General features: G+C 41.5%; 1 protein-coding gene and 1 long non-coding RNA gene across 6 annotated transcripts; both read left to right on the top strand.

Annotated features, from left to right (window-relative positions):
- The first annotated feature begins 23,066 nt into the window (after positions 1–23,066).
- On the top strand, positions 23,067–143,565 carry TMEM131L (transmembrane 131 like). 5 transcript variants are annotated; one of them, XM_030563480.1, is made up of 35 exons: positions 23,069–23,268; positions 24,072–24,142; positions 32,409–32,452; positions 82,947–83,015; positions 84,554–84,677; positions 85,822–85,938; positions 88,420–88,530; positions 96,144–96,218; positions 97,257–97,410; positions 100,052–100,110; positions 100,467–100,575; positions 102,770–102,875; positions 103,514–103,667; positions 104,535–104,705; positions 105,271–105,337; positions 106,009–106,126; positions 106,856–106,997; positions 108,261–108,370; positions 110,081–110,153; positions 112,245–112,387; positions 113,285–113,427; positions 114,139–114,325; positions 115,189–115,374; positions 117,627–117,776; positions 118,692–119,311; positions 124,198–124,352; positions 125,744–125,868; positions 128,549–128,682; positions 129,909–130,094; positions 135,240–135,318; positions 136,828–136,913; positions 138,961–139,081; positions 139,908–139,996; positions 141,514–141,656; positions 143,240–143,565. In XM_030563480.1, exons 1-35 carry the CDS (start codon positions 23,145–23,147, stop codon positions 143,516–143,518), a joined length of 4,824 nt encoding a protein of 1,607 aa, XP_030419340.1. In that variant the 5' UTR covers positions 23,069–23,144; the 3' UTR covers positions 143,519–143,565. The 5 variants fall into 5 exon arrangements, 4 of the variants coding, with proteins under 4 accessions (XP_030419340.1, XP_030419341.1, XP_030419339.1 ...); XM_030563481.1 differs by having other exon boundaries at positions 105,268–105,337; positions 136,831–136,913; XM_030563479.1 differs by having other exon boundaries at positions 105,268–105,337.
- Positions 55,358–63,851, top strand: LOC115652028. Its single transcript, XR_004000514.1, has 2 exons — positions 55,358–57,507; positions 61,021–63,851. It is a non-coding gene; the product is annotated as an uncharacterized LOC115652028 (long non-coding RNA).
- Positions 143,566–144,179: the final 614 nt, after the last annotated feature.

Genomic DNA, 144,179 nt, shown 5'->3' with positions numbered 1-144,179 from the left:
ACACCTCCAACAGGACTGCCCGGAGATGGAGTGCAACGTCGGGCACGTCTGCGCCGGCAAAAATCGTGCCCAGCTGCCGCAGGCGCCCAAGGTCACCGTGCCCGTAGTCGTCGGCGACTACCAGACGCGGGCCCTGGTTGACTCGGGCTGCGGACAGACTTTAATCCGCCAAAACCTCGGCGTCGCTGAAGACCCTCAACTAGGGACTATCCAATTGCAGTGCATCCATGGCGACGTGCGACCGTATGCCAGCGCCCGGATCCCCCTTTCCGTGGCTGGGGTCACACGGACTCATGGGGTCGGCCTGGCCCCACGACTCACCTACCCTGTGATCTTGGGGCAGGACTGGCCCAAATTCATGGACGTTCTGAGGTCACACACGCAGGAAAGCCCAGAGATTACCCCCGCCTGGGAAGGGGACTGCGTTGCTGAAGGCCCTTCAGAGGAGACTGACAAGATGGAGCCTGAGCGCCAGGCCGACGTGGTAGGGGAACCCCGGCTGACGGTAATGGAGAGACCCGAGATTGACACAGAATTCTGCCGGGATCAGAGGGAGGACCCCACCCTGGGCTGGGCGTATGACCAGCTTGCAGCGGTCGACGGCGCCCTGATTGATCCAGCCTGGACTAAAAGCTGGCCCCACTTCGAATTACGGCGCGACCGTCTTTACTGGGTGGACCGGGATCCCCGCACCGGGGAGGTCCGGACGCAACTGTTAGTGCCACGTTGCCACCGATGGGCAGTAATGAGGCTGGCCCTCGATATCCCCGTGGCCGGGCACTTAGGCCAGGAGAAGACCCTCATCCGGATTGTGTCCCGCTTCTTCTGGCTGGGGGCGCACCAAGAGGTGTGGAGCTACTGTGCCTCCTGTCTAGAGTGCCAACTGGCTGCCCCCTCACGGACGGCCCCCACCCCCCTGATCCCCATGCCCATCATGGAGACTCCGTTTGAGTGGGTGGCGATGGACTTAGTGGGGCCCCTCCCGAGAAGCTGGGCCGGTTTCCTCTATATTTTGGTCATCGTGGACTATGCCACCCATTTCCCCGAAGCCATTCCGCTCTGGAGCATCACCGCAAGGGCCATCGCCAATGAGTTGATCAAGGTCTTTGCCCGCGTCGGCCTGCCCCGAGAAATACTTACCGACCAGGGGACCAAGTTAACCTCCCGGTTGCTGCGACAGGTCTGAGCACTCCTCGGGGTCAAGCAACTGCGCGCCTGAGTGTACCACTCGCAAACCAACGGCCTCGTGGAGCAGTTCAACTGTATGCTGAAGGACATGATGCACAAATTCTCCCCCAAGGACCTGTGCCGGTGGGACCAGTTGATCCTGCCCCTGCTCCAGGACATCCGCGAAGTGCCCCAGGCTTCCACCAAATTCTCCCCCTTCGAATTGTTGTATGGTCGTCACCCGAGGGGGCTCCTGGACCTCATGTGGGAGACCTGGGAACAGACCCCTTCTCTCACTCAGGGGCTCTTACAATATGTCTTCCAGCTTCAGGATTGTCTCACCCAAGCCGGGGCGCTCGCTTGCGCGAACTTGAAGGCGACCCAGGAAGCCCAAGCCCAAGCCCAAGCCCAAGCCCAGACCTGTAACCGGGAGGCTCAGGCTCTCGAGTTCCAACCTGGAGACCGGGTGCTGTTGCTCCTGCCCTCTAGTGAATCCAAGTTTCTGGCCTGCTGGCAGGGGTCCTATGAAGTGATTCGGAAAGTCGGGCTGGTCACCTATGAGGTTAACCAGCCCGACCACTGGAAGAAGACCCAGATGTACCATATTAACCTCCTTAAGCCTTGGCTGGAGTGAGAGGGGCTCCTGATCAACCCCTGTCCCCCCGAACCAGAACTGGGGCCCCGGGCCACGCCGCCCGACGACCCCACGACGCTCCAGCTCAGGGAGTCACTAACGGAGGAAGTTCGGGCGATGCTAGACCTGGGCGTCATCGAACAGTCTCAAAGTGAATGGTGTAGCCCCGTGGTCCTGGTCCCCAAACCGGATGGTACCCAGCGCTTCTGCATCGACTTTCGCCGCATCAATTCCATGTCAAAATTTGATGCGTACCCGATGCCGCGAGTAGACGAACTGCTGGACCGCTTGGGTGAAGCCCACTTTCTCACCACCCTCGATCTCAGCAAGGGGTATTGGCTTGGTCTGCGCGACCCCGCCTCCTGAGAAAAGACCACGTTTGCCACATCCTTGGGCCTCTACCACTTCACCCGGATGCCCTTCAGCCTCCATGGGGCCCCGGCGACGTTCCAGTGACTTATGGACCGCCTCCTTCGGCCGCACCACGAGTACGCTGCTGCGTACCTCCACAACGTGGTTATTTACAGCGAGCGCTGGGACAACCACCTACAGTGGGTAGCCGCGGTCCTGCAGTCCCTATGAGACGCTGGATTGACCGCTAATCGGAAGAAGTGCCGTGTCAGTTGGCAGGAGACCACCTACCTGGGATACACTATTGGCGGGGGACAGGTGAGGCTGCTCGTGGGAAAGGTCCAGGCCCTAGCCGCCTGCCCGCCCCCCCCCCACGAAACGACAGGTATGTCAGTTCCTCGGACTGGCGGGCTACTATCGGAGGTTCATCTCCGGCTTCACGTCCATTGCAGCCCCGCTAACGGGCCTCCTCACTAAAGACAGCCCTCGATGGGTGGTGTGGACCCCAGTGTGCGACTGTGCCTTCCAGGCCCTCAAAGACTGCCTCTGCCGAGAACCTGTCCTATACAGTCCGGACTTCTCCCGCGGGTTCGTCCTCCAGACAGATGCCTCAGACGTGGGGTTAGGAGCGGTTCTGTCCCAGGAGGTGGATGGCGAAGAACACCCCGTCGTCTACCTTAGCCAGAAATTGTTTCTGCGGGAATGGCACTACGCCGTGACCAAGAAGGAGGCCTTGGCAGTGAAGTACGCTTGTGATGCCCTACGGTATTACCTCCTGGGGGCCCCTTTCCTACTGGTCATGGACCACGCCGCGCTTCGTTGGCTGGCTCAGATGAAAAATAATAATATGCGGCTCACACGGTGGTATCTGGCACTGCAACCATATGCTTTTACTGTCCGCCACCGGGCCGGTAAAGAGCATCTCAGCGCCGACTTCTTGTCCCGCCTCGTGGAAGTAGAGGGGCCTGACCCCGATGGACAGGTGTCGGGCTGGGGGGGGGGGTGTAGCGAGGAGGCCTCACTCCCCGCTGCGCCTAAAAGGGACAAGCCAGAACAGGTGCAGCAGTGGGCGGAGCCACCACCGCCTGTCCCTGGCCCCCGGAAGTCAAGGGGCAGGACAGGAAGTATGAAAGCCCAGCCGCGGTGCTCAGTTGGTGGGAGGCTGCCGGAGAGGACAGACGCTGGTGCCCGAGCTACCGCCGGGCCCGGCCTGCCCCCTGCTCGGTACCCGGAGGAGCGCTGGCCTGAGCCTATTAACTCTTGGAAGCTAGACTATTGCTGCTCAGCCCTGCCTGACGGCCTGAGCCTATTAACTCTGGGAAGCCTAACTATTGCTGTTCAGCCTTGCAGAGGAAGGCCCGAACTCCCCAGCGACTCGGCGTTGTTGCCTCAACCCTGAAGCCAAGAGACTGGGCTGACAGCGTGTGGCGAGCCGGTGTGGCTCCCCTCCGCCCTTCAGGGAGGGTTGAGCCCCGGTCCCACCCTCCTACACTGTCACTGCCCATATTTGAATAATCCGGGCCTGATTCATGTATTTTTATGGGTGGAGTGAGAAAATTAATTTCCTTGGTTGGTCCAACAGAACTAGATTGTGTTGATCTTCAAAGCACATATGGCCAAGCCTGCCTATTAACGCAGGCTAGTGCCTGAAAGCAGTGGCTTTAGCTGGAGTATTTTCTTCTTGACCTGAGATGTTATCAGTTTGTGTTTAATTTATGTGCTTGTATAAAAGGTGTGTACATGCCTAGAAGTTGTAGCATGCACATGTGTAAATTTTAAAATGAGTACTTTAAAGAAAATATAACATTTAACCACCCCTCTCTCAAGGCTATTTTTTTGTCTTCAGTTTATAGGCTGTATAGTTGGGTTTGTGGCAGGGAGTGGGTTTCTACAGTATTTTCAAACCAATTCATTCAGTCATCTTGAAGTGATATATGCAAACAGAAACAAAAATAGAGAAATAGAAATGATTATAGAACTCCGACACTCGCACACCTCTTTCAAATGTTGCAGTGCAGATTTTACACCCGTTAGTGTTTTTAAAAAAGGTTTACTTTTCCCCCTTCATAATAGTTTTTAAACAGGCACATAACAATAGTCATGCCCTAATAATCTGTGCAAAAAGAGAAAATAAATATATGAATAAGATCCAGTGGAGGAGGAAATTCCAAATTAAGGATGCTTTTCTTTCCTCAGTGCACATACATGATTCAGTAATATACTGTAAACTCAGAGACAGAAACTTTATCCCTAATTTGTGGTTAACTCTCCCTTTTGTGCCCATGTACTTCAGGGCTCCGAGATCAGCATGTAATGTTTTCTACAGGGTGCCTTCACTTCAAAAACTGATGGGGAATTCATTGATTTAGGTCCAGCATCGTTATCTTTGAAGCTTTTAAAACTTCACTTTAGTTTTAAATGCCTATTTAAGCACAGACAATGCTCAAACAGGCTTTCTGAAACTAAATGAAGCTTATAAAGCTTTGAACGCTATTGAACGCTATCGCAACATGGTGGGACTTGCAAAATCCTGCTGTGTGTAAGGATCTACCACACTGTAGAGTGTATCCAGTTGATATACCGTAGAATTTAGAGAGGAAGACAAGAAAAGGGGTGTGTGCGCACGCGCTAACTGTGAGTTACCCAGTATATGATTTGACTTTTTTAATTAAAAATATTTAAAATGTTTTAAAATATATTTAAAAATAGGCAGAGAAGTTAGGGTAGATATATTTTTCTTAATGGGGATTCCAAAAGCAAGTGCTTGCTTAGGTGTTGCTTAGTAACAAGAATAATCATCATTTTCTTAATACTATATAAGTGATTGCATCTAAGTAATCCAAAATTGTCCTATATTCTTCAAGTCTTCATTGTAATCATGTAGACAGATACTGGGCAAGAGGTTTGCTTTACTATGAGGATTTATTATGAAAGAAGCATAAGGGAAAAGACAAAGATAGGCCAGGTAAGTATGCTATTTATCTGCATGCATTTAACTGAAGTCTTGTTTTAAAAATAAAATAGTCCAAGGAAACTGGCAAAAGAAAATCTGTTTATAAACAAATGTGCAATATTTATCATTTGCAGTAATGAGCCCCAGTGTCATTAATAGTTTATTCGTGTAACACAGATTTGCTTGTTTACTTTCCCTTTCTTAAACAGATGATTGGTTGCTGACCCAGTTAGTGTTTGTAAGATAAGAACAATTTCTCTTGAGCAAGCCCCAACAATGACAACTGTTCATTAATTGTGAAAATTCTGCCAGCATGAGGCTTTAGAAACAATTTGTACTTCTCTAATTACGCTGCAAGAGCTGGTTTTGTCTCATGCAGTCTTATCAGTCTGAATTAGAGCTCAAAAGAATTACCACCAGCCCATCACAAATGACATTTCCCAACTTTACTAACAAGAAATGATCACATCTTTTTTTAAAACTTTTTGAGGGTGGGGCAGAGGGTGGGAAGGCACAATGGTCACTTTGGGTTAGGATGGGGAGAGGGGGAGGAAAGAGAGAGACTTTTTTTTTGTTGTATTTTATTATTACAATAATGCAGAGACCCCAAGAGAAATTGTACAAAACATACAGTAAGACATCCCCTCTGACCCAAAAAGCTTGCAGTCTAAATAGACAAGATTGGAAAGGGAATGTTGTTATCCCCATTAACAAATGGGGAACTGAGCCCAGAGAGTTTTATGGGTGAGTCCTGCAAGGTTCTGAGCACTCCGGTCCCAGCCCATCAAAGCACTACAGCACATACTTCACTTCAGGCATGTGAGTAGTCTCACTGATTTCAGTGACAAATGACTGCAATGGGACTACGCATGTGCTTAAAATTAAGCTTTGCTGGATCAGGGCTGGCATGCTCAGACCCTTGCAGAATTGAGCCCTCGATGACTTGTCCAAGGTCACACAGAAAGAGCTGGTAACTGAGCCCAGATCTCCTGAGCCTTCCTGAAGTGCTTCAACTACAAGCTCATCCTTCCTCCTTAGACCAAAGACCAGAAATACTACATAGCCATTTTTTTGCAAAATGTTGTCATTTTTATGGACTATGGGTTAGGTTGGGATTTGGTCTCTTATTTCCTCTGAATCTTTTTTTTTTTTTTTTTCCTTTTCTATTTTGGATACTAGACGTGCATTCTGTATTTAGGAAAAGCTCCCACTGAAATGGGTTGGCCATTCATCCTGTATTTTTTTTAAGGGACATGCTTTATGTTCCACAACTAGCTTCTAATAGGAGCTTCTAAGAAGTTGATCAGTATATTTTCAAGCAATAATCATGCAAAGTGTAATAGACTGTAATACAAAAATGATTGTGCTTTGCATAAAACATGTAGGCTAGAGTCTCTTAAACTAGCTTGCTCCAATATTTTTCATATAGCTGTCATTTATCTTCTTGAAATGTAGGTGGTCATCCTACACTGAAGCTGAGAGGAATTTTACTTGAAGGAAAATTGCAAGACTGGGTTCATTATTGATACTTGTTTTATAAATTGCAATATTTTACAACAGAATCTTCAGGATAGTCTGGTAAAATGCAGCATAGTTTCACTGTAGTTCAAGGACAAGGAAAACAGTAGAAAAAATATTTCAACAGTGCATTGTATTGTACTGAACAATCAGTCAAGGTGATCTTAGGATATGCCAGTCGGGGAATTTGCTTCAGATGAACAATAAGTACAGGCCTAGTCTCAAAATATGTTTGTTTTTTGTCCCCTTGCGGACATCATAAGATTGTCAATAGAGCTCTAAATACAGGAACTCTGAAAGCAGGTTAACACGTTTAATAAATAACTTGAGGAAGTTTCGTATTCGTTTTTCCCAAGATAAGTAAAGTGCATCTATTGGCTGCAGATTAGAAACCAATTTCTCAGATACCGAGCCACTTACTTAGTGTGATGGCCCATCAAAAAGGGCTACTAGAGTCAGGCCAGTGGCTTTTCTTTTTTGTCTTCCTCCACTCAGCCTACTCTCCATCCACCTCTGAATCACTGGAGGCATTCAAATACAAAATGTTCTTTCAAAATTTGCCTTACTGTAGATATAGGGAGTGACCTGGAAGCAGCTGAAACTGTGACCGTTTTATGTAAGCTGCTAACAAGACTGTATTTACAGGGAGACAAGCATACTGACTTGTTTAACTGGCTGCAACTAGGCCACTGGAGTGACACAGTGTTCAAAATAAAATAATGCAACTCTAGTGAGGAAGGTAGCTTATGTAGGTCAGATTTAGCTGGAGAGCTGGCTGTGAAACTGCTGCAGATGTAGCCAGAACATTGCGGTATTATATACACATATGACTGTTCAACTAAAGGATAATGGCATTCTGTTTTATACACTTGCCCTCTAAATTCTGTGCCACTCCCAAATCTTGAAGAAGTAATAGTAATCTAAATGCATTATGAAAACACTGAAAATGGAGAACAATGGCTCTGTGAACCATGCAGGCCAACAGGGTGAGGAGTGAGACTGGAAGATGCCAGAGAAGTTGCCAGGAATTCGGGGAGCAGGGTAGGTGGGAGGAAGGGGACCTGGAAACCGTGGTCAAGCTGATTCAGGAGGAAGAAGGAATCTGGGATGAGGGGCTTCTCCAGCAGGGGTGCAGGCTTTTTTGGATTGTCCAATAGGGGCTGATTTTTGCAGTCAGGGGTCTGGGTGGGTTTTCAACATCTTATGAATGCTGCTATTAGTGTAAGACAGAAATAGACTCATGTGCAAGAGGAAGTGACAGTATCCACCTCCATTACCCCTGCTACACCCCTCTCAGATGCTAATACAATCTCTCCATTCACAGAGTTGGTCCTTTGATATCGTCCACAGAAACAACCTTGCACCCAAATTTGTCACCCTTTCCCTTCACTCACCTAGGAATTATTTTTCAGGTAGTTTTGAAACCAGTTCAGTCAAAACAGGTCAGATCATCTTAAATCCCCTAAAACCAGGTCTACACAGCACCTTTAACCAGTTTAAAGATCTGTTTAGCTGAACTGGTTTTATAGCCAGTTCAGAAATTTTAATCTGGGCACGTTTCTGTTATCAGCAACAGGTCCCTCTGAACAGGTCGTGAAAGTGGTTTAACTTCTACAGTAGAAAGGAAAAAATCATCTGCTGGTCTTGAAACTGATCTGGTAAAATATGGTCAGTGTCATAAACAGATAGCTAAGGGTTAATGTCTCTTTCACCTGAAACACCTGACCAGAGAACCAATCAGGAAACCGGATTTTTTCAACTTTGGGTGGAGGGAAGTGTGTGTCTGAGTCTTTTGTCTGTCTGCCTGTTTCCTCTGAGCTTTGGAGAAGTAGTTCTATTTTCTAGTCTTCTGTTTCTAAGTGTAAGGACAAAGAGATCAGATAGTAAGTTCTATGGTTTCTTTTCTTTGGTATTTGCATGAATATAAGTGCTGGAATGCTTTGATTTGTATTCTTTTGAATAAGGCTGTTTATTCAATATTCTTTTAAGCAATTGACCCTGTGTTGTATCATCTTAATACAGAGAGAACATTTGTATTTTTTCTTTCTTTTTTATATAAAGTTTTCTTTTAAGACCTGTTGGAGTTTTTCTTTACTTCAGGGAAATTAAGTCTGTACTCACCAGGGAATTGGTGGGAGGAAGAAATCAAGGGGGAGAGCTGTGTGTTGGATTGCTAGCCTGATTTGGCATTTCCTCTGGGTGAAGAGGAAAGTGCTTTTGTTCCAGGATTGGGAACGGAGAGGGGGAATCACTCTGCGTAGTATCACAGAGCTTGTGTCTGGGTATCTCTCCAGGAGCATCTGGAGGGGGGAAGGGAAAAAGGATTATTTCCCTTTGTTGTGAGACTCAAGGGATTTGGGTCTTGGGTCCCCAGGGAAGGTTTTTTCAGTGGGACCAGAGTGCCCCAAAACACTCTAATTTTTTGGGTGGTGGCAGCAGTACCAGGTCCAAGCTGGTAACTAAGCTTGGAGGTTTTCATGCTAACCCCCAAATTTTGGACGCTAAGGTCCAGAATCTGGGAATAAGGTTATGATATGGTGTAGCAGCGGCGGGATATAGACAGAATCCAGAAGCCAGTAGGAATATTATATTTTTCTTTTCTCTGCTAAGGGCTTTTTAGCAGAGAGAAACAGTTTGGTTTTAAAAGGGAACCAGAGAGAATTTTTTTTTCTGCTCTCTCTAGCAGTTTGTGGTTTGCATGTTAAGCGAGAAGACTGTTAAGGGTCTTTTGTCATGCAATAGCCCTCCCATTAGGAGGCAAGTACCAGCACTTATATGCATGCAGATAAAGTGGTTTTTCTGGTTTCCCTTAATTGAACATTAGCTAGAGAGAGAAAAGGGAAAAAAGCACTGTTGCTAGGCAGACTCCAGGAGGGAACAGAGCCTGCAGTTCAGAAGATAAACACCGGAGGGCACCCCAACACAAGAAAACAGGAACCATGTCTACCAGGACAAAAATGGAGGCCGAAGACCAATTCAAAGAAGCTGAACACAGGCGAGAGATGGAAAAACACAAACAGGAACTAGAAATAAAACAAAAAGAGATGGAGATAAAAGAAAAGGAAGAAAGCATGAAGCTGGCAGCCTTCCAAAGAGAACAGGCAGCCCAAGAGGCAGCACACAAAAGAAAACTAGAAGAAGAAGAGGTGGCCTACCGAAGGAAACAAGCAGAAGATGAGGCGGCCCACCGCCGAGACATGGAAAAACACCAAAAAGAAATGGAAAAACAACAAAAAGAAATGGAAAAACAACAAAAAGAAAATGAAGAGAAGGAAAAACAGAGAAAACATGAACTGGACTTGGCAAAAGCTGGGCTGCATGTGCCAGCCACCCCTAACAACCCGGCGCCAGTTATTGCTCCACAGCACAGGAAATTTCCCACCTACAAGGCAGGTGATGACACCGAGGCCTTCTTGGAAAATTTTGAAAGAGCCTGTCTTGGGTACAGCATCCCCGAAGACCAGTACATGGTAGAATTAAGGCCACACCTCAGTGGACCTTTAGCAGAGGTGGCAGCTGAAATGCCCAAGCCGCAAATGAATGACTATAAACTTTTTCAAACCAAGGCCAGATACCGGATGGGGATAACCCCAGATCATGCCCGTCGGCGCTTCAGAACCCAAAAGTGGAAACCAGAGGTGTCATTTCCCAAACACGCCTACTACATTGCAAAAAACTATGAGGCCTGGTTAACAGGAAACAACATTCAAACCTTGGAAGAAGTGAACCTCCTCATACAAATGGAGCAGTTCTTGGATGGTGTTCCTGAAGACATCACACGGTACATACAAGATAGAAATCCCAAAACTATCGCTGAGGCGGGGGAGATTGGAGCCAAATGGATGGAACTGGCAGAAAGCAAAAAAGCTACTGTCAAGGGGAACGATTACCCCAGGGGGCACACAGACCATAAACCCTACAACCGAGGACAGCCAAAGACCCTATATACCACCCAAGTAAAGCCACAGATACCCTACTCTTCAACCTCACCAGTCTCCAGTAACTCACCTCGGCCCAGTGACCCATCAGATGGAAGATGCTTTAAGTGTAAGGAACTGGGACATATCAAGGCCAACTGTCCCAAAAACACCATGCGAGTGCAATTCATTACACCACCATCACCCCAAAGATCCCCAGGCCCAGATGCCTCTCAAATACCCTTGGAGCGAAGGGAAAATTTGAGAGTGGGCGGAAAGAAGGTTACTGCGTGGAGAGACACGGGGGCACAAGTGTCAGCTATCCACCAATCCTTCGTTGACCCCAAATTCATCAACCCAAAGGCCAAAGTTACAATTTACCCCTTCATGTCACAAGCTGTAGACTTGCCTACAGCTCAACTGCCTGTCCAGTACAAAGGCTGGTCAGGAATGTGGACTTTTGCAGTCTATGACAATTATCCTATCCCCATGCTACTGGGGGAAGACTTGGCCAACCAGGTGAGGCGGGCCAAGAGAGTGGGAATGGTTACCCGTAGCCAAACCAGGCAAGCTTCCAGACCCATTCCTGTTCCTGAGCCGTCCACAGAGGCCCCGTCTGTGTTACCAGAGACCCAGACAGAGGTAGTGGACCCGGATTCCATGCCTACCACTGAAACAGCCACAGCATCTCCAGTCCCAGGCCCGGAACTGGAACAGCAACCAGCACCAGCAAGTGCAACCACATCTTCAAACTCAACGCCAGAGGGCGCCAGCGAGCCAGAACTGGCAGAAGCACACGACAGCCATACCCAAAAGGCTCAGCCAGAGCCTGAAATACCCTCAGGTGCACCAGCGGAGAGCGGTTCACCAGCAACGGAAACAACCCCATCACCTACATCGCTTCCAGAGGGACCAAGCCCAAGTCCACAGTCTGAGGAAGAACTGGTGACCCCAGCCTCAAGGGAACAGTTCCAGGCTGAGCAGGAAGCAGATGACAGCCTTCAGAAAGCGTGGGCGGCGGCACGGAGCACCCCACCGCCTCTCAGCTCTTCTAATCGATCCCGGTTTGTTATAGACCAAGGACTTTTATACAAGGAAATTCTTTCTGGTGGACACCGGGAAAAATGGCAGCCGCAAAAACAGTTGGTGGTTCCAACTAAGTACCGGGGGAAGCTCTTAAGCTTAGCCCATGATCATCCCAGTGGCCATGCTGGGGTGAACAGAACCAAGGACCGGTTGGGGAAGTCCTTCCACTGGGAGGGGATGGGCAAGGATGTTGCCAAGTATGTCCGGTCTTGTGAGGTATGCCAAAGAGTGGGTAAGCCTCAAGACCAGGTCAAGGCCCCTCTCCAGCCACTCCCCATAATTGAGGTCCCATTTCAGCGAGTAGCTGTGGATATTCTGGGCCCTTTCCCAAAAAAGACGCCCAGAGGAAAACAGTACGTACTGACTTTAGTGGACTTTGCTACCCGATGGCCAGAAGCAGTAGCTCTAGGCAACACCAGGGCTAACACTGTGTGCCTGGCCCTAACAGACATCTTTGCCAGGGTAGGTTGGCCCTCTGACATCCTTACAGATTCAGGGTCTAATTTCCTGGCAGGGACCATGGAAAAACTGTGGGAAACTCATGGGGTGAATCACTTGGTTGCCACCCCGTACCACCATCAAACCAATGGCCTGGTGGAAAGGTTCAATGGAACTTTGGGGGCCATGATAAGAAAATTCATCAACGAATTCTCCAATAATTGGGACCTAGTGTTGCAGCAGTTGCTGTTTGCCTACAGGGCTGTACCACATCCCAGTTTAGGGTTTTCCCCATTTGAACTTGTGTATGGTCACGAGGTTAAGGGGCCATTACAGTTGGTGAAGCAGCAATGGGAGGGGTTTACGCCTTCTCCAGGAACTAACATTCTGGACTTTGTAAGCAACCTACAAAGCACCCTCCGACACTCTTTAGCCCTTGCTAGAGAGAACCTAAAGGATGCTCAAGAAGAGCAAAAGGCCTGGTATGACAGACATGCCAGAGAACGTTCCTTCAAGGTAGGAGACCAGGTTATGGTCTTGAAGGCGCAACAGGCCCATAAGATGGAAGCATCATGGGAAGGGCCATTCACGGTCCAAGAGCGCCTGGGAGCTGTAAACTACCTCATAGCATTTCCCAATTCCTCACTAAAGCCTAAAGTGTACCATGTTAATTCTCTCAAGCCTTTCTATTCCAGAGACTTACAGGTTTGTCAGTTTACAGTCCAGGGAAATGATGCTGAGTGGCCTGACGGTGTCTACTACGATGGAAAAAAAGACGGTGGCGTGGAAGAGGTGAACCTCTCAACCACCCTGGAACGTCTGCAGCGGCAACAAATCAAGGAGCTGTGCACTAGCTTCGCCCCATTGTTCTCAGCCACCCCAGGACGGACTGAACGGGCATACCACTCCATTGATACAGGTAATGCTCACCCAATCAGAACCCCACCCTACCGGGTGTCTCCTCATGCCCAAGCTGCTATAGAACGGGAGATCCAGAACATGCTACAGATGGGTATAATCCGCTCATCTACCAGTGCATGGGCATCTCCAGTGGTTCTGGTACCCAAACCAGATGGGGAAATACGCTTTTGCGTGGACTACCGTAAGCTAAATGCTGTAACTCGTCCGGACAACTATCCAATGCCACGTACCGATGAGTTATTGGAAAAGTTGGGACGTGCCCAGTTCATCTCTACAATAGACTTAACCAAGGGGTACTGGCAAGTACCGCTAGATGAACCTGCCAAGGAGAGGTCAGCATTCGTCACCCATGCGGGGGTGTATGAATTCAATGTCCTTCCTTTCGGCCTTCGAAATGCACCCGCCACCTTCCAGAGGCTGGTAGACGGTCTACTAGCTGGACTGGGAGAATTTGCAGTTGCCTACCTCGATGATGTGGCCATTTTTTCAGACTCCTGGCCCGAACACCTACTACACCTGGAAAAGGTCTTTGAGCGCATCAGGCAGGCAGGACTAACTGTTAAGGCCAAAAAGTGTCAAATAGGCCAAAACAGAGTGACTTACCTGGGGCACCAGGTGGGTCGAGGAACCATAAACCCCCTACAGGCCAAGGTGGATGCTATCCAAAAGTGGCCTGTCCCAAGGTCAAAGAAACAGGTCCAATCCTTCTTAGGCTTGGCCGGATACTACAGGCGATTTGTACCACACTACAGCCAAATCGCTGCCCCATTGACCGACCTGACCAAAAAGACCCAGCCAAATGCCGTTAAGTGGACTGATGAGTGTCAAAAAGCCTTTACCCAACTTAAGGCAACACTCATGTCTGACCCTGTACTCAGGGCCCCGGATTTTGACAAGCCATTCCTAGTAACCACAGATGCATCTGAGCGTGGTATAGGAGCAGTGCTCATGCAGGAAGCAACAGATCACAACTTCCATCCTGTCGTGTTTCTAAGCAAGAAACTGTCTGAGAGGGAAAGTCACTGGTCAGTCAGTGAAAAGGAATGCTATGCCATTGTGTACGCCCTGGAAAAGCTACGCCCATATGTTTGGGGACGGCGGTTCCAACTACAAACTGACCATGCTGCACTAAAGTGGCTTCATACTGCCAAGGGGAACAACAAAAAACTTCTTCGGTGGAGTTTAGCTCTCCAAGATTTTGATTTTGAAATTCAACACATCACAGGAGCTTCTAACAAAGTTGCTGATGCACTCTCCCGTGAGAGTTTCCCAGAATCCAGTAGTTAAAAAGTGTTCTTAAAATGTAAAAGTCTGTTAGTTATATACTTAGTAGTATATGTAAAGGTGCATGTGTTGTATTAATCTGTTTATTTTCAAGTTCTAGAAGGAAATTGCCGCCAGTGAGCTTCCCCACTGTCTGCAATTTGGGGGGCGTGTCATAAACAGATAGCTAAGGGTTAATGTCTCTTTCACCTGAAACACCTGACCAGAGAACCAATCAGGAAACCGGATTTTTTCAACTTTGGGTGGAGGGAAGTGTGTGTCTGAGTCTTTTGTCTGTCTGCCTGTTTCCTCTGAGCTTTGGAGAAGTAGTTCTATTTTCTAGTCTTCTGTTTCTAAGTGTAAGGACAAAGAGATCAGATAGTAAGTTCTATGGTTTCTTTTCTTTGGTATTTGCATGAATATAAGTGCTGGAATGCTTTGATTTGTATTCTTTTTGAATAAGGCTGTTTATTCAATATTCTTTTAAGCAATTGACCCTGTGTTGTATCATCTTAATACAGAGAGAACATTTGTATTTTTTCTTTCTTTTTTATATAAAGTTTTCTTTTAAGACCTGTTGGAGTTTTTCTTTACTTCAGGGAAATTAAGTCTGTACTCACCAGGGAATTGGTGGGAGGAAGAAATCAAGGGGGAGAGCTGTGTGTTGGATTGCTAGCCTGATTTGGCATTTCCTCTGGGTGAAGAGGAAAGTGCTTTTGTTCCAGGATTGGGAACGGAGAGGGGGAATCACTCTGCGTAGTTTCACAGAGCTTGTGTCTGGGTATCTCTCCAGGAGCATCTGGAGGGGGGGAAGGGAAAAAGGATTATTTCCCTTTGTTGTGAGACTCAAGGGATTTGGGTCTTGGGTCCCCAGGGAAGGTTTTTTCAGTGGGACCAGAGTGCCCCAAAACACTCTAATTTTTTGGGTGGTGGCAGCAGTACCAGGTCCAAGCTGGTAACTAAGCTTGGAGGTTTTCATGCTAACCCCCAAATTTTGGACGCTAAGGTCCAGAATCTGGGAATAAGGTTATGATAGTCAGGCAAACTTAAACCATTTTAAACAAGATATATGTTATGGACCTAATTAGTTTTCAAATTGAGTTAACTGAACTATTTATAAAAAACAGTTTAGAAAATTTCCCCATTGTAGGAATGCCCATACTGTCACAAATCTGCCAGGCCTAATTTACATTGTTAACACAAAACAGTTGTTCTTGTATAGCCCCTATTGTGTATTCAGTTATACCGCTAGAGAGGTGCCTTATACCAATATTGTTACCCAAAATTGGGCCAGCTAGTAAGCTTAGGGAGGACTAATGACCCACCAGAGTTTGGCAGAAAGCAGCATGTTTATTATACTGATAGCTAAGCTCAAAGAAAGGGGTGGGGGGGGAGATCATACTCACATACTTATGCTCCCAGGACAGGCATAGCATTGGAGATGTTAGGATCCTTGAAGATAAGTGTCCCACAGCACAGTGATGGACGGAGTGATGAAGGTAAGTCTTCCCAAGTGAAATGTGCTGTGGTCCAGGCGAAGGGCCTTCACGGGAGGTACAAGCTTGCAAGTGTCCTCTTGAGCACATGGCCCCTTCCCCTTTTAAGGACCTGCTCCTCATGGCCTGTGACTACAGATGACTTGGCTGCATCTGGTTGGTCATGCTCCACCTCGAGCAGTGTCCATGCACTGGGTGTGTTATCTCTGCCTAATCAGAGTATCCTGGCCTGCGACTAAAGATGACTTGGCCACGTCTGGTTGTTCACACTCCACCTTGGGCAGTGTCCATGCAGAGTCAATGCACTGGGTGTGTGAGTGCTGCCTAATTAAAATCCTAGACACCTTGTCTATCTGGAAGCTCTTCTGATCTTCCAGCTGTTCAATCAGCCCATTCAATCCACAAGCATTCCAGCGGGGATAGGGACGGGGAAAGCCAGTTCACAGGTATTCAGAGAAGGAGAGGAGACAAAAGGGTGGGGAGAAGTATAACAGACCTTTTAAGTATACAGATTATACATAGTATAGTTATACAGAGCATACAGATCACTGCTGCTCCTACAACAAGTAAAATTTATTCCTCTTCTAATACAGGAATAAACTATACTAGTATACGGTAAGTACGTTTATACCGGTATAACTGCATTCACACTGAGGGCTTGGCTACACTGGAGAATTGCAGCGCTGGTGATGGGGTTACAGCGCTGCAACTCACTCTGTGTCCACACTTGCAAAGCACAGCCAGCGCTGCAACTCCCTGGCTGCAGCGCTGGCGGTACACCTGGTCTGCTTGGGGTGTAGCGATTCCAGCGCTGGTGATGCAGCGCTGGTCATCAAGTGTGGCCACCAAAAGCGCTTTTATTGGCCTCTAGGGTATTAGGAGGTATCCCAGCATACCCTTTCAGCCACTCTGCTCATCATTTCGCACTCCACTGCCCTGGGCTCAGGTGACCCACCCTTTAAATGCCCTGGGAATTTTAAAAATCCCCTTCCTGTTTGCTCAGCCAGGTGTGGAGTGCAATCAATCAGTGACCATGCCTCCACGCCCCAAAAGAGCCCCAGCATGGAACACTTGCGAGCTGCAGAACCTCATCAGTGTTTGGGGTGAGGAAGCTGTGCAGTCACAGCTGCGCTCCAGCCGTAGAAATTATGATACCTATGGGCAGATATCAAAGTCCTTGCTGCAAAGGGGCCATGAACCGGACACGTTGCAGTGCAGGGTTAAAGTAAAGGAGCTGCGGAGTGCGTATTGCAAAGCCCGTGAAGGAAACCACCGCTCAGGAGCTGCCCCCATGACCTGCTGTTTTTACAAGGAGCTGGATGCCATACTTGGGTGTGACCCCACTGCCAATCCGAGGACCACAATGGAGAGTTCAGAGCAGGTAGAAGAGGGGGAGGGTGTAGAGGAAACCGAGAGTGAGGTTACTGGGGTGGAGGGAGACACCTCGGAGTCCCAGGAGGCATGTAGCCAGAAGCTCTTCTCAAGCCAGGAGGAAAGCCAGTCGCAGCAGCTGGAACTTGTTGGTGAAGAAGAAGCAGAGGAGCAGGTTCATGGTAAGCAGCTTTTATTTTAAGGATGGAAATGTTAAAAGGGGGTTATGGCTGCCTGCACGCATGCCTAGATGTGGAATAGCCCATTGATTTGGTCTATCACGTCTCGGTAATCGGCCTCAGTAATCTCTTCAAAAGTTTCAGCCAGAGCGTGGGCAATGCGTTTGCGCAAGTTTATAGGGAGAGCCACCGTGGTCCTTATCCCAGTCAGGCTAATGCATCCACGCCACTGTGCCGCGAGGGGTGGGGGGACCATTGCTGCACACAGGCAAGCTGCATAGGGACCAGGGCGGAATCCACATTGCTGTAGAAGACCCTCCCGCTCTTCCCAGATAACACGCAGCAGTGATATATCTGGCAGTAGAAAATCCTGTTGAAAATGTAGGGATAGTGTTCAGTACAGGTCCTCCCAGCTGCTCTCTGCTTTCCCCAATGCAGAGAAACCCTAGTGAGCCCTGACTCAAGCATCTCCCCTTCCCAGAGGAGTAACTGCTGTGGCAATTGTGGGGGTGGTGTTCAGTGCAGGTCCCCCCCAGTTGCTCTCTGCTTTCCCCAATGCAGAGAAGCCCCAGTGAGCCCTGACTCAAGCAGCTCCCCTTCCCAGGTGAGTTGTGGCAGAAACACTCACCCCATTACTCACCATGCCTTCGCTGCTGTGGCCTCTCTGTGCTATGTTTGCTATGTGTAAATGATGCTACAAGTAGCCTACAACCTCCTTCACTGTGATAATAAACAATGCAGCCTCTGTATTAAATGTTTCTATTTCTGTTTTTTTTAAGTGTCCTTGAATCCTCCGGCTCTATCACAGCCTGCTGAAAGACTACAGAACTTGAGGCGTAAACCAAGGAAAAGCAAAGATGATTTGGTGAAAGCAGTTATGAATCAGTATGCCAGAGAGAATAAGAGGCTGCAGGACTGGAGAGAGAAAATGCATCAGTGGAGGGAAACACAAAGCAGGAGAAAGGAATTGGCTACCAAGAAAAGCACAAAGCAGCTGATACGCCTACTGGCGCGCCAAACGGACTGTATGCAGTCTCTTGTAGCCATGCAGGCAGATCAGTACCGTGCTAACCCCCTCACCCCCCAAAGCTCTCTCCCTTGTGCCCCACTGTTTGCTCAAAACCCCTTTCTCCAGCAGCCTGGTTCTTACCACCACCAGCTGCCCCCAACACCTGTACGTTCACCTACCAGCCCTGAGAACTACGACCCTTACCCTATGCACTCAACCCCCATCACCATGCAGTATATTAATCCTGAAGTGCAGCAGGCATTGCACAGCAATCCAGGCAGGACATATTCAAACCTCTGAATGTACAGTTCATCACCCTACCCCCCTGCCCTTTTATGTACTGTATTTTGAATAAATGATTTCTTGGCTTTTAAAACAGTTTTTATTATTGCAGAAAGTGAAAAATACTGTACCCCAAGGGAAAAACAGGCACTGCAAATCATTGTAACCACTGCACTTCACACCCGTGCAAGGCACCAAACATTACTGTTGGCTTTCAGCCTCAAATTGCTCCCTTAAGGCATCCCTAATCCTTGAAGCCCTGTGCTGGGCCTCTCTAGTAGCCCTGCTCTCTGGCTGTGCAAATTCAGCCTCTAGGCGTTGAACCTCGGAGGTCCATTCCTCACTGAACATTTCACCCTTCTCTTCACAAATATTATGAAGAGTACAGCACGCGGATATAACAGCGGGGATGCTGCTTTCCCCCAAGTCTAGCTTCCCATGTAGACACCTCCAGCATCCCTTTAAACGGCCGAAAGCACACTCCACAGTCATTCTGCACCGGCTCAGCCTGTAGTTGAACCAGTCCTTGCTCCTGTTAAGCTTCCCTGTATACGGTTTCATGAGCCATGGCATTATGGGGTAAGCGGGGTCTCCAAGGATAACAATGGGCATTTCAACGTCCCCTACTGTGATCTTGTGGTCTGGGAAAAAAGTCCCGGCCAGCAGCTTCCTGAACAGGGCACTGTTCCGAAAGATGCATGCATCATGCACCTTTCCAGGCCATCCTGAGTAAATGTTAGTGAAACGCCCAAGGTGATCCACAAGCGCTTGGAGAGCCAGAGAGAAATACCCCTTGCTATTAATGTACTCGGATGCCAGGTGGGGTGGTGCCAGAATAGGAATATGCGTCCCATCTATCGCCCCCCCACAGTTAGGGAAACCCATTTGTGCAAAGCCATCCACAATGCCCTGCACGTTCCCCAGAGTCACGGTTCTTCTTAGCAGGATGCGATTAATGGCCCTGCAAACTTGCATCAACACTATTCCAACGGTCGACTTTCCCACTCCAAACTGGTTCGCGACCGATTGGTAGCTGTCTGGAGTTGCCAGCTTCCAGACTGCAATAGCCACCCGCTTCTCCACTGGCAGGGCAGCTCTCAATCTTGTGTCCTTGCGCTGCAGGGTGGGGGCGAGCTCCTCACACAGTCCCATGAAAGTGGCTTTTCTCATCCAAAAGTTCTGCAGCCACTGCTCGTCATCCCAGACTTGCAGGACGATGTGATCCCACCACTCAATGCTTGTCTCCTGAGTCCAAAGGCGGCGTTCCACTGTGCTGAGCATGTCTGTTACTGCCACAAGCAATTTAGTGTCTTGTGCATCAGGCGAATCAATATCATCGTCTGACTCCTTACTGTCACTTTGGAGCTGAAGGAATAGCTCAACTGCCAAATGTGATGTGCTGGCAACATTCATCAGCAAGGTCCTCAGCAGCTGGGGCTCCATTTCTAACAGAAATCGCGCTGCAGACTCACAATGGCGCCAAACTCCTGGGATCTGTAGCGATGCACCATGGGGCGTTGGGACAGGAAGCGGAATGACCCGCACCCTTCCGTCCCCTTCCCACAGCGCCAAAATGGGACGAGGTGCTCTGTGGGATAGCTGCCCACAATGCACCACTCCCAACAGCACTGCAAATGCTGCAAATGTGGCCACACTGCAGCGCTGGTAGCTGTCAGTGTGGCCACACTGCAGCTCTGTCCCTACACAGCTGTACGAACACAGCTGTAACTCCCAGCGCTGCACAAATGTAAGTGTAGCCATACCCAAAGTGGGGTTGTACCACTTTAAGTATACCACTATAGTTAAAATGGTGCAGCATTTGTGTGTAAATGAGGCCTTAGTTTCCTAGTATAGATGGTATGTAACAGTATACAGTATGTGAAAAGCGATTGATTAGTGATCCTGAAGGAATGAACAGAAGACAGGAAAGATGTTTGAAAAAGAACAGCATTATAGAAAGAGAATGGGAAGAGGAAAAAAATAAAATAGAGGGAGAAGGAAGAGGAGGAAATAAGTAAGGGTAAAAAATGTAGTTAGCATACAGAGTCTGTATGCATGATAGGCAAAAAGAAAAGTCTTCTGTTCCAATGTTGCTTTTTCAGTGAATGGAGAAACACTTAATAAGTTTCAGGCATGAACTCTTAGAAAAGTTGCTATCCAAAAGGTGCATGGATTTGAGAGGCATTTTATGACTAGCAAATATAAAGACCTAGATGACCATATATAACTGTTTGTTATTAGAGGGGTAGCCGTGTTAGTCAGGATCTGTAAAAGCAGCAAAGAGTCCTGTGGCACCTTATAGACTAACAGACGTATTGGAGCATGAGCTTGTTTACCTCTTTGAGAATTATTACTGATAGCAACGACTAACGGAGTTCCTATTAGGATTTATACAGAACCTGGGTCAAGAGATGAAAAAGGATCTTGTTAATTGTTTGGCTTTAATGTCTTTTCTAACTACCACAATTGCACTCGTTAGCTGGGTGGTTTTTTGTTTTTTTTTAAGATTTGCAAAACTAGTTTGAATTTGGGAAATATTTTTTTAAAGTATTACTAGCTAGAGGAAAGGCTATGCTATGTGTTGCAATGATTAGAGTACATGTTGGAAGCTACATATTGTTAAAAATGGGTGAGTTCTAGACAGTATATGGATTGCATTTTATACATTATGTAGGCTTCAGATTTATAAAATAAAGATAAAAGGGCCCTATCTGAATACTGTAGTTGCCTATGACAGTTACTCAAAAATACAATAGAACAAAAAAGAAATAGCAATCCCATTACATGCAATAATGCTAAGTAATCAAGTAACACAAAAATAAACCAAATTCTTGACTTTTCTCTAAATATCACATCCAATATTTGCTTCTTCAGCGGCCCTCTTCAGAATATCTGCCTTGAAGGTCAGCAGATGTGGGCTAAACCAAGAGGGTTTTTCCCCTGCTTCTCAGTGCTCTGTTTTCCCTCCCCAGCCTATCTCACTGTTTTGAGCTCTACTCACTCTTTTGATCCATTTTTTTCGAACAACATTAGTTGAGCTTTTGAGCCTCAGAATATTCAAGAGGGTAATAAAGCTAGAAGTGTTTATCTAGCCCTAATTTTAAGAATTAATGTTGCTTGACAGGTGTGTGGTTGCATCACTTCTGACTTTCAAGCATCCTCTATGTCTGACAGCATCAGGATCAAAAGATTAGGCATAGAGAAATATTCCTAGACCATATAAACAAACTGTTGAGCAATCCAGAATGTATTATATAGTTAAATAAATAAATGGTTGGTTTCCATAGGAAAATACCACCATGATTTGTTTTCTCTGAATTATTTAACAGGAAATGGGGTAAGTCTCTGTAGTTTGACTTTGAAGGAAAGGGTTTCCCATGACTTTTGCATCCAACAGTGAGGTTGTCCACATTCCACATGAGCAATGCATTAGTCTATTTCTGTCAACACCTGTTATAAGCTGAAGCCTTACCATGAGGTCTCCCCCTTTTTATATTATGTTGAGGTCAGACTCCTGAGTCCTCTGGAGTAGTCAGTGTCTTGTCACCCCTAGTAACAGCTTGTCAAATTCACCGGATATCCTCACTGCAACAATTGGCAAGAGGCCACACAGATATACTTCCCTTTCCCCTTCCCATAAGTTTTAACCACCATTCCATTAATGCTTTCTATTTAGAGTTTGTTTTTTGTGGGCAATAAAAATTCTCTGTAGCATGTGTGTACACGCATGCATGTGCACATACACACAAAATTCAAACACCCCTCTGCTAGCACTTGGAGACTGGAGTTGGGAGGAATGTGTGTTGTGCAGAGTTTAGTACTGAAGAGCTGTCATCTGGTGCTGGCATGTAACATATTGCTTGCACCACATCAGGCCAGAATGCAATTTGCTTTTGAAGTGGTACAGTGAATAAGCAGACAAATTACTTTGTGTGCATGTGAGACAGACACATCAAGGTGATAATTTGCTAATATATTCCACTAGCTGGAATGCAAATACAGTTGTTGTGTACTGACACCATTTTTATATGCACTTGTGTTTCCCCACGTGCACACACCACACACACTACACTTCACCTGTGTATAAATGTGTGCATGGATATAAGGCGTGGGTAAAAGGGGTGCATCTATTAACATTTTAAAACCCTATGGAGAGCAGGGTTGAGACTGTATTTCCCTTAGCTTGAGACAGTAGGCCCCATACCGCTCTCCTGAGTCGGGCACGGCTTCTGCTGAACTGAGCGAGTCTAAGTAAGGAGGGCAGGATTTGGCCCAGGGCTGGCTGAAGATTTACCTTCTACTCCCCCCTTCCCCCGTCTCCCAAGCTCTGTGGCTGGCCTCTCTGCCATGTGCTCTGCAGGAGCGGCGGCTGCAGCCGGGCGGGGCCAGCGTGCAGGCTGCATTCTCATTGTCAATGTTCCAGCCCGGGCCGCGCCGCGCCGCGCATTGCCCAGCCCTCCCTATCGCTGTGGCACACACGCGCAGAGCGGAGGAGGCGGTGGCTGCAGCAGCAGCAGCAGCAGCAGTCTCGGAGCAGCACGCAGTAGCAGAGCACCAGCATGGCGGGGCTCCGCTACCCGCAGCAAGGCAGCTACTGCCGCGCAGCCACGGCCATGAACCTCTTGCTAGGCGTCTTCCAGATCCTCTTACCCTGCTTTCGCCCGGGAGAAGCGCAGGGCCAAGGTAAGCGCTGGTAAATCAGCCCAAGGGCAGGGGGCTGGTGGAATTCGCAGATGGGGGGAAGAGGGTTGCTGCTTGTAAATAAGGTGGTGGAGGAGAGCAGAGGGGCTGTGCATAGGCAAAGCAAAGGCGAAAACCCTGCTCGAGCACCGAGCAGCATGATCGATTCTGATTGCAAAGCCATTCCCTTTCTCTCCATCCTTTTGTGCGTGCGATTCGAGGACAGCCCCCAGCTTTGTGTTGGCTGTAATGGTTCCCAGCCCCGAAACAGAGGGGAGAAGAATGAGGAGGACTCTGCTTCCTGCAGCATTGTTTCGGGCTCTCCTGTTGTGGCTGGAGTCCTCGTGTTTGGCCCGTCTTTTAATGCTAGAAGCAGTTGCAACCTTGTAACAAACTGCGAACCAGCGTTACAGCGAAATAAGCCATGAATTTCCCCTTTCCCAACCTCACATCCTTGTGGCTCGCTCCCCCAGCTATACCATGCTGCACACACGCTGACATTGCAGAGAAAAGAGACCCTCCTTTTTATCAGTAGAGGCTCCTCAGGGTAGGCATTAACTCACCCGTTTGGAGTCAGACACATTATCATCTTTACCCGCTGCACAAATTGGCTCAGGAGGCACCTTTATGTGCCAGTTTTGCCTGCCCACTTTAGATGTCACCAGCGTGCGCTGCTTTTAATATGGACGCTTTTTTTTTCAGCACGGGGGAAAAGAGAAACATGAAATTCTGCTGTTAGAGCTTTCTCGTGCATGTAAAATGTGATTAGTTATTTTCATGTGTGTTGTTTTGTTTGGCTTGTTTAGCTATTGACCCAATCCCCAGCGTGGTGGAGCTGTGGCAAGCCGAAGAAGGGGAACTGCTGATGCCCACTCAGGTGAGGAGATCTGGTGACAGCACTGAGGGTGTATAGAGGGAGGAGCAGAAGCAGCTGGACAGCCAGCCCACAGCACAGTGACCGCTACTAATGTCAGTTTGCCTTGCAAACAAACTGTGTGGCCACCACACCTGGCAACAGCGCACAAGTCCCCCATGTGATACCATGAGTCATAATGACTTCAGATTCAGGGGCAGGGTGTGTGTTTGGGGTTGGGACTGCACCTTTCCAGGGTTGAAGCAGTGAACAGTGCTCATATTTAAGATTACATTGTAACTCTGAGAGAAATAAAGTGATATCAAGCAGCCTGTTATCCCTTTGGTAAAGGAGAGTCTATTACAGTGTTGCTCTGCATCCATTCAGTTTTGGTGTGATGAGCTCTAAGAGTGACAGAAGAGGTATGTCTATTCAGTCCTTTCTTTTTTTTTGCTGAGATATCCACCAATGTTGCTAATTATTGTGATGGTTTTCTGATGTGGTTTGTGGCTTTGCACAACCATCTTATTTTACATATGCCACCAAAGATCCATCGAATGGTAGCTTCAAGCATGTGCTGATGTGCGCAGGATTTGAGTTGGAGTATTAAGGGTTAAAAAGCTCAATATCCCATTCAGCAATCAAGTCCCGCCTTGATTTCATTTTCCCACAATGTACACAGTATTTGCGACTGAGCCATAATTTGTGTGTGAAGTGTAATAGCTGCTTCTTGTTGGTTCAGTATCCATCATGCTGACAGCCCTCCATAAATAATAACTTGCAGCAATCGCCAATACTGTCTTCTCACCTGGAGTTTATATTTGTTTTTGTTTTAAAAGCATTTGCTTTCTGAATCTGACTTGGGCAGCACCGTTCTCTTAGTTTCTGTAGGTTCTTAGTCTCTCTTTAAGGTGACCTGCAAGAGTGTGAAAGGAAAGTGATGGGAGAACTGGACTCATGCTTTGCTTTCAGGCCTTCTTTGTACATCACAAGAGAACAACGGCGGTTTTGTTTTGTTTTGTTTGTTGTAATCCTACCTGTTTGTAACATTAAAAATATTGGTCCTGTTTATCCTGAAAGATTATAGATGAATGGAAAACTAGTGGAATGTTGACTTCACAAGTACCAAGGAAGGGAAGCTTGATTAGAGCAGATGTGGCTTTTATTTAGACGCTGTATAATTCTGTGGGTTGGTTGGTTTGTTTGTTTGTAATTTGTTAATGTCTGTTTAACTAAAACACTTGAGAGAAAAGTTTCTTTGTAAAGGACTCAGCACTTAAATTCTCTCAATTATGGGCTAAAAAAGCTCCAGATATGCACACAGGCTCTTGAGTCCTCCAGTGAGAAAGGAAATACAGGTCTGATTTTTCTAAAATAAAAAACAAGCACATGATTTTTTGGGGGGTGGCTTAAGGAGGGGGAATCTGACTTTCTTTATATCTGTACACAAAAAAAAGAGAGGATCTGGGACTCTAAAACAGCTTGTTTTTGGTTGGCAGGCACTTTTTCAAAAAGTATCAGCAGATCACGGTTGTAGTTGCTCTTAAGATCAAAGTATATTGTTTCTGTCAGAATCCAAAAAGCAATGGCATGGTAATTAACAATTGGCACTCTGCAAGGCAGACTCAGTACATTGTTACTAAAGGGAATTTTATGATGGGAAGAGTGACTTGGAAATCCCCAGGACAAAAATAACCCTCTTAGCCACCATAGATTCAGAGAGAGAGTTAATTTGTTTTTTCAATTTAAAAATAAATCCTGGGTATAGCTATAAACATTGAAGATGCCAGCAATTAAGTCATCAAGCACTATTAGTTTGCACTGAACTTTTCCTTTGTGGTGTCTGTGGCATATATCTCTTAAATGATTTTAAAATTGTGGGGGAGATTATATTCTGTCACATTTGTGGACATAATTTAAGTATAATAGACCAGCAGAGTGTTCTGTAAAAAGATATTGCTAGTGTGGCTTTGGCTCTGTTTACAAGCAGTAGCAGATTTCCACAAATAGTGATATTAAATTACACAGCATTTTCAGGGTGCTGGAATAAAAGGGAATGCAATAATCATACATTTGTATAGCCTGTTAAAGTACGACTGAGGGAGATTAGGCAGAGTGAGACCATGTCTCAGGGACAGAGTGGTGCTAGTTGTTTAATATCGGTGGCCTGGTTAGATCTGGGATGATGATGAATATTATTTTTGGCATACAGGGTGCCAGGTGGTAGGGTCCTAACTTCACTTCACGTTGTTTAATGTAGTGTCTGTGGCTAATAAGGTTAGTTGCCCTCTCTGAATTGAGGGCTGATGAAGCCTGTGGTGCTACATGTGTAACTGAGGGCTTGTCTACATCACAAAGTTGCAGCGCTGGTGAGGGGGTTACAGCGCTGCAACTTAGGAGGTGTACACATCTGCAGGGCATCACCAGCACTGCAACTCCCTGTTTGCAGTGCTGGCCGTACTCCCGTTTTGTCTCGGGTGTAGAGGATCCAGCGCTGGTGATCCAGCGCTGGTAATCAAGTGTAGACACTTACCAGCGCTTTTCTTGACCTCCGTGGAATAAGCAGGTATCGCAGCATACCTGAGGAAGCCTCTCTGGTAATCAAGCAGGTCTCCTTCCCCGGTTTGCTCTCGCGTTCCCCGAACCCCCGTGCAAGCAGGTCTCCTTCCCTGCGGTTTGCAGGGGGGTTCGGGGAACGCGAGAGCAAACCGCGGGGAAGCAGGTCTCCTTCCCCGGTTTGCTCTCGCGTTCCCCGAACCCCCGAGCAAGCAGGTCTCCTTCCCTGCGGTTTGCAGGGGGGTTCGGGGAATGCGAGAGCAAACCGCGGGGAAGCAGGTCTCCTTCCCCGGTTTGCTCTCGCGTTCCCTGAACCCCCGAGCAAGTAGGTCTCCTTCCCTGCGGTTTGCAGGGGGGTTCGGGGAACGCGACAGCAAACCGCGGGGAAGCAGGTCTCCTTCCCCGGTTTGCTCTCGCGTTCCCCGAACCCCCGAGCAAGCAGGTCTCCTTCCCTGCGGTTTGCAGGGGGGTTCGGGGAACGCGACAGCAAACCGCGGGGAAGCAGGTCTCCTTCCCCGGTTTGCTCTCGCATTCCCCGAACCCCCGAGCAAGCAGGTCTCCTTCCCTGCGGTTTGCAGGGGGGTTCGGGGAACGCGAGAGCAAACCGCGGGGAAGCAGGTCTCCTTCCCCGGTTTGCTCTCGCGTTCCCCGAACCCCCGTGCAAGCAGGTCTCCTTCCCTGCGGTTTGCTCTCGCGTTCCCCAAACCCCCCTTGAAGCCGCCCAACAACGCTGCAGTGTGGCCACATCTAACACTAGCAGCGCTGGTTGCTGTAAGTGTGGCCACTCTGCAGCGCTGGCCCTATACAGCTGTATTAGTACAGCTGTAACAACCAGCGCTGCAAAATTGTAGATGTAGACATACCCTGAGACTTGGCTGGGTGACATTGCAGTATGTCATTAGCCCAGATTCAGTTAAGTTAAAGCATAGATTGAATGTATAAGGTCTCCCGCTTGAAAGCTGTATTCAACTTAGGTTATGTTTACATTGTTAAAAAAATTGCAACAGTGAGTCTCCAACACCAGGTCAACTGACTCTGGCTTGTGGAGTTTGAGCTATGGTGCTGAAAATAGCAGTGTAGATGTTCCCGCCTGGGCTGGGATTCAGAGCCTAAGCTCCCAGCCTGAGCGGGAATGTCTACTCACCTATTTTTAGCCCCATAGCATGAGCCTGAGTCAGTTGACCCAGGTTCTGAGACTCACTTCTGTGGGATTTTACTTTTTTGTTTTGCAATGTAGATGTACCCTAAGAGAGCTCAATACGAGTCAGAGGGGCTTGTGTGGATGTGCAGGCTACCCTTGAAGTTCTTGTCTGAGAATTGCAGTAGAACCTCAGAATTACGAACACCTTGGGAATGGAGGTTGTTCGTAACTCTAAAGTGTTCGTAAATGTGAACAAAACATTATGATTGTTTAAAAAGTTTACAACTGAACATTGACTTAATACAGTTTGAAACTTTACTATGCAGAAGAAAAAATGCTGCTTTTAGCCATCTCAATTTAAATGAAACAAGCACAGAAACAGTTTCCTTACCTTCTCAAATCTTTTTTTAAACCTTCCCTTCATTTTTTTAGCAGTTTACATTTAATACAGTCCTGTATTTGCTTTTGTGTGTGTGTATGTGTGTGTGTCTGCTGCTGCCAGACTGCATACTTCCAGTTCCAAATGGGGTGAGTGGTTGACCAGTCAGTTCATAACTCTGGTGTTCCTAACTCTTGAGGATCTACTGTACTGTATTCCTCTTAGTGCAGTGTTGGAGTGGTTGTGACTGATGGTTTATACAGATAATACAGAAACTATCCAGTGTTAGCTCAGAATCTCATGGGTGCCCTGCCAAATATGGGACTCCTCCATGTGCTTTCTAGCCTAATACACACAGTTGTGTATACACTGGATCTTGATTTTGAATGAGTTTTGGAGGGAAGAGATTACACTCTTGTCATGGACAATATCATTGCCACCTCCATTGCGAAGTCAGCACACCTCTTATTTGTTGGTCTACCTCCAGAACAAGTTAGATTTCAGATGGCTGTCAGGAAATGGCTGTTCAGACTGGCAACCCCCTAGATAACATATTGTCCTACGAGGCTATCTTTTTATCCTAGATTGTCAATGAAGTGGTGTCTAGTTACACTCATTCCCTGCATGTTCCTCCCAGATAATGATGATATACTGAGAGCCAGGGTGGATTTGATTTAAATCACTAGTCAGGAAGACGTTCTTGATGGATGTTATAATCTTAATACGTATTCTTCACAACTCAGAGATAGATGTAGGTTTCATTTTTAGAAGGTACACACTATACATTTTTAAGTGATTTATTTTGAAAACTTTTCATATTAGTTTTACAGCTATATCAGAAAATGAATGATTGTTAGAATATTTCATTTACCAAAGGTAATTGAAGCAGATAGTTCACCTCCCAATGACTTCATAAATATCTCCAATTCAACAGGTTAATCATTAATATTTGGAAGATTTTCTTGCCATTCTGTATTAGGAGAACATCACCAGACAGACATTTAAATTGTTTTATTTAACTAAAACAACAACGTTATGTATTCTGGATTTTTTTCTTCAACAGCAAACATAATATTTTAACAAAACAAGCATATGCATTTTTGAATTTAATTAAACATCCAAGTTTTTTAAATTCAGGCTTTTTTTGTTAAAATTGTTTTTAACTAAAATAGTTAAATGAAATATTAAAACAAAAATTAAATCGACGATGTCAGCCAGGTCAACATGAGAAACTTAAAATATTGGCTTCTGCAGCTAACTCGGTCGTATTCACCTTCATTTTCCTGTTTGCTCATAATCTGGAAAAGAAAACCAAACGTTCCTGCTTTTTCATGTCCCAAATGATTTCTCAATTTGGAATGAATTAGTCCATAGGAAGAAAATAATTCTTTCTACACCGGCAGAAGCAGCTACTGCTGTTAGAAGTGAGATTATCACTTCAACAGTCTCTGAATCAAAGTGCTTAAGTGACTTCCACCGGTTCCCTGGTGTGACTTTCTTTAAAACATCACCAGCAAATACATATTTGTTGAATGGTTCTTATTCCCACACTGGGTCTCTTTTACAGCCTGCTGCCATTATAGGTTTTCCCTTCTAGTGAAAGAATGGTATGGTAGATCTCAGATCAATGAAGGCTACTGTCAGAAAGACCTCAAGACTTCTGGAATATGCTGCTCAAACAGTTTCATGTTGGTTTCTGCTGCCTGTTCCTCCCTTCTCACATTTATCTCCAGACTACTTCTCCTTGTCCAGATCTATTCTTACCCCAACAATCTTCTATTCATTGAACTTTTTGAAACTTTGCACTTTTAGAGAGAGGTAAGGGATTGACACTGTACACAAATTTGCAGAGGGACAATAGGGTTGAGGTCTGTTATTTCTCACATCTATATTGTTTATTTAAAAACATTTTTGCTGTTAACAAGCACGTTATCTCTGCAGACACAAATCCACAGTTTGAGAACTGCAAAATTAAGCATCTCTGATGGTATCTTCTAGACCAGGGGTAGGCAACTATGGCACACGCGCCGAAGGCGGCACGCAAGCTGATTTTCAGTGGCACTCAACGCTGTCTGGGTCCTGGCCGCCGGTCTGGGGGCTCTACATTTTAATTTAATTTTAAATGAAGTTTCTTCAACATTTTAAAAACCTTATTTACTTTACATACAACAATAGTTTAGTTATATATCATACACTTATAGAAAGAGACCTTCTAAAAACGTTAAAATGTATCACTGGCACGTGAAACCTTAAATTAGAGTGAATAAAGACTCTGCATGCCACTTCTGAAAGGTTGCAGACCCCTGTTCTAGACTGAGCAATGAGTTCCATTGGGTAGATAAAGATTAACCTAAATAATCTATACAGAAGCCCCATAAAATTGCGTCCCTAATCCATGAACTATTGGAACTCATTTACAAAACTTTTCTTAAACATTACATGAATACATTGTCTCATACTATAGAATTAGAATTTATAATCCCTATTCCATGATGAGATACGTTATAACTCAAATATATCTTAATTAAAACTATCTTTAGATATTTTTTCCTCAAAAAACATTTTATCAAAAAAACACAATTAAAAACAGATTTTTTTTTAAAAAAAAATCACTTTTATCCATCCTGCTGATAGCCTTTGGCAGCTTGAGGAAGGAAGATAAAATTTATGAAAAGGTTTTGAAGTCCTCAGATTTTCTTAATTCCTGTCAGTCTTGTTGCAGGCCTGGATATGGTATGAAGACTGCACTTGTCTCATTGGTTGATGATCTGCTTCTGGTGATGCACAGAGATTAGCTGTCTGTGCTGCCTTTTAAAAAAAAATCTATCTCATGCTTTTAATGCCATTACCAATGATGTATTGATGCTTTTACTGACCCTGGCAAAGATAGATAGAATTTTATCGGAGTGCTTGTCTTTTTCCTCTTTTCATAGGCCCCTGGCTAATACTGAGCAGCTGAACATCTCTTCAATGATTCCGTCCTCCTCCCGCCCCCCCCCCCCGCTACACTGCTCAGTAGGTTTGTGAAGCTGGGTGGGCTTTGTTGCCCCATCGCTCTGAGTTTCCATTTTATTGGACCTCGATGATAGTTAATCCCTTCTCCAGTATCTAGCCAAAATTGGAGCTTGAATTCATCCTGGGTTAGAGGTAGAATGGGGAAACAGCTGGTCGTAAAAGTTCTACATTTTCTTTTCACTGTGTGGCATTTTCCCACTTTTTGCTGTTCAGGTTTGCATTTGAGTATCTTGTGAGACTTTCAGCTGTTGCTTCAATAACCAAGAAAACTTCATATAATTTGTGCTTAGCAAGATGACTGACCTTTTCATGAAAATGTTAATCTAACTAAAGTTGTCCTTTATTGTTTCAATGCAAATTGAATGGTTGCACCCTGTTTTACACTACACCTGAAGACCACTTGGAAACGTTAGCTGGTTCAGAACACGGCTTTTTGCCTGGTTAAAGGGGTTTCCTGCAGCAAGCATATTAAACCAAAGCTCTATTTCACTTCAGTATGCAGTTCAAAGTGTTTTGAAATACAAGTTTTCATGATTTTTGCCCTGTGTAGTTTGGAGACCATCTCTGTACTCGTGTTTTATTTCAGCAGTTGAGATCAGCGGTGATGCTTGAGCTCATAGGCCCTAGAAATGTTTTTGGACTTCTGTGTTCATTGGAGAGTCCTAGATTTAGGAATTTGCTTCCCTGCCTTTGATCAGACAAATGCCAGAGTTTGTCCACCTTCAAGGTATTTTGTGGTCTGTTTTCTCAGACTTTGGCTAATGAATGCATTGAATGAGCACAAGTACTTTGAGGGGAACTGATTGATCTTTATGATTTCAGAGTGTTTAGTGTAGATATTGGTTTGTCTTTAATTCTTTCTGTACACTTTTAATCATTTGAATTGTACATGTGCATAAAATTCTGAATAGGTGCATTTGTACAATTGGAAATAAATACATTAGATGGAGGTTTGGAAAAGATAATGGATTAACCATGCTAAGTGGCAATAAAATCCTAAATCTTGGCTAGATGTTGTTTAATTACTTAAGCATGTAGAATTTCTTTGTACTGAATGGAGCTTCTTAATTTATAATTTCTGGCTTTTTACTCATGAATCATGATTGTGTCAATTTCAGTGGGATTAGAAGCACAGTACATTTCCATTGTACACTGTTATGGTATTTAAATCCTTACACGGTATTTTTTCTGTTCATTAGGCTGATTCTGAGGAGGATGTGGAAGAGCATCCACAAGAGCAAAGGTAAGTAAAACCCAACTTAAACCATAGATATTAGAGCTCATCTCAGTTTATAAAACTGCATTATACACTTTAAAACTCATTCAAGTGTCACTGGATAGATAAGTTAAAATTAAAAGTATTCTGACGTATTACATTACATTTTATAATAAAGTTGAAATGTCCATGACATTAACGCTACAATACTTATATCATTAGCAATTAATGTTAATACTAATTAACTGTAGTCAGTGAAGCCGGATATAAAGCACAATATGTACCAGGCTAGAAAAATGCTCTCTTGCCTCTTTTCTTCCTAATTTTTTACCTTAGTTGTATTTGATTTTTACAGTTTTTGCACAAAAGATTTTTATATTTGCAAATGGACGTTGTGTCTTTCATTGTGTGTCTCTTGTTTGAACTTGTAGTGGGTCTTAAATCTCAGTTGTAAATTATAATAGTCTCACAGTGTTGCTAACTCTGTGAGTGTGGTTAACACTTGGAAGTTACAGTGATAGGCATGACAGAAGAACTGGTGGGGGAGAGAAACAGTTTCACTGTGTTGTTATAGATCCCTACATTTCCTGAACTTTCAGTTTCTTCAAATTAGATAAATCATAAAGTTTTAAAGAAATGTAGCTCTTAACTACAGTATACTGTTTCTTTTAATGTCACTCCGTCCGTTTTGAAGGGTTGGGTAGTATCTAGGACTGCAGATTTGTCACAGCATACTTTATGCAAAGTCATGGAGTGGTCATGGTAAATTTAGTTAAAGTCACAGGTTCAGGGGAAATAGTTGCATTTTCATATCCATGATTTTACACCCCATCTATCCTCTTTAAATGCAATATACATAAATGCTTCCACAATAGTCTGTCTGCCGACGCAGGGAAAAACCCGCCCAGGATACAAACTCAAAACACTATGCTAGTGTTCTTCTCCACTGCTGCCGCCTCCTCACCCTACCAAGGGTGCATTGACCACTTGCAACAGCAACCTCCACCCTGGCACTGGTACTCTATTCCCTGCCTGATGAGGAGGAGAGGTCCCCTGAAGGGGGGTGGGGGGAATAGACCTGGAGAATAAGCCCAGCCCAGCGAGAAGGGGAGGCCCTTGGGAGGGGAGGGAGGGAGGGAATGGAAGAGCGAGCCCATCGCACACTGGTGGTTCCTGTCCCACGGGATTGGATCCAGCTCCCCGCTCCAGGTGTTGTGACTTGGTGCATGGGGTTTCAGTGCCATGCACATTTGGTCCAGTCACCCATTCTGTCATTATGGCAGGAGGGTGGCCAGGCATAACTTGAGTGAGTGATTATACAAGTGCGTGTTCCAGGACTGGGAAGCCAGGCCCAGCCGTGTGGGATAGGAGCCATTGCTATGGGGTGAGTGCAGGGTGGACTCGATCTTCAGGCCCTCCTCCCAGGCTTCCCCTCCTCACTGGGCTGGTGTGGGCTTGCTTTCCGGGGTCTTTCCTCTGTACTGGGCTGGTGATCCACCATTGTCTGGGAAATGCTGCTTTCTTAAAGTCATTCACGCACAAGAAACTCACGGTATTTGTAATACTTTAGCACCATGACAAACCCACAACCCTGGTAAATATTACACTTCTTTTTTTTTTCACATATTTTGTTTTCTCTAAGTGTCCAGATTAAAATACTTGGAAATCTGCCAATGAAACAGTTCTGTTCTTTGGTACACATTAGTGTGGGCATGTCTTTCAATGCCATGTAAGTCATACAAATCACAGGACTAAAACAAATATTTTAGATATAATGCAACAATATATTAATAGTGGCAGTTATCCACAGAAGCTTGTTTCATTCAGCCAGTGATTAAATGTGGGCAAACATAGGATTTCGTTACCGTGTTAATTATTGGTGGAGTGTGGGTTGTTGGGTGATTTGCACCCCACCTCAGCCCTCCTCCAGGTAAACTTTTTTCCATCAGGAGCCCAGCTGCCTAAGATATGCAGGCAGGGGCCTGCCTAACCCAGGACAGAATCAAAGCTGTTATCTCTAAAGTCCTAGAGCAGGGGTGGCCAACATGTGACTCTTCAGACATTAATATGCGACTCCTTGTATAGGCACCAGCTCCAGGGCTGGAGCTACAGGTGCCAACTTTCCAATGTGCCAGGCGGTGCTCACTGCTCAACCCCTGGCTCTGCCACAGGCCCTGCCCCCACTCCACTCCTTCCTGCCCCTGAGTCTGCCACGGCCTCGCTCCTTCCCCCTCCCACCCAGAGCCTCCTGCACGCCACAAACCAGCTGATCAGGAGGTGCAGGGAAAGAAGGGGGAGGTGCTGATTGGCAGGGCTGCCAGTGGGCGGGAGGCGCTTGGGGTGTGGGGGAAGCTGATGGGAGGCTGCTGACATATTACTGTGAGTCTTTGGCAATGTACATTGGTAAATTCTGGCTCCTTCTCAGGCTCAGGTTGGCCACCCCTGTACTAGAGAATGATAAAAATGACATTAGAAATGGAATAGCACAGTTGTGTTACCAGTTGCTGCCTACAGTTCCTGCCCATGTACTACATGTGATTCCTAGTCACAATATGTGGCTGCTGCCTGAGATACTTACTTTAATAGGTATAACTTGACCTTGTTTTTCCCTCCAAAGGAGGGCAAAATCCTTCAGTTGTTACTCAGGCAAAACTTCCATTGAGAACAGTGGGAGTTCTGCCTGGATAAGGACTGAGGTTTTTGTCCCACTGTTTGTGCCTATGGCCTGTATGATTTTCCAGGCAGGGTTTTTAATGCATGTCTAAGCATTGCTGAGGTGAAGTCAGGACCAACTGAAGATGGTGTTTGTGCTTCTAGTTAGTTGCCAGAAACGTGGGGCTCGGGGAGAAAAAAGTCCTTTGATGTTTGCTTTTCCCTGTAGGTTGTGTGACTGGCTCAAAGGGCACTGGTAATAAAAATATTGATAAAAGAATTAAAGTAGTTCCTGAGATTGTGATAGGTCCTGTGACCAATTTTTAATTACTCAGGTTGTTTTAAAATATCTTCATGGCTGATCTATCTCGAATATGGATCTTTGTTGTGAAAGTAAAATTTGTCAGATGCACCGCACGCTTACACTATTTTCATACTCGAATGCCCCAGGAAACCTATCTATATAGCTCTCGATTTGCATGTGTCTTTTAAGCCGTTTTTTGTATTTTCTAGCATATGCAATATTTATTTGGAGGTTATGAATATGGGCTAGAAAAGATAGTTGAGAAGCGTAGTAATAAGAATAGTATCAGCGGGATAGCCATGTTAGTTTGTATTCACAAAAACGAGGAGTCTGGTGGCATCTTAAAGACTAACAGATTTATTTGGGCACAAAGGTTTTTTACCCACAAAAGCTTGTGTCCAAATAAATCTGTTAGTCTTTTAAGGTGCCACTGGACTGCACGTTGATTTGGGGTAATAAGAGGATTCCTCTCTCTAGCTAGTTGTTTTCTTTTCAGATCCCATTTCATTCGCATGGTTTACATTGTATGCTGAAATGTTGGGACCACATTTCCTTTTCCTAAAGCAGTGAACAAGAAGCTAACTGGTAGCATACCAGATAACTTAGTTGGGAATGTGATGTATGTTTATCAATCAGATCTAGAAAACTCCCAAGGCATTGGAAGGAAATTAGTGCACTCTTTTGGCATTGCTAAAAGTAGCAAGTGTAACAGAAGCTAGTGGTGAAAGTGAATCAAAGTGGTCTCCAGTGCTGAAGAAAGCAGATAGAGTTCTGGATCTTGGGACACACAGAAAAAGAGATCTTCCCAAAGCATTACATAGTCTGTAATGTCTAATGCTAGGTTAATGGGTTCTTTTGGGAGCTTGTTAATCTGATTTTTAGAAAAACAATCACTGAGGCATTAACTGACTTCCTGTACATGTGCATCTCAGAAACACCCATTTGAGGTGTGTTTTGTGTTCTGTACTTAAGAAGAATGGGTATTTATTATCTTTGTACTCAATTTTCTACATAGGCTAATGCCAAAACCACTATTTTGTCGTAAATTTTGGAAAGAACTTTTCACTGACAAGTAAGAAATGCTTCGTTTGGAGTTCTGTGGGCTGGCAGATGTCTGTGTGTGGAGGGAAGGTAGTGGGGAGGGGAGGAAATGTTCCTAGTTACCTAGGTTACAATTCCTGCTTCCCTGATTGCTTGGATTCTCCTAGGCAGTGTTTTCTTGCTACCTGAATCAAAGTCAGTGTAGGAAATGATGACAATGCATAGTTACATGGTTGGACATACTTTTTTGGAATACGTTCTTCAACCAAATTAAAAGATTCACTTACTCAGAAATAACCTTTTTATCTTATATGAAGTTTATTAAAAAATATCTCCTGAATTTGTAGAGCTGAAGGGAAAGCTCTCTAACAAAAACAAGTTTGGCATAGGCTGTTACCAGCAGAAGAAAATCAGTGACAAGTGCTGACAGTTTTTTCTTCAAACTGTTGAAACTTCAGAGTTTGAACAGCTGAAAATGGACATGTAAATACTGCTTGTCTGAACTGAGGGACGATAATGCCTGTAATACTGCCCAATTTGCTAAAATAGAGAAAAAAAGAATATGGTAAGTTGTGACGGATCTTGTGGCCAGGCTTAATTTAGCTGAGGGTAAAAATGAAAAAACAGAAAGTGAAGTTGAAACTATTGAAAGAGGTTACATGATAAACCAAACTACGATAAAGGCTTTCCCTGCCAAACTCCTATAATTTGGGGGGAGGGAAAGACCTCAGCTTGTAGAATCAGAGGCTTTTTAGAATAGTCTACTTATGAGGATTTAAGTGCATTTATATTTATTACCCAGTTGTTTCACGTTAGAACCTGCACGTAGAGTAGCCAAAGATATTGCAAAGTCAAGTGTTAAACAGAGACCGACATTATTGAAATTTCTGAATGTCCATTACAAAGTCACCAGCTAGTTTACAGGGAAAAAAGAAGAAATTTTTCATTGATTTATTTTAAAAACTGAGTCTTTTAAGATCTTGAAGGAGAAAAAGCTTCTTGTTTTTACAGTTTTTCATTGGGGATTTTATAGAAAAGTTTGCCCTAAAATTACCTCTCTCATTGATTAATGTGTGTAGAAGGAATGTTGCTGTACACTTTTATATCATAAAGGCACACACAGTAGAGAAAGGGAAGGATTGCAAACAGACCTTTTTTTTGTTTTTTGTTTTCAATATTATAATAGTAGCAAATAGGATAGAAGGTATTTTACCCATTTTAACTTAAACAGATTAGGCATCTTTGTTTTGTGTCGACAAGTCTCAGATAACATAAGAAAAGTCATGTGTGATCCACTTATATCAGTCAAATAATTTTTCTGTGTTTAAACTTTTCCCCTTGGATACTGAGACGGCATTTGACTTGGTGGAGTGGGATTACTTTGAATTGTTTCCAAACTCCCTAAGAATTCAATGCCTAGAATAAGAGTTGGTGGTTAGAATTCTTACCCCTTTCGCTTGTCAAGGAAAAATACTCTTGTTTATACTGGTCTTTGCTTTATCTGTGTAATACCACCTCAGCCTTGGCAAAGGCATCAGAGATAAAGATAGGCGGAGAGAATAACAAAGTAGTATTGTATGTTGTTGTCATTTAATTTGTCTTGGCGTTGGTCATTGAGATTTAGTTTATATTAGCAAAGTATAAGGAGTTGGGTATTCTTGATGGGTTTTAAATGAATTTTGAAAAAGAGATGATTTATCAATTGCCATCCTGAGGGATAATAAGATGGTGCTCAAATTCTCAATAGTTCATTTGGACTGAGAAATCAGTGAAGTAGTGGGGATTAATATATGCACAGCTACTAATGCAATTTAATTGTAATTGCATTCTGAAAAGAAGACATGGAAAATTGGCATGCTTCACATTAGCTGATTTGGATATTAATATGCTAGCCTATAAATGAATGTGTTGCCAAAGACAAGATATCTATTCCATTATCATATGTTTATAGTGCTGAGACCCAGTTCAGATTATCTGTGAATACATTTAGAAGGGCAAGAAATTTAGGGTAGCTAGTGATGTATTTTAAAAAATAAAAGGAACAGGTACTCCTGGCCAGGGCTGCCCAGAGGATTCAGGAAGCCTGGGGCAAAGCAATTTTGGGGTCCCCTTCCATAAAAAAAAAGTTGCAATACTATAGAATACTATATTCTCATGGGGGCCCGAGGCCTCAGGCAAATTGTCCCACTTTCCCCCCTCCCCCATCTGGGCAGCCCTGCTCCTGGCCTTGATATTTTAATTCCTAAAGGTCCAGTTTTTTGGGGGGAAGGGGTAGTGGCATGGAACCTATGATACACTCTTAAGCATTGGAGAGATATTGAGCAGACTTCAAATCTTCATAACAGCCTCATGGAACTAATTTTCTTTCTATTTATAGATTATTCAGAAAAGAAACAAACCTTTCCTATATTACTAAAAATAAAAAATGCAACTGTTAATATTTTTTAAGCTTAAGCCTTTTTACTGTCAATTAACTGGAGTTGCTGCAAATCAAAAATTGCCTCCAGCATATACAGAATGAATCCAGCTTTTGTGGTATAGTATGGGAGCAGCAGAAAATTATCTCATCAGTTAATTTTTCCTTTTTAAATACACCACTGCAATTGCAGGCTCCTTATGGCCTCACCCAATTGTCAGGGAGTCAGTAATTTCAGTTCTACCACCACTGGAATGAAGGGTTTTTTCCAGCGTTATATTTTGTTTTACATCATTTCTAAAAGAACCAAAAACAGTGTATATATGTGTTATCTGAACAGAAAGATTTAAATAGATGCCTGGAGCCAATGTGGAGGAAAATGGGTTTTAATCTAAAATTGGTGGAGTTACAAATTTAAGCTAAACTGGAGTGTTATTTTGGATATAATTTGTAAAATTTACTCAGGATCTCCAGCTGGAGGTGTCCTTATTTTACTGTTGTTTACTTCTTTGGACTAATAGAGTAGAAAACCTCACAAGGTTTGGCTGACTGGAGGACTGTCTTTTGCTGCTCACTGAAGAAAACTGCCAAAGTGGTTTGCAAAGGTATGGTATATCTTAATAATGGAGAAACAGATGGTGGTGAATGGCAACCACATTTCTAGAATACGCATACACCTTTCTGGCTTCCTAAATTGGGGGTAGCTATGGTGAGCAAGCTGGCTTCTCCTCGGTCCTTTTTTCTTTTATAGGGCTTTTTTGTCTTTCCAGTGTTGTAATTCGGTCACTGATGAACTTTACCGTAGATTGCACTGCTGCAGTATCAAAAACAGTCCTTCTTCCAATCTATTATCCTACTGTATTGTTTTGGAGAACTATACATACAATGTGCTTCTTACTTTCACTATTTTATTTGTGTTCATATTAGCCCACAATTTACTGTTGTGTTTTTTATTGTATGTTAAATTAATAAAAATCTCCAGTCCCCATCCCTCCTCCAAAATGTCTTGGAGATGTTGTTCCTGTTAAGACATATAAAAGGACCTATATGGTGTTTAAAGGAAAAAAACAGTCCATTTATAATAGATGTCTTAAATGCTCCAGAACTTCCTAGGAAAAACTTACTTGATGTGACTTGGTTTGTCTTTCATCCCTTGATGCCAGCAGGTCCAGAGAGCCTTGCATTTTTATCCATTGCTTCATATAAGGCTACCATATGTTCATATTTAGAATTTCATAGAGTACTGCACAATTTATTTACAAACAGGAGGGTTCATCTGCTAAAAACAGGGTATGTCTGTTGATCTGGGGAACAAGAGACCTGAAGTTACTCCCAAAGCGTATTGCATGGCAGTGCTATATGCTAACAAATGAGTCATCTGGCCAACCCGTTTTTAAGAGACTTTTAATCAAAGTTAGAAGTTATAGCACTGGTTCAGGCCAATTGTATTTTGTTGTATGCCAGATTGTACATCTAAATTCCATGCCTTTCTAGGAACTACAGTTAATGGAATATGAATCCATCCACCATAGTCTGAAAAAATTGTCAAACTCCTACTCTCATTTTAGATTCTATTTGATATTCTGCTGAAACACTGTGCAGGTGATGAGTCACCTAAATTAATCTTGCTAATGCATTTTAGCTTTTGTGATAGCCTGGGAAAAATGCAGAATCAGTACTTGAGTTGGAAAAATAAATGCTGTTACGCACCTCTCTCACCACACTGAACTTTAATTAGCTGGAAGATGCATGCTGTCATCCCAGGGCACACTTGGTCTGTAGACTTACTTTCTCACGTCAACTTAAAGTGGACTTCCTCACCCCCCTTGGGTGACAGCCCCCTCTGGAGAAACAAGCGCAGAATCTGGAGTTAATCTCTTGAGCTCTAATCCTGGTTCTGTCAATTGGCTCAAGGTGTGGCCTTGAACCAGTTCCCTCCCTCTGTGCCTCAGTTTCCCTATCTGTAGAATGCACTTAACACTCATCTATCTGGTAGGGGTGTTGTGGTTATTGCCTGAATATGTCAAGAGCTATATTGCTGTGTATGTGCTAAATTGTAAATCTGCTCTTCTCTGGCAGTATGAAATGCGTTTTAAATCTGTGCATAAATCAGTTTTCTAACTTAATGTTGGTTTTCTTTTTCTTTCATTTATTTTCATCATCTCCTCTCTCTCCTTTATACTATTTTATCTTTTTCTATTGTTTTTTCCCCTCTATTCTCTCCCCCCCTCCCCCCCCGATCTTTCATCCATCTTCTTCCTGAGTCTGCCTGTCTTTCTAGCCCTCTCCTTATCAATCTCAATTCCCACCCCCAGTCCCTCGCTGGCCGGGTCTATGCCAGTTGGTCAGTCTTGTGACAGATATTGCAATTTCCTGGAGTGTACTGAACAAACCTTATTGAATTGGTGTAATGTATTTAGGAGTTCATTGTATTAAAATACAAATGTTTGTGTATTATTGTATGTAACATCTCTAATACATGACTGGTGTAAACCCTGGGAGTTAAGAGCTTCAAAGGACAATTTGAAACAGTGTGTATGTTTAAAAACAAGTGGGTTTCCCAGGAAATCTCTTGAGGGAAGCAAATGTAGATTTCCCCCCTTGTGGTGATGCAGGTACTCAGCCTTTTGAAGCTTCTGCCTGAGGCGGGGACCTTTAATCTGTTAATCACATGTTATGTGAGGACAAGATCAGAAGCCCAAACTGTATAAAGAAGTGACTCAGAGATTCGTAAGTGTGATTGTTCTGAGCCAAGGCAGTTATGAACTTGTAACTAAGACAAACTCTTGGTGGGGTTTGAAGGGCTGTTGCTTACTAGGGTTAAGGGTGATCCTTGGTAAGCTTATTAGCCTGTGTGTAGGTTCTCTTATTGTTTTTTGTATGTATTCTCTGTAAAGCTGTCACCTTAAGAATAAAGGTGTTTGCTCAGGAAAAGCTTTGCAGTAACTGACCACAATTACGCTGTTTGTAGCTTCCGAGAAGAAGGTAAAGCAGACCTGTTTAGGTGGCCAGAGTTGCTGGGGGCGGTGCAGTCTGGAAAAACCTTGGTGAGCAGAGGGAAAGATGCGGATCTCCTTCCAAGAGAGGTGGCTTGCTGGGGGAGCTGGAAGCCCAAGAGTGAGTGCTCTTTGTGACCATAGAATGGGAATACAGATAGAGTGGCCCTGAACTGTGACAAGGCTCTCCCTGCCTTTCCACTGCTTGTTTGTGTGGAGTGTGAATTCTTCAGGCTAGCACTGGCCTTCATGCTGCTGTGTATTCTGAGACTTAGCTTACCTGGAGCATGGGGTTTTCATTGCCTAGGTGCTCAGAGACTACATTGAGGAGCACAGTATAAATGGCTAGATAGAGGCCTGCTGATTTCTGTGCTGCAACTTCACTCAGCCATGCCTAGCCTCTGGTCTCTGCCTCTCCTGCCTCCCTTTCAGCCAGCTGCCAGGGTGGGTGGATTGGTGGTGCCTGAGGGCTTGGCTACACTCACACTTTACAGCGCTGCAACTGGGGTGTGAAAAAACACCCCCCTGAGCACTGCAAGATACAGCGCTGTAAAGCGTCAGTGTAATCAGGGCAGCAGCGCTGGGAGCGCGGCACGCTACACCCGTAAGGGATGTGGTTTACATGCAGCGCTGGGAGAGCTCTCTCCCAGCGCTGCCTCTCTGACTACACTCACACTTCAAAGCGCTGCCACGGCAGCGCTTTGAAATTCCAAATGTAGCCATACCCTGTGACTGCTTCTTGTCTCCTCGCAGGGTTCACTCGCTGCCCTGCTATCTTATCTGAGCAATGCAGAGGGAGTTGGGGAGCTGCCCTGAGGGCAAGACATACTGAGCACGGGGCTGGGGAATAACAGCAGAACCCTTGTCAGTGCTTGTTGCTGCTGTGAAGAGTAGCTCAGCCCCAGGAGATGGTGGTAATGAGGAGCAGGAGGAACAGTGTGACATGGGGAGAGATCAGGGAAGAGAGGACTGATGTTATGAGGGGCGGAGACAGAGAATGGATGCTTTGTTTCAGTAGTGGAAAATTGATATAGGGAGGAGGGTAGATATACTTGTGTTGGAGTAACTGGTGTATATGAGGGAAGGTGAATAGTGGGCCATGCAATTTGCCATCATATGGAAACCATGTGTGTACGCGCCTATGCGTGCGCCAATCTGTGTGCAGTTTTTCTCAGGCTTGTTTCTGAGCCCTCTTAGACTCATCTGGCTGTGCTCCGGGACCCAGCCCACCTGGAGTTCACGGTTCTTAGAGCCTGAACCGTCTTTCTGCTCAATGCATACGGGTCAGGGGCATCCTTTCTCAATTTCTCTGGGTCTGCATTTTTTCTGGCCCTGCCTCCAAAAGCAAGAGCAAAAGCCCTCAGGATGTTACAGGCTGTTAGTCTCTATACAGCAGTGTGACAAGTTGACATAATGCCAATTCAATATGCCGTATGACCACATGCTATCCCACTTTGAATGCTGTGCAAGACCATCTTGTACATGTTAAATTCTGTGATCCCTGGAACAAAATGTGTATCTTGTTAAACGTAACTTACCTTGTTTGGAACAATAATAAGTAGAATGGATATATTATTTTTAAACAAAGGAAATAGGATTGGTTGGGTAGAGGGACAGCAGGGAATAGATTATATTTGAAAAAGAACATACAGAAAAAATACTACTACATGACATGTCTGTCATCACGCTGATCATTTGTCTTTTCTTTCCCTTATCCTTATTTGCTGTTTTTGTATTGTAAGTTGTTCAGTCCAGAGATTCTCTTCCTATGTGTCTAAATAGCCCCTAGCACTTTTCATTATTGTTGCATAAGAACCTAAAATGTGCTAAGGGCTGTTCAGGCACATAGGAAAATACAGTTATTTATTTATTTATTACATAAGAACCCTACATTAAAAATGCTCATGTTAATCCCAAACTCCACCATCTGATTTTTGGTTAAATAACTATATGATGGTTTGCTATCAAATGCTTTGATTTTACGTCACTAATTCAGAATGATTTATTGATTCCTTTTAAAAGAAAATGTAATTATGGTTAGTTGGTACATAAATCCAAATGTGGATTGGAGGCAGTAAAATTAAAGGTGCCTACAGGGCTAGATGGTTTTAACTGTGTTCAGATAGGGACAAATGAACACTGCTACATTACATTTATTAAGATTCTTCACTTTTCTGCTATATAATGGCAAATTATTTAAAAAAACCTGAGAAATATAACTTATTTATTCAGCAGATGTCTAGAAGCCCACTCAGTTTTATTAGAACTGAAATCAGCAAATTATTAAAACTGATTTGATTTTTATTAGTTGAAAATAAAATTATCTGAAATCTCTTGACTTATGTAATAAAATTAGCAAACAGGAAGCTTGCATTTCCTGCTTCCCCTGATCAGTTAGCTTATTGCATGTTGATTAATTTAATCCAAATGAAGAAAATATTATTCCTCCCCTTCAGGAAACTCAAATGAAATCAAACCTACTTTCCCGCTTTAACGAAGTGCCTCTGGGTGGCTGGCTCAATGACTTCTTCCAGTCAAGTGGAAGGTCAACCTGTGGATGGTCTCTGTACCAAGGGTGGCTAGGTATAAAAAGTGTATCAGCATCAGCCGCTTCAATAATTAGGTATTTTCCATGGTAACTTGAGTATAGAATGTGGTCAAAAAAGCAAAGTGAAGTGCTTGTTTACTACTTTCAGTTTAGCCTTAATTATAAATTCAAATTTAAGTTTTTAAATATCTGGTTAAACTGGAAAAATTGTTAATTTGTATCCACTCTGCCACATAGCTAGTTAGGAAAGAAAGTTCTTCTTCTGTGATAGTAAGTTACTGCTGAGTGGTCAGCTTATTATTTCGGTCAGAGCAGTCACATATAACTTGGACAGTGGTAAAATGATATTAAGAAATACTGTACTTGTAGTATTTTCATATTTAATTCAGTGAAACCTTTTTTTTTTTTTATTTTAAACTTCACTTTACCTTATTACAGTTTACTCTTCCCCTATTACATTTGTTGCAGAATTCAGAGCAGTCACTGCAGGGTACTTAAGGTTCTTTACTATACATGTACTGTAAATGCGAGCAGGGCTACAGTTTTGGCATAGTAATTTTTAGGAAGAGTAATGGAAATATAAGTAGGAGAGGAGAGAGAGAAGTCAGGGATTATTTTGTGCACAAAATAACCTTTGTTTTCCGTTTATATTATCAATGTGAATATACTATGTTTTGAACACAGGAATTTTCAGACTAGAGCCAACTTCAGTAAGCCCAGCCTTGCTCTCGAAAATAAAAAAAACAAAGAAGAATGGGACGGGGGAAAAATGTTTTTCCATGAAGGATTAGTGCAGCAATCTAGACTGGTCTCCTCTGTAGTAGCCTCTTGGGGAGCCCAGGGGTTCTTCTGGAGTTCTTGATTAACGTTGTTCAGTTGTTTACCATCTAATCCACCCACACGCAAAAGTCAAGTCCGTAGCTATAAAATTTCACGGCACACATCGAGTTCTAATGAAGTGGAAACCGTGAGAAGAAAGTTGGAACAGTGATAGTGTGGTTTGTGCTCTGTTGGGTGCAGCCTGATTCACGCTTTTCCTGTGGTTTTTATATTAGAAGAAGTCATGAGATTTTTAACATGAAAAGAAGTTTTATTAAAATCTTGTATACGTTTGTTCATAACAACATACTGCTTAAGGGAAGATACAGAAAATATCTTGATGTACTTTAAGCCTAGACTGATTGGGAAACATTTCCTTTGGATGTTGGGATTGTGACAGTTGTGATACTGTAGCCAAACTTCACATAAATGACTTCAGTTCGTTCGCAGGCCTAAGGATTAAAAGTGGTCTGGTCTTAATGTTAATTCGATAAATTTTAAAATGTCTGGGAAGACTTCCTGAAACTTGAACAATTCCAGTACTGTATAGGAGGAAATAGAGTAAGTGATGCTAAGTATTAAAAAAAGATCTTGGCTGCAACTTTTTGGTATTTTTTTCTGTGCTTAATTTTTCATTTGCTGCTATTCATCATCATTTTTTGTTTCCCCGTGAGACCTGATTGTTTTCATTAAGAGGCTGAAGGATAATAGTGTGTCTATACCATATTTCTATGCAACCCACCACCCCCAATTTTGAATTAAGCTTGTAGATAGCAGACCTCAACATCATGAACTGTGAAATGCAAGGTAATAAGCAGTTAAGTCATTCTGCACCCCAGCTTTACTGTATTCATCAGTTCCTCTTCTAAGCCGCAACTACCTTCCACTCCCACCTACGTATTCTTCTCAGGAATGTGTAGTGGGAATTTCCTAGCTTTATGTTATAGCTATATAAGAGTATTGACATTTAATCACATGGATCGCTAGCAACACTGATATTTATTGTATTATCTTCCACGCTCCTGACAGCTTGGCTTCCTTTCCTGGCTTCCTGAAGATGCGGATGTATTTTTTTTGTTTTGGTTTGAGTAGGGGAGAAGGTAGCTTAGTAGCCATAGGAATAGTTGACATTCATGAATCTCAGACTTTCAAAATCAACATCTCGTGGTGGACTTTTAGAGTTACATTGGGCCTGTGACATTGAAGGTGCTGAAGCCTTTCAGCTCCTACAATCTTCATAGTGGAGTGTGCGTGGCAGATTGCATGGCTGAGCTCTAAAGATGTAAGAAAGTTTCTCTTTTTTTTATGTTTTTGCCAGTAACTCATAACGCAATTCTCTTTGGTACTGTGATTGTAAGACCAATCCTATAACCTTCTCTGAACATGCAGGCACCTACCTCTTACCAGCAGCTCATGTCTCTATCAATGCTGGTGAAGACTTTCTTATTTAAGGCCTGGTCTACGCTACACGTTTAAACTGAATTTAGCAGCATTAAACCGATTTAATCCTGCATCCGTCCACACAACGAGGACCTTTATATCGATATAAAGAGCTCTTTAAACTGGTTTCTGTACTCCTCCCCAACAAGAGGAGTAGCGCTGAAATCGGTATTGCCATGTCGGATTAGGGTTAGTGTGGCTGCAAATCGACAGTATTGGCCTCCGGGCAGTATCCCACAGTGCACCATTGTAATAGCTCTGGAAAGCAATCTGAACTCGGATGCACTGACCAGGTAGACAGGAAAAGCCCCACGAACTTTTGAATTGCATTTCCTGTTTGCCTAGCATGGAGCTCTGATCAGCATGGGTGGCGATGCAGTCTCAAATCCAAAAAGAACTCCAGAACTCCAGCATGGATCGTACGGGAGATACTGGATCTGATCGCTGTATGTGGAGACAAATCTGTTCTATCAGAGCTCCGTTACAGAAGACGAAATGAGAACGCATTTGAAAAAATCTCTAGGCTATGATAGACAGAGGCCACAGCACAGTGCTGTGTGACAAGTGTAACGGAAAGCCAAATAATCAAATGGATGCTCATGGAGGGAGGGAGGGGGTACTGAGGACTCCAGCTATCCCACAGTCTCCGAAAAACATTTGCATTCTAGGCTGAGCTCCCAATGCCTGTAGGGTCTAACACATTGTCCAGGGTGGTTCAGGGTATATCTCGTCAATTTACCGCCCCCCCGTGAAAGAAAAGGGGAAAAAAATTGTTTCTTGACTTTTTTTTTATATGTCAGCCTATGTCTGCTGCACGCTGCTGGTAGATGCAGTGCTGCGGCACTGAACAGCAGCATCCTCTCCCCTCCCCTCCCCAGTGGCAGACGGTAGAGTAAAAATGCCTGATAGCCGTCCTCATCATCCTGTGAGTGCTCCTGGCTGGCCTTGGTGAGGTCGGCCGGGGGTGCCTGGGTAAAAATAGGAATGACACCCGGTCATTCCCAGCAGATGGTACAGAATGGCCGGTAACCATCTTCATCATAGTAACTAGGGGCTGAGCTCCATCAGCCCCCCCCCCCTTTGCATGTCTAAAGAAAAGATTCTGTACTGCCTGGACTATCATAGCAGCTGGAGGCTGCCTCCCCATCATTTTATCTCACTAAAAAGTCAGTGTTTCTTATTCCTGCATCCTTTATTACTTCATCACACAAATGGGGGGACAGTGTCACAGTAGCCCAGGAGGGTTGGGGGAGGAGGGAAGCAATGAGTGGGGTTGTTACAGGGGCACTCCCTAGAATGGCATGCAGCTCATCATTTCTGCAGGATCTGACACGGAGCGGCTGTGCTTTCTGGTTCTCTGGTACACTGGTTCTCTAGTACACTTGCCCCATATTCTAGGCAGGACTAACTCTATTTTTAGATAAACCATAAAGGAGGGAATGACCCGGGGAGTCATTCCCATTTTTGTCTTTGCACCCCTGACCGACCTCAGCAAAGGCCAGCCAGGAGTACCCATGACAGCAGCAGACGGTACAGAACGACTGATAACCATCATCTCATTGCCAATTTACGATGGCATGGCAGACGGTACAGAATGACTGATAACCGCCATCTCATCGCCAATTTACAGTGGCATGGCAAACAGTACAATAGGGATGGTAACCATCTCTGCTATCTTGCAAAGGCAAATGAATGCTGCTGTGTAGCGCTGCAGTACCACCTCTGTCAGCAGCATCCAGTACACATACAGTGACAAAAGGCAAAACGGGCTCCATGGTTGCCATGCTATGGCATCTGCCAGGGCAATCCAGGGAAAAAGGGTGCGAAATGATTGTCTGCCGTTGCTTTCACGGAGGAAGGAATGAGTGACGACATTTACCCAGAATCACCCGCGACGCTGTTTTTGCACCATCATGCATTGGGATCTCAACCCAGAATTCCAGTGGGCGCAGGAGACTGCGGGAACTATGGTATAGCTACAGGATAGCTACCCACAGTGCAACACTCCAGAAATCGACACTAGCCTTGGTACAGGGACGCACACCACCAAATTATTGTGCTTTGTGTGACCGCGTGCACTCAACTTTATACAATCTGTTTTAGAAAACCGGTTTATGTAAAATCGGAATAATCCTGTAGTGTAGACGTAACCTAAGTTGCTTACATGTTTGGAATGTTCAGGCAGAATCCTAAGAGTTTTACTCTCTTTAGATGCTCGTTTCCTTTTAGTATGATTGGAAACTAGTTCAAGCCTCATGAAACAAGCTGAAACCAAACCCTATGTACTACTGAATTGGGTGTCATATCTGACATTTTGGACCCTGGCCCAGGGCTGCAGGAGTAGTACTGTACGTTCCATTGCCACTGGGAGGACACCTGGAGTGAAGAGGGACTTTAGGACTCCTGTAACCGTGAGCCAGCAGTGTTAGTGTGACGTGTTTAGCTCTAGGGAGAGTGAAACAGATGGTTTGTGTGTGTTCTTTTTTAAGGAGAAATCCTCTTCATCCCTTCCAAAGCCTACAGGCTCCACTGTATTTTAGTCCCTCTACCTCTCCAATTGTGTAATTTTTGAGCAAAGCATGCCGGTTCCATGGAATGATGGATACAAGCAGCTGCAAAAGATAATATTTCAAAAGGGCTGCTGAATGGCTGAAATCCTCTAAGAGAAACTTCTGGACCTTCTTGAAGAAAGATCAGTGTTCAGATGTGGGTCTCTTCCTGTACTCAGCATCCTGTAATGAAGTGTACCCAATTTTCAAGATTCTGCTCAACAGGAACATGGAAATTTTCAGTTACCCACTGCCTTCCAGGCTGTATATTTAAGGGGGGGGGCGGAAGGGGAGGAAGCGGAGGTCAACTATATTTGCCAATCAAGATGCAAACCATCACCACATATTTTGTCGTATAAACAGTGGTGTTTACATTTATTGAAAATCCGGGGTTGAAGTCCAATCAAATTGTGAGATACGATCACAGTTGCTCAAATCTGCATTATAGAATTAAAATATTGTGTGTTATTAGCTAATTTGTTCAAGGTTAAATTATTGTAACCTGTTTGAAAGCCATTGATTTTATTGTCTAACCAATTGCTCTAAATTTCCTTGCTCACTGTCATATTTTGATACACTGCTTTGAAAATGACCATGTATTTAAAAATAAATTAATAGTATACAAAGTATATCAAGATGAGATGTCATTCTAGAAGATGTGCTCTAGCTCAGCCAGAGTTATTAGCTTGATGCAGGAATTACTGGCAAAACTTGTATTGCCTGTTTTATCTAGTAGATCAGAGTAGATGGCTCTTATCCTCATATCTTTTAGAAGTATATGGAACATAGAAACAGTCTAGAGGTCAGAAACACCGTAGGTGAAATCTTGACTCTATTGAAGTCCTTGGCAGAATTCCCATTGACTTCCATAGAACTAGGATTTCATTCCTTAAACTCAATCCAAGCATCATTTAGCAGCCTGTGCAGCTCGTACAGCACTGGACTTATGTGCTGTCTGCAGGAAATGCTGCTTAATTAACAAAGCCACCACATTTTGCCCTAGCTGCAAGTTCTGTACGGTTTGAAGGTGCTGCTCAATATAGTGATTAAACAATGATCAAACTGCTTTGAAAAAGCAGCACAGAGTCCTGTGACACCTTATAGACTAACAGATGTATTGAAGCATAAGCTTTTGTGGGTGAATACCCACTTCGTCGGATGCATGTGATGTGTGTTCACCCACAAAAGCTCATGCTCCAATACGTCTGTTAGTCTATAAGGTGCCACAGGACTCTCTGCTGCTTTTGCAGATCCAGACTAACACAGCTACCTCTTTGACACTAAACTGCCTTGACTGTGAGAAAATATATATTAAAAAAAAAGCCAAAAACAAACAAACCCAACAAAACCAGAACGTAACTATCAGGCAAGATGCTTACACATCTGAGTAACTCTGTTATCTTATTATTGTAACTGTTGTCTTGGCTCTCCCAGTTTCTCCTTTTTAATCATTTTTAGAGCTCCCTGGCAGTTATGTCAGAATTTAAGCATCAGTCCTGAAAAATTGTTGCATGCCGGTAGATTACTGTACCTTCAGCCAAACAGATTGCAGGATCGGCACCTTAGATTGGATAATGCACTTTTGATTGCTCAAAAGAAATAAATAAGCTTACTTAGGTATGGATAACTGTTGCGAGATCCACATCCTTTTTTTTAAAAAAAAGAAAAAAATACAAAAACAAATCAAATATTAATAATTTTCTGATGATTCACCCATGTTATGTTACTTGGTATTTTGTAAAGGAAAAAAGTTTTAAAGTGCTGTTCTGGGAAAATATATATACTTTTCTCTTAATTTCTCAGTTTAATCTTATGAAGAACATAGGTAGGATCAGTAATGAGGGTCTTCTGTCCTTCGAATAAATCTATTAAGTAAATAAATAAATCTTTCATCTCATTTTTATTATAGAAAAAATACATAAAAGACTGTTTTGTAATACCCTGAATGTAAAAGCAAACACTACATTGAAATCAAAAGTGTTTTGCAAAAGTTGCACTGTATTATGTCTGGGGTTATATGCTATGGATTAGCAAAGAGACATTCTACTGTACATGCTGGGTGTGGAATATTTGATTAAATACGGAAGGAGTTGGTTTATATGAACCCATTACACACATGCAGTGGACATATAACAACATCGCCCAGCATAATTATTCTTTTTACTATAATACACAGAATAAGCATTTCATCCAAAAACCATTGAACGGAGGTTGCAGGTTAGGAAGGAATGTTATTGCTGCATATACTAGAGTGAATCCATACTAGATAAAGTTATCAGGGGGTAGCCGTGTTAGTCTGTATCCACAGAAACAACAGGGAGTCCGGTGGCACCTTAAAGACTAACGGATTTATTTGGGCATAAGCGTTCGTGGGTAAAAAAAACCTCACTTCTTCAAATGCATGGAGAGAAAATTACAGATGCCGGCTTTATATAATGACACATGAAGAGAAGGGAGTTTCTTCACAAGTCAAGAACCAGTGTTGACAGGGACAATTTGATCAGGGGGGATGCAGTCCACACCCAATAATAGATGAGGTGGTGTCAATTCCAAGAGAGGCAAAGCTGTTTTTGTAATGAGCCAGCCACTCCCAGTCCCTATTCAAGCCCAAATTAATGGTGGTAAATTTGCAAATGAATTTTAGTTCAAAGAGAAACAGCAGAAGTCTGTTTCTGAAGGTTTTTTGTTCAAGTATAGCCACTTCTAAATTTGTTATAGAATGTCCAGGGAGATTGAAGTGTTCTCCTACTGGCTTTTGTATGTTACCATTCCTGATGTCCGATTTGTGTCCATTGATTCTTTTACGTAGGAACTGTCCGATTTGGCCAATGTACATGGCACAGGCTTATGCCCAAATAAATCTGTTTAGTCTTTTAAGGTACCACCAGACTCCTTGTTGTTTTTATACTAGATAAAGTTACTGTGAGGTTTTATTTAAGGCAAGAATGGGAAGGGTGGCATTCTTGGGTGCCAGAGGCAGAACAAGAAGAAAGAAACGAGTCTCTAGTTTATAAGTTTTATTGTCCCACAGTACTTCTTGGAATCCAGTCAGCCAAGGGTCAAAATAAACTACCTCCTGTTCTGTGTGCCACATTACTAATGTGTATATATTTTTAATTTTTTTGCTGTTCAGATTTGTTCAGGGCATGTGTATTCAACAGTTGATCAGCAAAACAATTAACTGTGAATACACATGACTAATGGAATATATACGTACAGAATCTTTGGCCTTTCCTGGAGAGGAACAAAGCAGCTGTTTTGGGAAGGGGAGATGGACATAAGGCTGAGTCCTAAATAATAAGTACTATATATCTCCCTTTCTCTCTCCTCTCTCACAAAGCAGGAAAGTACAACATGGGTGATATGACAAACCAGAGAAGTTATTTCAAGGAAATGAATGTCTAATGCCATTGAGATCTTTAAGCCCTTCTTTTGGACTTGACCCTACCTACTATTATAGTCACTAGTATTATTATTTCCTTTGTTGCTATGCCACTGGGCCTCCAGCACACCCACCGCTACATCAGGAACACTCTGCTCCAGGTCTGCCCATTCCCAGGACTCAACCAGGGCATAGTGCCAAAAGGTGTCCAACAAACCCCTGTTTTGTCCATGGCATTTGGCGAATCAGACAACCTTTCCTCCACATAGAGCATCCTGTGATACAACCCGCTACTTCACCTAATCATACTTCAAACCGGGAGGAACTCTCTAAGGAAACAACGGAGCAGACATAAGACATAAATGGGTGCCAGACACATTTTACCTATCTGCGGCACAGATGTGGGCCTGAGGAAGGTGGCTACCTGAACTAAAATTGATGCTGATCAATGCAAGATCCATCAACATCAAATTGTACATGACCTCATCAATGCATGTTCCCATATAGCTTACATCATAGGCACTTTCTTGGATGACACCATGAGCCTTGCCCTAGCCCACACTATCCACCTGACTACTTGCCTTATCACAGATCCAAGCAGCTGCATTCAACTTCTCTTCAAATAGCAAATCCAGAAAGAGCTGCTTCAGGTAAGATGGGTACATTTAGATTCTTTCATCTAACAGTAGAAACTAGAGCCAATGCTAAGATTGATTTTATGCTCATTTACAGATAATGGAAATAAAAAGGGCTCTAAAAGGAGTTTGCTGATCACTTGCTAGTGATGGTGGTGAAACACTCAGATTTGAAATTCATGTTTAGGCTTCAGATACAAGGTCCTTCTCCCTTACACCCAAGTCATTCTTTGTCTGCTTCCCTAGGACTCTGGTCATCTTTGGTCCAGCCTTCAGAGCCAGGCCACACCCTGGACTGGTCTCTGATTATATGTTATTGTGGGCATCACAATCCAGCCACTGTCTTGGACAGACCATCACCTCATTAAGGCATTGGTCGGAGCTCTCCCAGTTCCCAGGCAGCAAGACCCATGATCCTGATTTGACCTGGAGACTCTTTAGTCTCCATAAAACTCCAAAGCATGCTAACAGACAGCAGCACTCCGCAACAGGACAAGGAGTCAAGGACCTGGTGAATCATCACTATTGTACGCTAGCCTCACTCATCGACACACTGGCTCTGGGGGCCTCTTCTCCATATTGCCCACATGATCGTCTTGGTTTTCTAATGTTCTGCACTGGATGAAGAAAGAGGACTGGAAACTCATGTGCCAATGATGGTAAAAGAGAGGCTGAAACAGGAAGGTTCAAACATGGAAACTATGTTAGTGGCACTGATGGATGATCTCTTGCTGTGAATGGATTGTGGATGGATAATGTACTCCTTTGGGACAATTCTGCAGCATTCAATACTGTTGATGATGAGATACTGCTGTTCTACCAGAGAAAGGTAGCATGGATCCATGGGAATGTCCTAAAAAGTTTTAAGTCTTTCCTGGAGTGATGCATCCAAAGAGTAGTGATAGGAATCTTTGCCACGAGACCCCTCACTTGTTGAGTCCCAAAAGGATCAGTTCTCTCTCTAGTCCTCTTCCATGTTTTCATGCAAACACCAGGTGAACTGGTCAGATGACATGGAATCAAATGTCAAGTAATATGCAGAAGACACACAGAGCTCTACCGATCCTTCACAACATTTGACCACAACATTACCATCAAGAATGCCCAGTGCTTGAACCAGATTGGATCATGGATGAAGAACAGGTGGTTGAAGCGGAACCTGAGCAAGATGGAGATGATATTGGTGGGCAGAGGAAAGAACTTAGATTTTGCAGCTGCAGTGAAGTCTCATTTGGTTGAAGGCATACACCCACAATTGGTCTATTCAGTCTGTAAATTAAGAGTGTTTTGTGGATTCCTTGGAAGCATCTGCAAATAACACTTTCTACCATCTCTGTTCCCATGGTAATGGATGATGGACTTTGTAACCTCACAGCTGGACTATACCAATGCAGTATATCTGGGCATGGAGTCAACAGCTTTAAGGAAACTCCAACTAATACAGAACTCTGTAGTGGTTTTCCTCAGCAACACAGATTGCCACAAGCACATCAAGATTCCTCCATCCTCTACACTGACTTCCACAGAATATTGAGTCAAATTCAAGGTCTCACCTCTTTTACTTCGGGTTGCTCAATGGCCTGGTTCAGGGTATCTAGCAGTTTCCATACAGCTATTTAATGAAGACTATGATTGACATCTCTGCTCCTCAGGCATTATGGAACTTTCTACTGTATGGGTAAAGTTTGTTTCTACAGGAGACAGAACTTTTTTGAGGTCTGGTCTGAAACTGTGGTCTGAGGTCCTTAGTTCTCGTGGGAGTTATCCCAAACCTCACCATCTTTTGCTCTAACTACAAGGTACACTTCTTCAACATGCCTTCTTTCATATAAACACATAACGGTATGTATATTTAAAACAAAACCCCACCAAAAGAAAACATTCTAATTCTTCCTCTGGGGGAAGAGAAAACACACCACATGTGACAGATATTAGTCAGATTGCTTAATGCCATACTTGAAGCCGCTGAGATACCATGTTGATGAGGTTGGTCTAAGAACCCATCTGGAATGGAATGGAATTTTGAATGTGAAAAGGACATAAAGCAAAAGTTCGTAGGCCAGAGAGGGAAAACAAGGAAAGAATTAAGTAAGTAATTAAATTAATTAAAAATAATTAAAATTATGGAGTAAAGTATGAAAATAGAAGGAAAAGGGAACAAAATCTAAGAAAGGAGATAAATTAAAGATGTTGGTAGAAAAAGTAATGAAATTTAAAATACTACAGAATTAGGGAAAACACAGATTAAGGTGTAGGACAGGAAAAGATGAACAAGAGTAAAACTAAGGAAAGTTAAATGAGTGAAAAGAGAGAGATGAACATACCAGACATAGGGGCAGCTGATTATCGACTGTCTTGCACCTCGTGTAGTCATTTGCCTCTATACAAAGTGAGTGTAAAAAGATTTAGAATTTGCCACTCATACTGGTATAGTGTTTTAAATCCACTTTTCACTCATTTTTCACTGCTGTAAATTACTACACAAGATACAAGGCAGTGGAGAATCACACTTGGCAAGTTTCGTTCTGTTTTACAACGTTTTTATCTGATTAAAATAATATTTACTTACATACATTTCTGGTATGTTGAGTCTGGTTGGTAACATCATGAGTTACATTCTAGCATTTTATTGTTCAATCTTTTAAACTTAAAACTCCTCTTGGTTTTTATTTTGTCACTATAGTAGACATTGTATGTCACTTTGAAAGAAAATATGTTTTTGTGATATTTTGGAGTGCATTTTCTTGTTCCTCGTATTAAGTCTACAGAATGTACCTGTTTTATTTGCCCACTTGCCTGCTGCTGGAGGGACATGCACTGTTCATCACTGTTTGGCATCTATGAATGCTAATTCTTGGCAACTGGAGGAGGAACAGGTCTGTACTTGACCAACTCTTTGACTCATGGTTTACATTCTTTGTGACGTGAATTGCTTTTCCTCAACAGCTTTTGTTCGATTTCTGTGTTGGTATGACTGTTTGAGTCCTGTGCTGCAAGCCTGTTGTACGCAATGCGTGAGGCTGCTGCTCACAAGTATTTTTTTCTGGTCTGCTGGAGATCTCTTAGAGTATGTCTTTACTACCAACGTTAAAGTGCTGCCATGGCAGCTGTGTAGTAAAAAAACCCACCCCCGTGATGGGAGTAGCTCCCAGTGCTCTGAGCGCTATAGCACTGTCTACACTGCCACTTTACAGCGCTGAAACTTGCATCGCTCAGGGTGTGTTTTTTCACACCCCTAAGCGAGAAAGTTTCAGTACTGTAAAGTGGCACTGCAGACAAGGCCTTAGTTTCTGCAGCATTTAAGCTGACATTTAAAGGGGGTGGTGGTGGAGGGGAAGGCATTTCTAGCTCATGTGGTTGTGAATGTGACCCAGATTGTGTGATTGATTTTTGCAGATGCGTAGTTGCAATTAGCTAAGTTATGTCCTTACTCAGAAGATCTGATCTGTATATATTCAGAATACTATTTGATTCTTTTTCTTACAAAAATAAAATATTTCACACTACCCAGCCAGGGTAGGAGAGTGCAGTATGGCTCTGACATCATCAGTGGAATTGTTAACACAGTCTTCATTATGGGTGACAATACATGAACTAGAAAGAGCAGAGCATTTACTTCTGATTTTGATAAGTTTTCACGTAAAGTTACAAAAAGCCCTCTTTTTTTTTTTTTTTAGTTGTAGACTGTACAAATTTAATATGGAAGTTTACTGTGAGAAAGTAAGCATGGTGCTTCATAGTGACAATTTTCCAGAGTATAAGCAAAATGTAAGGTTGAGATACTGTGCTGTGTCTCCAAGAGGTGCAGCACAGACCTCCCAGTCTAAGGAGAGGGAGTCTGGGACCGTGCTGACATCGCTTTAAGCCACCTTCATGCCCTCCTGATCTGGGGCTGCTCTGGGATTGGAGAAGACCCCAGTGTAATTTAGATGGTCTTGGGGGCCTGTCTAAGTGATAGCAGTCGCAGCACTGCCTAGCCAACGTCAGCAGCAATTTGCGCGGCAGCCCTATCTCTGTTTTGCCACTCTCATCCCTACCATCATCTTGAGTCCTTTTTTAGGACTTACTTTGGTTAGATGTTGCATTGGTCATGAGTACTAGGTTGGTGCCATTGACTTTGGTTTTGAGAAAATGTGCACTCGTCCTTACCCCACAAATTGACCTAGATTTTGCATGCAGTGTTGTTTTAGCCATCTTGGTCCCAGGATGTCAGAGAGAGAAGATGGGTGAGGAAACATCTTTCACTGGGACAACTTCTGTTGGTGAGAGAAACAGCGAACAGATCATGAGAAATGGGGAGGTGAGAAGACTTCGCATTTTTATCCCATCAGTATTATGTGTGTGTGTGTGGTTGGCCATATCTTGCAACAAATAGGTGTGGCAATAAAAATACAGATTCACTATGGATATAATCCTCAAAGGGATTGTTTAATGCTGTCAGCGTTAGGAAACTTGGAAGGGAAAGTTGTAATTTTTAATCTACCATTGTAAGAACACACAAACTGGAAAGACCTACAGTTGGCATAATTAAAAACGGATTTAATATGAGGAGAGATTAATAAGACTGGGACTTTTCAGCTTGGAAAAGAGACAACTGGGGGGGATATGATAGAGGCCTGTAAAATCATGACTGGTATGGAGAAAGTAAATAAGGATGTGTTATTTACTCCTCATAACACAAGAACCAGGAGTCACCAAATGAAATCAATAGGCAACAGGTTTAAAACAAACAAAAGGAAGTATTTCTTCACACAGTGCACAGTCAACCTGCGAAACTCTTTGCCAGAGGATATTGTGAAGGCCAAGACTATAACAGGGTTCAAAAAAGAGCTAGATTAATTAATGGCGGATAGGTCCATCAATGGCCATTAGCCAGGATGGGCAGGGGTGGTGTCTCTAGCCTGTTTGCCAGAAGCTGGGAATGGGCGACTGGGGATGTACCTGTTCTGTTCATTCCCTCTGGGACACCTGGCATTGGCCACTTTTGGAAGACAGGATGCTGGGCGAGATAGACCTTTGGTCTGACTCTATATGGCCGTTCTTATGTTGTTAAATGTTGTTAATTTTACCCCAGTATTTCCCCATAAATATTGTGGCACATTAAATGGTAACTACCTAAATTTTGAATAGAAGATACTGTTGTACTGCAATTGTTATGGAATGACAAATGTCACAGTTTACAAACAACTGGAATATATTGGAATAGGTGCTTACTCAGCCCTTAACTGTATGGGGGCTAGCAGGAGAAGTGTGGAGGGGTTTTTGAACCTTCCCAAACTGAGGAAGATAAAACTTCGTATTCTTCGTATTTCTGTCTCTTTCTGTCTTATACACACACACAGTCACTCACACAACAAGAGAGAACTGAGTAGGGGGATATACCCGACTTTTCGGACATTCTTCATGCATCATAAAGAGTTACAAAAACTGTCTTATGGTGGTTGCATCTCTCTATGCTGTCTAGTGCTGGTCATTGTCAGAGTCAGGATACTGGACTAGATGGAGCATGGGTCTAATCCAGTCTGCCAATTTTTGTTTCCTACTTCTTCTTGCCACGTCCTCTATTTTACTAGTTGAACATTTGTGATCTCCTCTTACTGCTCTCTCAGCCTCATTTACAGCCACCACTCTTCCAGCTTAAGATCACTAAATGCAGCTTCCTTTATAACTCAACAACACTGCTGCTTTATCAGCTCAAGGGGTTCCTTGAGGCATCCCTCTATATGTTGAGTGCATTGCTTGCCCTTGCCAAACTGGTTTGCAATGAACAGAGGTCACACATGTGGCAGTGCATAAAAAGCACTCGTGTACATTTTAATAATCATCATAATAGTTTAAGCTTCAATCCTGAATCATGATCTACTAGCATGGATTCCTGTACCCATCCAGGATCCTGTCAATTTCAGTGCGATTTTGCATGGATAGAGGTAAATGCTACTGGATTCTTATGCAGGATCATGGCCTCTATTTGGGTGTTGATATTATGTTTAAAAAATAAAACCGAATAAAAACAGTATGTAAGAAAAAATTAAAGTCCAGATCTCATATTTAGGCACACTCTAGAGCAATCTTTTGCCAGTGGCAAAATTAGCTAATTTGCTTAGCTTTCCTTGTTGTGGAACAGAGGAGGAATTACTAGATTCTAAAGAAGGTAAAGTCTTGATGCAGTACCTTATTATGGTATTTTCACTGAACTAATTTCGAAGTAGCCAAAGTTGACTTATGAGAGAAACAGTAATTTGAAAATATTAGCAAGAAGTTATTTTAATTAAGTATACAAATGTTAGCTTGTTAACTCAGGATGTCGCTGTCTGGAAGCTAAACTCTGGGGGCTGGCAGCCCAGCCATGATATACATGAGTTTTTCAAGCAAAATAATGGAAGACATTTTGGTAACAACTGTGGAACAGTGCTTGTTTCATATGGTTCTGCTTTATTTAATAGCAGTGGGTTGCAGTAGCTTTATTTAATAGCAGTGGGTTGCAGTGCCTTAGAAGAATTGGCTCTGTGAACTACTACACAAGGTGTAAACTGTGTACCAGGGGTTCTCAAACTGGGGGTTGCGAGGTTATTACATGGGGGGTCGCGAGCTGTCAGCCTCCACCCCAAACCCTGCTTTGCCTTCAGCATGTATAATGGTATTAAACATATAAACAAATGTTTTTAATTTATAAGGGGGGGAGGGTCACACTCAGAGGCTTGCTATGTGAAAGGGGTCACCAGTACAATAGTTTGAGAAACACTGCTGCATACTGATGTCAGCAGACCCTAAATATTTTTGTAAGGATTTGGCAAATTTCTGCACTGGCTTATAACTTTACTAATCCTGTTAATGCAATCATTTTATTTTTTGCCAAATATTTCTGATTTGCTCTGATGTAAGTTTTGTTCATACTGTACATTTGTATTCTTTAACTGTGGAATTTCACAAAGTATAACAAATGCAGTCACACTTAGAGTAGGTCAAGAATATACTAGAAAAGAGCTTCTTCCTCTTATGAATAGCACTAAATTGTGGTATTTTCTTTTTGCATACCATGACCATAAGTGCTGAGTGATGCAAAGCAGGCTCGCAATCTACATATTTCAAAAGATGTAACTAGAGAAATTCTCCCAGTCCCTTATCTCTGTAGTGTCCTGGTGTTAAAGTGGTTGACTTTCTTTGGGTTAGGATGTGGAAATGATCATAGCATGCAGCATTCAGGATTTCCTCTTTCTGTGAATAGAAAAGAAAGGGGATGTACTTGGGAAGTATAATAAGAGGAGTGAGCTGGCTGTGTGTGGTGCATGTAAAGAATAAATACTTGCTTTGATAGTAGATAGACATTACTTGTTTGTGTGAGTATATAGTAGATGAAAACACACAGCTGGGAAACAGTTAAAAAAGTATAAAAAATAATATAGTATTCTGTAATGGATCAAAACAATGTAATATTATTGTGAATGGTATTGGACTGTTTACTGTAAAATAGTGTATACTTCTATAAAGGCCCCATAAAGAAAGCTCTTTGAATTTCTGTAGAAAATCACAACTGCAACATGAGATATTAGTAGTATGATTACAGTTGTAAATTAATTTATCTGTAGCATGATAATCCAGTGGGTTATTGTACCAAAATAAAATAAAAGCTTGGTTAAGCCACTTCTAAACTTTGTTTGAGAGAGAGCAAAGAACACACAATCCCATTTGAAAAAATACAGTAGTAAATTGGGGGGGGGGAGGGTTTTGGACCATGTCTGCATGGAGCATGATTACTACTTTCTGATATTTATGGCTTTATCTCCCTTTTTTTCTTTGTGTCTTTCCCCTTTAGCACTCCTTAAGATCTCACACTGACACCTGCAGAGGAAGAGTAGCATTGTGTTCAAGCATAACAGCACTTTTCCCATGGCTCCTATTGTGACTGAATTTGAGTAAGATTATGTAACCATAGTCAATTTCACTCTGCAGCAGTGCTGCAGGTAAAGTACAAATAGGCAAAAGGGTAGCACTAGTCTTTCTCTGTAGATTTTGTTACTTGAAAATTTGCAATTACAGAAATACTATTTAATGATATGACATATGGAGTGTTATTAGAAACCTTATCTATGTGTTTTAAATTCTGATAAATCTTCATATGCCTTGAAATATTGTGTTTAATTTCCTCTCTTGGAGAAGAGAATGAGTTTTAATAAGCAAGGCAAGCTATAGCAGCTATAAAATTTTTCTAATAAAAATGCAATTTCCATAGCATTGAGAAAATTGGATTTGTGGTGATTTTTTTTTCTCTAGCCAATATTTTGTGAAATGATTTTGGAAAAAGACAGCCATATGTTTGCTTAAGCTTTCAATAGAGACACTCTGTTTCCACTGTTTTGTAGGACTGTGAAATGCTTCACTGCTTGGGTCCATCTGCCCAACATACTGCAATATTTGCTTTTCTGTAGCTTACATAACATTAGACTCTGTTCCTCCTGATAGAGAGTAAATAGCTGTGTGTAGTCTTGCATGCCTGTTTTCACATAATTGTGTAAACCAAAAACTGTGTTTGAGATGTGCAGAGATACTTAGCATTCCTTATTAGCTAATGCGTAAACATAATTAAAATAGTGGTTTTAAAGGTCTGACTGAAATATATAAAAGGCAGAAAATGCAAAGTCCAGGCTAAAACTCACTACTTCTGTGTCAGACAGTTGTGGCTGGGTATTTCAGCTCATATGGTATGTGAAATCACCCAGTGCTCTGTGAGCCCCTGACAGGAGCCAGCTGTTTCAAATGCAACATCTAGACTCAAGGGAATAAGCTAAAGTTAGAGTTTGGGGAATAAGCTAAAGTCAGAGTGTGAGTCTGTAAGTCCTGGCTCTAGATTTCTGTCATTTGTTTAGTTTCCTTTTTAGTTAGTGTTCCTTTCTTTGTTAGTTTCAGGGGGAAGAGAGAGAGCAGGGGACTTTGTGAAGCCTTTAATATTTACCAGATACCTTTGAAAAGCCTTCTCATGACCCATTAAGGTCATGCAGATCTGCCTATGGGTGTTTCCAGGTCTGTACCCTTTCATTTTAAAAAGCAATTGAAAGGCCTGGATTATCTTAAAGCAATGGCAAAAAGCAACATCTGCAGGAAGATTATAAATGTTAATAATTAAATAGACTAAGTTTATACCTACTAGAGAACGTTTTAATACTTTTTGCTGAAGTGTTCTGGGTTAGCTTAAGATGGCTTCTGTGAAGATGGAAAATTTTGGTTGCAGCTGTAGATAGAAAAAGGAAATGGTTGGGTGTAATGATATTTAACAAGAATGTAACTTCCTATTACTCTGAGTTTTGCAGGCCCATTGTGTTTCCTGTCAATAACCTCCTCCCCCATTCTTTCAAGTGAGGAGCTAGTTATTGTGTGCAAGATGAATATTAAAATGCACTTATGCATGAAAGTGAAATACTTGAAGTAGGGCTGCTGAATTGCCAAAAATGGGCCGTTCTACACAGGGGAAAGTTTTAAATAAACTCTGCTGATGAAAGACTTTTGGTCAACATTCCCCCAACTTTTGGTCAACCTTCCCCCAATCACTAATAAAATTATGTATAAACTTATTGTAATGACCAGATGTTTCAACTCTGTCACCTTCTCATCTCTATTTGATGCCAGTTTTCTTTTTCTTTTCTTTTCTTTTTTTTTTAACCTTCACCTTTTTTTCTGTTAACTTGTGTTTATTGTAGTGTTCAAGAGAATTTAACAAAGGCAGCCAGGATAAAATCAATGTTTATTTTGTCGTAATTCTTTGGCTCTTTTTACACTAGAGTTCAAAGCATGTTAGACAAAACTGGGTTTAAAAACCACTCTTGTCTGAAACACAGCTTTCTTAGGCAGTGTAAAAATGGCTGAATAATGTTGAAATGTGTTATATCGTGGTTTAGAAAAATGCACGTAGACCAGCATTAAGTACAACGTAGTCCGTGACTTGATCAATGATTCTGCTTCCTTAAGAATATATTTTCCTATCTATTTCACAAAGATGTTGTGCAGTTTGGTTAATTTTTGTAAAGCACTTCTTTGTGAACTTTGGATGAAGAGGTACTATTGCAGTTCGAAGTATTATTAAGATCCATAAGCAGGATGTCTTGCGTAGAATTTTAGCCTAAGAAAAGTGAATGCTGACATTGGAGAAGTGTGTTTTTATGTACAGTAAGTATTTCACTTTTTTATAATTGGTTTTAAGAAACAGGTTAATTAGTACCACATTCTCGAGAACTAGGCCAGCATTTTCAAAGCTCATGGCCTAAAATTAGGAACCTAAATAAACAGACTGGTTTACAGAGCACTTGGTAGCTCCCAGTGAAGCCAATGGGAGTTAGGAGTGCTAAGCATTTTTCAAAATCAGACCAAGTTATTTATATTTTTGTTCGTATAGCATGTACCCAGGTTTGAATATTTTGATGTGAGATACTTCGTATATGAATAACTCTTCAGAATTAACTTTTCGAAAGTAACGAATGTTTTGTGGGAGGAACAAGTTCAGTCACTTTAAGTGGCCTGAGATTTCAGAGGGCTGAGCTACCTGTATTGCCAACACCAAGCATTTAAAATTCATTAATCAAGCCACTCTCTCCTCAAACCAGCCAGTGGTTTAAAAACAATGATTTAGAAAATAAACAAAAAAACTTGAAGATCGTTTTATTTGTCTTCTCGTTTCTGAGCTTTTAGGGAGGGTGACCAGGTGTCTGGTTTTCGATCCTGATGGCTCCGGTCAGCACTGCTGACCGGGCTGTTAACTGTCGGGTTGGCGGCACCGTGCAGTGGGGCTGGCAGGCTCACTGCTAACCTCTGCCCTGTGTGGTTCCTGGGAAACGGCCTGCATGTCCCCCCTTCATCTCCTTTGCGTAGGGGCAGTCAGGGGCCTCCCCATGCTGCCCCTGCCTCAACCGCACCTCCCATTGGTGGTAACCAACCTGGCTCTGCCTCTGTGTAGGAGCTGGAGGGAGGACATGCCAGTGCTTCTGGGAGCTGCTTGAGGTAAGTGCCACCTGAACCCCTGCCCCTCTTCTGGGCCTCAACCCCCTGCCCCAGCCCTGATTCCCTTCCTGCCCTCCAAACGCCTCAATCCCAGCCCTGAGGACTTTCCTGCACCCCAAACATCTCATCCTCGGCCCCACCTCAGAGCCCGCACCCCCAGATGGAGCCCTCACCTCCCACTGCACCTCAGCGCCCTGCTCCATTCCTGATCCCCCTCCTGCCCTCTGAACCCCTTGGTCCCTGCTGGACACCCTCCTACACTCCAAGCCCCTCATTCTCTGCCCTACCCCAGAGTCTGCACCCCCTGCCTGAGTGCACATTCCCCTCCTGCCCTCTGAACCCCTCAATCCCAGCCTGGAGCACCCTCCTGAACCCCAACCCCATCATCCCTAACCCCACCCCAAAGCCCGTACCCTCAGCCGGAGCCCTCACCCCCTGCCATGTCCCCACCCCCTGCCCCAGCCCTGAACCCCCTCCTGCACTTAGAACCCCTCGGTCCCAGCCCAGAATCCTCCTACACTCCAAACCTCTCATCCCCACTCCAGAGTCTGCACCCCTAGCCAGAGCTCTCTCACACCCCCACACCCCAACTCCCTGCCCCAGCCCAGTGTCCCCTCTTGCACTCTGTACCCCTCAGTCCTAGCCCAGAGCCCCCTCATGCACTTCAAATCCCTCAACCCCAGCCCCACATCAGAGCCTGCACCCCCAGCCGGAGCCCTCACCCCCTCTTGTATTCCAACCCACTGCCCCCTACACACACACACTCTCTGAACTCCTCATTTCTGGCCCCAGCCCGGAGCCTGCACCCCTAGCCAGAGCCCTCACCCTTTCCCTCATCTCAGCCTCCTGAAGTAGCCTGGTGAAAATGAGCAAGTGAGTGAGACTGAGGAGAGCGAGCAACCGAGGGTGGGAGGATGGAGTGGTGGAGGCTGGGCTTTGGCAAAGGGGCAGGGCATGTTAGGGCCTCGGAGGACGAGTGGAGTAGGGGGCAGGGCAAGGGTATTTGGTTTTGTACAAGTAGAAAGTTGGCAACTCTATCTTTAGGGTTCACGTTTCAAGGTTTTCTTAGCAACTGTGAGGGCTGGAACTTTTTTTTTAAATGAAAGTTAAGACTGACACACAATCTCAGTACTACTTAGAGTTTTAGAAAAAAGGTTAAATATTGCAATATTGAAAGTATTGCTTACATTGAATGGGTTTGTTTTAGAGTGATAAGAAAATAAATTGAAATTTCTGATATTTTTCTTGACATGGTTAGACAAAATAAGACAGCTGATTTGATACAAGACTTACAATTAAAAAGAAACTAAAAAAAACCCCAAACCCAACTTGATCTCAGGCCATGGCTACACTGGAGAGTTGCAGCGCTGGTGATGGGGTTACAGCGCTGCAACTCACTCTGTGTCCACACTTGCAAAGCACAGCCAGCGCTGCAACTCCCTGGTTGCATCGCTGGCTGTACACCTGGTCTGCCTGGGGTGTAGCGATTCCAGCACTGGTGATGCAGCACTGGTCATCAAGTGTGGACACCAAAAGCTCTTTTATTGGCCTCCAGGGTATTAGGAGGTATCCCAGCATACCCTTTCAGCCACTCTGCTCATCGTTTCACACTCCAGTGCCCTGGGCTCAGGTGACCCACCCTTTAAATGCCCCGGGAATTTTAAAAATCCCCTTCCTGTTTGCTCAGCCAGGTGTGGAGTGCAATCAATCAATCATTCAATCAGTGACCATGCCTCCACGTCCCAAACAAGCCCCAGCATGGAACACTTCCGAGCTGCAGGACCTCATCAGTGTTTGGGGTGAGGAAGCTGTGCAATCACAGCTGCGCTCCAGCCGTAGAAATTATGATACCTATGGGCAGATATCAAAATCCTTGCTGCTAAGGGGCCATGAACGGGACGCATTACAGTGCAGGGTAAAAGTAAAGGAGCTTTGCAGAGCCTATTGCAAAGCCTGTGAGGGAAACCGCCCCCACGGCCTGCCGTTTTTACAAGGAGCTGGATGCCATACTTGGGTGTGACCCCACTGCTAATCCTAGGAGCACGATGGAGAGTTCAGAGCAGGGAGAAGTGGGGGAGGGTGTAGAGGAAGCGGAGAGTGAGGCTACTGGGGTGGAGGGAGACACCCCGGAGTCCCAGGAGGCATGCAGCCAGGAGCTCTTCTCAAGCCAGGAGGAGGCTATCCAGTCGCAGCAGTGGTGAAGAGGAAGCAGAGGAGCGTATTCCCGGTAAGCAGATTTTATTTTTAGGATGGAAATGTTTTGTGAGAGGAGGGTGGGGGTTATGGCTGCCTGCATGCATGCCTAAATGTGGAATAGCCCATTGATTTGGTCTATCGCGTCTCTAATCGGCCTCAGTAATCTCTTCAAAAGTTGCAGCCAGAGCATGGGCAATGTGCTTGCGCAAGTGTATAGGGAGAGTCACCGTGGTCCTTGTCCCGGTCAGGCTAACTCATCCGCGCCACTTTGCCGCGAGGGGTGTGGAGACCATTGCTGCACACAGGCAAGCTGCATAGGGACCAGGGCGGAATCTGCATTGCTGTAGAAGACCCTCCCTCTCTTCCCAGGTAACACGCAGCGGTGATATATCTGGCAGTAAAAACTCCTGTTGAAAATGTAGTGATGAGTGTTCAGTGCAGGTCCCCAACTATCTGCCCTCTGCTTTCCCCAGTGCAGGTCCCCAACTATCTGCCTTCTGCTTTCCCCAGTGCAGGTCCCCAAGTACCTGCCCTCTGCTATCCCCAATGCACAGAAACCCCAGCCCTCAGGCAGTTCCTCTTCCCAGGTGAAGTCACAGCAGAAACACTCACCCCATTGCTCGCCATGCCTTCGCTGCCGTGGCGCCTCTGTGCTATGTTAGGTATGTGGAAATGATGCTACACAAAGTCTACAAACTCCTTCACTGTGATAATAAACAATGTAGCCTCTGTATTAAATGTTTCTATTTCTGTTATTTTAAGTGTCCTTGAATGCTCCAGCCCTATCACCGCCTGCGCGAAGACTACAGAACTTGAGGAAAAATCCTAGAAAATCAAAAGAAGATTTGATCAAAGCAGTTATGAATCAGTACGCCAGAGACAGTAAAAGGCTGCAGGACTGGAGAGAGAAAATGCATGAGTGGAGGCAAACACAGAGCAGGAGAAAGGAATTAGCTACCAAGAAAAGCACAAAGCAGCTGATAAGCCTCCTGGCTTACCAAACGGACTGTATGCAGTCTCTCGTAGCCATGCAGGCAGATCAGTACCGTGGTAACCCTCACCCCTCCCAAAGCTCTCTCCCTTGTTCCCCAATGTTTGCACAAAACACCTTTCTCCAGCAGCCTGGTTCTTACCACCACCAGCTGCCCCCAACACCTGTACGTTCACCTACCAGCCCTGAGAACTACAACCCTCACCCTATGCACTCAACCCCCATCACGATGCAGCATATTAATCCTGAAGTGCAGCAGGCATTGAACAGCAATCCAAGCAGGACATATTCAAACCTCTGAATGTACAGTCCACCACCCTACCCCCCTGCCCTTTTATGTACTGTATTTTGAATAAATGATTTCTTGGCTTATAAAACATTTTTTATTATTGCAGAAAGTGAGAAATACTGTACCCCAAGGGAAAAACGGGCACAGCAAAGGCACCAAACATTACTGTTGGCTTTCAGCCTCAAATTGCTCCCTTAAGGCATCCCTAATCCTTGAAGCCCTTTGCTGGGCCTCTCTAGTAGCCCTGCTCTCTGGCTGTGAAAATTCAGCCTCTAGACGTCGAACCTCGGAGGTCCATTCCTCACTGAATCTTTCACCCTTCCCTTCACAAATATTATGGAGGGTACAGCACGCGGATATAACAGCGGAGATGCTGCTTTCCCCCAAATCTAGCTATCTGTAGAGACACCTCCAGCGCCCTTTTAAACGGCCAAAAGCACACTCCACAGTCATTCTGCACCGGCTCAGCCTGTAGTTGAACTGGTCCTTGCTCCTGTCAAGCTTCCCTGTATACGGTTTCATGAGCCATGGCATTAACGGGTAAGCGGGGTCTCCAAGGTTCACAATGGGCATTTCGACGTCCCCTACTGTAATCTTGCGGTCTAGGAAAAAAGTCCCGGCCAGCAGCTTCCTGAACAGGGCACTGTTCCAAAAGATGTGTGCATCATGCACCTTTCCAGGCCATCCTGAGTAAATGTCAGTGAAACGCCCACGGTGATCCACAAGCTCTTGGAGAACCAGAGAGAAATACCCCTTGCTATTAATGTACTCGGATGCCAGGTGGGGTGGTGCCAGAATAGGAATATGCGTCCCATCTATCGCCCTCCCACAGTTAGGGAAACCCATTTGTGCAAAGCCATCCACAATGTCCTGCACGTTCCCCAGAGTCACGGTTCTTCTTAGCAGGGTGCGATTAATGGCCGTGCAGACTCGCATCAACACTATTCCAACGGTCGACTTTCCCACTCCAAACTGGTTCACCACCAATCGGTAGCTGTCTGGAATTGCCAGCTTCCAGATTGCAATAGCCACCTGCTTCTCCACTGGCAGGGCAGCTCTCAATCTCGTGTCCCTGTGCCCCAGGGTAGGAGCGAGCTCAGCACACAGTCCCATGAAAGTGGCTTTTCTCATCCGAAAGTTCTGCAGCCACTGCTCATCATCCCGGGCTTGCAGGACGATGTGATCCCACCACTCAGTGCTCGTTTCCCGAGTCCAAAGGCACCGTTCCACGGTGCTGAGCACGTCTGTTACTGCCACAAGCAATTTAGTTTCTTGCGCGTCAGGCAAATCAATATCATCATCTGACTCCTCACTGTCACTTTGGAGCTGAAGGAATAGCTCAACTGCCAAATGTGATGTGCTGGCAACATTCATCAGCAAGGTCCTCAGCAGCTCGGGCTCCATTTGTAACAGAAATCGCGCTGCAGACTCACAGTGGCGCCAAACTGCTTGGAATGTGTAGCAAAGCACCACGGGGCGTTGGAACAGGAAGCGGAATGACTTGCACCCTTCCGTCCCCTTCCCACAACCCACAGCGCCAAAATGGGACGAGGTGCTCTGTGGGATAGCTGCCCACAATGCACCACTCCCAACAGCGCTGCAAATGCTGCAAATGTGGCCACACTGCAGCGCTGGTAGCTGTCAGTGTGGCCACACTGCAGCGCTGGCCCTACACAGCTGTACAAACACAGCTGTAACTCCCAACGCTGCACAAATGTAAGTGTAGCCATGCCCTCAGAAAAGTTCCTAGTTTATGAGCACTTGCTTTTTTTAAAAAAAAAATATTATATATTTAGTTAAACTACTCCATCCTGTGTAGACAAAAATGAAACTAGGCCTCCAGCATTGTGAATTTGCATCAAGGCCTGCTGGCAGCGAGAAAGAGAGATTGCAGAGGAAATTGTTAGATGTGTCTAGACTAATGAGTCAAATTTAAGTCGTGGAGATGACTAAGTATCTGATTTGCAAATGTAGTCCTCTACTTCCGTATCTAATGGACCTTACTTGTGCCTACAGTTATTTGTGTCCCACAAATTGTTCACACAAAAAGAATGCTAGGTTTAAAAAATCTGTTAAACATTTTTAGAGTATCTCTTCTTTACTACACTGCTACCTTGTTATAACGTGACCCGATATAACATGAATTCGTATATAATACGGTAAAGCAGTGGTCTGGGAGGCGGGGCTGCGCACTCCGGTGGATCAAAGCAAGCTCGATATAACGTGGTCTCACCCATAACAGGGTAAGATTTTTTGGCTCCCGAGGGCAGCGTTATATTGGGATAGAAGTGTACTTAGCCCAAACAGACTGTCTATTCAAACACCTAAAATTACTTACTCCCATTCTAATTTGTTATATTATTAGGAAACAGCTGTTAGAAGCAAGGTGGACAAAAATCAATGATTTAAAATAATACATATTTTTAAACTGGATTTTTAAAATTTAAATAACTTTTTCTTTTTTAAAATAAACCTATTTAAAATTTAAATTTGAAATTGACAGCATATTTTAAGGCCTAAACTTAGTATAAATTTATTAATATTTTAATTAAATTTAAGACAAATATTCAAACAGTGTATGTTTGCTGCCGAAGTTTTAAAGAAAGTCAAACCACTGAACTAGTGGAAATCACTGGCTAAACACTGGAACCAGACTTTGTTGAAGTGCAGTAGCCATTTTTGACAGCAATAACCTCTTCTACAGGTGCAGAGAGAATATTTTCTTAATTTTAGTTTAACAGTTCAGCGACTGTTTCATTCAGATTTGCGAAACAGGGAGTTGACAACACAGGAAAGCTTGTTTTCCTTTTCCAATCTATGAATTAAAAGTGTGTTTGAGAGGATGAGATCTAGTTCTACAATCCGAAGGAGACAGTGACCAGAAACAATCAGTTCAATTCACTAACTGTGGATAATACTTCCCTTTGTAGAAGTCAGTTTTAACTGCAAAAAATATTTTGATACCTTTTTTTTACTTATGTATCCCAGCACATTTCAGATGGTTTTATTTAAGCAATTTTAAAATGCTGGTTTTATGCGTTTTTAATTGAATTCTAATTTCCATCCAACTGTAGCTTTGCACAAACCATGAGGAAAAAATTAATAAAACCAGCAAACAAGTAATGCATCATAATTTAGGTCCTACTTGAATTGCGTGATGATTGTCAAATAATTGTGGCTGAGTTGCGGACAAGGCATGGAAAATCGCAGAAAAGTAATAATGGATCTTTATGAATTGCGATAGTTTGGAAAAACCAGACAAGACCTTTTCTTTAAGAAAAATTTGCTGGAACAACGTAAACACTCAGTTTTATGTTATGCCTGTTAATTTTTTTGATAACCATACTTTTTGCTGCAACTATATTAGTCATTAATGCAGAGGGCTGACATCGTGAGCCCCGCCATGTTCAGGTCTAACAGCCTGTTCCCCAGCCCCAGCCGCTACAAGCTCAGATAAATGGGGTTCTACTGTACTAAAATGTGTGTGTAGCAAACCTCAAAATGTATGCAAAATTGTGGATTGTGCAAAGCAAACTAATTAAAATCAGAATTGTGGTGGAAGTCTAATATTGCGGAATCTACAATTTCCATAATATCGCAAATTAAGTAGTGCTTTAATCATGCTCCATTATCTAACATAACAAAAAAAACCCTATAAAAATAAGAATGAGTTAGGATATGTTAATCTATAAAAATAGCTTAAATTGATGTGTATAGTTTAAGTATATCATCTTGGTTAGCCAAGAGAAGTATGAACTTATACCAACAAATGAGAATTGGCCATTTGTTAGGAAAGTAAAAAGTGTGTGTGTGTGTGTATAATATAATATATAAAATAAAACAAGATTAAAATTCATTATGAAAATCAAGGTTTCCTGCTTGCTGATTTAAATCATGATTAAAATCGGTGATTTAAACAACTTTAATTTAAATCACTCCACCCTGGGGTAAATTGAATCATGCTGACAAAAGACTGTTTCAGAAGAAGAGATTTCAGGAAATGTATTTAAAATTACTTTTAATCTGTTTCTAAAGTCATGGGTTTTTTTAATTTACTGACCGTCAGTAAATAATCTGTTTCAGATGGTGGGGGTTGATTTCTGAGAGAGCTTGTAGTTGCACTGTTATTAAACATGTTTTACCCCTGTTGCTCTTCTTAAACAAACCTTGTGCATGTGTGCACATACAAAAATGTCTAGAGGAGATGGCTATTTTCTGTCACTCTCATACTCATTATAGAATTTAACATCTACCTCTAGGTCTTCAAAACTAGGATTGTGTATAATTCTCTTGATTTATGTCAAATTAGATATTTAACATTTTTGGCAGTTTTCTGAAGAGTGTTTATATTTATTTTTTCCTCCGGGAGTGGAAAATGTCCTTGCATTTTACTGATAGTTAAGCCTGGTGTTTATTAAGTTTGTGCTGCAAGACATTGAGTTTGATAATTACAAATCTGATATAATTAGAAAAAAACATAATTGGCCACCGTTTAATGGTTTAGGTACCAGTCCTGCAAAGTGCTTGTATCAATGGTACTGCAAAGCTGTGCATGAACTTAACTGTTTGAGGAATTCACTCCTACATGGTTGCCACCTCTTGCAGGTTTATCATGGATAACACAGCTTTGGCCTCTGCTCCAGGAGCTGTTGCTATAGGACCCAGCTGAGATTGGAGCCTCATTGTGCCAGGCACTATGCAAACACAAAGGGTATGGCTACACTTGGAGATGTGCAGCACTGGGAGTTACAGCTGTGTTCGTACAGCTGTGTAGGGAAAGCGCTACAGTGTGGCCACACTAACAGCTACCAGCGCTGCAGTGTGGCCACATTTGCAGCGCTGTTGGGAGTGGTGCATTGTGGGCAGCTATCCCAGCGTTCAAGTGGCTGCAACGTGCTTTTCAAAAGGGGGGGTGGTGTGGAGTGTGACAGGGAGCATGGGGGAGACAGAGAGCATGGATTTTTGGAGCTGACACTGTTCTCAGCTCCCTGCCTTGCAAGTTCTAAGGACTGGAAGATACACAGTGCCTACCTTCAATCATTTTGACCTTTCCCCCACCTGTCTCTTATTCGCTAAATGCAAATTATGCACTCCTAAATAGTCTTTAGACCATATAAGCAGCTGCTCAACACTACCCCTCCCCTCTCTCCTCAAGCAAACAGCTGTGAACATTCCAAAGCAATTCCCCTGCCTCCGCTCGCTCGCTGGAGCAAAGAGCAGCTGTGTTTGTTTTTTAGCTAAGTAGCTACGGGGAGATGGGAGTTCAGCCATTCCGGTTTGTTGTGGACAGGAATTCTGGGATTCCTCCTAATACCCTGGAGGCCAATAACAGCGCTATTGGTGGCTACAGTTGATGACCAGCGCTGTTTCACCAGCGCTGGAATCGCTACATCCCAAGCAAACCGGGTGTACAGCCAGTGCTGCAACCAGGGAGTTGCAGCGCTGGCCGTGCTTTGCAAGTGTGGACACAGAGTGAGTTGCAGCTCTGTAACCCCATCACCAGCGCTACAACTCTCCAGTGTAGCCATGCCCAAAGTAAGGATATGTCTACACTACAGCTGCTACAGTAGGTGTGCCTCCGTAGCACTGTAGCGTAGACACTTCCTATATCAGCAGAGGTTTTTTTTCCTGTGGATGTAGTTAATCCACCTCTCTGAGAAGCAGTAGCTAGGTTGCCAGAAGAATTTTTCCATTGACCTAGCTCCGTCTACGTTGTGGGTTAGGTTAACTTAACCAAAGCACTAAGGGTGTGAAGTTTTTCACAGCCTTGAGTGACATAGGTTGGTTGATCTAATTTGTAAGTGTAGCCAGGCCTAAGAGCCCTTGTTCCAAAGACATTACAGTCTAATGCAAAGCATAGTAGTGAGTTTGTGACACAGCATTGACAACCCCAAGCATTCAAAAGTCATGGAATCAACCCTCCTAAATCATGAGATGTTAAGGTGGTGTTGGAACTGTTTGTATAGTGGGGGTGCTGAGAGTCATTGAACCAAACTGTAAACCCCATATACGATGGAAACTACTTCATTCCAGCAACCCTAGTTCCAGTACCTATGGATGTTTAAAATAACACATTGTGGATTCTTTTTATTTGCCTTCTTGGTTTTGAGCCTTTAGAATTCACATTTTCAAGTTTTTCTCCTTTTTCTTTCCCCTTTCATATGAGGGTCCTCTCTTTTCCCACCACGCCAGGGGCTCTGTGTGCCTCCCCATAACCCATCTCCATACTCCATCTGCCACATGCTGAGGCTCTGTAGGTCTCCATTCCCTGTACCGTTGTCCCACATTCATCACTTCCATGCCAGGGGCTGTGGGCATCCCCCATTTTCATCAAATGTCTTCTGCCCACCGATGCCTAGAACATTCCTTGAAATATTGGAACTGATTAGATGCTGTGTGCAAAAGCTATTGTATTACAGAAAGACAGAGAAATGCCATCAGGTTGAATGTAGGGCTTCCTTTCATTCAGACAATTACTTAATGCAATGATATTCACCAATTTTACAAAGGAATTGGAGATCTTAAAGTAGCTGGAAACCTAATTTGTTTTTATTGTTAAGTGGGATTTATAACCCTATTTCTTGTTTCAGAGTTTCCATTATTCAGCTGATATTTGTGTCTCTCTGCCAACCCCTAACTTTTTGGGGGAAGGCCTTGTGCACTTTTTGGGGCATGTGATCTATGGCCAGAAGAGGTTTTGGCATAATTTGATATGAATCTATTTCAGAGACAGTTTTTTTTTCTTGTTTTAAATGTATGTTATGGGTTTTCAGTGTCATATTTCAAAAGCTGCTGGACTTGAAACTTATTGGAATAATAGAACTATAGGACTGGAAGGGATCTCAGTAGGCCATCTAGTCCAGTCCCCGGCACTTAGGCTGAACTAATTATTATAGACCAGCATTTCTCAAATGTGGCTACCAGAGACTTTTCTTGCGGCCAAGTCTCCTGGGCTGAGAGGCGTGCGGGAGGCAAAGTAGCAGCCACTCCCCCTCCATGTTGCTCCTGGATGCCCTGCCTTGATGTTAGTTGCTGGGCCTGCCAGCGGGGGTTGGGCCCTGTCTCCCTCTGGAGACACCTGGGGCACAATGCTGGAGAAGTAGTCACCTAGTGAATTTTCCGCCTTCCTAGGGGCGGTGGGGTTCAGCCTTGGGGTGGTGGAGTGGCAGGCTTCATTCTCGGGCTCCAGCTGTGCAGCTTTAGGCTCTAGCCCCCCCCACTGCCTTGATTAGTCCCCCATTCAGGGGTTAAATTGTCTCCAGGCTTGCCGGGGCTGAGTAAGTCTGCTGTGAAAAGTGATACTTGTACGTTTAATATCACATTTCACAATGGACTTACTAGCTAGCAATAAATAAATTACAGTGATTTGTTTTTCCTAAAGCTAACTAAATATATTAGGAAATAGTGTGAGAGCAGCCACCACCAAAAAAATTTACCCTGAGAACCCTTGTATATAGACCAGTCCTGACAAGTGTTTTGTCTAGTTTGTTCTTTAAATCCTCCAATGATGGAGTTTCCACACCCTCCCTAGGTAATTTGGTCTAATTTAGGGGTTCTCAAACTTCATTGCACCACAACAACTTTCTGACAACAAAAATTACTACATGACCCCTGGAGTGGGGACCAGGCTTCAGTCCCAGGCGGGTGACCTGTAACCTGAGAACCACTGTCTAAGGCTGAAGCCCTTGGGCTTCGGCTTCAGCCTCGGGCTCCAGCAAGTCTAATGCCAACCCTGGCAACCCCATTAGAGCAGGGTCTTGACACACTTTGGGGTCCTAACCCACAGTTTGAGAACCACTGGTCTAGTTCTTAACTACCCTTGCAGTTTGGAAGTTTTTCCTAATGTCTAACCTAAATTTCCCTTGCTGCAATTTAAGCCCATTGCTTCTTGTCCTGTCCTCAGTGGATAAGGAGAGAGATATATCACCCTCTTCTTTATACCTTTTATGTACTTGAAGACTGTTGTCATGTTTCCCCTCAGTCTTCTCGTCTCTATACTAAACAAACCCAATTTTTTCAATCTTTTCATTGTAGTCCTATTTTCTAGACCTTTATTCATATATATTTTTTTGCTCTCCTCTAGAATTCTCCAATTTGTCCACATCTTTCTGAAAGTGTGGTACCCAGAATTGGACACAGTACTCCAATTGAGGTCTTGTATGTTGCTTACAATTCTCCTGCTAACACATCCCAGAATGTTTGCTTTTTTTTCAATAGTATTACATTGTTGACTCGTATTCCTAGGCAGTCATTTCCCATTTCGTATGTGTGCAACTGATTGTTCCTTCCTAAATGGAGTATAGAATCCTAGGGGTTGGAAGAGACTTCAAGAGGTCACCTAGTCCAATCTGCTGCTCAAAGTAGGACAACACCAACTAAATCATCCCAGCCAGGGCTTTGTCAAGCCAGGCCTTAAAAGCCTCTAAGGATGGAGATTCCACCACCTCCCTAGATTTTGCATTTGTCTTTATTGAATTTCATCCTGTTTTATTTCAGACCATTTCTCCAGTTTGTCAAGATCATTTTGAATTCTGATCCTGTCCTCCCAAGCGTTTGCAACCCCCCCAGCTTGGTATTATCCACAAATTATATGTGTATTCTCTGTGCCATTATCCAAATAATTTATAAAGATATTGAATAAAACCGGACCCAGGGCAGATCCCTGTGGAACCCCGCTTGATATGTCCTTTCAGCTTGATTATGAACCATTGATAACTAATCTCTAAGTATGTTTTTCCAACCAGTTCTGCACTCACTTTATAATAGGTTTATCTAGGCAACATTTCCCTGATTTGCTTATGAGAAGGTCATATGAGACAGTATAAAAAGTCTTAGCCCTGGTCTACTCTGGGGCAGGAGGGAGATCGATCTAAGTTATGCAACGTAGCTGAAGTTGACGTACTTAGATTGACTTATCATGGTGTCTTCACAGTGAGTCGACTGCTGCCACTCCCCTGTTGACTCTGCCTGTGCCTCTTGTGACGGTGGAGTACAGGAGTCAATGGGAGAGCGCTCGGGGGTTGATTTATCGCATCTAGATCGATCATTGCCTGCCAGTCTGGTGGGTAGTGTAGACATACTCTTACTAAAGTTGAGATATAACATATTTGCTGCTTCCCTCCTAGACACAAAGCTTGTGACCATGTCAAAGAAGGATATTAGGTTGGTTTGCCATGATTTGTTCTTCACAAATCCATGTTCACTGTTGTTTATCACTTCTTATCTTCTAGGTGCTTGCAAATTGATTGATTGCATATTTGCTCTATTATCTTTCCGAGTACCAAAGTTAAGCTGAGGGTGTCATAGTATAATTCCCAATTCTGAACCGTAGCGTCCAAAATATGGGTACGAGCATGAATTCCCCTAAGCTTAATTACCATCTTAGCTCCTGTAGTGCTACCACCAATCAGGACTTAGAGTAGAGTGCCTGATAAACTCTGGTCTCCCCCAAAACCTTCCCTGGGGACTCCCAAGACCCAAATTCCTGGAGTCTCACAACGAAGGGGAATAAACCATTTCCCTTCCCCGTCCTCCTCTCCAGGTGTTCCCTCCCTGGGCTCCTGGAGAGATATACAGATTCAAGCTCCGTGAATCTAAACAAAGGGACTCCCTCTTCTCCTTTCTTCCCCCCAGATCTTTCCCGCCCTGGGTACACTAAGAGATCACCGTGATTCAAACTCCTTGAATCACAACACAGAGAAATCAGGTGGGTTCCCCCCTTTCTCTCCCCCTCCCTTCTCCTTCCCTGTTAAGTACAGACTCAATTCCCTTGAGCCTCAACAAGGGGAAAAATCAGACAGGTCTTAAAAGCAAAACTTTTAATAAAAGAAAATCACTGTAAATTCAAGATGGAATATTACAGGGTCTGTCAGCTTATAGAAACTGGAGAAAAAGCCTCCTCCAGTAGAAATACAATTTAAAATACTTCCAGCCAAATACACATTTGCAAGTAAAGGAAAACAAATAATAAGACTATACCGCCTTTCTACCTTTCTACTTACAAAATTGGACTAGAAGATTAGAGAGCCTGTAGGTACATGTGGTCACTCTCAGAGCCCAGAGAGAACAAAGCCAAACCCAAAAAACACAAACAAAGGCTTCCCTCCACCGAGATTTGAAAGTATCTTGTCTCCTGATTGGTCCCCTGGTCAGGTGTTTGGTTCCCTGTTTGTTAACCCTTTACGGGTAAAAGAGACATTAACCCTTAACTATCTGTTTATGACAGAGGGGTATGTAATTCCCCAGGTTGTCTATATTCCCCCTTTTTATATATACAGGTACTATATTTGCCTTTTTCCAGTCCGCTGGGATCTCTCCTGTCCTCCACAAGTTCTCAGAGATAATCGCTAATGGCTCAGAGATCTCTTCAGCCAGTTACTTAAGTATTCTAGGACGTATTTTGTCAGGCCCTGTCCACTTGAAGACATTTAACTTGTCTCCATAATTCTTAACTTGTTCTTCTCTTGTTTTAGCCTCACAACCTACCCTATTTACGCTGATGTTCACTAGGTTAGGCTAATGCAGATGTGCTGCTGTGAGCTGTCTAGTGTAGCTGCTCTAAACCGACAGAGAGAGAGATCTCATGTCGATGTAATCCATCCCCAACAAGCAGAAGTAGCTGTGTCAGCTCTGTTTCACATGTGTGGGTCCTCGCCACTCCCTGCCCGCTTCATTGAAGCAGGTGTTCAGGGTTACTGCCCTGGGAATTGTAGGGCACAGTGTACGTGGGGCTGGCTGCAGTCAGGCACGTGGGGCAGGGCTAGCTGGAGGCAGGGGGTGTGGGGCTGGCTGGAGGCAGGGCAGGGGCTGACTGGAGGTAGGCGCTGGCTGGAGACGGGGGTGTGGGGCTGGCTGGCTTCGGGCAGGGCCGCGGGGGGTGCAGCAGAATCTAGCTGTACGGGCAGGGGATGTGGGACTGGCTGGAGACGAGGGATGACTGTGGGCAGAGTGGCAGGTACTCACGGGGAGAGCGGCTTGGAGCAGCAGGATTCAGCCCAGGCCCAGCAGAGCAGCCGGGGACCCACCAGGAAGCAGCCTGGGGCTGGAGGAGCAGCAGCAGGACCTATGCCCAGGGCCAGGCAGCAGCCCACATGGCTCCTGCAGCGCCCCTGACGGCCAGAGGAAGAATTACATCACTTCCCAGCCAGAGACCATCAAAGCCTCAGCGCCCCCTCGCAGGGAAGTGGGTTCTAAAACTGCTTCAGAATTTAACAACCGGCTCGCACGAACCGTCTCCAGCTCACCACTGGTCATAATTGTGATTACTCACTAGTATTTCTAGTTCTTCCTGTTTATTCCTCATATGTTTTGCATTAGCATACAGATATCTTAAGACTGATTTTCAACCTGTGGCCCACAAACCCTGCTGATTATGTCTAAGGAGTCTGCGAAAGGTGACTATGAAAATAAAGTTTCAGATCCCAGAAAAGGCATTCAGTTTTTCTGATCAATCAAAAGTATGTGAATACTCCTACGTTACAGGTCAAAACCCAGTAGTGTTACCATAGAAGCCCAGTTTAATGTTCTTTCTCACGCTGCATCAAATGCCATGCCAAACATGTGCAACATTGATAGTTGAATTCTATTCAGTCAGTTTTCAGTCTAAGATTTCTGTGATAGGGGTCCATGGACCACAAGTTAAATTTCCAAAAGGGGCCATATCTCCATGTGAAATTTGTTAGCGGTCTGCAAAAGAAAAAAGGTTGAAAACCACTGGACTAAGATGTTCATAGATTTCTCCTCTATATTCCCTCCTTTGTCCTTGCTATGATTGCCTGTGTTCCCCCCAGGTTCTGATCCTTCACCCTGGTCTCCATGTTCTGGACTTACCCATGGGCTTTTATCTTCTTCCCCCATCGAACCTGGTGTAAAGCCCTCCTCAGTCTGCATCTGAAGATACTCTACTCCTTCAATAGCTGGACCCGATCTCTGCTCAACAGACCTTTTGAGAACAGCATCCCATTTTTAAAAAGCAGAAGCGCACCTGGCGAGACCATCTGCATAGCTGTGGTTCACCTCCAGGTTCTGTTTCTCTCTGCCTGGGCCCCATCCTTGATTGGAAGGCTGGATCAGAACACCACCAGTGCCTCCAACTCCTTCACTCTCACATCCTGTGCCCAGTAGTCGCTTCTGATCTGCTCAGGGTCATACCATGCAGTATCATTAGTGCCCACATGGATGAGCAGCATGGGGGAGTAGTCAGAGGGCCAGATGATCCTTGGCAAGCCTTCCATAATGTCTTGGATATGGGCCCCGGCAGGCAGCACGCTTCCCAGGACGCCAGGTTAGTCTGGCAGAAGGATGCCTGCGTCCCCCTTAGAAGGAAGTCACCGACCACCACCACCACACTTTGTTTTCTCTTAAAAGTGGGGCCACGATCCTCATTGCATCAGCAGTACATGGTTTCTCCTCCTTCATGTTTAGGAGAGATTCCTCATCCCTCTTTGTCTGGGCAGCATACTCTTTTATAAATCTGTGCGGCTGGTGGGTTGGGAGCAGGCATTGAGCACTGTCAGCTGCCAGAAGTAACAGGCAGCAAGCGCCCTCCCTGTGAAGGAGCCATTTTCTCTTTCCCTGGTGGTGCTACTAAAGTCTTCTCTGGCTGGATTGTTTCCTCGGCTTTGGAGATTTCTATACGCATATTTTCAATGAATTCCTCATGTGCCTGGATACGTCTCTGCCTAGTTACTTCCTCTTGTAGCTCTCCCATGTGCTTCCTGAGAGATTCTGCAGGTAGACACCTCTCTGCAAATCCACACCAGTACCTAGGTATAGGCATCCATAGTTGGGTTCTTTGTGTGGACAGAAGTGCAGCTGGAGCAGCCAGGAGCAGTATTGGCACTGGTGATGTGGCCTTTCCAAATTGTATTTCATCTCAAAAATAGAAATAAGTGCTCTGCTGGCTTCCAGAAGATTTTTCTTAAAATGCCCAGAAATGGTGGAGAATTAAACATTTTCATATCCCTTTTCTTTGCAGGTAGTCCTCAGGATATAAATTGATTGATTTGCATCAGAGGTTTGTCATGGTGCTTTTTTTCCCATTAAAAAACAGAATCAGAAAAAGCGGTGGATCCTCTTCTCCCTGCTCCTCCAGTCTCTTTTTTTCTAGTTGTACTCTTGGGTCTTGCCTGCTCTTGATAAGTGAATAATTGTTAAATGAAATGGTAGTATAGAACAACTGAAAGAACCAGTGGTGTAATATGTTTGCACAAATCATATCTTTTCAGTTGCGGCTTTGTCCTGTGTCCATTCTTGAACACATTTGCAGTTGCACTAGCTTTTGGGAACTCATCCCACAGAGGGGATTGTGGGAAAAGTGGTCAGGGTCCCAGAATTCCCAAGAAGAAAATCATTAAGTCCCCCTAATGTGGGTACCATTTTCTAGTCTTCCTTAAAAAAAAATAAATAAAAAATAAAAAATTATATATATAGGAGCCAAGAAAAATGGTGGTAGTTTTGGGTTTAACTGAGTTGAAGTTGAGTTCTTGTAACAATGTTGTTGATTCTCTTTCCTATCAATATTGATTCCTTATTATGTATTTCAATTTTGAATATGAAATAAATAAATATATATATCAAATTATTCAAGAATAACATTACAAGAATGCATTTTGAAATAGGTGAACAATGAACTGTCCTACCATGCGCCATAAAGTCCATTTCCTGAGCTAATTAAAAAGGTCACTCTCCTCTTTCTCAAGGCTGTTAATGATGGTTAGACTGAATAGCAGTCAAGGATAGCTCGTATTTATTTATATTAAACTTCTTGAACCATGAAGATGTGGACCTAGCAAACCTATGTAACAATGTCATATTGTTATCAGTAACTCCATCCTTCCACCTCCTTCCCTACTACTGTTTGTTACTCACGTGGTGAACCTTGTTTGAAATCTGATAGTGCTTTATGGCACAGAGTGTCTTTCTGTTTATTTGTACAGCTTGTAACACAGTAAGTCCGCTATCACTTTATGTGCTACGTGATACAACTAATAAATACTGATTCTGAGGAGGATACTATTTGCAAATTTCCATTTTTACTCCCAACCTATTTCAAAACTGCAACAATTAAAATCACATAATTCTGAGGACCATTTCAGGTATTTGTTATCTTCAGACTGATGCTACTCTTTCTCTAGCTGCACCCTCTGCAAAGTATCTGCCTTTTGCCCTGTATGGCTGAACCTGGTCACTGGCTGTGACACACAGGTCTTTTCTAGGCATTAGGGTATGTGTAGCTACACACTGCAGTGAAAAGCAGGCTGTGACTACACTGTAGTGTGTGAATGCACCTACCATTCCCAACACAGTGAGCTGCTGGAACCTTCCTGGCTGGCTGCCCCCTGCCAGAGCTTTTCCCCACTGCCAGCGCCTTTCACTGTGGCTTGGAAAGTTACCCACAATGGGGTATTACACTGTTAAAAATAGTGGTGTAGACATGAGAGTCGCATGTATAGAGCTATGTAGGGTACGTACCCAAAGGTTTTTATTGGCCTAAGCAGCCCCATCTACATTGCTATGTAGACCATGCTTATGGGAGTGTAGGGGTGCAATATCTGTACTCTACATGAGTGTACATATAGTCAAAGGCCGCATCAACAGTAAAGAACTTTTCTAAAACATACTTAACGCTGTGTGCATACCTATTGTAGACAAGGCTCTGGGATCCATACCTGTTTTCACTACCATTTTAATCTTGTTGAAAAGTTTAAACAGTGATGATAATGGGTCCAGGCCTGGAATCTTTGTCTACACTAGGTCTGTAACCTGCAGCTGAAGATATGTGATAACTGGTGGGAATTTTTTTGTAAACTTGCATAGTGCAGAGAAAAGTAAATGGGCAACTGAAACATATGTTACTCCACTATTTCTTCAGTACACCTTTGGAGAAGAGATGCTAAAGCAGTATCTGTAAACCTAGGATTTGCTATTGGAAATAATTGTGAATAATGTAAGCATGATGTCACAGTCCTTGTGGTGATTTCATCCAAATTCTTTTCTGCACATAAGAAATGTTTGAGCCTGAGTCATAATTTCACTCGTAGTGATTGCCAGTATATTCCACACCATAGAAATCTTATAGAAGTATGACTAGTGTAGCTCTACAGAGGAATGTATGAAAAACCATGGAACAGTGTGCTTGAGATGTAAAGTTAGGAGAGCACTTCAGTGTTAGCACAATAACAAGACAAATGTCATGTTGCGCATTTCAGGTAGAAGTCTGCCTCAGTTTCAAAATAGCACGTCAACAAAATATTCATCATTTTTTTTTCTTTTTCAGCTTCTCAGCAAAGATACCTAATGGAAAGGCCTTACATTTTCATCCTTCGATTCTGCATTTTGGAACGCAGTGAGTATCTTAGATTATTAAGTATCAGAGGGGTAGCCATGTTAGTCTGGATCCGTAAAAGCAGCAAAGATGCATCTGACGAAGTGGGTATTCACCCACGAAAGCTCATGCTCCAAAACATCTGTTAGTCTATAAGGTGCCACAGGACACTCTGCTGCTTTCTTAGATTATTGTTCTTTTAATTAATAATTAATGGGCGGGCTACCAAATTAAGGCAAGTTTGGAATGAAAGAGCATTAGCCCAGATCATTCCTTTCTACGGGAGATCCTACAATAGAGGACTCGAAGGAAGGAAATCATCATAGTGATCTCCCTAGAAAGATCCCCAGGCACAATGACCTGTTGAGGCCATCGTCACACGGGGTCCAGGCTCCTAGCAGCCCTCTTTCTTCCAGATACCTAGCAGTGTGGCTCAGAGCAAGTTGTAGTGAAAACACTGACATCTTTGTACACTAGCATGCTGACTGTTCCTCTCCCACTGGGGTAGCCAGGCTAGTGTTAACAAAGGGAATTCTTTCAGAAAAAAAAGTGGTATAGACAAAGTGCGTAGATACTCTTGTCATTGCTCCCAAATCATGAGACATATGACTCATCACTGTGACTACAGTAAATTTGCTGGGTTTGAGGAACATAGATCATTGGGGATCAGGTAAAAATGTAGCTTCAGGGTTCAGGAGGAGAATCAGGTGATGTTAAAAAGAGAATGTGTGACTGTAGACAGGAAACCAGTGAACACTGAGTAAACAGTATTTGTAAGTGATTCCTGTAGCTGTACCAAATGCGTTCTTACCATTTCATGCCTCTTAATGAGATAAGTTGCCTTATTATTAGTTATTGTAAGTTATTCTTGTCCTATAACAAGCCCACTCCCAGATCTGCTAAGGCTTAGTAGATCTAGGAGTGAGATTGTTATAGGACAAGAATAATACTTAAAAGAAATCAGCTCTCTGAAAAATCAAATACATTGCTAGAATCTGTAAGGGTTTCTTTGCTGCTTAAGTTTTGGCTAGAGGAAAGCTTTTAAAGAATGATTGGCAGCTTTATCCCATCAGTTATCAAAAAGCACAATCCCCTTGTGAGCTAAAGGAAGGTTCCAGAAGAAGCAGAGAATGTCTGCATCAGAAACAGCTTTCAAACTTATTTCCAAAAATATATGGTCTAAAAGAATCATTTTGTCAACTGACCAAGCAAGGCTTTTACTTCTCTTAAACATAATTTATTAGTTTCCTCAAAAATCTGTACCCATCAAGTAAAAAAACAACAACAAAAAACAACCTAACCCTCCCCCCCCTTTCTCTCTCTCTCCAACTGTTAATGACCATATGTGGTTTTTGCTGTGTGTAACCAATATGTTTCAATGTCATTTATTTTTCTTCATATTTTAAAGGGTCAAACTGTGGGTTGTGTAAGCTTAAAATATGTTAAGCTGATACATTGTTACATATCAAAATGTTTTAATAGCACCAAAATGTGTTGATTTTTCTTGCAAATTACCAGTGTTTATAAAATCAGTAATACTTTGGTTTTTTTCCCCTTAGGTTACTGGGACTGCCCAGATCTAAAATGCTGTATGCTTACAACCCTAGTAGGGATAGAGAAGTTGTAGTGAATTCAGTGTTTACAGCTACTAGACATTTTCACGTGTCTCCTGTTCATAGCAGGGTGAGTGTTGATGTACTCTTGGAAACTATGCAGTGGCAGTGTGCCAATGCTTCATGTTTATTTTGGCCTAAAGTTTTTGTTCTGTGTTCTTTTTCCATGCTACCCCCAACTCATTCTTTCTCTGTATTTGTTAGCTTGGGTTTTTGTTTCACTTATACTTGGATATATAAGGAGAAAAAATCCAAACTCCTACAATAAGAGAGGCTCATTTTAAGATGGCTCAGAAAGGAAAGAATTCGTTATTGTTAAGATGCTTTGTTAAATCCCACTCTACTGTATGTACCATAGTGCTTCTGTGGAGTTCAGTAGTTCAAAGGCCTGAAGCTGTTTATAGCCTTGGATTCTCAATCTCTTGAGTATAGTCCTGCATGTTCCTTATAAAACAGATTTACAATACAATGATTTTTTAAAAGATTTTGGATTGCAGTTATAAAAATAACAAACTTCAGGACAATTGTTTAACTAAAACTCTCTTTGTGAAACTTAAGAACATCTGAAGTATGTAAAAAGTACACTGCGGTGCTCAAGTTGACAAAGCCCAGATTTCACCCTCTTTTGGTGTGCTGGTATTTTTTTTTCCCATTTGCTTATATCCAATCACATTTTGACTAGGGCTGAATGAATGGTTCAGCAAACAATCTTGAACTTGATTCACATAAATGAGGAAGAGTTAGGATTTTCCAGACATAAACTTGATTTTGTTTTTATGAGTTAGGCTCAGATTTGGTTGCCAAACTGTATGCCCAACCTTAACTGTGACTCAGTTCATTAAGCATCATATAGCTCATGCATTGGTTCACTTCACAGTCTGTACTGAACTACAGAGAACCGATTGTTGGGCTGAAAAGTTTTTGGACATTGGTATTGTGTAGGTGGACAAGCTTTTCGAGCTTTCTGTTAAGTGTCCTCCTGACCATTTGATATCCTAAAACTTCTAGGCTCAACATTGCACATTGCTGAGTGCTCTCAGTTTTTGTCTTTATTGGGAGTTGAGTGTGCTCAGTACCTGGCAGGATGAGGCCCTGCATTTGTGGGGTTCATGCATCTGGATTCATATATAGAAAGGTCTGATGACAGATGATGTCAAAGGGAAGGAGCTGCAATTAGCTGTATTGAGCAGCAGGCTTTTATGTTGTCTCTTTAGGTGATTCCAGCAATGGGAAAAATGTCTTTCAGAGTCCTCTTTCTGCCAACAGAGGAAGGCTATATTGAAAGTTCATTATTTATAAATACCTCATCTCATGGAGTACTTTCATATCAGGTAACTTTTCAATTGACTCATGCTTCAAAAATGACCTCTAAAGACATTAACTTAAAAATATAACTTTGAAAATATGTTGAATTCCTGACATAACCAGGATAAAGGGAGCAAAGATTGCTGTTGACTAAGACCCTGGTCCTACAAACATTTATGTATGTGCTTAATGTTACTATCATTATTGGGACTACTCATAGTAATCCACTTAAGCACGTGTGGAGTGTTTGTAGGATGGGGGTCTCCGTCCACCTGCCACAAACAGCTGCTTCTACACCATGTGCCAGCATAGCAAATGCTATGCTGGGATGTAATATGTATTAGAAGTGTTTAGGAAACAGACTTACTGAGTCCTGTGTAGGTGGTCTTTCAGCTACGCTGGGGTTCTTTTGTGATAGATGCAGTGGAGTCTCACAGGGTGGAAGAGGTAAGTTGTAGCAGTTTTAGGCTTCTTGAAAAATAAAACAAAAGGGTAAGTGATGGCTGGTGACCTGAAGACTCCTCTTATTCTGGTTACCTGAAGAATTCAGCACGTATTTCTTGAGTTATTTGACATTAAAATATTTTAAAGGAGATGTTACATATTTGCTGTTTTTTCCTGCGCTTTGATTAATTTTTAAATTAATTTCCTCTGTTTTAAAAAAAATAACACCAACTTGAACCACATTGCCCACTCCCTCATCCTGAGACTGCTATAGGAAAAAAAATCTCAAAATGAGATGTAGGTCAACTGACTTGAAAAATATACCTGATAATGCACACTATTGGTGTGTGGCACTGGAAGAGGCTCAGAAATGTGGTTGGGATTTTTTTTTTAGGGAAGCTAGAAGAACAATATACTATATGCTGATTTATCATCTCACTTTTATGTCCAGCTTCTTGTCTCATTCATTTAGCTTGTTGCTCTTCATACATCTCATTTCACCTTGTCCTTTTGTGGACAAGTTTTAGGAAGATGTTTTATAAAATGGCCAGTCATTTCACTCACCACTGAGGCTGAATGTATTAAACCAAATTCATTCTTAGTTGTAACGTACAAATTTCGGCAGAGCTACTAACTTACAGCAAGATTTTACTAGTCTGCAAAGATTTTTAAGGCAGTCATCTTTAATGGAATAAAGTAAGAGCTTTTAACTGTAACAGGCCACAAACTCTAGGGTAGGCATAACTTCTGTGGTGCAGGGGGCATTATGATGCACTGTGACAGCTAAAAGGGTATAAAACACATTTGATGTTTCTAGACCATATTTATATTTCAGTGAGTATGTAAAAAAAAAAAAAAAATTTTTTTTTTAAATGTTTCTTGTGGAAAATCCACTGCTGTGATTTTGAGTTATGGGAAAATGAGGGTGAGTATACTTTTTCACCTTAAAATAAAGCAAAGACATCTCTTTGGATCAGTAAGCAAAATACATTCCAAAGTTAACATGTGGCTCTTTCACTGAAAAAAGTTTTGGGGGTGAGGAATAAGAAAGCAATAGAAGAGACTGAAAATTCACTTCTCAGCATGTTCAGTGTGCATCTAAGATTTTAGAAGAGACTAATGAACCCTCTGCCCTACCTGTGACATCACTAGGGTTGAGGAGAACTGCACATTTTGTCTTCTATGATTCATGTAGGTTTTGGGGCTGCTGATAGGTTGGCACTGATGTACAGGCTGGATAAAGGAAACAGTGAATACCTTATTGAAACACAATCAGCAAAATCATCTTTAAATAAAACCTGCCTTAATATTAGGGGCAGAGGATTATCCCAGATGTGGAAAAATTAAATTCTTTAGCTTTATGATCCCCTCATGTTTCTATTCCATTCTGCATTTCTCTGCAGATTTTAAGCTTGTTTTAAAAAGTCGTATTCTATTGTGAAGATGTAATGTGCTACTGCTCTGTTAACGCAGCTTTGAAGAAAACGACGTTCAGTCAAATAACAGTAGTAAAAATATGAATTCAGTCATTCCCCATGCCGTTCTTCTCAGTGCTCTGTGAACAACAAAGCCTACGTCGTACATTTTAAAGATGACATGGAATTTTTAAAACAAGTTCCCTCTTTTGCTTCTAGGTAAAAAAGGCGTGAAATGTGTGTTCTCCCTGAACGTTCTTTTTGATAGAAAAGCTGTTGGCCAGAGGTGTCTGATATGGTGCAGTTCACAAGAATCAGCAGCAGCATCCACATATATGATGTGTCTATTAAAATTGCCTGAAAGAGAATTTGTTTTTAATTGTTTGGAGACACTTATATGTTACATTGATGGGTGCCCTTTTATTAGGGATACATCATAATGTCTGAATGAATGAATGCACAAAGGGACTTATAGTTACTTTTTAGAGTAGAACTCTCTGCACAAAATGCTGCATTACCTTTTGTTTTTAAAGTGTAATTTTAAAAAATAGTTGATTTCTTGGAGTCTTACTAGCAAAATGAAGTTTCATGGTTTGTGATAATTACCTAAATATCAAATGTTGGAATAATATACTGTTTTTACAACAGGTATTTGGAATGGGATCGATAGGAACCTCTCCAGAAGATTCTAATAAGCAGCTAGTGAATACCTGTTTACTACTTCCACGTATCCAAAACATCCAGATTTCACCAACACGGGTACAGTATGCTTTTTTTAAAAAACACATTAGTAAACTTAGAAATACTTGCAAATAATATTGTAAGTTCCTGTATGCAAATAAAGACATATATTAAAGAATCTTTACTTGTGTTACTAACTAATTTTTTTCTAAAACTGACTTCAATTTGCATCACTGGAGATTTTTAAATTTTTGCATTTCAGTAAGATTCACCCTCATACAACGTGGTCAATCTCACTTTCTCTTAGTCTCATTTTCTGGTTTCTGTGCGGTGGCACAAGAATGTAATGGTAGGAATTACAGCATGGTGGGGAGGTAAAGTTTTTAAATTAAAAAATTGGCATGAACAGTTGTTTATATGGTTAACTTGTGTATATTTGTTTACAGCTTGTTAAATTTCTTTTTTATCCGTGGTGCCTACAACTGGATTGAAAGCTCCCCAGAATAGTTATTAATTTAAAGGTGACCTGCAGAGTTAAAAACATTGTGACCTTTTCTGCATGTCAATAATGTATAAAATATGCCCATAGAGATTTTAAAAAGTTATTAGCCTGTTTGCCACTGCCTTGAATCTTGTGTAATCATTTGTGCCTACACAAAGTTTGAATTAAATGCTGCTGTATCAGAATGGTGACCTCTCTCTCTCTCTCTCTCTCTCTCTCTCTCTCTCTCTCTCTCTCTCTCTCTCTCTTTGTTTTGAAGGAGTTCAAGGCATTTGAGGGTCAGACCCATTGTCTCTTACTTTAGGGCTTGTGTACATATGACAGTTATTCCAAAATAAAATGGTGTGAATTTAAAGCAGAGCAGCTATTCGAGAAAAATTCCCATGTATAGATACTCTGATTCTGGAATCAGAATACCTTGTGCTGGCTTAGCGTAATCCATTTCCAAAGAGAGGAGAATGGGAGTAGCTGTCAAGAGGCACAGCAGCTATTGAGGGAAGGGGAGACTCCCAGGGAGGAAGGTGGAAAGGAAAGTCAGCAGAAACCCATAGGCAGGGTGGGTAGAAGGAAGAAGGTGATCAGCCGCTTCCTGGGGAAGAGGCATGACAGTTTGGGCATTAATAAAGTCCCTCCCCCCTCCTTTTTTTTTTAAACTATACTTCATCCCCCATTTTAAAGCAAATCTGTATTTTAATATAAAAAAACACAGGAACCCCCCTAACCCCCCCAGCCCTTCTCTAGTTTAAAAATGTGGCTTTCCTTCTGTGGTTTGTTTGTGCCTGTGACTTTTTCTTCTGGACTTGCAGTCTTCTGATTTGGGCAGGACCCTTCTGAATTTAGGGAGTGAGTCCACCTCATTCTCAGTTTCACTTTAAATAGTGAATGTATGTGCAGGGTCTGGTAGCTGTGGGATTCAACTCACTCTGCTTAGTTCAGACATAGAGTGAGCCAAGTCCATTAAAAAATATATATATATGTGGAGATATACCTATCTCATAGAACTAGAAGGAACCTTGAAAGGTCATCGAGTCCAGTCCCCTGCCTTTACTAGCAGGACCAAGTACTGATTTTGCCCCAGATCCCTAAATGGCCCCCTCAAAGATTGAACTCTCAATCCTGGGTTTAGCAGGCCAAGGCTCAAACCACTGAGCCATCCGTCCTGGACACTATGCAACCTTCTCGCCACTTCTCAGTTTACACATAGTGTGGGTAATTTTTTAGGGAGTTTTTTGGAATTTCACAGTAGTCAAAGCAGCATACGCAGCTTAAACTTCTCTAACAAGTCCCAAAATAATCTGAGGCCTTACAGCTTCTTCTTCTTCAGGAATTCTCTCAGGCTATGTAGATGCCGATCTATAAAAAAGGGAAATAAGGACAACCTGGGGAATTATAGACCAATCAGCTTAATTTCAGTACTCAGAAAGATAATGGAGCAAATAATTAAATAAATCAATTTGCAAACACCTAGAAGATAATAAGGTGATAAGTAACAGTCAGCATGGATTTGTCAAGAACAAATCGTGTCAAACCAACCTACTTCTTTCTTTGAAGGGTAGCAAGCATTGTGGGGTGGGAGGGGGAGCGGTAGATGTAGCATAGCTTGACTTTAGTAAGGCTTTTGATGCTGTCTTGTATGACCTGTTCATAAACAAACAAGGGAAATACAACCTAGATAGAGCTACTATAAGGTGGGTGCATAACTACTCTCTGGGAACGGTTTTCCAACAGTTATCAGTGGTTCACAGTCAAGCTGGAAGGGCATAACAAGCGAGGTCCTGCAGGGATCAGTTCTGGGTCCAGTTCTGTTCGGTCTGTTCATCAGTGATTTAGATAATGGCATAGAGAGTACACTTACAAAGTTTGCAGATGATGCCAAGCTGTGAGAGATTGCAAGTGCTTTGGGGAATAAGATTAAAATTCAAAATGATCTGGACAAACTGGAGAAATGGCCTGAAGAAAATAGGATGCAGTTCAATAAAGACAAATGCAAAGTACTCCACTTAAGAAGGAACGATCAGTTGCACACATACGAAATGGGAAATGACTGCCAAGGAAGGAGTACTGCATAAAGGGATCTGGGAGTAGGGTGGCCAAACAGGAAGTATGAAAAATCAGGACGGGGGTGGGGTGTAATAGGAGCCTATGTAAGAAAAAGACCTCAAAATTGGGACTGTCCCTATAAAATTAGGACATCTGGTCACCCTATCTGGGAGTCATAGTGGATCGCAAGCTAAATACGAGTGAACAGTGTAACCCTGTTGCTAAAAAGCAAACATCATTCTGGGATGTGCCTAGGAGCTTCAGGGACATGGAGCAGGGTAGGAAGCCCTGCCAAACCACCTCCCCCACCCCATATCACCTCGACCCGTGCCCCCACCTCCCCCACTTCCAGCAGTGCCCCGGACCTCTTTCTCACCCTCCCCCAGCACCCGCAGCCCCCACCCAAGTTTTAGTCAGGTGGGTATTTTTCATAAAAGTCATGGACAGGTCACGGGCCGGTGAATTTTTTTTTATAGCCAGTGACCTGTCCATGACTTTTACTAAAAATACCCATGACAAAAATATCCTTAATCATTGTGACAAGTACAGCTTGTTAACACCACTTTGGACAAAACAGGGAGAGTGTGTGTGTGTGTGTGTGTGGAGGGGGGGAATAGCTCTTTAGGAATAGAGAACTAGAGATTTAAGACAGAAGAAATCCTGGAGGAAAATCCCAGTTGCAGCCAAGATCACAGAGGAGGCTTATTGTATATTATTGTTTTATTTACTATTAAAGCTAAACTCCTGGGAGGGAGAGGGTTTGAACAGTACGTCCCTGATCCAGCAAGCACACCTGTGTGCAAATGTTTACAGAATCAGACTAAGTGAGGCCCTATCTAGGGTAGGTTGTGGACACAGAGGGAAATTACACTCAAATTTACACTCCGCACAACCCCTCTGGTGCTAGTTGAACAATATTTTGGAAACAGCCCAGCCAACAGTCTGTGATGTTTTCTCTGTTTGGATGGGTAAAAGTATGCTTCACTGATGATGATTATTACTCAGAACCACCAGGCTGTTTTTTTTTCCTTTTTTTTTTTAATGAATTATCAGAATGTAATAATATGAAGTAGAATCCTTGAACTTTTATGGCTGGAAAGGGAGGGAATGTACTAGCTCAGCTGGTCCAAGCTCTTGCTCTTTCTTTAAAAGTTTCTGTCTCTGTATGCTCTCTACTGGGTGCGAACCAAGAAGTGACTTGAAGATTTGTAGTAATTTTGACACTTACTCAGTCAAATCTGTTTTTTTCTCCCTTGGAAAATTAGCATTCTTCCTCTATTCCCACCCTGCACACTTCTCCCTCTAATCCCCTGGCCCACTTTCCCATTTATTTTGCCATTAAAAATGTGTTTTTTAAGTAAACTGGGATTTTTGTTGGAAATTATCTTAATCATCAAACCAATTGCTTCTTGCTTAATGGACAATTTTTACCCTTGTTTGTATCTACTATCCCTGTATGTTCAGTACCATATTCAGAGCAAAACAAAATGTCCATAATAGCAAACTGCGTAATCATACCTTCATAATTGCCCCTTTTGCCCATAGTAATTAATTAGATGAAATAGTCTCTAGTTACATTTTTACAAACTGATAGGAAGCTTAGAATATCCAAAATATACCAGTGTATAATGGCCCTGTATTAAAGACCAGGTTGATTTTAATATTTGTGTTTGCATGTGTGTGTGTTAGAGCTGAATGGAGAATGGTAATTCTGTTTCATGAAAGATTTCAAGATTTGATTTCTTTTCAATTCAGAAAGCAAACCAAAAGTTTCAGAATTCTCCATGGAAGGGAATTACCATTTTCCACGAGTCCTAACTCTGAGGCCCCTCACCTGGCAAGCTGTCCATGAGCCCAGGCTGCTGAAGAGCTGTAAGCTTAAGATCTTAGGAGCCAGGACTCCCAGGGCTTTGCAGGAGCCCATCCTGTGTGTTGCTCAGGAGCCAGGCAGGCATGAGCAGGCAAGAGCAGAATTTTATCAGAATTCAGGCATATCTACAGAACCTTTCAGCTTTGGCAAATCCTGATGAAAAACCATTGAGCTGAAATTGTGTGTGTGTGTGTGTGTGTGTGTACAATATAAAATATATAGAGAAGCTACTGTAGATTTGTTAATAGGTGAAGGGAATCAAAATAGGTCCATTATTCCTGTCACACAGGGCTCATTCTAGATTTTTTCGTTATGGGTCTTTGCTTTTTCATTTTGCTGCTTATGAGAACAAGGCACTGTATAATTTCACATTCTGCTATGATTCATATGCCATAGCAGTTTTCTGTGTTATAGGACAGAATACTTACACAATCAAGAAGTGAAGATGAAGGTGGTGAAGCTTTTTTTCATGGAAGTGTAGTGTAGTGATTCTAAGATTCCTTATTTTGTCCTCTCTTTTGTGATATATGTATCCTGTCAATTATATAAGACACCTGGCTTGACAGGCGATGTATATTGTCTGTCGTAGCACAATGAAGAACTCTTTTCTTTTCTGAAGTTGCCTTTGTATATTTAAAAAATCCCTATAGACAGCAGATGAACATAAAATACAGCTGTGTTTTGGAATTTTTCTTTCCTTTCTTTTTTTTAGTAGCTTCACTCTTTTAAAATACCAAATTACAGCATCCAGGGCATTCAAAACAAAACCATTATGATTGGGATTGGTTAACTGGTGCACCAAATTGGCTACTTGACTACTGCGGTCCTAGCAATTGTGGGCAGCAAAAGGAAGGCAGGAAACCCCTGATCTAAGGCATTTAAAATCTAGGCTGGCCAGAGTGCAATTCAGAAATATAGTAATCACCATAAAAGTTGGGGGAATAGAACTCCGTTGATAGGTCATTAGGATCCAAAATCTGGGACAATAATAAATCATCTTGTGAATCCTCTTAAGGATAAAATTTTCTCAAAGCATGTAGTGCTTTCATAAGGCTTGCCTCATCACGTAATCCATGATTTAAGGGTTTAAGATAAACTTCATCCTATAAGAAGTTGTTAAATCACATTTGATACATAAGGGGGAGGTGACATGAGAAATGAAACATGACATGAGAAGCCTCCAAAATAGCAGTGAGGGCCAAACTGAGAAGCGGTATACGACTAGGAGACAGAATAGCCTTTACTCCAAGCAGAGAGAGAAGTGGCTCAGACAACCCTATAAAAAACTTGAGTCAGAGCATTACATTTAGTTGACCTTTTATCTGGAGAAAATCTGAAGAGTCCTAACTGACCAAGCACTTTGAGCAAAGGAAAAGAATGCATGAAGTAGTGGTGTATTGGCTAGTGAAAAAAATATAGTTCTTTCCAGGAAGGTTCAGAAGGGAAATCTAAGTTGGATAAGATATATCAGACCAATTAGCTGACTTGAAAGTGGTCTGCTCACATATGCCCATTTTCTTGTTGAGACTCCACTGCCTGTAATAGCTGTGGAAGGTTAATTAATGATACACATATTGGATTTAAGAGCTTGATCTAGTTGCATAATTTGATTAGGACAAAATAAAGGTGAAATTGCAAAAAGAGGTGAATTGGTGAATTGGTGAATTCCTCAATAGTGCTGTGCTAAAAAAGGAGGTTTTTTAAAATTGTTTTTTAAATTATGTGATTAATCTTTGGAGGTGTTAGAACTCCCCCTTGTGGGATTCTGCAATATTTGCTATATAAACTGATTTAATACCAAAGAAATCATGTTGACTTTTTGTTTTGTTGTGCTCTTATGCAATCACACATCATGTTATAAAAAAAGCTTTATGCATGTGGTGAATTTACTGTGTGATAAAACCACCTTATCTGTAGAAAAAGGGTTCAAAGCATCTCCTCCTGGTTGTATTTCTTTCAGGATTTTAAATGCATGTCTCTTCCCTGAGCAAATATTGGAATGGATTTCCTGTGAAGTATTTATGCAAAGGCTCATCAAAAATAAAAAATATGCATTAGGGTATGGCACCTTTTAACATTGCTTTCACAGTTCTGCCTCTTTCAACTTCAAATTATTTCATTTTTTTTTTAAAGGAAAAGATTGAGTAGATTACACTGGTTCCTTGCACCTTTGGAGACCTTGATTCAAATTTGAGTGAGGTCACAAATGAAAAATGAACTGTGATCTTAAATTAGTCCCCAAACCATCATGTAATTTGGCATAATTGACAGTCACTGATAAGGAGAAGCACAGAATTATTATGGATCGGTGGTATGACAAACTATGTCTGACAGTATTTCACATAGCTTGCATGCATTAAGTCTGACTTTAGACAGTGCTACTGCACGAATAGTTTATAAGCTTGCAAAATAAACACATTCATTTTTTTTCTTTAAAAATTAATAAAAAGATGAAGCAACGGAAAACAATTTCTCTGCTTTGTGTTATTTTATTTCTTTGTTTTAATCTGAGGCCTGAATATCAGGGCTGCATCCAGGAAATCTAACCAGAAATTTAGCCTACCAGCAGTTTTTAAAATGTGTTTCAAAGAAAATATACAGGAAAACAAGGAAAGAAGCCTTTATTGTATGTAAAAAAGGCATTATCGGAGAAAATCAAGTAGGAGCTTAAGATTTATAAAGGACCATCATATGTTGCTGCTGTATGTTTAATAATAGTTTGACGTGAAAGTAGGAGTGGAAATGATACAATTTCTCATTAAGCAGTGATGTTGGCTGCCTTATTACCCTAAAATAATAGTCAAATTTAAAAAAAACTACACCACCGTATCTCCTTGCTGATGTTACTGTCAGGGATTGACAACATTGCCATTTGTTTTTCGCTGTTTTGTTTGTTTGCCTTTTGCTTTTCCTTCAGCTAGTACAATGAAAATAACGAAGTGAACTTCACATTCATTTATAGTCAGTTTTCACTGGGAGGTTCTCAGTGATGCAATGTTTGGGTGGCATATATTGCGCAAAAACATGTATCTAAAACCAGTGATTTAGATTTACAGATTTCAAAAACAAATGAAACTGTTAGCTTTTGTGTAAAAGCTTGGCCTTCAGAAGCTTACATTTTGGAGAAAAAAAAAACTGTATCTTTTGCAATCTCAATAGAAATGTAATGGGATTAATTTTTATTGGCCTTACAAAATGTAAACTTTGGGCCAAATTTGACTGGATAGAATCTGTTAAATCAAACTCTTTGAACTGTTGTCTTAATTTTTACTTTTCTAGGCAGAAACTACGAATGCCAGTCTCTTACAAGTTCATCTTGAATGCAGTTTACACAATATGTGCCAACAACTTAAGGTATGAATGTACATTTCATTTTAGGGCTGTCAATTAATTGTAGTTAACTCATGTGATTAACTAAAAAGTCTGTTTACATTTACAGGGGATAATGCTGCCCGCTTCTTATTTACAATGTCACCTGAAAGTGAGAACAGATGTTTGCATGGCACTTTTGTAGCTCGCATTGCAAAGTATTGTCAAGTGATTAAAAAAATTAATCATGATTAGTCACACTGTTAAACAGTAATAGAATACTATTTATATAAATATTTTAGATGTTTTCCACTTCTGTCTTTTGGAATCTCAAGGCTGTGAGAAGTCTGGGATCCAGATTACTTTTCTTACCTTATACCTCACCATACTGTTTAAGGTCAGCTGGATGCTCTTTCTCTCAGTCCCTGAGCTTGGATACTGTTTGTTGCACATCTGAAGGTTCTCCACCTTTGGAATTCATTCTGCTAGTCTGTTTATAGTACATCTTATTCAGAGTGAAGGATTTTACAAATGAAAATGTTTTACAGTCCCTAAGGCCAGACCTTCCAGTTGAAACTACTGTTATATTGGGATTCTTTTGAGGCTTAACCCTTAGTGTCGTTTTAATGTTTTTTATTATTTATCACTTGTATCACTATAGCACCTCGGAGTCCAAGTCATGGACCAGGACCCCATTGTACTATGCTTTTGTTTTACTTTTTTGTGTAGGTGTGTGTGTGAACGGAGTGTTTGCAGAATATGCCTTGGAGACTGCAGCTTTCTGTTTATCCAGAAAGAGGCGCAACATTGCCAGGGAAGGCTTCCCCACGCTGCCCCGAGAAAGTGCCTGTTTGAGTGGAATTTGCTCTCTGTACCTGTGCAGTCCTTTGCCTCTACTGAGAATTCCATCAAAAGTTCTAATTACTGCCCCGGGATTGCTACCTTTGTGATGCACGTAGAACATTTGTCCATTAGAATTTGGCTGAGACCATCAATTCAGTATGTTTTATTCAGATCAGCTTATTTTATGAAATTTCTCCTCCTTTTTTCCACCACCTTTTCCCCTCCTTTATGTCACTCTAGAGTTGCTGTTTTATGTCTGACGATCCGGTGCTGCTAAAAATGAGCTTAGTACTAAGAATGGAAAACTCCCAACAGGAATTTGTGGATCACAGACAGTACTTACTGGAGAATCTTTTTGTAGTTTATGTAGCAGTGGACAAAACTGAGACCTCAGGTAAGTGCAAGATGTGACTGTTAATTTTAATAGAAATTGTTTTTATATACACTTCAGAATCTGGTATCACAAATATATTGATCTCAGTGACATCCTCTTTATTTTGCTGTTTAATGCGAAGGCCACATTAGTGAAGTGAAACTGTTTAACATTTTGTGTTTAATGCAGAATTACTGTGGTGGTGTTTCTTAATGAAAGAGGTAGCAATTCTCTGCCGTTGTAAACTACGTTTGTTACATTCTTTTCTTTTTTCCTTAAGATTTGTGTGTGGAACAGAAACCTCCTTTTCTTAGGAGTCTGTTTAAATAGTACAAAATGTGTGGTGTTGATGATTGCTTTTGTTTTCACCTTTCAGGAAAAGTGCAATTAATGAAAATTGTAGTATTCTAATTTCTAAGGAATTAGATTAACAGAACTAGGCCTGCAAAGAAATCAGAACCTAGAAAAAGCAGGCTTTGTGGAAATTACTGTAATAATATAATACAAAGGATCTTCATATCATCATTTTTGGAAGCTAGAATGCCACATGCAAAGTAAACATCTACTTAAATTTTTTGTATCATTCGTTTGTTGGGTAACTAGATAATTTTTCTCCAAATCCAAGGGGTGAGATATCTTTGATTTTTAATTATTTATAGTGCACCATCACCTTTATAATTGTTTAGGTTTTTTGGAACGTTAGAACAAAAATATAGTTTTCTGCCAATTGTACTGTCTGGTAGAAGAAAAAATGACTCATGAAAACAGATAAATGATTCAATTATCACTTTTACCACATTTCAAGTCTGGGTGCAAAACACATTTATCGTTCTTCTAGAGCCTGCTATGTAGTTGGAAGGGTTGGTAATTGACTGGAGTGATACTTACATTTGACTGATGGAGCTGATATATCTGGAGTAAATCTATTTTTCCCTCACATCTGAGATAGCAGTGTTTTGTTGCACTGAGTTGTGGAAGCATATTTATTCTTACACTTGTGGATAAATGTTCACATCTGTTATGTCCAGAGGTATGGCTGTAACATCCTTTTTAATGGGTTCAGGAGATAGAAGAGCATTTTAAAAAACCTATACACTTCCTCAATATAATGCAAATCATAAATCCCTATACACTAGGGTAAAGGCCTGTCATAATTCCTTTTATGATGCTGGCAATGGGAAGTTATAGATCTTTTGCCTTGATGAACCTGTGGGCAGCTTTTCAACTTCAGATAATAATGTTTAATTTTCTTTTTGTTGATGTGCTTAGTTAAGAGATACTTGGAGACTGCGTCTCTTCTCACTACACCAATATAAATCGAGAATAACTCTGTTGAAGTCAGTAAGCTAGATCATGTGTACTGTGGCCTGCAGATTTGGGGAGGAGGCTTTAGAGCACATTTGTGAATCCCTGATCTTGGGATTACTTTGGCCCCTACAGTGACTTAGTGCAGTTTTAGCCACACCCCTCTCCAGCAGCCATACTTCGTATTGTTTGATGATCTATTGATTTTGCATTAATTATTTTGATTACTTAAGAATGCCTAGTTTTCACTTTGAGACTTGGTAGGTTCTTGTCCCAAGATCATGCCCACTATTTATTAAAATTACTGTTCAGTTGGGAACCTCAATGTGCATGGTTACAACATTCATATTCAACACTGGAACAACCGTCTGTGTTTGTAATAGTTTTATTAACACAGTGAGAAAAGTTACAAACACTCCAGCCCAGCAAGGTGGATAGAGATAATTCAGAATATATCTCTGAGCATTCATGTACTCGCACCGTCCCTTGCAAAAGGACCTGAAGTGTTTGCTATCATCCTCATCATCAGACTTATCATCACCGCCAGTGGTCACCACCCTGAGGTCTCCCAACAGTTACATCTCCCACACAGGCCGGAATGCAACTTTTATAATGTGTTACACTGTCACTATTCCTAATGCGTGTTCTCATTTCCTCTTTTCCTTATTTGTATTTCATCACCCTACTAATGATGGGGTGCCTTTCTCCCTTAGGTTACTAGCCTATTTATCTCAAGCTTGTTAATTACCATGGTACTCTTGTGGTCAGACCTCTGCTGATGTACCTAACTTAAAATATCCCAAGCTGGTATAAATTGGCATCTTGTGGTTACCTGTCAGCAGTTCAGTTATTACTGCATTCTGTCTTGTGTCTTTTATAATCTAGGGTTACTCCAAGTTAAGTGCGTTGGTGAAGGCTTTTGGACCTTATGCTTTGTTACCTAAGCTATTGTTTTACAGGCCTTGTGATGGTTCTGCCTTAACTTATACCCCTGTCTTACTTGGCAATTACCTATTCCTATGGACTACACTATACCATGGCCTGGAAAAAGGGAGGTTATGCTGGCTCTGTGGATAGGGCTGTGTGCCAGCTGGGGATTTAGGAGCTGGTGGTAATGCCAGCTTTCCAGCTGATTTTTGCCACCATAATTAGGGCCCAAGATATGGTGTGAGAGGAGAGTCAGGCCCAATGTGTGATTAACTTCTGATTTTTACAAGAGACATATTTTTTTCATAGAATTATTCTATCTTCTAATTTTCATTTGAATACGTTAGATATTGTTTCTCATATTAATGTCTGACAAAGCAGTGGCACTTTGATCTTTGATACTTATTTGGATGTTCATTTTTTTGGACAGATGATTCCACAGTAAACATGTATGCATTGCATTCAGGGAACAGCGTTTTACATATACAGGTAATTATGTTCTTCATGCAATCATATTTGGAGGTATTGAATTTAATTAGGATATTAACTAACTTGACTACTTACTTTTTGCAGTCTCCAAATAGAACACTTATTTATTTTAAGATGCATTTAACACATTTAAGTTTGTATAATGTCCAACAGAATTTGTAGGTTGTAAGCTACAGCTCAGATAATGATTTTTAATGTGCATGTTAACCTAAATAAAAGCCACAAAACTATTTATCACATATGATAAATGACAGTTCCTTCTAAGTTTGTCATGAAGATGAATTAAACAAATACTAAAAATATAATAATAATGGTAATAGTGCTACAGGGATTGGTAATATATCATTTTAATGCAGGACATACAGCGTTTCTCACAAAAAGATACATCATCTGTGCAGTTTGAGCCAATACAACTTCCTTCTTCAACCACAAATTTTACAAAAGTTGCTTCCATTGTTTGTAAAGGTACAGTATGTATACTTTGTGTATATAATATGATTACATGAGGTACATATTTACCTTATAAGGTACTCTGAAAAGGATCAAGACCAACTTGTCTGTACAACTTTGCTTTCTTAAAACATACTGGGCTAGGGCGAGAGAGAATTCTTTATACTTATTTTGTTTCCTTCTTATTTCATATCAGTTCTGTCACTCTCACACACATGTGCTCTCTCTCTGTCTCTCCCCACACACACCCCTGATCTTGAATTCAGTACAGGCCATATTAACAGGAAGGAAAAGTGGGTGACCAATAAGATTGTCAGCTGATTGTCAGCATTTATTGAATGTACTTTTTAGGTTCCCTTTAATCATTTGGATGATTCTTTTATTTCACATCTACTTAAATAGTACACTTTTGTGCTTGGGTGGTAAATTTTTATGGCAGTTTTTGTAGGGATGGTTTGAGAGAATTGCCTGAGTCAACAAAGCATGTTTGTGGAAGAGCTAGGGTTAACATTTAGAAGCTGCTGTTTCCAGTCAGTCCCATGCTCTTACCACTAGACCGGGGCGGGCAAACTTTTTGGCCCGAGGGCCGCATCGAGTTTTGGAAATTGTGTGGAGGGCCGGTAATGGGAGGCTGTGCCTTCCCAAACAGCCAGGTGTGGCCCAGCCCCTGCCTCCACCCTCTTCTACCCCCCCTTGCTTGTCGCCCCCTGATGCCTGCCCCCCTTGCCTGCCCTGTCCAACTGTCCCATTCCCTGATATCCCCCCCGGGACTCCTGCCCCAACCCCGCTCCCTGTCCCCTGACTGCCCCCAGAACCACCGCCCCGACTGCCCCCCCCACCCCATCCAACCCCCCTCCCCTTTCTGACTGTCCCCCAGGACCCCTGCACCCATTCAACCCCCCCATTCCCTGCCCCCTGACCACACCCCCACACCCTGACCACCACCCCAAACTCCCCTACTCTCTATTCAACCCCTCTGCCCCCTTACTACACTGCCTGGAGCACTGGTGGCTGGCAGCGCTATAGTCACATCTCCCAGCTGGAGTCAGCCACGCTGTTGCCACCGCGCAGCACAGAGCACTGGGTCAGGCCAGGCTCTGCAACTGCGCTGCCAGGCTGCCCAGAGCATTGTGTCAGTGGCGCGGCGCGCTGAGGCTGCAGGGAAGGGGAAACAGCAGGGGAGGGGCCGGGGGCTAGCCTCCCTGGCCAGGAGCTCAGGGGCCGGGCAGGAGGGTTCCACGGGCAGTTGTTTGCCTACCTCTGCACCTAGACCATGTCCATGAGAACCCCTGCAGTAGATCAGACTTCATTGCACCATGATCCCCTTCTGACCACCACAATTACTATACGACCCCTGGAGCGGGGACTGAAACCTGAGCCTCACCACTCAGGGCTGAAGCCCTCAAGGTTTTGCTTTGACCCCGGGTGGTGGGGCTCAGGCTTTGGCTTTGACCCTGGGCTCCAGCAAGTCTAATGCCAGCCCTGGCGACCTCATTAAAACAGGGTCACGACCCACTTTGGGTCCTGACCCACAGTTTGAGAACTGGTGATCTACTGTATTATTTAGTTTCCCTAACTCAGATCACTGTTGTCATGCAAACTTCGTCACGTATGTACTCAGTACTGCCCTGCACATTTTTGTTATACTTTCACCCTCCTGATCAGTGCTTCCAGATTCTTTCCTCTGCTTCTTATAAAAACGTGTTTTTTGTTTTGTTTGTCTTTTGTTTTGGGAGTGGTGACGGGGACAACAAAATACATTTTCTCAAAGAGTTTACTTCATAATGAGTGTGAGACTCGTCCTTCTAAGAAAGAGAAGGCAAAGAAGGCAGTAGAGGAGTAGAGTGAGTTTTTTATTTTCCCAGGCATGCTTTTATTTATTGAGGGTAACAGCTTGGGTCAGTAGCTAAGGTAGCGGACGGGAGTCAGGAGACTTGAGCTCTGCCACTGACTCGCTATCTGATCTTGGACAATTCAGTTTTATGGTCTGATTTTCTGAAGTGCTGAGCACCCATGAAACCCTTTTAAGTTGATACTAAACACATCTGAAAATCAGAATATTAACGTTCACATCCCTTGATTTTGCCCTCTGTAAAGTAGAGCTGTTGATACAGACTTTTCTTTGTAAGGATCTTTGAAATCCTTACATGAAAAGCATTATTATTACAAAGATTTTGTTCAAATATATGTTTACTTTTCATTTATACAGCTGCATCATGTGACAATGAAAGCCATTATACTAGTAATGTGAAGATGAATCCATTAAAAGGCACCACAACACTAAAAGCATGTCTTTCCCGTCCTGTGATGGAACGGTAGGTTGATGGTGGGATTATTTTAAACATTCGCTAGAATTCTAAGGAAACTGTAAAATGTGCTCAAATATATGCTGTAGAGTCAAAGCAAGCTAACTTTCTTACTTCATGGTAGTAAGCATGAGTGCTCAGACTGCTGCATATTGTTTCTGTGTCTTTCAATAAAATAAAACCCTGCAGCATTTCATATTTCATACGCACAAACTTCCAAGATTCAGTAAGAAGAAATCTGAACAGTTAAGGTCACAGAGGCCTTATTTAGCATCTGAGATAAATTTACATATCTCTTTTTCCAGCTTTATGGGAACAATACTCTAGTGGAAAACTGGAAATTGAACGTTTTTTCTAATCTTGACTCAGTAGTGTTATCACAGCTACCACATTATAACAGGGAAAGCGCTAGGCAGCATTGTACTCTAAAGTAGTGAGACAGTAGTATGACTAGCTATCCATCCCTCTTAGAGTTGCACTTTGTCTTCTGATTTTTACTGTATTTTTAATAAAATAAGTTGTTCTTCATCCAGAGTCCTTAAAAACACTCATTTCCCAACAGTGATACTTCTGTCTGTCTGTCTGTCTGTGTGAATTGCTTTGCATGTTTAAGGACCCTTGCATTTTTAATCTGTGTTTCTCTACAGGTATTTTGGCATTGACCCTTCTGCAGCATTATTTCACATAGAGCCACATCACAATACTTCAGGATTTTGGTCTATATGGTTTACAAACAAATTTGACTTTAACATTGAACTAAATGATGTCTTTATAGCCAGGGAAACTAAGAACATTTTAAAGGTAAGTTTTATTTTAGAATCCTATAATGCCTTTTCCTAAATGTAAAAGGGTTCAGTCCTTCAAGATGCTGAGCAGGTTCTTTGAGGAGCTGAGTGTCCTCAATTCATATTGAATTCGGTGGGAGTTAGTACAAAGTACTGTGTGCCTTTATCAGGGTCCAGAAGGCTGTGGTCCATTATTCAGTGTGATGTTGGTTTTAATATATGTTAGAATAAATTCTGGCTGCAGGAGCAGTTGTACGTGTGCATTGAAGTACAGAATTTTACCGTCATAGTCAGTGTTCTCACAATTGCTGCTTGTGCTATTGGTACGTTAGGAGTGAATCTCTCTTCATAGGCTATACTGGAAATGTTTTGGTGAGTGGTCGAGTTTTTTGTAAAGTTATTTTAAGATTTTACAAAAGAGAGGCCTTATTTTTAGAAGTTTAGGCAAAAAAAATTATGTAATTGCTTCATTAGAACAAACAAAACTGATGTGTGCATGCTCAAATGACAGACTGGGCCTTGAATTGGCCATTTGTGCACTCAGATCCCAGATTCATATGTGCAATCACAATAGTTGCAAAGATAAATTAGGTGTGCAAATGCATGTGCCTAGAATTTTTAAAAATCAAAATGCAGTTGTATTTAAAAAGGTACTTTACAGTGTCCTGATAAGTTTACCCTGATGACCAATGTTTTTTACGTATGTATGTATAGAAGTTAAGAATTTCATGATAGTAGAAGCAAAACAATTAGGAGAAAATATCACTTTAGAAGTATATAATTAATATCCAAAAGTACACTTAAATAATTCTTATGGTTTTGATTAAAAAAACAACCAAACAATTTTTGGCCAATATGATCTGATCTGATTGTTTCCTTCTAGATTCTGAATTTCACTGAACCCTTGACTCTACCTCCAGGCTGTTGGAATGTATTTTCTTTGAAGCTCAGTGTCAAAGACACTGTAATAAATGTATTTTCTAATGTATTTTTGGCTACAAATGTAGGAGTGATGTTTGCGATACCACTACGGATTTATTCAACTCTGTCCAAGGTACTGTATTCCACTGACTTGTATATTACATACAAAAAAACCTATGTTGATGTTGTTTAGCTTGCAAAGCCAAGTGCTCAGAAGTGGGGAAATGACAGATTTGCAGTTGCCCATGCACTGAAATACTTCCCCTTGATATATCCATCCCATGCACTGAAGTAGGGGCCCAATGGAAAAATAGTATATGATCATGTAATTAAAGATTGTATCATATGTATGCACAAAGGAGCACATAATTAAGGTTCTGTTTTTTTAGATCTTACTGTTTCTAGAGCCTAGTAATCTTCATTAATGGGTATTAGACTTTTTGGAATAGTAAATCATACAATGAGGGATGGGGAGGATCTACTGGGCCATATTTTCAAAGGGAGCTCAATCCAACCACTGTTCATGCAGAATCATAAAGCGGTGTATCATCCATCCAAAACAAGGGCTACAACGCTTCAGACTTACTGTTCTTAAATAAATTTGATTAAAGTTTGTAATATTCATTGGTTAAATGTATCTAGATTTATTTTATTTATAGTATTGCTTTGTCAGATATTCAAGCATTGTTTTTCAGCAGGGGGATCTTCATTTTGAAGCCATAGCACATTGTGATATACACTGTTACTTGGGAAAGTCTGATACAGGTAGGTTTATTTTATTTTTAGCCTCTATTAGCAGATTGGTACTGTAAAAAAAGTAGCCAGAAAATTTTTTGTATTTGTTGCTGGATTTGTAGTACAAATATATATATGATTAGTACGAGTAAGTTTTACATCATTTAAGAATATCCTGATTTCTTAAATTGTTGCTCCTCTGCATGGATTTTTAGTAACTTGTAGCAAACACAATATTCCAGATTTTTAATTCCTGCTCTCAGAACTCAAAAATGTTTGAATCAGTTCTAACTTTCAAAATATATTTTTGACTTTAATGGAATTTGTTTGTTCAAGAAAATTATCAGTAATTGGAAAAGGGGAGCTAAAATGGAAATGATTATTCAAAACTAGCGGGTGCTATAACATAATTTTGCACCATTTTAGAGATATTGAACTATGATATGTATATCCCATTGACATCCATTAAGAGTTCTGCTCAAAAATCTGTGATGAAATATAGCCCTTAAATTCCAAATGTAAGATACAGCAAAAAAAAATGTCCTACTTGAACAATTAGTTGTACACATTCCAATTTACACACACGTGTACCTATTTTTTTTAATAACTTTGTTGATACCAGTTTTTCAAGTTATGGGACAGAGTGATAAAGGTAGTAAATGTTGTTTTAGTAAAATATGGGAAATCTGTTATCATTTTAGCAAATCTGTTTTGGAAAGGAAGTTTGTCTCTGGACCAGTCTACGTGGAATGTGGATTCTGAACTTGCAAGTGAGCTTTATGAAAGATGGCAGAAAATAAAACATGGGGAAGCCTGCAGGTTTGTAAAAGACTGTTCATGTAGTAAACTTCAAATTGTATTATAAGAAACACGTCTTGCCATGCTATACTAGTATACTTGAAAATAAGAGCAAAAACTTTCACACTCTGGTGCCTTAAAGTTAGTCTTCTCATTAGGTGTCCTGAGATTCAGAACAGCTAAGCACCTCATCTCCCACTTAACTCAGTGTCAATAATTGTTGTAAATACCTGAACATTGAGTGTAAATAATATTTTGATTGTAGTAACTTCTCCACTTCTACTTCACTCTGAAAGAAAACAAAGCATGTTACACAGGATCAAATATGGAAGCTGCACAAATCCTCTCTGTCAACAGGTTGCACAGTAGTCTTTTCAGGTCATGGGTTTTCGATAGGTTTTAAGCTCTTTCTTCCTTTACCTAATGGATGCGACACATTGGGGACATGGGGAAGGGAGAAATGTGTGTCTGTGCGTGAGCATTGACATCAGCCCCTTTCCAGCACGAGAAAATGGGACTGTATGAACAGGGAGTTATTATGTTACAGCTATGAAAGCAGAGGTGTAAGGGACAAATGGATGGTTAATGCAGGGTCACAGTCCTATGGGCATTATTTTGTTAAAAGACCTTTTTTCCCCCCAAGAAAAAGTTCTTTGCCATAACGAAGTGCTCCTGGAAAATTGATGTCAAGAGAGTAAAATCAATTTCTTTTGGTTTTAACAAAGCTTTCTGTTTTCACCAATTAAACAGGAGGAATTTTTTGGGAATGACTCGCATTGCTCACCAAAAGAAGCCTGAAGAGGAGGAGTCATTTGCTTTCTTTTTGCCACGTTTGATTACAGAGCCTGGCCTGACGCTAAACTTCAGTGCAACAGCACTTAAGAATAGTATGGTAATGATAACTATTTTCAGGCTTTATCGAAGTTTGTATATTTTTAGCTAGTTTAAATTATGAAGATTCCAGTTCAACAGTATTAAGACACAATGTTTTTATATTGTTTTCAAACTGATTTTTAAAAAGGTTTTTGGAAAACTCCGTACCAGTACATCTCAAGACAACAGTTTCTTATACCTGATTGGCTCCAGTTTAAATTGTTGAAATATCTAGTTTAATACATTAAGATAAATTGAGGATTTAGCAATATACTGTAGATCTCACCTTCTGAAATGTTTATTAAAGCGTTCATCAGCTAGAGTAGAGTAGTTTATTATAAAACTAATGAATAACATGGAATAGTATGTTTTGACGTGCTGTGATCAGGGCCAGATCTAGGGGCTGGCAAACAGGGCAGTCACCCTGGACACCAGCTTTCAGGGAACACTGAACTGCTGTCCCACCTTTTCCCTCCCCCCCTTCCCTCCCGATTAGGTGTTTGTTTTGTTTTACTTGACCCTCGGGGGCCTGAAAACATGTTCTGTGCTGGCAAGCAAAACATCTAGGGCTGCTCCCGGCTGTGATGATCTTTACTGTTAGTGATGTTTATAATTCCACATTAATCTTTATCACACCATGCATACATCTTTTAAGAGTGAATATTGTGCTTGTGAAATGTCCCAGATTGGGACTATCAGATGACGTATGTCTTCTTGGAACGGGACTGTCCCCAGCAACTCAGTTGTCATTGGGCAACTTTTGGTCACTACTAACCTGGCCTTGGTTAGACCCTGGCATATGGCGATGAAAGGCTTCATATGCAAATATTATTTATTATCTTAATATTCAATATATGTATGTTAAATTATTAAGCAATAGCATGAGCCAGCTAGTCCCCCATCATTCATATTTCTAAGTGAGGAAGAATAATGTCTTACACACTTTACCTGTTTCTTTGGGTAAACTTTATTCCTGTCTACCAGTGTGACCTGATAATAAATCAAAATAAAAAGAATATATCTTGAAAAGGTAGCCTCTCTTTTTGCATGTGTAGTTCTTCAAGCACTATCATTTGCTTTTGCATATAGAAACATTGTACACACTTGCCCAGCTTTTGCATGTAGTTTTGTGCATGTAAAATTCTAATGTGCAAAAAGAGAAGTCATGTTGAGCCTCCTTTGAAAATGAGGCCAATATTACCAATGCAGAATTATTTTATCTTGTTTTAGAATTCTCGCACACAAGTATGTAGTTCTAACCTTTTCCCCCCAAACTGTTTAGGTAAAATATTTTGTGCTAAGAAACCCCTCATCCTTCCCAGTTACGCTACAACTTCTGCCTCTGTCTTACTATCCTGATCCCCAGGCATCACTGAGTCTGCTCAGCAAATGGTAATGAATATAACATTATCTCAGAATACTGATATTCCTTATTAGTGATCTGTTTCTGTCCCTTAGCATTGTTACTCAGCACTTGTTTTAACATTTTTAAAAAATCATAAGTTACCTGGAGGTATGGTTCCCCATAATCTTAAATCCATTTTTGATGGTTTATAATAATCACGTTTAATCTACCTTGGTTGTATGTTATATGACTGTCTTTGCGGATATAACTATTATATAAGAAACCCTAAGGCATGGATTCAACAAGTACATGCCTGTCAGAGGCTGAGCTGGTCTTTACTGGGGGTTGGGACATAGCCTTCACCTGGGGAGGTAACGCCATGAATCAAGGGTTCTGTGATGGGGCCATGTGGCTCAGAATTAGGCCTTCTGGGAGAAATAAAGGCAGCCTGAATTCAGTGAGGGAGCGTTTAGGGGCACTCAAAGGAGTAGGAGGGTTATGGGAACTGCTCTACACAGACAGACTCTCTGCTTTAGTTTACATTTCAAAGGGTTTACTACTATAGCTGCATTGGCAAAGCCTGCAAATGAAGATGCTGCCTATATCACCAAAATGAGTTCTTTTCTCAGGATAGTTAAGCCAGTTCCCTGAATGACATGAGAGTTCTTTGACTGGTATAAGCTGTGTGGAGAGACAGGGAAGAGATGGGAGAAAGGGACCAATTTTAAGTCAGTTTGACTACTCACTCTCATTCTTATAATCATTAGGATTAATCACATGCTTAAAGTTGGTCACTTATTTAAGTACCTTGCTGAGTCAAGGCCCAGATCTTTATTTAATTGCTTCCTCAACACCATAATTCTATTGAATGTACTCAAACCAATAACTATATTTGTGTGAATTCTAGAAAAGAATGTCCGCAAATATTCATTCCAATTTTTTAACAAATGTTCTTCGCATTTGCATCCTTTTGTATTTACTTCCAACAAATTTTCTAGCAAGTGCTGGAAGTAATGTTCACTGAAGTGATTTCATTTAATCAAATATTGCAGAATTGCATTAAAAGTGAGTTTTGAATTCATATTTACGAATATTCAACAGGAGATGCTTACTTCTAGGAGCAGTGTTTATCCTCATCGAACAAAAATTTGTTTGGTGTGTCCTTTCCAAACAGCCTGAGTAACAAATATCAAATACTTGCAACTGAATTGTTCACAGACAGATCAAAAATTAGTTGCAAATTGTTTTTGCAAATTAAAAATAAGTTAGAGAAAACCACAATCTATTCCTGGGAAATTCATGAACAACAGAAGGAGGGACAACATTTATTGAATAAATTATTCATTCTGAATTTTTCACTGATCTCTGATATGAAATGTTTCCTAAAGATTATATTGGTGGCCAACGATGTTCTGCTTTTGTTTACATCTTACTTAGGAATTTCAGTTGTTGATTCTTGTATAATCTTTGATTATAATATTTCACTTTCGGGGGAGAAAAATCTGACCTTGCCCAAACATCATCTTGTTTTCTGAGTGAGCAGCACATTCATGAAACTTAAGTTATAATGCAGTCCATTAATATGCAGATCTTTGTTTCCGTAATATTCCACATCTGCCAAAATGCAATGGTAGAAGTATTCTTGCCCTAAGAATAAGTACCGGCTATAACAATACTGTAGTTTCTCCAAAAACGTGTGCAATGATATTTTGACAAACTAGGTTTAAATACTTAAATTCTTGTCTTGATTTATTTAGGTTTGGCACAAATGTGCAAGCTATTAATTTCACAACCACTGAATTTAGGCTCATGGAGGAGTATGCACACAGGGTAAGATGTCTAATTTTGACAGAAAAAATATCTGACAAATTAGAAAAATAAACATATATTCCTAGCTGCATTATATTTAAATTTGCTTCTGAGTGCTGTTTATAGTCATTCAGTCATAAGTTCTTTCGTCTTGCATTCGATCAGGGGTCGGCAACCTTTCAGAAATGCTGTGCCGAGTCTTCATTTATTTACTCTGATTTAAGATTTCGCGTGCCAGTCATACATTTTAACATTTTTAGAAGGTCTCTTTCTTTAAGTCTATAATATAGAACTAAACTATTGTTGTATGTAAAGTAAATAAGGTTTTTAAAATGTTTAAGAAGCTTCATTTAAAATTAAATTAAAATGCAGAGCCCCCCTGGACTGGTGACCAGGACTCAGGCAGTGTGAGTGCCACTGAAAATCAGCTTGTGTGCTGTCTTTGGCACACATGCCATAGGTTGCCTACCCCTGCATTAGATTCTATGCTTGCCAGTCTATTTTTTTCCAGAGTTTGCTTTTGTTTTTGGTGTTTTTTTTTTAATTGGAAGCTTTGTGCTTTCAAAAAGGCATTGTGGGTTCAAATCATATACTAAACTTGTGTTTAATGTTGATCATGTACTCGTGGGGTTCTGCCCTATAGAGCTGACTGATAATTTTATAAAAAAGAAAATTGAATTGATGTAGTAATTGGAACAGGGGACTAGAAATCTGTATTTCTGATTCCCCATCTCAGGCCCCTGGCTTGCTGAGAGACCTTGGAGAAATCATTTAATTTCTCTGCCTTAGTTTCCATTTGTACTTAGGGGTTGATTTTCCCCATATACTTCAGAAGTAACTTTTGAAAGGATGGAGGGAGCATTTCTCAGATGCTAGTCATTGAAAAAGAGAACATAGCTGTAAAACAGTGCATTTATTATTAAAACTCCAGATAGAGTTGTAGCATGAAATCCTGGCCACACTGAAGTCAATGGCAAAAATCACATTAACTTCAATATGGCCAGGATTTCACTTAGAGATGTTAAGGCCAGAGGTATGACCTATGGCCTGACACAGGCCAGATAATTTCACCCAGCAATTCTCTATATAAAACTAGGGAACAGATTTTAATTTGACCTTTTCACAGTCATTAATTATGTACACACAAAGTTTGAATGTGTCATCATGTGTCTAATTACTGTGTTTATGTAACCAGTTATTATAATCACACCTGGGTACGTGCACACAGTTGCATGTATAGAATTATAGGCTATGTTTGAAAATGTGCCCTATATGTTTTTCTTCTCATAAATGTGAGCTGTTAATTGTGTGTCTTGTAGTTTGTAATTTTGGTTTGTAAAATATTACAAATCATAAAAACACTTTGAACCAAAAAAAAAAGAAAATTGGCCAGGTGCGATCTTTAACCCAGAAGCCATTTCCTTACTATTGTTTATGTATTTTTTAGTTCTGTAGGTGGCTAAATGTTCTCTTTGTCAGAGGAGAGGTCCGGTTCTGGCATAGAAAGCTTTTAGGATGTGTTTTGTTTTGTTTTTGTTTAAATGGTGAAAAAGAATAAATGATCCTACCAAAAAAACACCCAAACTTGATATTTCCAGCCTTACTGTGTTGGTGGTGGTGGTGGTGGCGGTGGTGTTACGATGTTAAGGAGTTCTCTGTGGTGTGTTTACAGTGGCTCAAATGATTGTACTAATTGCCAACAGTCAATTAAATCAAGTTCTAAAGTCCAGTGCTGTGTGCATAATGGTTGCCACATTTTCCTATACAGTCAGAGGACTACCACTCTTCCTGCTTTGTAAAGTGGTTTGGGGATTCCTTTAATATGAAAGCCACTTCATAAAAATAAATACTTTTCCATATTAGCAAGTAAAATCTGATTTAAAAGAATAAAGTACTGCATTCCTCATAATAAAAGAAATGCTGTCATGAACTTTTGATCAAATGAACAGCTTTATATAATGGGGTTTATGCTGTCAAATGGCAGTAATTGCACCTTACCCAGAGATTTTCTACACAGTGCTGAGCAGCGATGTAATGTCTGCTTTATTGGGATGGTTTTTTTTTTTAAATGTGTTATGCCAAATAAATAAATAAATGCATGTTTGTTTTCAGGAGGCACATCAGGAGGACCTTACTAACATGAAATCCAGTTCTGAGGTGCTTCAGTTACATTTACAACCATTGGAAACCCGAAGGATTGGTGTAGTTTTTACACCAGTTGACTACAGAAGAGTAGCATCCCTTATATTAATCAGGTAGGCCAGCTTCTGAATTTAACCTAGCTTTTGTAAGCAATAAATAAACAGCTTCAAGAAAATAATTTTGCCAAATACTGCAGCAGAGACAAATACACCACATTTCCCTTTTATATACCTCCATTTCACTTTAAAATATTTTCAAAATCTGATCTACACTTTGCACTTGTGTCCCGTGGAAGTGGACACTGTAATAAATAGAGTTCTAACTGAAGTGATTTTTTTGTACATGATAAGCATATTCAAAAACACACAAAAACGTATAGTTCCACTGGTTGACATTGCAGAATACCACCTTCCATTTCCCATCAGTTTTTTTCCTGTGTATATAGAAGAAGAAATTTATTAATTTGGTTCTTATCACTAAGACATGATTTTCATCTAACTCCTTGATGTTAGTAGTGTGATCAATTAGATTACATTGGCTCTTACGGGATCAAATCCAGGGACCCAGAGCCCAGCCTGAATAGCAGGCTGTGTACTAGGAGCTCTGCAGGAAGAGAGTGCTGGTAAGGGAGGAATTTTTCCCACCCCTCTCACCAGCTGAGACAGCTGCTATCCAGTGGCAGACCCTCTGGCTCCCAGCTGCTCTGTGCACACTATCTTGGAGACGGTCTCCATGGAATTTGGCTCTGCACTGCAAAGGGGGTGAAAATCATCTCTGCTCAGAAAGCCTAAGTGGGACTTCAGTGGTGCATAGGCCTTGTGCTGACATGCTGTATGGGCACGAATTTGATCCACAGTGTGCACACTGATTCTGCTGCTGTGTGACCTCTGCAGCTGCTGAGGTGGGAACTGTGACAGACTGGCACCAAGATTGTGATAGATGTGGGATGGTTTTACTGAGTTATCTTTTCTGTATCAAGAGCTGATTGCATGGTTTTCCTGTTATGACAGAAATAACTTGACTGTTCTGGATGTGGTCAATGTAGAAGGCTTTGGAGCCAGAGAATTATTAAAAGTAGGTGGAAGACTGCCAGGTGCAGGAGGGTCACTTAGATTTAAGGTGCCAGAAGCTACACTCATGGACTGCAGACGACGTGAGTAACAAAATCAGGTCTCTGATCCTGTAGCAACGCATTACTGTGCTCCATATAGTTTGTGACTGTAGTGATGCTGGTGTTACACAGGAATAGCATAAAGGGGAAAAATCATAACCTTGATCAGCTGTGATGGCTGAAATGGATTCTGTAAATTACATGTATTGACATCAACAAAAAAACCCAGATGGTCAGGAAATCATCTTTAAAAAGCATTTCCATCAAGCTTGCCCCCCACTACCTTTCTGTAATTCAGAAATCACCTCCATATATATTAGTGCAGACAGTAGACGTAATGATAAAGAACACTTCATGTGTTGAGTAAAAAGCATTTTGGATAATATTTTGGTATTAGTAAAAAGAATGTGCAGCAGCATAGAAATTAATTGGTTTTTTGTTATTTTTTTTCCTATTATTAATACTGCTACAGCATTTAATGAAATCAAATTTGTCAAAGTAAAGAAATTTGTCAAAGCCCAGTAGTAAAACAGATGCAGGTTCTGTTTTATCATGACACAAGGCTGATGATCTTACAAATTCTGTAGTGGTGTTATTGCAGAATGCAATTTATCAAATGAAAAATCTAACTCTCACTTTTGGAACTTTTTAAAACAAAATGTGAACTATAAGCAGTAATTTCTAAAATAATATTGAAAGTAAAATTACACTCTGTGCTGTGTAGTTACTAAATGCTAATTTTCTTTCCTTTAGAACTGAAAGACAGCAAGCAAATTTTATCTATCACAAAGAATTTCAAAGTGGAGAATATTGGGCCTCTTCCTATAACTGTATCATCTATGAAGATTAATGGGTACAGTTGCCAAGGATATGGGTTTGAAGTGTTAGACTGTCAGGAATTTTTCCTGGCTCAGAACTCTTCGCGAGAGCTCAGCATTGTGTAAGCATTGATTGTTAACCGAGAAATTGGTTTATCTTAAGTGTGAATTTGAAATTGCAGAAGAACCTCACCTCATTAGTCCACAGAAGCTCACTCTGTTTTGAATAAACGTATAAAGCTCTCCTCTTTTCTGTTATTGTTACATTAAAAGCAAGTACTATAGTGAAGTCTCATATTAGTAAAATTAGATTATTTTTACAAAGCATACTACGGTATTTTTATTACTAGATTATGAAGTATTAATAAATTAAAGTTGAATGGTTGAACAGGACAAATGAGCAACATATATTTGCTTTTTTTCTCATTGTTTTATCATTTGTTTGCTGATTTTCTATGCATATCACAGTCATTAGTATCAGTTAGTCAGATGCTTCTACCAGTATTTTAAGTATTGTTTCTAGTGTCCATGCAAGTGTAACTCAAGATTTTAAACACAAGGAAAAAGGGGTATGATTGTAATGCAGTGATTGTGCTTGTACTTGCAACAAATACAGTGCACTCTCAACTGTTTGAAAAGGTCTGTACATTTTAGCACTGTAGCATTTAGCATTTGTTGATTATCCATCCTCCTTTTCCAGGAGGAAACATCAAAATGAAATAATACCTTATATTACATATCACATAGAGAATGCCAACACAATTACAGTTGTAAAGCAGGCAGGCAAGTGCTTCTCTTAGGTAGATGTTAACATCACTACATAAACTGGTCAGCAGGAGGGAGTCTTGAAGCAAGGAGCTGTCATTGCTTAGAAAATTAGAAGCTGTTTATGATCGCTGTTTAGTATTTTTAAATCAATGACATCTTAATAAAACTAAATCTTACTATAGAAAAATAACGCTGGCCTCATTTATTTTGCTGACAGGTTTACTCCTGATTTTACTTCTTCGTGGGTAATCCGTGAGCTTACTCTGGTGACTGCTGCTGATGTAGAGTTCCACTTCACACTCAATGTGACCCTTCCTCACCATTTGTTGCCCTTGTGTGCAGATGTGGTGCCAGGACCTATCTGGGAAGAGTCTTTCTGGAGGCTCACAGTTCTCTTTGTTAGGTAATATACTTGCTTCTTGCGCCATGCACTCCTCACCCAAATTCAAAAGAAAATAAAATCAATCTATTCAATATTTATAGTTGCTCTTGGTTCTTTGAGTTACATGTCAACAGCTGCCACCTTTACATAAAATGACAGTTTTAGAGAAGTGCGTAATGTCATGGTGTATAATTAGGGTCTGATCCTTCAAAGACGTAGGTACTGAACATTGAGGATGCTCAGGACTGTGCAGGATTGGATTTGTAATAAGTTTAAGTTTCTTGGGCAATGAGCATGTCTTCTCCTGACTGGAAAGTGCCATGCACACCTATGGCAGTGTTTTATTAGATAACTATAGATGGTTAGCATGGATGCAAATAAAAGTTTTTTAAGCTATTAGTAAAGTCATACATTTTATGGACAGATTCTCTGTAGCATCCAAGTGTTCTAACTTGTGCCAGGTGAATATGAGCCCTATGGGTCCATATGTCACCTGGGGATACTTAGACAGAGTAAGCGTTAGCCATTTCCCCTTCCTGCTTCGTTTATGCCCCGGGCATAGGTGCTGGAACTAGGGATGCGGAGAGGGTGCTGCCGCACTCCCTGGCTTGAAGTGGTTTCCATCATATTCAGGGTTTACAGTTTGGTTCAAGGGCTCTTACCACCCCTACTATACAAATGCTTCCAGCACCCCTGGCCCCAGGAGTGACTTTAATCCCACTGAGCACTCCTCCGTGCCATGGAAATCCCCAGCAGTAGATGTGGATGGTTTCTGTCAGTATCTGAGCAGCCCAAAAGAAGCTGAATGGATATATAATCTACCCTAAGCATTTCTGGTAGGTTTACATCCGTTTTAGTGATATTGTTTAAAACAAATAAACAGACCCTCTTTTTATTAACATACTCTTGTTTAATGTGGTTTTTTGTTAAGAAATTCTGTTGAAGAGGCTGTGGTGGAAAGGTGTCTCAGCATATGTGCATTAGCTAATTTTGTGTCTCAGATTCTCAGTGGGTGTAAATTGGCTTACCTCTGAAGTGAGTAGACCTATGTCAATTTACAACAGATGAGGTTCTGGGTCTGTAATGTGTTTGTGTGTGTGTTCACATACACGCGCTATTCTACCTTTTATATTGTATAATGTAACTGAGAAACTATTCTCAGTGTAGGTGATTTCTGGTGCCACTTTCATACACATCTTTAAATCCTAATAGTTTCACTCCTAGTTTTCAGAATTGATAGGATGTAAATGTAAATGTCATGTTAATACTATAACATGTCAGTGCATGCTTATTCTGTGGCCTGGAAATCCAAAATACTTCTGCTTACATTGTATACAAACTAAAAGTATTCTAGTGAAAAAGCCTGATTACCAGATGCTGCAAGAACATAGGAATAGAGCCATTTTCCATTAGTTTACATATTTTGCTTTCTGATAGTATATAGACTACTTCTGGAGGAAGCAAAAAATTACCCATAATTCACCCTTGTTATAATATACCATACAGAAAAAATCCTTTATGACTTCAAACATTGACCACCAAAGAATGAAGGTTGATATTTCTAGTAAATTTTATGTTAGCATCCTCTCTAGAAAGGCATGAGAATAGGGTTTTTGTTTGTTTGTTTTTTAAAAAGGGTTTTTTTCCCCCCCTTCTGGGGCCTCCAGTGCAATTTATCTTATTGGTGTCTATAGTTTAGCTTGTTAGCTGCTTGGGGGAGTGACTGTGTTTATATTTGTATATTGTGTAGCAGTGAGTGCATTATTAGTGCTTAAATAACAACATCACAGAATCATAGAAGTTTGTGTGAGAGGGGATCTAAGAGATCATCGAGTCTGTCTTCCTGAAAATACATGTACATATCCTACACATGTGAAGTACATGGTTTATTACAGTATGCCCTATTTATCTTGCATTGTTATGAGATCTCTGCTATAGCTAAGCAAAATGAAATATGTCTGTCCTCAGTTTAGCTTCAATCTTCAAATTATCTTGTTTTTTTAGGTTTGATTTTTGTTTTTGTTGTAAAACTAATAGTTCTGTTGTTTTGCCAGAAAATAATCATAGCTTCCAGGAACTTAAAAATAAAACACTAATAATTTTTACTTCTAGAAACTTTTTGTTTGTACCATACCCCATTCAATGTTAGGTATCTTTGTGTTCAGAATTTACCAACACACAGTCTGAAAAACAGTTCTTGCTATGGAATTGGTCTGTTTTGTTGATTTGTCTAGAGACATGCATGTAGTGAAACCTGTTGTTTTCTTTCGCAGTTTGTCCCTATTGGGTGTGATTCTAATAGCCTTCCAACAAGCACAGTACATTTTAGCAGAATTCATGAAATCAAGACAGAGACCAAATCCCAGTTCTTCATCACAGCAAAACAGCAACCCTGTGGATATAATCAGCTCTGATTCCTACAAGTAAAAATTCTTCTTCTTTTGAAGTGCTCTCATTTGCACGCTGTTTAACATAGACTAGCCTTTTCTAAATCTTTGTACTATGATATTACTGTGAATTCCTTTAGGAAGATACTGTTCCAGGAAACTTCTTTGTTTCAGTGAGTTTTCAACATTCTGACATAATCAGGTGCACTCTGGTGTTTTAATCTGTATAGATGACATATGAACAAAACAGAATAACTAATCTTGTGCGCTGTTAGTAATACCTAGATAATGAAATGTAAGGTGGGTAATGTAAACACACTACATAGCTGCTGTGGTCCTGTTACTACTATGTGATGGGAATTACACGTACATATTTAGCAGTCACAGAAGTTAGAAATGGAAAGCACTTGTAGGCCATCAAATCTCTGAACCTAGGTCCTAGTTCAGTCAAGCATTTGAGCATGTATTGGAGTTAGTCGAAGCGCTTAAACTCATACTTAAATCACAGTGAAATTGTAACATTTAATTAAATATCAGGGTGCCCAGAGCCTTTGTATAGGGATCATTGCTATTATTGAAATTTAGATGTAATTAAAAATGCAACTCCCTGTGCGGCCAAACAAGATGCACATACCTCGGGCTTGGAAACACAGTTGTGGGTGCCTTTGAAGACAGTAGGAGCCATGTATGCAACTTGGATGAGAATTTAACCCATAGCCATTAAGTGAATCTTTCCACTGTAACCACTCACTTCTGTTAGGACAGATGATAGCTTCAGGGAAATTATCCCTTCCTGAGTTTTATACCGAAAGAAGGTAGAAATCCAGTTCTTATGTTTCATTAATATTTCTCTTTGCCTCTCACTGAATACTTTTTTAAAAAAGATATAATTTAATGATGGCTTTACATATATTTAAAAAACACCTTAAAAATTCTTTTTTTCATATCCAGGGGCAGCTGCAAGACCTTTATCGATTCCTGTAGCACCTCTGATAAAGGCAAAGGAAAAGGCTTCCTTTCTGTAGGCACTCTATCCAGCCGAAGCCAGAATGCTGCAAAGAGAAGTCCAGCAACCTATAGCCACTCTCAGAAGAAACATAAATGTTCCGTTTACTACAGTAAACAAAAAACAAACACAGTAACTGGCAGTGCCATTACAACTACTGATGAAAAGCAGAATCAGACTGTAGAGAACCAAATCTCAGCACCAAAAGAGGACATTTGCACTGATATTGTTAGTGAGAACTGGCTACACCTAAAATATGCAAATGGCATAAATGTAAACATGCAGAAGAATTTAACTCTTCCAGGAAACTTTCTGGATAAAGAGGAAAGTGCACTAAAAAATACAGTTCTCACGAAAAGTACTTCTTCAGAGTGTGATTTGAAGGAGGATCTTCAGACATGTATGTTTCCTAAGGAAACTAACCTTAAAACTTTAGAAAATATAACTGAGCTCAAGGAACAGGAGTTCTGTCCTCTGAAGACATCTAAGAAGCTACCCGAAAGTCACTTGTCAAATTCATCTCAACAACAGCCAGAATTGCAAGATCTTTCCGGGAAAAAGAATGGTAATCTTTCCATTTATATAATTCTTTTTGAAATTATTGGACTTGGGTGAAAATCTTGGCCCCATTGAAGTCAATGGCAAAACATTCCTTCACTTCAATGAGGATAGGATTTCACCCTTTGTGTGAGGATATTTTACTCATGCCTCTTGATTTTGATATGTTTATGCAGATTTGCAAGAAAGAGGATCTGGCCAGAAAAATTCCTTTGTGTTGTAAATCAAAACTGCGGCTAAGATGCAACTTCAAGGGTATTTCTGAAAGTTTGAAACTGAAAGCAAGTTTCATATAATATGGATATGATAAAGTTTTAAGACTTCACAGTTGCTTCAGTGCATAAATTCACACCATAATATTTATAAAGGTTAAAACAAAGTTAAGAGACAAACATATTTTCATCATAGATATGATTAAAATACAATCTGTCCTTGGTCAAATATTCAAATTATTTAAATCTTTTAACTTTTTTTTTTTTTTTTTTTTCTAACTCTGGGACGTGTAGCTGTACCTGTTTACTATGTAGGCCCACTGAAAATCTGGGGTCTGATTGCTGACTTGATAGTAATCCCACTGACTTCATTTGGAGTTGTGCTTAGCACTTCTGAAAGTTAGGCATCTGGCTTTTGTAATAATATTGTAACCTAAAAGGGCCAGAAGCTGCCACCAGGGTATTTGTAAGTTCTCACATTATTAGGAATTTGCAAGTTGCCGTTTCTATCAGAGACTCAAGAGATGTTTAGCTCATGACTTTAAATTGAGAGACTAGCCTTGGGGAAGAGGCACAAGAACACTTAGGAGAAATGTTGGTTAGGAAGTCAAAGGAATATTTCTTGTGGACTGTTTTCACTGAGAATGTGGCAAAAGCAAATCCATTGATTGAATCCCAAATATTCAGTTGATAAGTCTGTTTTTGTTGGATTGAGAATACGGAGATCTGGGTTCTGTTCCTGGCTCTGCCACAGACTAACTATTTGACCCTGAGACAGTCAGTTATCCTGTGTATTCCCTCATCTGTTAAATGGATTTACAGTACTACTACTTACTCATTTCAGACATGTTGACAAACTAATTTAATTAATATTTATAAAGTGCTTTGAAATCCTTCAGATGCTCTAGAAGTACAGTGTTGTTGTTAACCTACTTTATATTTTCAAAGCTGCTAAATAAAATTTAAAAACATTGATTACACTTTTAAACAATATTTTGTTACAGTTCAGAGAGATCATGCATTATACCTAAACCAAGCTGCTTCCTACTGTAAATGGCATTGCATTCTTAACAAAAGTAAATGATTATTTATAGAGTCATTTTTAGTATCACAAAATAGAGAGTCACAGAAAAGAAGGGCTGGAAGGGACCTCAAGAGATCATCTTGTCCGGCCCTATGCATTGGGGCAGGACCAAATATACTAGATCATCACTGACAGATGTTTGTCTAACCTGTTCTTAAAATCCTCCAGTGATGGGGATTCCATCCACAGTCTTCCTTGGAAGCTTAACTATTCTGATAATTTGAAAGTTTTTCCTAATATCTAACCCCAATCTCTCTTGCTGCCTTGTTCTATCTTCACTGGACATCGAGAACAATTGATAAGTCTTCTTTATAACAGCTCTTAAGTTATCTGATGATTGATAGCAAGTTCCCACTCAGTCGTCTTTTCTCAAGACTAAACATTCCCAGATTTTTTAACCTTTCCTTATAAGTCAGGTTGTTTCAACCTTCTGTCATTTTTTATGCTCTCCTGTGGACTCTCTCTCCAATTTGTCCACATCTTTCCAGAACTGGACCCAGTATTCCAGCTGAGAATTCACCAGAGCTAAGTAGAACAAGACAGTCACCTCCTGTGTCCTGCATATGACACTCCAGTTAATCCACCCCAGAATGATGTTAGTCTTTTATGGAACAGCATCACATTGGTGGCTCATAGTCAATTTGTGGTCCACTATAACCCCCAGAACCTTTTCAGCAGTACTGCTGCCTATCCAGTTATTCCCCATTCATTAGTTGTGTATTTGATTTGTCTTCCTAAAGAGGTACTTTGCACTTGTCTGTCTTGAATTTCTTCTTGTTGATTTGACCAGTTCTCCAAGGTTGTTTTGAATTCTAATGCTGTCCTCCATAGTGCTAGCAATGCCAGCTTGGTGTCATCTACAGATTTTATAAGAGCGCTCTCCACTGCATTGTCCAAGTCATTAATGAAAATATTGAATAGTATTGAACTGACCCCTGTGGGACTCCACTAGACACATACCTCCAGCAAAGCATTGATAACTACTCTTTGAATATGGTCTTTCAACCAGTTTTGCACCTATCTTCATCTAGACCACGTTTTCCTAGTTTGCTTATGAGAATGTCAAATGGGACTGTCAAAAGCCTTACTGAAATAAAGATATATCATGTCTACAGTTTTACCCCCATCTATGAGGTCAGTAACCCTGTCAAAGAAAGAAATTAGGTTGGTTTGGCATGATTTGTTCTTGGCAAATCCATGTGGGCTATTACAAATAGCCCTATTACCTTCTAGGTTAGCTGTTCTCAACCCTCTGGCCACATGCAGCCCAATTAGCACACAGCTGCAGCCCAGCTGTGTGCTAAAGGGTGCCGGGGCACACAGCGGGGTCCGGGTTCCCAGCTCAGCATGGCAGGGTTCTGGGGTCAGGGCTGCTGAGTTCTCATAATTCCAAAGTTCTCATGATTACTTAATTATCAAATTTTTAAGAAAATGAGCAAACAATGAAACAAACAAGCTTTGTTTCAATTATTTCTTGACTCCTGACATTTTCTGGGTTTGTTGGCTGTCTAAAGTTCTGTGGTTTAATTTGTAGATGGTTTGGGACTATAAATTAAATCTGAATCATTCCAATATGAAACATGCATAACTGTCAATTATAGAGAATATTTGTGGCACCAGGAAATCTTCAGGAAACAATTCACTCCATGTATTATATCTTGGAAAGCAGTGACACATTTTTTAGAAGACTAGTAACATGTTTTTTAGCTCCGGTCTCTGATCTTGTTCATTGCTTTGTTTTGTGATGGTTCTTCACTCTTCCCTATCCCCGCCGTGTTCATCCATACCCCTGCCACTGTGATGTTGCCATTCACAAAAGAGGGAGAGTTAACTTCCTCAAAGGCTGCAGGCACTGCTAGTAAACTGGCTAATAAGGAGCACTGAAGAATGAGATTGGGACAGGCATACCCTTCCCACCAAAGATCAGCACTGCAGTTTGATCTGTGGTATAGTCATGACCTTAGTACTCCTGTTCCTTATGTGTGCCATGCGCAGCAAAACCAAAAGCCTTGTCATTAGGTTGCAGGGTAATTGTCAAATGTCTGTATTGCTTAATATTTTGCATCTGAAGAATTCAGTGCGTTTATAATGCAATTAAATATTGTACAATAATATCAGTGCAGAATGTTAAAATTAAAAATAAAAATTCCAACCATCCTGATAATAGGTCAGACAGAATAAATGAACCTTAAGTTACCTAAAAGCAGCCAGTGGGAGAAACTTGGCTGACTTGTAGGTTAGAATTCCACAACCAAAAATCCTTGCCCAAGTCCATCCTTGTAGCTATTGTTTTTATTATTTGCTATTTGTATTGCCGTATCACCTAGGAACTCCAGTCATGACCCAGAATCCCATTCTGCTAGCTGCTATACAGACACAGAACAGAAGATGATCTCTGTCTCAAAAAGCGTCCAGTCTACGTATGGTACAACATACAGATAACAACAAATAGGGAAGCATAAGGGAGCAGTGGCAACATTGGCAGCATGATGGGCTGTGATGTCAGCCCACTAGCAGCCTAACCATGGACAAGTTTTTTGTAGGCATCACAGCAGAGGGAGTTTTTAAGGAGGCTTTTGAAGGAAGATAGTGAATAAGGGCTTGTCTACATACGAAATTTAATCTGGAATAAGGCAGAATGTGAATTTAGAGCAGTTTTACTATTTCAGATTAACTCCATGTGTGTACGCTCTTATTCCAGAACGAGCGTGCATTGTTCTGAACTATCTTAATCCATGTTAGAAGTGGATTAAGTTTATTTGGAATAAGGCATTCTCATTCTAGAATAAGAGCATCCACAAATGGAGCTAATCAACCATAGCCTTTCCAGAGTAACTCCCCATGTAGACAAGATGTTAGCTTTGTGGGTGTTTGTGGGGAGAGGCAATAAGGGAGAAAGCACCAATGTGCTTGTTTGAAAATGTAAACAGGTTGTCTATGGAGGCTGGCCTGATGGGGCAATGGGCAGTGTAAGCTAACATCTCAGTGGTGAATGAGAGATCGTAGATAGGGTGGGGATAGGCCATGAAGAGCCTTGAAAATAAAACAAGTAGTTTATGTTTGATGTGATAGAGAAAGGGGAGCCAGTGGAGGGATGTAAAAAGAGGACTAAGAAACTGATGTTTGCAGCAGCATTCTGAATAAATATGAATGGGGCTAGATTGCATTTATTAAAGCCAGAGAAAAGGATGATGTAGCAATTGAGATGTAAGATGATAAGAGTCTGGTTGAGAGTTTTAGCTGAGTGCGCCCCCAGAGTGGTCCTAACTGCACATAAGGACTAAAGAACCAACTGATGTAGGGTGATTATAACAAGGTGGGTATATAGGGGAAGTGTATATTAGTACTGCTATATATAAAACTTCCTCTCCTCCTGGTTTTAGAAGTGTTACACAGCACGGTTAACTTTTGGATTTTTTTTTTTTTTTTTTGGGGGGGGGGGCGCGGAATAAGCAGCAAAACAAAAATGATTGATAATCCTAGTGTTTTGTGAAGCATCCAAGTTTGAAAATGTTAGCCAAGGTGGAGTGACCTGGGAAGGCAATGGGAGCCTCGTGGTCTTCCCAAAGTTACACTCTTTGTATTGTTTCACTCCAGGGAATAACCAGCAAGTGCCTCTCAGGAGTGAAACAGAAAACTGTGAGACTTTGAGAAAGCATCTTAACACAAAGCCTTCCACTGAGAAAAAGATTAGTAAAGGACCTAAGGAGGATACCCCATGCTGTGGAAAACAGGAACTTGCTTCAGTTGAGGTTTGTATAAATGATCCTTCTCCATTTCATATTTAAAATGCCTAAAATAAAAGAGACAGACAGACATTCTGTAAAGAATAAATCCTAAAATCACTTACTGATCATCTGATGAATGAGTAGAACCCCCAGGTTGTGATACTCTGTGTCCTAGTTTTATGTATTAAAACTGGATTATAAAATGATAACAAATGTTTTGGTGGAGTTCACAAGTAGGCTTTATATGTAGTGTGGGCTATATCTCAAACACATTTTGTTTCCATGCAGTTAACATTAGTGCAGGCACAAACTCACACTCACACAGTCTGACTTAAAACTAACACCAAGCGTCAGCGTCAGTAGTGTCGTGCGGAGCTCCCTCCTCCAACCCTTGTTAGAAAGCTATCTTGCAAACAGGGTTCGTCCTTCTCCCTTTCACTTTGGTTATTTTGGGAAGTTCTATGGCCTGTCATACACGCGGTTCAGCTAGATGATCCCAAGTTCCCTTTTGGCCTTGGAACCTATGACTCTAATCTCTGTGCCAGAAACTGAATTTGAGCATGACAAAGGATGAATTCATTTACACAAATTGCTAAATAGTAATAATAACCAGGAACCTACGAGATAGTATCTTCTGTTCAAAGATTTCAAGAGCTTTACAAGTATTGTGTATATATTACAGAGGGTTTAAGTGTCTTCCTAAGTTCACTGATAGAGCAGGGGACAGAATCAGAAAGGTTCTATCTAATGCCTTCATGGAAAGCTTTAATAATAAATTACATGTTGTACTTCTGGAGCACATATTGAAAACATTTGCTGGATCCTACTCTTGTTTTGAGAAAATGTTAATGCAGTTATAAGTGGCTTTTGGCCATGTTCTTTGGCTCTTCATGTGTATCTGGTGGTGGTCTATTTTGTTTTAAGTCCAATATAAATTAAAACTTAAATATATTAATATTTTCTGTTTTACTTATCCCCGTTATTTCAGATAAACAGAGGGGACGCCACCAATAGGTGAGGGAAGAGAGAATTTATTGCTGCTGAACTCTCCCACAGGCTGATCACAAATCAGGCAGATGTTTCTAGTTTTTAGTCCATTAAGAATTGTATATACCATTCATCCTCTGCACTCCCAACTTTGCCCAGGGGCAGGGAAGGAAAGGGGGAAAATGCCAGCACATTGAGGATTCAGAAACTTTGCTCTCTCAACATTTACAGGGGATATGAAGGTCTGAATCTTGAGTAGGTAGATTAAGTGGTGATCTTGGAAGGTGGCACTAAATCTTTCAGTAAGTCTAAAAGAGTCATTTTGTGAATGTACTTTGCCTAGATAAAACCACTGACGTGAATTTACCAAGGTTACTTCATTGATAATAGACATGTTGTCTCACTAGTTCATGTTTTTACCTTTTTAGCAAGAAGAGGCTTACAGGAAGAAGAGATCTCAGGAGAAAAGAGAAGGCAATTTATCAAATATAAGTTGGAATAGAAATAGAACATCCAGAAAAAACAAGAAAAAGAATATTAATATATCTCCAAGGTCAGTGCTGCATCCTCGGACAATCACGTGTTTTATTACACTATGTTGAAACTGGAAGTGCTTTCATTTCTGTGTTTTTAGTCTCTCTTTAGGTTTTGTATAATACAGTATGAAGGTTATTGTATGATATAATATAATTCAGGGCTAAAACTGTCATATTAATGCATACTGTACTATATTGCACAGGAAAATGGGTGTGTGCCCACATGTCCATGTACATACACAAATATGTGTGTATATGTACACACTCCATTCTGCAAAGCAATCTGTAAGGAGTCCTGTTGATTTCAATGGGATCTGTCATGGTTGCAAAGGGTCATCTGGATGGATCTCGCTGCAGAATCAGGGCCACATTTAGGATTTTGCAGAGAAAGAGAGGATTTTCATGGGGAAGTCACTACTTTAATTCTTTGATTTATTCTTCAGCTGTAAAATGTTTCATGCTGAGGACTTCAGATTAAAGGAACAAAACATCCAGAAACCTATATTCCTGATGATAAATAAAATAATGCTAATTTTATAATTGCAAAATATGTTACACCTGCACTTTTGTGAACATATATGTCCTGTGTAAACAGACTTTAAACTAAGAAGCCATGGAGAAACGTGAGGGTTTGAATTTACATCCTGGTCAATATTTAATTGCTTCTCCTTATAAACTGGAAATTTGCCTGCTTTAAAACTCAGATGGTTAGTTTCCTTTCCACTCTGTTCCGAGTGGATAAAATCCAGTATGTCTTGTCTGCAGCAAACAAAAATCTCTTGAAATTATTCCAACTTCATGGGAATCAGATCGTCTCTTAATAGTTTGAAGCAATTTTGTCTTCTAATATAGTATAAAGAGGAAGAGAAGTTTTTTTTTTATATATAAAGAAGCCAGCATTTCCCCAATGAAGTATAGTGATTTGAAAATTAAAGTTTGAAAGAAGAAGTCTGGGATACCTGGGACATTCTGACTAAATGACTTCTTGGTGGCTTGTAGCCAAGTATTGTGTTAAGTTAAAGCAATGTTAGATCAGAATATTAGGCAGGAATATGAAAAAATCCTGAGAAATATTTTTAAAACTTTTTTTTGTAAGTTTACTGCAATAACTTCTAAGAGTCAATTAATTGTAAGCTTTTCCTATTATTTTATGTTGTTGTTTATTATTATTAAATTATTTGTATTACAGTAACTCTAAAGGTGCCATCTGGAATCAGGGCCCCATTGTGCAAGGCAATATACAAATGTACAATTAAAGAAAGTGCCTTCCCCAAACAGCTTAGATTTAAGGCCATAATCCTGAAAAGATTTATATTGACTTTAACAGACTCTAAGTAATGTAACTAGATAAACTGATTGTAAAGTCAGAACACAAGGGACCATTGTGATAATCCTGCATAACACAGTCTACTCACAATACATAGAATTCAGCACAGGATCAGAGTCTGCGTAGATAAGACAGACAGAAATGGAAGGGAAATGTTTGTCTAGTGTTATTTCTCTTACTGGTTCATTTATGTACCTTTCAACAATCATTGCTTTCTAGGCATTAAAATGTGGCGATCTACTCGCCATAGAAATAATAACTCAAATTTGTGTCATTTCCAGTATTACCCAGACTAGTCCTGAAATACATAATGCTAAAGATAAACGTTTTTAGGTGTTTCTATTCTGCATTTACCCTGCCACCTGATTGGCTTTGGGCTTCTCTTAACATGGATCTGACTGATAATGTATTAGATCAAGAAATGTTGGCTCCTACTAGCTAAGAATTAAAGAGATTAATATTTCCTGAATCAGTGGGTTTTCTTCTGCTTATTATTTTGATGATGATGATGATTCATTGTTTTAGTGTCAGGAGCCCAAATCAGGTTCAGGGTTCTCTGGAAATCTAGGTCCTTGCCAATGGTAGTTGCCGAAAATGGCACAGCCATTGGCTGGGAATGGCGAACTGCGCCACAGGTGGCTGAGAGGCTCCATGCCTGCAGACACTCCAGGTAAACAAAATGACAATGTATTAGATATTCAATTCAATGATTCCATAGAGTTTAAAATAATCAAATTTTTGTGTAGACCAGTTTATAAGCCGACCCCCACTCTTTGATTACGTCACTTTTTTACCAAAAATATTTCGCTTATGAACTAGTATATACCGTACTTTGATTTCAATGGATTTGATTGCAAGATTGGAGTCTAGGAAGGCAACCAATATACAGAATTTGAGAGATTGTTTGGAAGATATACAATTTTTATATTTTAAAAAAGAGTGACAATACTTCAGTATCCCAGACTGTCCCCCAACCTATACTTTCTTGTAGGCATCAGAGGAGAAGTGTGTTTTGAGGAACAACTTGGAGGAGAGGGTAATGGCTTTGTGGATCACTTTGTGCTTCACAGGTAGGGGGCAGTGACAGGAAGGTGTGACAATATTTGTAAAGAAGCACGTGGTGGTTCTGGTGAACTCCTAAGTTGGAAATATATGGCCAGTTCTTGCATCCGCACTGTCCTGTGTGAGCTCTGAAGGTATCTGTCACCTTTGTCTCACTCACAGTCCCAGCCAACCGGAGGAGCAAGAGTTTTGAGGCTGTTCCCAGCTCAAGATCTTGGCTTGACAGAGTTGATAATAAAATGTTTAGTAATTGGAAGGGGGAAACTGATAGTTAAAATGTAAACACAGTTGGTTTGTGATTATTTCAGGGTTCCTGAACAGAATGAGTTGAAGCGTATGTGCAAGGAATTTGAAAGGCCTGAACTAAGAACTAACATTGGCATAAGGGAATCTTGTAAAACAGACCAAAAGGTTGGGAGCTTGTCTACACGGGGAGAAATAGGTATGTAATCATTATTGGGATTGCATTGGGAAAAGGTAATGTATAGTTTTTTGACACCACAATATTTTGATTACTTCCCTTGGGGACTTTTATTTCCCTTGCCTTCATGGGCCCCTTAATGTGACCATCCAAGCCACTGAGGGCTATATGTAGCTTCTCTGGGAGCCAGTCAACATGGTTTCTGAGATGCCAAGAAATACCAAAAAGTATGCCTTCTCTGAGGGGCTGAATGCATTTCATCCATAGTGCCCCTTAGCCAACATAAGAAGACATGTCAGAGCATGAAACTATAATATAATGCCTTACACTGTTTGGGGGACAAGGTGGGTGAGGTAATATCTTTTATTGGATCAGCTTCTAAAGAGACCTCTATGGAAGCTCGAAAGCATCTCTCTCCAACAGAAGTTGGTCCAATAAAAGATATTACCTCACCCACCTTGTCTCTGATATCCTGGGAACAACACTGCATTAAACTGTTTGGGACATGCCTACCTATCAACTGTCTCCTTGTGTGAGATGAGTTAAAGTAACAGCCCCCAGAATAGCTTCAGGTGGGATATAGGTAGGGCATTTTCAGTGAATAACCATCAACTTTGAACCTTGTTTCCTGCCTTGTTCCACAGATCCAGGGCCTGTTCACCTTGCCTCAGATCTATCTGTTTTCCCCAGCTTTTGAGAAGGGAGTGTGTTAGGCAGATAAATGAGTTTATATAGTGGTGGTTCTTATTCTTGATGAGATGAGGAGGAGGGAAAAGTACATAGTTCGCTGTTGGGTTATTTATTAGGTTTAATGTGCATGTTCTCAGGGTCTTTATGTAAGGTATCTGTTTACAATAACATTTGTGCTGCTTAAAGAGCAGTATGCACTTCCCATTTCTTACTCCTGTCTCAGCCCCTGTAGGCCATGGTTTGTTGTCACTTCTCATTGTGTTATAGGTGTAACTTAGATGATAAGCTCCTCCAGGGTAGGGATTTTGTCATCTTGTGTGCCTATACAATGCCATACATGCCAGTGACGCTATCTGTAAATAATATTTCCTGTTTCTGCTCAGTAGGTTTAAAGGATTAATATAAAAACACATTTAAAAAAATTATTTAATTTTGAGTTTAAATGTAATCTTTCTTTTCTTTTCTTTTCTTTTCTTTTCTTTTCTTTTCTTTTCTTTTCTTTTCTTTTCTTTTCTTTTCTTTTCTTTTCTTTTCTTTTCTTTTTCAACTTTTTCCAGAAAGCTTTTATCAACGGTCTAAGAAGAATTGTTTGGAAAAATTTTGCTCTGATTCAAGCTCGGACTGTGGAAGTTCTTCAGGAAGTGTACGTGCCAGTCGTGGTAGCTGGGGCAGCTGGAGTAGCACAAGCAGCTCCGATGGAGATAAAAAACCCATGATTACTACCCGGCATTTTCTTCCATCAAGTAAGTGTTGGAAATAGAATACGCACAAGTACATGCCGAGTTTAGGTCTTCTTTTCCGATAGTTTGAGTCGATAGAACCCATAGTTACAAGGAGAGTGTGTGTAGCTTATGCAGTCTGCCCAGATACCACGGTTTAATAGAATCGAGTCTTCATGGTAGCATTCTACAGACTGAGGGACCAGAAAGTATTTTACCAGTTGCTAAATCTTTTTTCCAGCTACTTTTTTAAAGCTGGTATTCAGTTTTGAAAGTGTACACCCTGTATAAAAGAATGTACATCATGTGTGTGTATATATAACACAAAGGGGTTTTGTATTCATCCATTCATGGTTCACCAGGTTTGTTCAGGAAATCTGAAAACAAACATTGGAGTTAAGACTCCAAGATACAGAATTGCTGTATTTGTTGTTCCATAACCATTATAATATTGTAGGTTATAAATGAGCCAGGACTCCAATATCTGACCTGTGCACACTCTGAAGTAACTGAGATCTTTCTTGCATTAGAAAATTCCTTGTAAACATTAGAAAACCTCAAAATTCATTAATTGCTCCCCAATATTCTAGTCAAGGCATCTAGTTGCCTCCAGTTAGTTTGTAGGCCTTTTGTGCTCCTTCATGGGGAAAAATGGTCTCCTACTTATTAAATGTGTCTAAAACATGTAATCATTTTGCAAGAATATCTTAGGGCGAATGCATTAGTGACTCAGGTTGCTATGATACTATACCCAACTTTGTGCTTTCTTTGACCTGTTTGAGTGATAGATGCCTGTGGCCTGGGCAGTAATTCTAGTGTGAGGATCCTTTAGCATAAAGCAAATTCAAGTTCGCAGGTGTGCTGCTACTTAGAAATGTGGAAAGAAGGAAACGCACCTGGCAAACCAAGAACTCATACAGGCAGTGAACCAGTCAGTGTTATTGTGTTTTAATTAAAGCTCATGAACGAGCACAAAACCATTACATTATACAAGGGTAATAGTCTGTCTTTGAAAGTAATTGAACACTGAATTTTCACATCAGATCACAAAATACCTTTTATTAAGCTACTTTTGTTGGGACACGAAAGTTCATGCTGTTTTCTCTAGGTAATTGCCTGTTTCTCTTCTGTAATAGACAGGTCTGTTGTACATTTGGGTTTAGAATAAAACATGACTTTTCAAAATATATTCGTATTTTCCCCATTCTGGCAAGGTACACTAGTAATTTCTTATAAACCCTGGATATATTTTTGTTTCCATGTTCAATAACCATGTGAACGTCTTTCCTCTGTCCTCTTGTTGTCATTCTAGACTTAGAAAAACTTACTTTCTGCCTGATCAGCAATATGATACTCATTCTCCTACTGTGGTTAGTGCTCTAGATAGGTGGCAAAGTAAGTTTTTTCATAAATGCTTCAGATACATTTAAGAATACCAGGAAAGGCTGGAGAAACATGTGGTATCACATTTGGGAGGGAAAGCCTAGTTTTGAGCCTAGAAGACTATACTGTTAAGAAGTAACTTGTCAGCATGTCTGAACCTTTCCAAATTGATGTGACCCTTTTGCAGTCTAATCTGTAGTATTTAGTTCAGTTGGGTCCTAACGTAGAGAGGCAGTGTCCTTTAGTTATTAGAGCAAGGAACTGGGCGTCAGCACTCTCATCCTCTTCCTAGCTCTGGCACTGAGTCACTGTGTGATGTTGGCCAGCGTGGGCCTCCATTTTTCTGTCTATAAAATATGTCTAATGACACTTGCTTGTTGTACCTTCAGGAGTGTCATTAGGATTCATTCGATTGTGTTATCAAGGCACTTCAAGATGCCCGGTTGAAATATAGTAGTAGTTTATACATATTATAATCCAGTGATTGAAAGTAACTTACAAAATTGTCAATATATTATCATTAAGACTGCAAGTTTGTCACAGAGGTCATGGAAGTCAGGGATTCTGTGACTTTCCATGACCTCTGTGACTTCTGCAGTGGCCAGTACACCTGGCTCTGGGGCAGCTCAGACAGCCCTGCATGCGTCGTACCGGTCGCTGCTGGGGCAGTTCCCCCCTACACCTCCCCGCAGCAGAGTTTGGGTGTGTGTAGGGGGAGGGGGCAGGGAATTGGGGCATGGGAAGGGGTGAGGCAGGCTGTGGGTGGCACTTATCTGGGGGGCTCCCCGGAATTGGTAACATCCCCCCTAGCTCAGCTGCTAGGCGGCGTTCCGCAGCTCCCATTGGCCAGGAACTGCAGCCAGTGGGATCTGTGGGGGTGGTGCCTGCAGACAGAGTTGCTATAGAAGTTCTAATTACCATAAGTGATTAAGGAAAGATGAAAATAATATTCACAGGTTTTCTCTCTTGATGTAGCTGTTTTCTCTTTGGGAGGTTTGTTGGTGGTTGGAAGTGCCATGTTGAAGCCACAGTTCAGACCTAGCTGAATTTTGTATTCCACCACGTAGTGTGATTTGGTTCCCTGCTAAGAAAAGTTCCTGAGACTTGAAACAAAATGATACAACAAGAGCATCACAGGATTATGTTAAAAGTGTCTGATATTGCCAGACACTAGTGACCTTGTCCTGTGGGGATTAGGGGAGGGGTGAGTTGGAGTGAAAGGGCTCCAGCCATTATGCTTAGGGCTCTGTGTAGAGGAAGGAAGGTGTATGAGAGAAAGACTTCTTAAATGAAAACTGAGGTAGGAGTAAATGAGGGAGAAGGTAAACTAGAGAGGGAACAAAGTGGCCTTTTGGTGTAGGTATGGCCAAGCCTACTACTGTTTTATGCACAGGCACAAATTTTTTCATAGCATTGCAGTGTCTTCATAGAGATTGTCCTGTGGGCCTCTTCCCCAGGTAACAACCCCTGGCAACTAGCTGTTGTTTCCACATGGGGGAGTATTATTAGGAATGTACTGAAGTTGCTGACACTGAAGAGTTGGGTCCCTTCTGAAATATGTAATTGCATTGTCTGCTTTGCTTTTCATTTCTTCTCCTGTCTGTTTGCTTGCTCGTGTACACTCTCTTTTCAACCTCACCCCACCCCTTTTTTCCCTGAACAGCCTTCTGTGCGGCCTAGTGCTGTGTCATCCTGTCCCCCTGCTTCCCAGCCACTTCATTCTCTTCTCCCCCAGACATTCCTCTCTATCTGGAAGCTCCATCTCACTGGTGGCTCTGATTTCTGAAGACGGCTCCTGTTTCTCCTCCTCTTCTTTAGCAGCAGCCCCTAGTAGAGGCAACTTGTCTGCCAATCCCTCCTTCCCACTCTTTTTGTTTTTAGATGCTTTTACAAATCTCTCAGCCCTTCTTCATTTGAAGGGTTTGGGCCCTTGTATAAGCAGCCTGAAACTGGGAGAATAGTATACAGCATGTGACCAGCTCCTTCTACACAGATTACCTGCAAGTGCTTCAGAGACTATAGTTTAGGCAGAAGTAATAAAAATCCAAATGTGACCTAAAATGTATGAGAGTAAAAGCACCAGAGAAAGTAGAGAAAAAGAGCCATCAACAGTAAAAGCAAAAGAGGGAAGAGAAAATGCGGATAAGAAAGTGAACTGAAAAAGTACCACACCAGAAATTAAGGAAGCTGTACAATTAGTCACTTTTGGGAAGACTACAGAACTGAGAGCTACTGACTCTGCCCACATTTTCATTCAGTCCTTATCTTTAGATTATTGTTACATGTGGAACAATGTATGTGTTATGTGCTGTAATATATATGACCTACATCTTTAAGTGGCAAAAGTGAAAAGAATCTTTGTTTGTGGGTAATTAAGAAAGTGTGCAGATGGACAGCTCAAAAAATTACAAAAACTACCCCAGAATCATGCACTTGTATATGGTAATAAGGCCAAAGCACATCACAAACACCAAAAGGCACAATTATGCTTCGTTGCTGTGCCATATTAAAAAGAATGGTGAAAATCCTTAGTACCAATAGTATTATTAACAGGTAGCTTGCAGCAGCATTAATAATGAACAGAATTTAAAGTAGTTTATATTGAATGTTTTCTAGTGACATGGAAAAACTGGTTTCATGTTGCTAAGTGCTATTTTGAATAATATAAATATAATTTAGTGTCTGAGCAAAAAACTATCAACAAACCTGGCTTCAGAGTCAGGAAAAATTAGCTGTGCCTCTGACCTAATGAGATGGAATGTCTCTGGAATAATTTTCTATGTATTCATAGGGTTGCCAGGCATTTTTTTTTCTTTTTTTTACCAGAACGCCTGGTTGAAAAGGGACCCAGGCAGCTCGGGTCAGCCCCAGCTGTGAGCCCCAGTAAGCACCCAAACTCCCTCCCGGAGCCTGCAACCTCTCCTGCATTCCAACCCCCTGTCCAGCCCAGAGTCCCCCCCTGCACCCAAAACCTCTCATCCCCAGACCCAAACCAAAGCCTGCATCCCCAGCTGGAGCCCTCACTCCCCCCTCCCCCACACACCAACCCTCTGTCCCAGCCTGGACCCCCCTTCCATATCCTGAACCCCTCATTTCTGGCCCCACCCTGGAGCCCACACAATCTCCCACACTCCAACCCCCTGAACCAGCGCAGTGAAAATGAGCAAGTGAGTGAGAGTGGGGGGAAAGGGAGCAATGGAGGGAGCGGGGATGGAGTGAGCAGGGGCAGGGCCTTGGAGAAGGGGCTGGGCAGGGCAAAGGTGTTCAGTTTTGTGTGATTAGAAAATTGGCAGCCCTATATATTCATAATGTAGTGTAACTTTTCAAACACAGAGTCATTTGGATAGTAAGTAGGAATGAATAATTAACATTATAAATGTTAGTAGTAAAAATTTTTAAGGTGAACACTACACAAAAAAAAAGATAAATGTATTTTCTTTTCATAAAGTCTGACACTACAGAAGAACTTACTCTTCTGGTAGAATAGTGGTTCTCAATCTTTTTCCAAACCCTGAGCCCATATTGCAACAGAAAAAAAATGTCTGGGCCCTCCTCTTAGCTAGCCATAAAGAAGGGATCATGGTCTCCAGATTGAGACCCCATATAATATATGACAACTGTATAGATTTCAAAGGGGTTTATGAATAAGCATATTTGAGAAATACATTCTGTAATGGTACTGACATTCCACACTGAGAAATAAGTTCATACACACCATTGGTAAGTGTATTGTGTATGTTTCTGTTTTCAAAATCTTTTTTGATTTACAATCATTGTTTTATTTAGGGGAGAATATTTCACAAAATGATTTTCCAACTGAAACTCCCATCACTTTAAATCTGTCTCATAACATCTGCAATACCAGGTAAATTTTTGTTAAGTCTACCCCAGTAAATATTAAAGAAACTCCATCAACTTGAAATATTGTTAGTTTTTTTAAAATGAATTAAAAACAGTTTCAGGTCCTACACCTGCTTGTGATTCTCACTGCTAATTTTTGAGGTAGTACAGTCACGTTTTCCTAATGTTGAAAATGTTTCTCTCTTCCCTGTAGCTCTATGAAAAAACCTACACAAATGATAGGGAAACCTTGCTTATTATGCAAAGGAAATATGGGATACATAAGAAAAAATAAGGAAGTTATTTTTTCTGTATTATCTTCCCATTCTAGTAGTTTTCTGTGCTAAGGTCAGACAAATATGTCACTTTTAAGTTGATGGGGTTCTTTTTATGAGAATCATGCTGTCCTGAGACAACTCAAAAATTGTTCCTTTTCTTTCTCTGACATATCCTCCCCCTTACTATAATATGTGCAGCATCTAAAGTTTGTTACCTGGATCTTCAGGTATCTCACTCCCAGTTTGAGACAAGTGGGATTCAGCTACTAGAGTCAATTACATATTTTCCATGGGGTTACTGATAACAGAGTATTTCAGTGCAGCTTTGGTAATACTCATCTGGTGTAAGGGCATGAGGGCCATGGTCAAAAGCCTGTCACTCCAACAACAAATTGGGAACCATCTCTGATATTTGCAGGAAGAGAGATACAACCCAGAATGTCACAGACTGGTAGAGAGGTCACACCTGAAAAGAAGAGTTGGGCTCTCAGTGAGCAGAGCTTTTTCTTCCTCTTAACTTCTGCAGGTGACATTATTCTGAGAAGTAAATTTCTGTAGTACAGTATATGGAAAGCTGACCTATTGGTTTTAAAGATATGGGTGGACCTCTTATGTTTAGCAATCGCTAATAGATAAAAGCCCATCCCAAACAAACGTAATCTCAGTCTGAACCTGTGAACCATGCTCTCATTTAGTTTCAGTACAGTCTGTGTTCCAGTTAAATTAGATGTATGTGGACTATGTGAATACACTTACATTAAAATATGGAATATATTATCTATATTATTTTGAAGTAAACTGATTATCTGAATTGCCTGGGGGACATCTGAAACCTTCACATGATTAGAATGTTTGATAAATGAAATTTGGCTTCTATATGAGTTTTATGTCATCTGAAATATGGATAATAAAGAGTTAAGATAATTAGTATTTTGTTTGTTTTCCACATGTAATAAGCACTAAAATGCTGAGATTGTGAGGTATGCGATAGCTCAGAGTAAGGAGAATAGGCAAAGGAAAAGCTTAATTTGTGGAGCAAAGGGACACCATTTCCATGCTCCCTACAGTATCATCTATTATTTATTGTTCCATCGCTCCGTTTAGTAGCTTCCATTCTACATACGTCCATCAGAAAATTTTCAACATGAAAAAACCCTATAAAACTCCTTGAATTTTCCTTTTCTAGGAGAAGAATAACTAGGGAATTTTTAATGTTGATGATCCAAAATTTTAAAAAGTCCTTTGTCTTCATTCAGCAGAGACATAAGTACTGTCCCTCAGTATCCAGAAACCGTATGTACCAACTTCACTGACATAACTGCAGATCCTGACAAAAATAAAGGTTAGTTGCTTTTCAACAACAGATTTGGTGCTAATGTTTGTACAGTACTACACATAAGTACCACATGTAATGTGTCTTAAGTACATTTACGTGTACACCCGCAAGGGCTTTACTGTCAGACTACTGTGTTTGAGCTACATTGCTGAGGACTTGGCTTTTTTTTTTTTAAACTTCCTGACAACTAAAAGGACTCAGAGAAGACTTTCTTTGCCATCACTAGTCTTTGTTATAACCTAGACTTTGTTTATGGTCTTCTCAGTGAAAAAAGGCAGGATTCAGGTGTCATTTCACACTTCCAGTATTCTTTCTTGACAGTTGTCTTGCTTTGCACAGGCTAAGCATCCTGACTGCAGAGTAACATTTAAACAGTACCAGCATGATTGAGAGGTCAAAAGAACTGATGTCTTAAGTGAAGTTGAGACACAGTTATTGCCATCAGATATTTCTCTCCTAATTTCCTCAGTCACGATTGAGGAAAACATTTTCAGCCCTTTTTTACCTTACTCCACTCCTTCCAAAATGGACAATAAACGATGTGATGATTTGGGATCTTAAATATGTGGTTGTTTTCGTTTATCTGCATTTCAAATGGAAATAATGTTCATTTGTTTGGTGGGATTAATAAATTGTGGCATAAAAGATTATGGGATAAATTAGAGATTGTAGAATAGAATTGTGGATCCAAGAGGAAATCTGAAGCCTGCTCTCTCTTGTTTTTTTCACATCTTTTTCCCTTTAAAAAGTATGTGCACTTATAGTTTATTCCTCTTTTTAATGGCTCTAGCACAGTGGTCCCCAACGTGGTGCCCACGGATGCCATGGCACCCGCCTGGGCATTTATGTGCTCCCACCTAGTGCCCAGCAGGGGAGAGAAGCTGCGGATCTGGTGTTCTCGGTCCCTGGCAGGCACGGGGCCACAGTTTCTCTCCAGCTTCAAGAAGCCCCGGCCCCATGCCTGCTGGGGGCAGAGAACTCCAGTGCTGCAGGCTGCGGGCCCTGGTGTTCTCTGTCCCCGGCAGGCGCAGGACCCACCAAGTGCCGGGGACTGCAGGCTACGGGTGCCAGTGTTCTCTGTCCTCCCAGCTTCTCTCTGCACTGGCCAGAACTGGCGCCACCCCCTGACCCCCCAAAAACAAAACAAAACGAAAAACGCTCCCACTCTGCAGAATGGATGGAATGCTTCCCCGTAGCATGTGCTGCACCAGGAACGTGCTTGCTCCACTGGTGCCTGGAGCCAGCCCTGTATGTGAGTAATTGTTGGTGCCTGCCACACTCTTCTGAAAAAATGAATGTGCTACTGGCCACGAGAAGGTTGGGGACCACTGCTCTAGCAGCACGAGCTCTTCTGTTCAAAACTAGAGCCTCTTCCTGAGGAAGAGTTTTAATACACAAACATGTAATTAGTATTCAGATTTGGCTGTGAAAACAGTCATTTTCGTTTAGTCCATCCTCCCATGATGAAAGGTACAAGTACCAGGTCTCATCACTGATGTCATTCCAACATCACATGTACTTTCTGTGGGAATCTTTGCTTTTGCTATGTTGAATTTCAGAATCTGCTTCAATCTTTTTTTTTTAACCAATTGAAAAGTGTCTGATTTTGTTTTCATCTGCACAGCAAGTTACATCAAACATAAACATTTGTCAATAAGTTCTTCCCTAGGAATTTTCGTCCAGTGACGTACACTCTTAGGGGGACAGATCCTCAGCTGGTATAAATTGGCCTAGGTCCGTTGGGTCAGTTTATACCAGCTGTAGGATCTGGCCCTGACAGTTAGTCTGTCTTGGAATCTTTTAGTGAGGTTTCTTTTTACATTGACAGCCATTCTTTTTGGTTTCAAGTAGTAATATAAGAGGGAGGGATAGGGTACTGTCCTTTGGGAAAACTATAAAGTGATCTCTCTTGCTGGATTATCTCTCTTACATACAACTTTTTTACTGTGGATCTGAGAATGAGATGTCACCATAGTACTAAGATTTGGTGGATCCCTCATTTCTGCACTGTTGCATTTCATATGCTTCAATCAAGATCTCTTTGCCTTTCTAGGTCTTTATCCTACAGGAGATTTGTGGCCTGCTCAACCAGTCTGTTTGACGAATAGCTTAAACTATAACCTTGAGAATAATGTACCATGCATGATCCAGGAAACCCCTTCTGTTCACAATAGGCAAGTTATTTTTTGCTTCATTTTTTGATATCATGTTTTTGAGCCTATAACCTTAACAGCATGAATGTATCTGAGCTTATCATGCAATGATTCTTAAGCATGTGCCGTTTAAACAGTTTCCATGGTATGTTTGCATGTTAAGAACTAGTAAGCAAGACTCTTACCGTAGACCAGGGGTTCCCAAACTTGGTTTGCGGCTTGTTCAGGGTAAGCCCCTGGTGGGCCGTGAGATGCTTTGTTTACCTGAGTGTCCGCAGGGAACTTCTAGTGGCCATAGTTCCCTCCTAAGATGCTTATGTGGTAGGAACATACTATAATTCCTTTTTTTGAGAGAGAGATGGGGAAACTGAATCCCAGAAGGTTTGTACTTGCTTAAGTAATACAGGAAGTTTGTGGCAGATCCAGAAACAGAACTCAGATAACCTTCCTACCAGTCCTGTACTTTAGCCACTAGTCTCTTCTTCCGCCTCATGGAGAAAAGATTAAAAAAAATGCTCAGTATCAGAAGTGCTGGAACTAGGGAGGCAGGGGGTGCTGCACCCCATGACTTGAAGTGGTTCCCGTCATATACAGTGTTTACAGTTTGGTTCAATGGCTTTCAGCCCCCTCACTATAAAAATTGTTCCACACCCCCACTCAGTATAAGAATGAGCCTAATTTTAACACACTATTGCTGATACTGTTTTGTACTATTATGTAATTAGCATGTGTGAAATGCAATCACTTATTTCAGTCAATTGTCATCTAATAGTTTTACAGTAAACTATTTTCATAAACCCTGTACAGTATTTTGATTTTTGTCATTTGATTTTGTCATTTGTAATAGCTTAATGGATTGGAATGCAGCTTATGATAACCAGTTTCCCAACATGTATTGCCCATTAGAGATGAATGAATACAGTGCTTTTCCAGAAGGTAAGAGTGCTGCTAAACTTAGAATATCACTAAGTGTGTTCTTTTCTCTCCTCCTTTGAAAAGCAAGGTAATAATATTTTTTCTTTTAAAACCAGTAGCACTAGACTGTTAGAGAGCTGAGCCTGCTAATTTTTTTAATTAGGGTAAAATAGATCAGGAGAAATCAGTTGTTATCACATATGTTTATTACAGTAGTGCCTAGAGGCCCCCCAGGTAATATGAGGTGCCCATTGTGCGAGGTGCTGAATACCCCAAAGAACTTATGATCTAAGTGGACAAGACAGACAAAGGATGGGAGAAGGAAAGTGCAGTTATGTCTGTTTTCCAGTTAGGGAACTAAGGCACAGAGGAGTTACATAATTTAATCTGTGGCAGATGTGGAACGCAACCCAGGTCTCCTGATTCCTCTTCTAGTGCCCTAACCACATGGTCCTCACTCCTCTCTAGAATGAGGTTTTTCAGACATCCTTAGTTAAATTCCTGACTGAACAACTCGAATGAGTTTTGACCCACTCACCCAAAACCTGGTTTGCAGAGCTTCCTAGAGGCCTGATTTTGATTTCACTTACATCAGTTTTCTACTCATGTGACTACATTAACTCCAGCAGAGTTATCAGGCCCAGATTGCTCTTTTTAACATTCCTTCTCTGCACCCCCTCACAAATCTCAAACCTCAACTGTGTCGGTACTCATTGATGGAGACGAAGGGAGCTGAAACAAATCTATGAATAGAAAGCCTGAAAAGTATTTATTTGTTAAACTTTTGAGAAGTTGTTTACTCAAGTTTAAATTTTTGACACCAAGTACTACGCAGTATTGTGTTGTGTGTGCATATGAGAAATAACAAGGCAACTAAAAAGTGCTGTGCAAAGACCAGGTTTCTCAAAGTAGAAATCCCAACAGATTGTGCACCTGTGACAGAGCTCAGTATACTAGCGTGTACAACATAACGTCTCTTGTGGCCTATTTTTTCCCCAAGATGTGACTTATTTTGCACATTAAGTATGTTCACAGTTACCTGGAATACTGCACTACTAGCTAGGCTATATTTAAAGATGAAGTTACAAGAGCACAGGATTTTGAATTGCAGTAATCTCTTGAGAGTTTAGGACTGAGGCATGTGGGAAGAGAAGGATGGGGAAGTTTTGCCTTAATGTTATCCATTCTCTACCTGTTTTGTGGCTAATGGAGGATTTCAAGCTCCAGCAATCCAGGGAGAAAAGGTTTTATGTAGCCTTTACCCATTCCCTTGCTAGCAATTGGCTAATGGCCCCAGTAGTAGCTAATAAGAAACGATAATCCTGTTTACATTGTAGGTTTGAAAGATACATGGAAATATGTAAATGTTACAAAGAGGTGATTGCTGTATTGCCAGGAAGTCACCTTGGATTGGTGAAAGCTGGCTAGCAGTTCTAATGTCTCTCATGATGGGACAGTTCAGCTCCGCCTGCAGAAAGTTAAATATAATTTGTAATGCAAAAAGCTTAATTTTGTTCTCCATCTCTCCTCAACTGTAGAAAACATGAATTACCCCAGTGGCTTCCCATGTACTGCAGAAGTGCAAAATACTGCCTACATTGACCACAATTGTCAGCCCACCTGGAGCGCTCCACCCAACATGACACCTACCTGGGAACCAGCCAGTTATGTCAACTCTTCAGTGAGTATTCCGGTCACTACATGTTGGCCTAATGTATTCCTCTGAAATGCCTGCCAGATACCTTTATATTTCAGTCTCTCCTCTTTTCTTTCTTTTCTAGGTTGTGGTCTTTGATGTTGATTTTGTTAGTACTATCCATAGTATGTTACCAATATTTGGCTAAGTTTCTTTTGGGTCATTTTACTTGAACATTGTATTGAGACCCTTGAAAATGGAAACGTGCATGTTGGATTTGAGTAATCTGTTTACCCCTTTCCCTCTGTTCCTCCTTCCCTCCCTCCCTCAAAAAAAAAAAAAAAAAACCGAAAAACCCACAGCGTTAGTGGAGGATAGAAGCAAGAAGTGCTAATAATGAAAACTATTCTGAAGTTATAAACACAAAAGGGAAATCAGAAATTGTAGAGTGGCATACACAGCCTTGATGCTATTGGTAACGTCCACAAAGTTTACTCTGTGATGTATACGTGCAACTCAAATTGACTTCAGCTGGATTTGTGCATGGGTCTCTGAGCACTCCGTTTGGCCCTTTGTGCTTGTCTCCAAAGAGAAAAGTGTAGCAGATGAACAGGAAGGGATTGGACAAGTTGATTTCAGTCCCACAGTGCAATGTATTGTAGAGTTGTCTTTAGATTTAATCATCTTTTCCTGCACTAGGATGAAAATCTTCCACTTTGAAAATATATTTTGTGTGTTTACAATCGGAAAAGAGAGTTTAACAGACAAATTTCATCAGTAAAAGCAAGAGATGATTTCAACAGCACCATTCATAATGGATTCAATAGGGCACTGGATGGAAGAAGTGATAGAAATTTACAGGGGGCAGAGAGGGACATGAATTCTATATTTTTATATGAATGTATTCTGAAATCATAGAAGTTTGAGACTAGAAAAACCTATTAGATAATTCAGTCTATTTTCATGACAGAACAGGATTTTCCCCTACAATACATCTCTTAGTGTTTTAACTGGTTTTAAAAGTCCTAAGGCTTCTATGACCTCCATTGACAGACTGTTCCACAGGCTAATACTAGAGGTTTTTCCTGACATTCATTCTAAAACTTCTCTTTACTTGCACCCCATTACTCTCACAGCAGCGTGTTCTGTTCTTCCAGTAGTGCTATAGCATGTTACCAGGTCCCTCCATTAGTCATCTCTTAGCCAAGCTTATACATCTCTGACTCTTTCTGTCTTGTCTTTTAAATCAGTCCTTCATCCCTGTGATAATTTAAATAAGAGTAACAGAGTTTCTCCATTTGTCTATATTTTTGCTGGTAAGCCTGATCACAACTGGACGTAGTACTCCAGTTGTGGTCACATCAGAGCCATATAGAAGAAGGCTAATACTGCCCTGCTCTGTGAAATGCTTTTGCATATGCGACCCGAAACTGCATTGGCCTTGTTTTTGCAACCATATCATTTGTAAACTCCTTTTTATAATTTCCTGATGATATGATCCCTAGGTTTCTCTCAGCAGTTCTGCTCCCCAGGCTTCTTCCTCCCATGTAGTGTATGTGTTTTCAGTTTCTGTTTCCCCTAACATATTGGCTTGCACTTTGCCCTGATGCTTTTTTCTTGTCCTACAGCCCTACCTCTCAAGTGCCAGAAGCTTGTCTCCAATGTCTGGACTTTTTGGTTCCATCTGGGCACCTCAGAGTGATGTCTATGAAAGCTGCTGCCCAGTCAGTGGCACCGCTCAACACTCAGCTCATGTTGAGAACCAGGCAGTTATGTGTAAGCAGGAGTATTATCCAAGGTTTAACCCATTCCGTGCCTATATGAACTTGGACATATGGACTACAACAGCCAACCGGAATGCAAATTTCCCACTCTCTAGGGACTCGGGTTACTGTGGAAATATGTGACAGAAATTTGATTTTAAAAACGTGAATAAAGATGCTTTCAATTTTGATTACTAGATTAAGCTGGTTATTGAACTAGATAACAGTGTTGGTGGATATTTTGGCACTTTTATATGGACAATAAATTTTTTTTACAGAAATCTGTATTAAGTACTTTTTAAGAATTAATAAATATTATATACAAAACATGTTGACATCATGTGAAGGTAAAAATTTAAAACACAATTTTCAAAAGATGGAAAAAATTCAGATTCTCATAGTAATATATTCACCCTCATTGCAAACATTTCATATAAAGTTTACATGTAGGGCCTGATTTTCAGCAACGGCCTCTAAATTTCCAGGCACAGAATTGCACTTGTAAATAATTGCAGCCATGGCAAATGGTAACATTTGGCCATCTAACTGTTTGTTTACATTTATTGTTGCAGATATTTAGATGTCCAAGTTGTCCTAACTAGTCATTTGATAATACTATATTTGCAAAATGTGTGAGTCAGTGTTTCTTTGAGAAGCTTTTCTTTTTTGTACCTCCTGATATTTTGTGTTAACCTTCATATTGCAGTAGCATTTTTGGTGTGATTTTTACTTTCATGTTATATGAACATTCTTTGGTGCATTTAATTTCCTTTGTTTAAAAACACTAACATTTAAATTGGGGCAC

The sequence above is a fragment of the Gopherus evgoodei genome, chromosome 5, assembly GCF_007399415.2.
Source record: "Gopherus evgoodei ecotype Sinaloan lineage chromosome 5, rGopEvg1_v1.p, whole genome shotgun sequence".
Classification (NCBI taxonomy): Eukaryota; Metazoa; Chordata; order Testudines; family Testudinidae; genus Gopherus; species Gopherus evgoodei.
The sequence above is the reverse complement of the archived record's forward strand: the minus strand, read 5'-3'. Positions and strand labels throughout refer to the sequence as shown.

Excerpts from the sequence above, each read along its gene's own strand:
- TMEM131L (XM_030563479.1), top strand. The coding sequence starts at position 23,145 with ATGGCGGGGCTCCGCTACCCGCAGCAAGGCAGCTACTGCCGCGCAGCC. Across the intron at positions 106,998-108,260 it reads CAGCACTTAAGAATAGTATG|GTAAAATATTTTGTGCTAAG; the intron begins GTAATGATAACT and ends CAAACTGTTTAG. Across the intron at positions 135,319-136,827 it reads CATAACATCTGCAATACCAG|CAGAGACATAAGTACTGTCC; the intron begins GTAAATTTTTGT and ends GTCTTCATTCAG.